Source organism: Somniosus microcephalus, chromosome 20 (genome assembly GCF_052327205.1).
Source record: "Somniosus microcephalus isolate GS21.2 chromosome 20, FLI_Smic_1.0, whole genome shotgun sequence".
Lineage (NCBI taxonomy): Eukaryota > Metazoa > Chordata > Chondrichthyes > Squaliformes > Somniosidae > Somniosus > Somniosus microcephalus.
In genome coordinates, this window is record NC_141006.1 from 49,138,300 (window position 1) to 49,282,478 (window position 144,179).

Sequence of the window (144,179 nt, forward strand, 5' to 3'; positions counted from 1 at the left end):
AGCGTTGCTGATACAAGAACCTGCCCCTAGAAATAGAAGTCGGTCAGTGCACTAAAGGTCAGACATGTGCTCATGACACACTGCCAAACTTATGCACGAGTGAAGGCTCCAGTTCAAAATTGGGGCTTGTATCGCTTACTGGCTGTTAAACGTGTAGCATCCTGTTCCCAAAAGTAGATTATTTGAAGAGGTCCTTTTAGTTTACAGCAAAGAATCAAGAGATGCTGTATCAATCCTCTCAAACAGTTTCCACTCACATCTAATCAACTGCATAGGGAAACATGTTCCCAAGCAAAAAGGCAGCAAAATACTAGACTGAAAGAAACTGCTTCAGTTTTTTTTCCAATAACTTTTATTTTGCAGCAATCCAATAGCTTTATCAAGCTATTTTGTTGCAGATTATGGTAAATTCATCGGACCAGTCTCAAAGAGAGCATAGGTCACAGCATCAGTGTTGTAGTGTTGTAGGTGCAGCCCTGTTCCAACCCACAGTCTCTTCCGGCACAGCTCCATGCTGGGAGCACCATATCAGTGAATTTTCCCTATAGTTCCTGACACTGTACTGAGTAAATTCCACAACGTTGGAACCAGGGGCCATACTTTCAGTAAGATCTTTTAAGATGCTGTCATATTACAGTGCACAGACATCTGAATATAGATACCTTTAACTTGGCATATGGCTTGGTCGTGAGGTTTACAAATAGTATAAAAGACTAGCTTTAATTAATATACCTCAATCCATTCAATGAGTCATTCCACAACTGAATATAAATTAAAACAAAAATGGTTTACTATCATAAACATAAAATATTTTTCACAAATAAAGGAACATTTCAAACAAATTTATCACCAGAGATTATTTTATGCTAGGATCAGTATTGTGCATGGCGTGTTATCTGTGGTTGAGAAATTCCATATATTGAGTGATCTTGAGGTGATTTGATATATTTGAAATACTGTACATAGAACCATGTATAAATGTTTCACTGTAGAGGATTGTACTTAAAACCTGAGATGATGATGCCCTCTGCTGGATATAAATGAAACCTACAGCCTATTCAAACTATGCGGCCAAAACAAAATCTAAACAGGAAATAATTACAATGAGATCTATTAAAAGTACCTGAACCATTTGTCTTAAAAGTGACTTTTACGACTTGTTTTTATTTTCTTATCAAGATGAGGGAAGTTAATGTTGGGGAATGGAGCACTTTTCCTTTCTGGTGCCCAGTGTCAGCGATGTAGAGTAAAGCTCCCTCTAATCAGTGCACCAATCCCAACCTGAGAAGAGTTCCCCTACTGCACCCAGGTGCCACTTGTTCCACTCCTCACACTCACTATCCTGGGAGTGGGCCTTTGGTGTAGTGGTAGCATACCCGCCGCTGGGCCAGAAAGCGTAGGGTTTCGAACCCCGCTCCAGACAGTCCCGGCAAGTGGAGTCAGAGTTCCGGCTGTAAATTCTGGGTTGACATCCAGCAGGATACTTGCGTCCGTGGGTGTGGGTGGCCCCCCCCCTCGTATGGGTTGTGGGAGCCCGTAAAACCCTCTCGCCATAGGACTAACCACCCTAATGGCTGGTACGAAGATGGTTACGGTCACGGAAGGAGCATTAATCGCGGCCAGAAATCCTTCCACCACTTCATACAGTTCCCCAAAGGGAACAGTGTGAAGACACATACAATGACGACTAACTATCCTTTGGCCTGCCAATTAGAACCAGTTTTATGCTTTAAGTCCATGCCCACAAGGAACTGGATTGAAACTGCCAAAACACATGGGACCCCCCACATCCATCTGGTCTGGAATTGAACCCAGGAGCCCAATCCACTCGACCACCTAGTTCTCCTGCAACTTGTTTTTAACCAATTTCATCATTTGAGAAAATCACAGTTAAACAGCACCAAGCAATAATTAAAATATAATGACAAACAGTGTAAATTAGAATTCATTTTTGCTAAGTAAAGGACATTATGGACCTAAAAAGTACTCTTTGTATACAATCTAGTTTCTTTCCTTGACTTGTTGCACAATGCAATGTGATACCACAACTGATCAATTACAGTAACTTGTTTGCTTTGGTCCACCCTTCACCCCATGCACCACTACATGTATCCTACTTCCAGGTTTCTACTTATGGCACTCTGGAGCCGGTGGTTAAGTGTACAAGTCTAGCCTCAAGCCTGTTGATTTTACCTCTCTTTCTGTGGCCAAGTGAATTCTCCATGGTAAATGGCCTCACCCTTCCTCGCAACCGTGATCAGGAGCTGGCCATGTGGTGTTGTAGTGGATTTTGTATATTCACACCCACACTCGGTTATTTAACACATATACATTTAATATGTTAGAGAAACTCATGAGAGAATGAAGTGTGTGATGGAAATGGATAAAAATATCAGAAAGTACTTTCTTCAGTTAGCCGATTTGAAAAATCTTTAGTGAGTTTGCCCCAGACTTTGAAATTTATATTTAAGTGATATTTAAATTCAAGAATCTCTTCAAATAAGAGCTGAACGAAACAGACCATGGCTATTTTTCTCTTTGAAAAATAGTTGTGTTGTAACTGCAGCCTACAATTGAATCATGATAAAATGCAACTTCTTTGCCCTAAAATGCACAGTGATCAAGATTTCCAGAGACTGATTTTCTGAAAAGGAAATTAATGGGACAACTTGACAGAACAGCAACAACAACAACTTGTATTTATATAGCACCTTTATCATAGTAAAACGTCCCAAGACGCTGCACAGGAGTATTATAAGACAAAAAAATATTTGACACCGATCCACATAAGGAGAAATTAGGGCAGGTGACCAAAAGCTTGGTCAAAGAGGTAGGTTTTAAGAAGCGTCTTAAAGGAGGAAAGAGAGGTAGCAAGGCGGACAGGTTTAGGCAGGGAATTCCAGAGCTTAGGGCCCAGGCAACAGAAGGCACGGCCACCAATGGTTGAGCGATTATAATCAGGGATCCTCACATTGAAGCTTCAATGGCTTGGCCACTGCAGGTCTGTGCCAGCAATCCCCCACACCGGAAGTTGACAGTCTTGGCCATGCTGACATAGTGAAGGTGCTCTGCAGGAGGGCACATTCCTCTCGGAGGGACGAGTTGCCTCACCGCCCATCATGCCTCTCTTACTGGCATTAGTGGGGCCCTGGAAGGAGATCAGCAAAAGGTTAACTCTTTTAGAAGATCAGATGTCACCCACGTCCCAAAAACGAAAGAAAAGTCATTTGGCCTACCCTAATTCATCCATTCAGAAGCACCATGCATTCTCCCCACCACAATATCCAACTAGTTCAGATATGATTCCAGGATTTTCGCTCCACTGCCCTACCTGCAAGGCCATCCTTTGTGTGAAGAACTTCCTGACATCAGTCCCAATTTTGCCTTTGATAGTTTGAATTGGTCCCTTGTCGTGTAGTCACAGTTTAGTTTGAAGTAGTGTCCCAGATTTGCTTTTTCTACGTCACTTACTATCTTGGCTGCCTCTATAAGGTCACCTCTCAGTTACAGTACCTCCTTTCAAGGCTGAAAATCACAATCTTCTCTGGTCTTTCTTCTGATGATAGGGATCAGTCTTGTGGCTCTTCTCTGAAACCCTTGGGCTTGAATGTGTCTCAATTACCTGAATTGGACACAGTATTCAAACGTGCAGTCTGATTAGAGCACTGTGCAGTTTGAGCATGTCTCCCTCTGAATTATGCGTTGCTTTTTGGGCTATATAATTATTTAATTCAGCATTCTATTTGATCTGTTGATGCTGCTCCACAGTGATAGGCCATGCTGCGCGTTGAGTCTACTAAAGCTCTTAGATCTCTTTCAGCTTCACCCTGCACTATTTATTTTCCTCTCTATTGGCACTACAGGAAACTTTGTGATATCCGGCACCGACGGGACCAGCGTGTTGCCGATCTATCAAAACTGCCAGACATACAAAGTTAATGTTGAAGCATACGGAGGTTTTCATCTCCGTATCTGACAACAAACACTGTTGCTTAGCAACAGCTTCTAAAGAGTCGGCTGCAGCTGCAAGCGTCTCTAGCTGAAGCTGTTGCTATAGCTACAGGCCTTGCAGTGCTTGACTGGGGGAAAAAAAGAACGAGAACTAAAAAAACTTATAGAAAACGGCTCCTGATTTTTGCCGTTAGATCGAGTATTCCGGACATACAACCTCTGGATAAACCAAAGTTTCCTGTATTTTACCACCCCACCTAGTTTAGTATTCTGACCAGTTTACATTGAGCTTTTGAATCCAAGTTGTCAAATTAAATTAGCAACAGTAGTGGTCCCAATACCAATCTGAGGGGCACCCCATTACATCAACTTCCACAACACTCCCTTAACAAGTGTCCAGTTTCCAACCCTTCAGCTAACTTCTTATCCATTCCCAGGTCTTATCCTTAACCTCCGTAGCTTCAAGCTCACATTGTAGACATACATGCAGAACTTTATCAAATGCTTTTCAGAAGTCAAGGTACACCATTTTATAAACCTTCATCCATTTGGGAGATCACTTCTTCAAAAAGGTCAAGTAGGTTGGTCAGGCAGGATCTTCCCTTTCTGAATTCATGTTGCATTTATATGATGCATGAGGGAAAACTTTTTTATGCAACAAGTGGTTAGGATTTGGAATGCACGGCCTGATAGGATGGTGGATACAGGTTCAATAGAGGCCTTCAAAAGGGAATTGGATAAATACTTGAAGGAGAAACAAGTGCAGGGGAAAGATATGGGGAAAGAGCGGGGGAATGGAACTAACTGAATCGCTCTTCGAAAGAGCTGGCGCAGACTCGATGGGCCGAATGGCCTCCTTTTGTGCCGCACTATTCTATGCTCTAATCTATGTCCTCATGACAGCCCAAAGCACTTTATAGCCAATTAATTAGTTTTGAAGTGCAGTCATTGTTATTTTGTAAGCAAACATGGTGGTAATTTGCACTCAGCAATGAAATAAACTGCTTTTGGTGATTATCGTTGAGGGATAAATATTGCCTAGTACAACAGGAAACTTGCCTGATCTTCTTCAAATAGGGCCACGTGATCTTTTATGTCCAGCTGACATCTCATCTGAAGGACAGTTCCTCTAACAGGTCAGCACTCCCTCAGTGCTGCACTGAAGTGTCAGCCTAGATTATGTCCTGGAGTGGGGCTTGAGCCCTCGACCTTCGGATTCAGAGGGAAGAATGCTACCACTGAGTCAAGGCTGACACATGTTAAACAACAAAAAACATGAATAACTGGTGTATATGCCTAAGTGCAATGCTTTGATAAGGAACTTTATAGCAAAATTGAAGAGGAAATTTGACAATTTAGAAAATATTCAGACATAAGATTTTTATATCTTTAGAAAATGCTGGAAATCTACAGCAGGTCCATCAGCATCTGAAAAGAGAAAAGTCATATTATGGTTTGGGTCAGTTCAATTCATCAGAACTGATGCTGAAGCATCCTCACCTGACAACAGTATCCTTCCTGTCAGATACCGACAGACCTACCGTGCACTCTCAGCAATTTATGTTTCCAATTCAGTTTTTCTTTTCACCTCAGACAATGTAACCATTATTTCAGTAACGAAGTGTATATGTTAACCGACTAGAGAACAGACGAGCAAGAACTAACTTCTGCATAAGGTGTTAGACATTCAATTTCTGGTGTTGCAGTATCCAGGCAAAAATAAGCAATGAACTGCTAACACCCAGTGTTGTGACCATTACAAATCCCTAGTGACTGATTAGACACTGCACTTAGTAGGTGTGAACGGGAAGTGATTTACTGCGTTGCAATTCTATCCAATGATGAGTTATGCATTCTGGCTTTATTTGTATTAACCATTAAAGCGCTAGGTGTAGCATTGTTATGCTAACCGCAAGGACCCTGTTTATTGATCAGGCTAATCGTTAAATATGTGTTAGAAACATAGAAACATAGAAGATAGGAGCAGGAGTAGGCCATTCGGCCCTTCGAGCCTGCTCTGCCATTCAACGAGATCATGGCTGATCATCCAAACCCTAGCACCCAGTCCCTACACCGACAGCCATCCCACCCAAGTCCTATCCCCATAACCCCGTAACCCCACGTATTTAATCCCCCCCTAACACTAAGGGCCAATTTTTGTCATGGACAATCAACCTAACCCGCACATCTTTGGACTGTGGGAGGAAACCGGAGCACCCGGAGAAAACCCACGCAAACACGGGAGAATGTGCAAACTCCACACAGACAGTCACCCGAGGCCGGATTTGAACCCGGGTCCCTTGCGCTGTGAGGCAACAGTGCTAACCACTATGCCACCGTGCCGCCCACGTGTTCAGCTAAAAATTATTGGACGGAAAATTTATACGAACGCTCCACATAGGTATAGACTTTTTTTGACTTGGCGGGAGAGGGAAAAGATAAAGAATAATTCAGCTCTGGTGGCTTTAAACAGATATACATGGGGGGGAAGAGGTCAGGATTCACTATTTGACTTCAGAGAAAAAATTGTGAAGTTTAGACAGTTTTATGTAAAAGGCACTTTATAAATGTAAATATCATTTACTAGTTACGTATGATTTTAGTGTCTCCCACAAAGTTTATATCTATGATGCTCCATAATAAAACCGTTCAGCTGCATTACCCTTTCATGACGCAAATGCATATAAAGAGTTGAGAACAAAATTGCTGTTACTCTTTACAGCAAATAGTTTAGAACCTTTCCAATACCACAAATCTATATAATGGTTTGCACATTATACCGCAGATGTGGCCCATAACACATGGAATGATTTCCTATAGTTCTGTAGGCATAATATTAACAGCAACAACTCCCCCACCCCTCCCCACTCTCCGCATTCCCTCCCCACTCTCCGCTCCCCACTCTCCACGTCCCCTCCCCACTCTCCCCTCCCCCTCCCCACTCTCCACATCCCCTCCCCACTCTCCCCTCCCCCTCCCCACTCTCCCCTCCCCTCCCCACTCTCCACGTCCCCTCCCCACTCTCCCCTCCCCTCTCTCCATGTCCCCTCCCCACTCTCCCCTCCCTCTCCCCACTCTCCACGTCCCCCCCACTCTTCCCTCCCCCTCCACACTCTCCGCACTCCCTCCCCACTCTCCCCTCCCCACTCTCCCCTCCCCACTCTCCATGTCCCCTCCCCACTCTCCCCTCCCCCTCCCCACTCTCCCCTCCCCTCCCCACTCTCCATGTCCCCTCCCCACTCTCCCCTCCCCTCCCCACTCTCCCCTCCCCTCCCCACTCTCCCCTCCCCTCCCCACTCTCCCCTCCCCCTCCCCACTCTCCCCTCCCCCTCCCCACTCTCCACGTCCCCTCCGCCTCCCCACTCTCCCCTCCCCTCTCTCCATGTCCCCTCCCCACTCTCCCCTCCCTCTCCCCACTCTCCACGTCCCCTCCCAACTCTCCCCTCCCTCTCCCCACTCTCCACGTCCCCCCCCACTCTTCCCTCCCCCTCCACACTCTCCGCACTCCCTCCCCACTCTCCCCTCCCCACTCTCCCCTCCCCCTCCCCCTCCCCACTCTCCCCTCCCCACTCTCCATGTCCCCTCCCCACTCTCCCCTCCCTCTCCCCACTCTCCGCTCCCCTCCCCACTCTCCCCTCCCCCTCCCCACTCTCCCCTCCCCTCCCCACTCTCCCCTCCCCCTCCCCACTCTCCACGTCCCCTCCCCCTCCCCACTTTCCCCTCCCCTCTCTCCATGTCCCCTCCCCACTCTCCCCTCCCTCTCCCCACTCTCCACGTCCCCTCCCCACTCTCCCCTCCCTCTCCCCACTCTCCACGTCCCCCCCCACTCTTCCCTCCCCCTCCACACTCTCCGCACTCCCTCCCCACTCTCCCCTCCCCACTCTCCCCTCCCCCTCCCCCTCCCCACTCTCCCCTCCCCACTCTCCCCTCCCCACTCTCCCCTCCCTCTCCCCACTCTCCACGTCCCCCCCCACTCTTCCCTCCCCCTCCACACTCTCCGCACTCCCTCCCCACTCTCCCCTCCCCACTCTCCCCTCCCCCTCCCCCTCCCCCTCCCCACTCTCCCCTCCCCACTCTCCCCTCCCCACTCTCCCCTCCCTCTCCCCACTCTCCACGTCCCCCCCCACTCTTCCCTCCCCCTCCACACTCTCCGCACTCCCTCCCCACTCTCCCCTCCCCACTCTCCCCTCCCCCCTCCCCACTCTCCCCTCCCCACTCTCCCCTCCCCTCCCCACTCTCCCCTCCCCTCCCCACTCTCCCCTCCCCCTCCACACTCTCCCCTCCCTCTCCCCACTCTCCACGTCCCCTCCCCACTCTCCCCTCCCTCTCCCCACTCTCCACGTCCCCCCCTACTCTTCCCTCCCCCTCCACACTCTCCGCACTCCCTCCCCACTCTCCCCTCCCCACTCTCCCCTCCCCTCTCTCCATGTCCCCTCCCCACTCTCCCCTCCCCCTCCCCACTCTCCCCTCCCCCTCCCCACTCTCCCCTCCCTCTCCCCACTCTCCACGTACCCCCCCACTCTTCCCTCCCCCTCCACACTCTCCGCACTCCCTCCCCACTCTCCCCTCCCCCTCCCCACTCCCTCCTCCTCCTCTCCACTCTCCGCACTCCCTCCCCACTTTCTCCTCCCCCTCCACACTCTCCGCACTCCCTCCCAACTCTCCCCTCCCCCTCCCCACTCTCTCCTCCTCCTCTCCACTCTCCCTCCCCACTCTCCGCACTCCCTCTCCACTTTCTTCTCCCCCTCCCCACTCTCCGCGCTCTCACCCCACTCTCCCCTCCCCCTCCGCACTCTCCGTGTCCCCTCCCCACTCTCCCCTCCCCTTCACCACTCTCCGCACTTCCTCCCCAATCGCTCCTCCCCTTCACCACTCTCCGCACTCCCTCCCCACTCTCCCCTCCCCCTCCCCACTCTCCCCTCCCCTTCACCACTCTCCGCACTTCCTCCCCAATCGCTCCTCCCCTTCACCACTCTCCGCACTCCCTCCCCACTCTCCCCTCCCCCTCCCCACTCTCCCCTCCCCTTCACCACTCTCCGCACTTCCTCCCCAATCGCTCCTCCCCCTCGCCACTCTCCACACTCCCTCCCCACTCTCTCCTCCGCCTCCCCACTCTCCGCGCTCCCACCCCATGCTCCACAACCCCACCGCATCACACTGTCCGACAGCGCAGCACTCCCTGTCAGTCTAGATTATGTGCTCACGTCTCTGGAGTGAGACTTGAACCTTCTCACTCAGAAGCGAGAGGTGCTACCAACTGAGCCATAGCTGACACCGCAGTATACTTGGACTGGAATTTTGTCAAGTTTTGTTTTATACCGATCCTGTGCAGCACCTTGGGACCTTTTAGAAACACAGAAACATAGAAGATAGGAGCAGGAGTAGGCCATTCGGCCCCTCGAGCCCGCTCCGCCATTTAATGAGATCATGGCTGAACATCCAAATTCAGTACCCTGTCCCTGCTTTCTCTCCATATCCCTTGATCCCTTTAGCCTTAAGAAATATATCTAACTCCTTCTTGAATATATTTAATGAATTGGCCTCAACTGCCTTCTGTGGTAGAGAATTCCACAGGTTCACCACTCTCTGGGTGAAGAAATTCCTCCTCATCTCAGTCCTAAATGGCTTACCCCTTATCCTTAGACTGTGACCCCTGATTCTGGGCTCCTCCGCCATCGGGAACATCCTTCCTGCATCTAGTCTGTCTAGTCCTGTTAGAATTTTATAAGTTTCAATGAGATCCCCTCTCATTCTTCTAAACTCCAGCGAGTATAAGCCCAATCGACCCAATCTCTCCTCATACGTCATTCCTGCCATCCCAGGTATCAGCCTGGTGAATCTTCACTGCACTCCCTCCATGGCAAGAACATCCTTCCTCAGATAAGGCGACCAAAACTGCACACAATTCAATTCAATTTTATTTGCCATATGTAACTAGTACAATGGAATGCTTACTCCCCGTAGGGACATGTCAGCTATTCTTACAGCGCCGTGTTCAGAAAGTCAATTCTTTGGCATCCAGTGGCAGTGGGAGCACGATGTCCCTCAGCCGCTCCGTACTCCTCGTCACCGCGGCCTCCTCCTCACTGTTGCCAGCTCGGCTCCACGTGTGGTGGCCTGCTTCTCCCGCTCACCCTCTGGCCACCATTCCCGGCTCCCCTCAACACAATACTCAAGGTGTGGTCTCACCAAGGCCCTGTACAACTGCAGCAAGACATCCTTGCTCCTGTACTCAAATCCTCTCGCTATGAAGGCCAACATACCATTTGCCTTCTTAACCGCCTGCTGCAACTGCATGCTTACCTTCAGCGACTGGTGCACAAGGACACCCAGGTCTCGTTGCACTTCCCCTTTTCCCAATCTATTGCCGTTCAGATAATAATCTGTCTTCCTGTTTTAGCCACCGAAGTGGATAACCTTGTGGCGGAGACCACATAGGGACAATAACACAATTCACAATGTATAGCCAATGTGGTTATATGTACCTAAACACAATTCACTATGTATAGCCAATGTTGTTATATGTACGTACTTGGTTGGGTTATCGGGGCAGGGTCCCTTTAAGAGCGTCGGTAGCGTGATGACGTCATGCGTCGGTAGCGTGATGACGTCATAGCCCTGCAACGAGGCTGAGAACCTCAGTCCTCATGGAGAGTGAATAAAGAAACACGCGTTTTGCCTTTGCTGCAACAAAAGTCTCAGAGCCTGTTGATTTCTAGCAACTCCAACATTGGTGACCCCGCTGCTCTTTTGGACGATTCCAAAGACCTCATCCGAAATGGCGACGAACGCCGTTTCCATCAAATTACCCGAGTTTTGGGAACGACAGGCTGTCGCTTGGTTCGCCCAGGCCGAGGCTCAATTTGCACTCCGGGACATCACCGCGGACGACATGAGGTACTACTACGTCGTCTCTGCTCTCGGCAGCTCCACCGCGGCCAGAGTCGTGAGCCTGCTCGAGAACCCCCCGGAGCTCAACAAATTCGAAACGCTGAAAACGCACCTCTTAGAAACTTTTGGACTCACCGAAGCCGAGCGCGCACGCCGGCTTCTCTCTCTACCCGGGCTTGGCGACTCCAAGCCCTTGGAGCTGATGGACCACATGCTGACCCTCCTGGGCACACACAGGCCGTGCTTCCTCTTCAAGGAACTGTTCCTTCAACAGCTGCCAGGTCAGGTACGGTCGGCTTTAGCCAACTCTTCCATTACCGATTTCCGCGACCTGGCCAAGGAGGCCGACAAATTTTTCTCCGCCGGGCAACAGTACTGCGCGGCCACGCGGAGCCCTGCCCCCACCGATGCAGCCCAATGGCGGCAGCCCCCAAGCCTCTGCTTCTACCACGCGCAGTTCGGCCCCACAGCCAGGAAGTGCCGGCCCCCATGCAGTTTTCCCGCGTCGAAACAAACGAAAGACCACTCGTCGGCTGCTATGGCTGTCGGCCGTTCAGGCAGTTTGTTAATTATTACGGACACCGACTCCGGACGTCGTTTTCTTTGTGACACGGGTGCCCAGGTGAGCGTCCTGCCCGCGTCAACCATAGACATGCAAGGGGGGAACCACGGCCCCATCCTCGAAGCCGCCAACGGCAGTTCCATCCGCACCTTCGGGAAACGGAGCGTGGCGCTTTGTTTTGGCGGGCAGCGGTTCACCTGGGACTTTGTCACGGCAGAAGTGTCCACCCCCCTTCTTGGCGCTGACTTCCTCTGCGCCAATGGCCTTTTGGTGGACGTCAAGAACCGACGTCTCATCAACGCTGAGACTTTCAGCTCGCTCCCGTGTTCCCTCAGCAGGTCCAGCACGACGAAGTTGTCCAGCGCACTCTCGGCCTCCGACGAGTTTTCCCGCCTCCTCGCCGAGTTCCCGGACCTCACGAAGCCCACATTCTCGTCCGCCGCCACCAAACACGGGGTAGAACACCACATCTCGACCACCGGTCCGCCCATCTACGCCCGCGCTCGGCGCCTCGACCCGGGGAAACTCGCTATCGCTAAAGCCGAGTTCGACACCATGGAGCGCCTCGGCATCATCCGTCGGTCGAACAGTCCGTGGGCCTCGCCCCTCCACATCGCTCCGAAACCAGGCGGCGGGAGGCGCCCGTGCGGCGATTACTGGCGCCTCAATGACGCTACGACCCCCGACCGCTACCCGATTCCACACATCCAGGACTTTTCCGCCCGCCAGGCCGGGAAAGTGGTATTCTCGAAAGTGGACCTCGTCCGGGGTTACCACCAGGTCCATGTCCGGCCGCAGGACGTCCCAAAAACCATGGTGATCACCCCGTTCGGGCTGTTCGAATTCCTCCGCATGCCATTCGGCCTCAAAAACGCCGCCCAGGCTTTTCAATGCCTAATGGCCATTGTGTTATGGGACCTGACATTCCTGTCCGTATACCTGGATGACATCCTCATCGCCAGCGCCTCCAGGATGGAGCATGTGTCGCACCTTCGGACTCTCTTCCAACGCCTCAGCCAGCACGGCCTAATCGTCAACCCGGCCAAGTGCCAGTTCGGGCTGTCCTCGATCGACTTTCTCGGGCACCGCATCACGAAGGACGGGGCGGTGCCACTGCCATCGAAAGTGGAGGCCGTGATGGACTTCCCATGGCCCCTCACCTGCAGGAGTTTTTGGGCATGTGAACTTTTACCATCGCTTCGTCCCCCGAGCAGCCCAGCTTATGCAACCCCTTTACGAGGCCCTCAAAGGCAAGCCCGACAAGCTCGCCGTCGACTGGTCCGAGGAGATGGCCAATTCTTTCACGGACACGAAAAGGGCCCTGGCTAACGCGACCATGCTGGCGCATCCGTTACCTGATGCACCGATCGCTCTCACCACCGACGCCTCGGACTATGCGGTCGGCGCCGTCCACGAACAGTGGGTCAACGGCACCTGGCAGCCGTTCGCCTTCTTCAGCCGGCAGCTCCGCCCCAACGAGCGGAAGTACAGCACCTTCGATCGTGAGCTTCTCGGCCTCTACCTCGCCGTCTGACACTTCCGTTTCCTACTGGAGGCTCGCCCGTTCACAGCGTTCGTGGACCACAAACCGTTGACCTTCGCCATGGCCAAAGCTTCCGAGCCGTGGTCGGCCCGTCAGCAACGCCAGCTGGCCTTCATCTCAGAGTTTACAACAGACATCCAGCATGTGGCTGGGAAAGACAACCCCGTCGATGACTGTCTCTCCCGAGCCGTCGCCAGCGCCGTACACCTCGGCATCGACTACACCTGCATGGCGGCCGATCAGGCCTCCGACCCAGAAGTCCAGGGCTACAGGACGGCGGTCACAGGCCTTCAACTAGCGGACGTTGCGTTCGACGATGCCGGCACCACAGTCCTGTGCGACGTCTCCGTTGGGCAGCCACGTCCCGTCGTGCCCAACGGGTGGAGACGGCAAGTTTTCGACGACGCCCATAATCTTTCCCACCCGGGCAGGAAGCCGTCACAGAAGCTGGTGGTGGCTAAGTTCGTCTGGCACAGGCTCAGGAAGGACGTTCGCGACTGGGCCAGCACCTGCGTGGTATGCCAACGCTCGAAAGTGCATCGCCATACTAAGGCCCCGTTGACGCCTTTCGCGGTGCCTAAGAGGCAGTTCAATCATGTTAACGTGGACCTGGTGGGGCCCCTGCTGCCCTCCCACGGGTTCACCCACCTCCTCACAATTGTTGACAGAACCACCCGATGGCCGGAAGCCATCTCGCTGTCTTCAACGACGTCCGCCGATGTGGCTCGGGCGTTCATCAGCACTTGGGTCGCCCGGTTCGGCACCCCATCTGACATTTCCTCCGACCGGGGGCCCCAGTTCACGTCGGAGTTCTGGAACGCTGTCGCCCGAGGCCTCGGGTTGAGATCCACCGCACCACAGCATACCACCCTCAGGCTAACGGACTGTGCGAATGGTTTCATCGCTCCATGAAGGCCGCGCTCCGGGCCAGCCTCCGGGACGACAGTTGGATCGACAGACTCCTGTGGGTCATGCTGGGACTCAGGACTGCCCCCAAGGAGGACCTCCAGTCCTCGTCCGCCGAGCTCGTCTACGGACAGCCGCTGCGGGTTCCCGGCGATTTCGTCCCCAACGCAATGGAACCTTGGTCCGCAGCCCGTCAGCGGTCCGACCTTCTGGACAACGCCAAGTTTTTCGCGCCGGTGCCCACGTCGCAGCACGGCCTCCCGCAGTCCCACGTTCCACTCGACCTTCGTGCGGCGGAGTACGTTTTCATCCGCCACGACGCCCACCGGGGACCTCTTCAGCCACCCTACAATGGACCATTCCGCGTCCTGGAAACCGGGGACAAGACCTTCGTAGTGGATGTCGGCGGTAAGCCAGACTGCATTTCCGTGGACCGTCTTAAACCGGCCCACCTGGATCTGGACTGACCCATTGAGTTGGCACAGCCCCCGAGACGGGGCCGACCTCCGGTTTTAGCACCCTCAGTCCACCACCGAGCGCCCAAGGTCCCTCCGACAAACCCCCCAGTCCCCACCCCAGAATTGAGGAGCCGTTCCGACCGTGTGATCCGGCCCCCCCAATGACTGACATTGCCAGTGCTAGTGAATTCTGGGGGGACGTGTGTGGCAGAGACCACATAGGGACAATAACACAATTCACAATGTATAGCCAATGTGGTTATATGTACCTAAACACAATTCACTATGTATAGCCAATGCTGTTATATGTACGTACTTGGTTGGGTTATCGGGGCAGGGTCCCTTTAAGAGCGTCGGTAGCATGATGATGTCATGCATCGGTAGCGCGATGACATCATAGCCCTGCAACAAGGCTGAGAACCTCAGTCCTCATGGAGAGTGAATAAAGAAACACGCGTTTTGCCTTTGCTGCAACAAAAGTCTCAGAGCCTGTTGATTTCTAGCGACTCCAACAACCTCGCATTTATCCACATTATACTGCATCTGCCATGCATCTGCCCAATCACCCAACCTGTCCAAATCATACTGGAGTTTCTCTGCATCCTCCTCACAGCACACACGCCCACCCAGCTTTGTGTCGTCTGCAAACTTGGAGATATTACATCTAGTTCCCTCGTCTAGATCATCATTAATATATATTGTGAATAGCTGGGGTCCTAGCACCAATCCCTGCGGTACCCCACTAAGTCACTGCCTGCCACTCGGAAAAAGACTCGTTTATTCCAACTCTTTGCTTCCTGTCTGCCAACCAGTTCTCTATCCAAGACAGTACCTTACCCCCAATCCCATGTGCTTTAACTTTGCATGCTAATCTCTTAAGCAGAACCTTATCGAAAGCCTTCTGAAAGTCCAAATACACCACATCCACTGGTTCTCCCTTATCTATTTTACCAGTAGATTAGTCAAGCATGATTTACCTTTGGTAAATCCATGTTGACTTTGTCCGATCCTGTCACTGTTTTCCAAGTGCTCTGCTATTACAGCTTTTATAATGGACTCTAGCATTTTCCCCACTACTGATGTCAGGCTTACCGGTCTATAATTCCCCGTTTTCTCTCTACCACCTTTTTTAAATAGTGGGGTTACATTAGCTACCCTCCAAATCCATGGGAACTATTCCAGAGTCTATAGAATTTTGGAAGATGACCAGCAATGCATCTACTATTTCTAGGGCCACTTCCTTCAGTACCCTAGGATGTAGATTATCAGGCCCTGGGGATTTAGCGGCCTTCAATCCCGTCAATTTCCCTAACACCATTTCCCTACAAATACTGATTTCATTCAATACCTCCCTCTCATTAGACCCTATGTTCCCCGAAATCTCTGGAAGGTTATTTGTGTCCTCCTTTGTGAAGACAGAACCAAAGTATGTATTTAATTGGTCTGCCATTTCTTTGTTCCCCATTATAAATTCCCCTGATTCTGACTGCAAGGGACCTACGCTTGACTTCATCAATCTTTTCCTCTTCACATATCTATAGAAGCTTTTACAGTCAGTTTTTATGTTCCCTGCATAATCTATTTTCCCCCTCTTAATTAATCCCTTTGTCCTCCTTTGCTGAATCCTAAACTACTCCCAATCCTCAGGTTTGCTGCTTTTTCAGGCCAATTTATATGTCCTCTCCTTGGATCTTATGCTATCCCTAATTTCCCTTGTTAGCCACGGTTGAGTCACCATTTTTGTTTTATTTTTATGCCAAACAGGGATAAACAAATTCTGAAGTTCATCCATGCAATTTTGAAATGTTTGCTATTACCTATCCACCGTCAACCCTTTAAGTAACATTCCCCAATCCATCCTAGCCAACTTGTGCCTCATACCATTGTAGTTTCCTTTATTTAAATTCAGGACCCTAGGGGGAAAAATTCGGTTGTCGCCCCATTTGGGGCGCCATTATTGGTGGTGCGCAAAGTTTAGCGCCTGGCGCTAATTATCGCCTCCGACAGCAAACTTGGCTTTTATCACCCCTGGAGGTGATTGGAGCACTAAATCAGGCGCTTCACACCTGTCTTAAGGCGCAAAGGCCGAGGAGCGAGGCGCTACCTCAGAGCGCTGGCGAAGCAAGGAAGGGCAAATCCAAATAAACCTGCAAAGTGCTGCTCAGTACTCAAAACTCCTTCACACAGCGTTGAATCTCTCCAGAAGTCTCTCTCTCTCTCTCTCTCAGAATGCATGGTGCAAAAATGTCACAGACAAAAAAGGCAGGAAGCAGTCGCCTTTAAGTAGCGCTCCCCTAGTCCCTTTCTGACAGCATAACGCTCCCCTCAAACTGTCATTGTTAGCGGCAGGTGGTAAGGCAGGGGGCGCCACTCAATATCCGGTCCGGGGCGCTAACGGGGCGTTGCGCACTCGACTGACGTCACAATCAGCCGGCGCAGGAGATTGTGGCGGTAGTGTTTAGAGCCGCCGCAAAATGTCTAGTTAATTTCGCGAGCGGCACAAACATCGCCGCGCCCGGCCTCTAGTTGCTTTGCGCCCCAATTGGCACCCTCTTAAGGCGCTAATGGGAGGCGCAAACAACTGAATTTTTCCCCCCTAGTCTCGGAGCCAACTACTTCACTCTCCATCTTAATGAAGCATTCTCTCATATTATGATCACTCCTCCCCAAGGGGCCTCGCACAAAAAAGATTGCTAATTAATCCTTTCTCATTACATAATACCCAGTCTAAGATGGCCTGATCTCTAGTTGGTTCCTTGACATATTGGTCCAGGAAACCATCCCATATACACTCTAGGAATTCCTCCTCCAGAGTATTGTTACCAATTTGGTTAGCCCAATCTATATGTAGATTAAGGTCACCCATGATAAGTCATAGAGTCATAGAGTTATACAGCACAGAAAGAGGCCCTTCGGCCCATCGCGTCCACGTCGGCCATCAAGCCCTGTCTAATCTAATCCCATTTTCCAGCATTTGGTCCGTAGCCTTGTATGCTATGGCATTTCAAGTGCTCATCCAAATGCTTCTTGAATGTTGTGAGGGTTCCTGCCTCTACTACCCTTTCAGGCAGTGAGTTCCAGATTCCAACCACCCTCTGGGTGAAAAAGATCTTCCTCAAATCCCCTCTAAACCTCCTGCCCCTTACCTTGAATCTATGCCCCCTTGTTATTGACCCCTCTACTAAGGGAAAAAGTTCCTTTCTATCTACCCTATCTATGCCCCTCATACTTTTGTACACCTCAATCAGGTCCCCCCTCAGTCTTCTCTGCTCCAAGGAAAACAACCCCAGCCTGTCCAGTCTTTCTTCATAGCTGAAGCGCTCCAGCCCAGGTAACATCCTGGTGAATCTCTTCTGCACCCTCTCCAAAGCAATCACATCCTTTCTATAGTGTGGCGACCAGAACTGCACACAGTATTCCAGCTGTGGCCTAACCAGCGTTTTGTACAGTTCCATCATAACCTCCCTGCTCTTATATTCTATGCCTCAGCTAATGAAGGCAAGTATCCCATATGCCTTTTTAGCCACCTTATCCACCTGTTCTGCTGCCTTCAGGGATCTATGTACATGCACACCAAGGTCCCTCTGATCCTCAGTCTTTCCTAGGGTCTTACCATTCATTGTGTATTCCCTTGTCTTGTTAGTCCACCCAAAATGCATCACCTCACACTTTTCAGGGTACTGCTGTGCCCTTATTGCACGCGTCTCTAATTTCCCATTTAATGCCATCCCCAACCTCAGCATTACTGTTTGGGGGTTTGTATACAACTCCCACTAATGTTTTCTGCCCCTTGGTATTACTACGTTAATGGCGCTATATAAATACACGTTGTTGTTGTTGTTGATTGGGTCAGGTTAACTCAGTCAGAAAAACGCCAGCAAAAAATAACCAGATTTATTTCTCTTTTTTTTTTAATTTTAAAAGAAAGATTGTTCCATTGTGACTTGGTAATTTATACAAAGTGTGGCATTTGAAGGGTGGTGACTCAAGATGGATGTGCCAGATGCAAATCTTTTCTTGTATGTAGGTCAATTGATAAACTTGTGGGATAAGCAGAACCCAGTGTAAGAGTGCAATATGAAAAATATTCCAACTCATAATACTCTAACTCATTTGAGACTTCATTTCTCATGAATGTTGACATTGTCCCAATTATGGAAATAGTTTTCATGTTGCACCCTCACCCAACAGAGTATCATATTTTTTTTTAATACCTTGGGTATACATAACCTTACACCTACATCCAGCTGTGTAAAATATACTTACATTACATTTGTTGCACTAAGACTAAATATATACATTTTTTAAACTGAAAATTGTACTACTCCAAAACTGAAACTTGCACCATCTCTTTAAATATTTTATATATACAAGGTTTTTCTCCCCTTTGCTTGGCTTCCCCAGATCACATATCATCTCCTGGCCTCTGTTCACTGCCTCGCCACACAGTACATGGTTACTGGTAACTCCAGTAGGCGAGGTTGAGGGGGGGATTGTAGACACCAAACCACATCCTAGCACTCTCCACAGCTCCAGCACCATACACAGCTACACTGTTTCTTATGTAAGCCAGTTCTATTTAGAGTACTGTGAAAAAGGGAAACCCTCCTTTAAGTGTGCTGTCTTAGAATTGCAGTCTATATTCCCACCTTTGCAAGTGATTTTTTAAAATTCATTAATGGGATGTGGGTGTCTCTGGCAAACCCAGCATTTATTGCCCATCTCTAATTGCCCTTGAGAAGGCGGTGGTGAGCTGCCTTCTTGACAACTAAGTGACTTGCTGGGCCATTTTCAGAAGGTAGTTAAGAGGCAACCACATTGCTGTGGGTCTGGAGTCACATATAGGTCAGACCGGGTAAGGACGGCAGATTTCCTTCCCTAAAGGACATTAGTGAACCAGATGGGTTTTTACGACAATCCAATAGTTTTATGGTCGCCATTACTGATACTAGCTTTTATTCCAGATTTATTTAATTAACTGAATTAAAATTCCCCAGCTGCCGTGGTGGGATTTGAACTCTTGTCTCCCGACCATTAGTCCAAGCCTCATGGATTACTAGTCCAGTAACATAACCACTATGCTACCGTTACCATTAAACTATCTGTTAAACTAATTGGGGGTGAAATTGGAAAGCGCCCGCACACGAGCACAGAGAACAATCCCTATGCCAGAATGAGTAAGCCCAAGGCCTGATTGAAATTGGGCCTCGAGCCTCATTTAAGTTAGACCAATGAGTTGCGGATGCCTGCCGCCCATCCCCAGGCAGCTTGCCGGCAAACAGATGTAAATTTCGGGCAGCAGCTCTCAGGTAGGTCTGGTTGGGGGTTAGGGGGGACATGCAATCGGGAGGGAGGAAAGGGGGCAATCTGGAGGGAGGAAAGGGGACAATCTGGAGTGGGGGAAAGGGGGCAATCGGGAGGGAGGAAAGGGGGCAATCTGGAGTGGGGGAAAGGGGATGATCTGGAGTGGGGGAAAGGGGACGATCTGGAGTGGGGGAAAGAGGACGATCTGGAGTGGGGGAAAGGGGACGATCTGAAGTGGGGGAAAGGGGACGATCTGGAGTGGGGGAAAGGGGATGATCTGGAGTGGGGGAAAGGGGACGATCTGGAGTGGGGGAAAGGGGACGATCTGGAGTGGGGGAAAGGGGACGATCTGGAGTGGGGGAAAGGGGACAATCTGGAGTGGGGGAAAGGGGGCGATCTGGAGTGGGGAAAGGGGCGATCTGGAGTGGGGGGAAGGGGACGATCTGGAGTGGGGGAAAGGGGGCGATCTGGAGTGGGGGAAAGGGGACAATCTGGAGTGGGGGAAAGGGGGCAATCTGGAGTGGGGGAAAGGGGACAATCTGGAGTGGGGGAAAGGGGACAATCTGGAGTGGGGGAAAGGGGGCGATCTGGAGTGGGGAAAGGGGCGATCTGGAGTGGGGGAAAGGGGACGATCTGGAGTGGGGGAAAGGGGGCGATCTGGAGTGGGGAAAGGGGCAATCTGGAGTGGGGGAAAGGGGGCGATCTGGAGTGGGGAAAGGGGCGATCTGGAGTGGGGGAAAGGGGACGATCTGGAGTGGGGGAAAGGGGGCGATCTGTGTAGTGTATGTAACCGTTCCACCTTTAAGAGAACTATTTTAGTAACCATTCCACCTTTAAGAGAACTATTTTAAGAGTTGCACTACTTTATCTTGGCTGCTGTATACTGTAATACCGGCGGTGACCACACCGGTATATAAGTGCTGTGTAATGATTTATTGGGCAGTTCCGCCCTGACCTTCAACTAGTAAAGACCTGTTCAAGTTTACTTTTGTGGTCTGTGTAGTAATTCTCAATATAACACACAGACTTAACAGTGGCGACGAGTACGATCTTACCCTGCGGCAGAGATACATCCAAGGCAGTTTAACGGGCGTCGAGAGGAGGCATCCGCCCTCATCATTCTGCTGAGAGAAGACTCGGGTCTGCAGAGAAAAGGAAGAATTCTGACACGAAGCCTTCCATCAGCAACAGGCAGTGATCATCCCTTCTATCACGGTGGTGGGTAAGCCGATCGGCGATGAGCAGCAAGTTGGCCACGTTGACTGTGAGTAGGGGAGAAAATTTAAAAAACGGAGGATATAAGGGCGGAGAGCTCGACCACGGCCAGGGAAAAGAGCCGGACAGAAGTCGGGGCCAGAGGCGCTGAGACTGGGGCAGCGTAAGGCACGGAAGCCGCGGTGATTGCAAAGGCAGCCGGTGTGAGAGACCGGGCTACAAGCGGGCTGGGAGACGCAACAGCATCGAGAGAGAGCTCGACCGCGACCGGTGAAAAAGGCCGGGCAGCTACCGAGGCCGCGAGGTGCAGCGACCGGGTCAGTGTAAGGCGCGGGAGAAAATAAAAATAAAAAAACCGCGGAGAACTCAGCCGCAGCCGGGGGGAAAGGACCGGACCGGACCGGGAGGCGCGATTTGAAAACCGCTGGGGGAGGGCGAGCGCAGCAATACGGCAATCGCCATTGCAGCCAGCGGGGGAGAAAGGCAAACGCGGGAAGCCGCCATTTTCGGAGGCGGGGGAAGAAGACAAGCGCGGGAAACCGCCATTTTGTAAAAGAAAAAAAAAATAATTATTCTTTTGTTTCTCAAGAAGGTTGCGAAGATGCCTAAGCGTGGTAACATCAACGATTTCGATCCCGATGTTGAAGATTGGGCCACGTATGTAGAACGCATAGAAATATATTGTAAGGCAAATAAAATATCAGATAAAGATAAAGCACTAACCTTACTAAACTCAATGGGTGCGAAGACATACGGGCTATTGAAGCATCTTCTATCACCAGCTAAACCGGCGGATCAGACTTTCGCTAAAATTGTTGCTGTTCTGAAAAATCATTTGAACCTCACACCGCTGATGTTAGCGGAACGATTTAAATTTTATGCGAGAACGCAACTGAAAGAGGAAAGCAACGCGGAGTATTTAATTGAACTGCGTAAGCTAGCGAAATACTGCCAGTTTGGGAAAGCCTGACAGAGGCACTGAGAGACAAATTCGTGTGTGGATTGTCGAAAGAAGGAACACAAAAGCGGCTGCTTGAAGAGAATGATCTTACACTGGATAAGGCTGTCTCTATTGCAGCATCGCACGAAGCCGCAGCGAGAGGCACTGCGGAAATGCAGCTGAAGGCAGCGGTACTCAGCGTAGATCAAATGGCTTCGGGTACAACGAAATGTTATCGTTGTGGGCAGACAACACACGATCAGAATCAATGCTGGTTTAAAAACCAGGAATGTAGAAAATGTGGCAAGCTTGGTCACATAGCTAAAGTATGCCAGTCAGGAAAGAAGACCAGCAACAAAAAGTCACCACAGGAAAAGTGCAGAAAGGTACATAAGGTGGCTGAGAAGAGTTCGGATGAACAGAATTCGGATTCAGTCTCCAACAGCAAGGAACTGGGTAGTCTGAGAATTCACAACGTTAGTAAGGAAGCTGACCGACAAACTATCTGGGTCACACTGCAGATAGCAGGAGTCCAAGTAAAGATGGAATTGGACACTGGATCGGCGTTGACGGTCATGAATAAGCAAGATTACAAAAAGTTATTCAAACATATTCCCCTACGGGATACAGAGATAGTATTGCAGACATACACGGGGCAAAAAGTATACCCCATCGGAAAGATAAAAGTCAAGGTGATACACAAGGGCAAAGAACACCAAGGAATGGACTTATATGTACTACCTGAGGGAGGTCCACCACTTCTGGGACGGGAGTGGATCAGGAAAATAAATATGGACTGGCACTCCCTAAACGCAATAACGGTAGATTCCGGAAAAAAAGATGTCAAACCTGAACGATTGTCCAGAATATTGGATGAGGCTAAAGAGGTGTTCCAACAGGGACTGGGAACACTGAGAGGAATTAAGGCAAAAATCAAGATTGCAGAACATGCAAACCCAAAATTTTTCAAAGCCAGACCGGTACCGTATGCGATACGACCTGCTGTGGAAGCTGAGCTGGAAGGGCTGGAACGTTCAGGGGTACTGTCTAAGGTGGACTGGAGTGAGTGGGCCATGCCCATTGTTCCCGTCATGAAGCGCTCATCGAGTAACAAGCCAGGGGAACCGGGGAAGGTCCGCATCTGTGGAGACTTCAAGATCACAGTTAATCCGGTGCTTCACATGGTGCAATATCCGCTTCCGCGGATTGAGGATATCTTTGCTTCATTGTCTGGCGGGAAACGCTTCACCAAGATAGGCCTGGCGCAAGCGTACTTACAGATGGAAGTTGAGGAAGAGTCGCGCCAGTATCTCACAATCAGCACGCACAGAGGCTTGTATCGATATAATAGACTGGTTTTTGGAGTGGCTTCGGCTCCGGCAATTTGGCAGAGGGCCATGGAGCAGGTATTACAGGGAATTCCAAGCACTCAATGTTACTTGGACGATATCCTGATTACAGGAGATGACGATGAGGAACACCTTGCAAATTTGAAACTGGTGCTCACCAGGTTGAAGGAATATGGCCTTCGAGTTAATCGCCAGAAATGTGAGTTCTTTCAGAAACGGATCTCGTACTGTGGTCATGTCATTGACCAGGAGGGGCTGCACAAGTCACCTGACAAGATCGAAGCTGTTGTGAAGGCTCCCGCTCCGGAAAATGTATCCCAGTTGAGATCGTTCCTAGGGTTGATTAACTATTACCATAAGTTTCTGCCAAATCTATCCACGGTGCTGCACCCGCTGAATGCTCTTTTGCAGAAAGAAGTACCATGGAAGTGGAGCGAGGACTGTAAGAAGGCCTTTCGCAAAAGCAAGACATTGATCACCTCAGAGGAAGTGTTGGCTCACTTCAACCCAACGCTACCTATTCGTTTAGCTTGTGATGCTTCTCCTTATGGTATTGGAGCAGTACTCTCACACAAGTTGCCAAATGGCTCGGAAAGGCCAGTCGCATTTGCATCCAGATCATTGACCTCCACTGAGCGCAACTATGCTCAGATAGATAGGGAGGCTCTCAGCCTGGTGTGGGGAGTAAAGAAGTTTAATCATTACCTGCAGGGCCAGAAGTTTACACTGCTGACAGACCACCAGCCGTTGGTATCCATATTCAACCCTAAAAAGGGCGTTTCCATTATGACAGCGCAAAGGCTACAGAGGTGGTCCCTTTTCCTAGGGGCACACCAATATGACATAGAATACAAAGGATCAAAACAGCATGGGAATGCTGATGGTTTATCACGCCTACCGTTGCCAACGGTAGAAGAGGCGCCTACAGTGGACCCAGTGGAGATGTTCCACTCAACCATAGTGGAATGTCTACCAGTAACAAATTCTACGATTGAAAAGGAAACAAGAAATGACCCGACCCTCTCACGAGTCTACGATTTAACGGTGAAGGGATGGCCAGCACATGGCGAACCACTGTTGCCAGCATTTTCACAAAGAAGAGAACAGCTGTCAGTGTGCCGAGGAACTTTGATGTGTGGATCCAGAGTGGTGATTCCACCCAAACTCCAGCATAAAGTGCTAAAGGAGCTTCACGAGGGGCATCTGGGTGGAGTGAAAGTGAAGAACCTAGCCAGAGCGTTCGTGTGGTGGCCAGGTATCGATGGAGACATCGAAGAAATGACCAAGAGCTGTCTAGGATGCCAGAAGGTCCAAAACGCCCCACCACAAGCTCCTCTGCATCCATGGGAGTGGCCCTCATCTCCATGGCAAAGGGTACATATCGACTTTGCTGGTCCATTTATGGACTCTATGGGCTAGATTTTCAGTATAGACAGTTTTGGGGCGCTAACCTTAGCGCCCGCCCGAAGTTAGCGCCCGCCCCAAAGTAGCGCCCCGTTGCCGGAAATTCAGTGGCTTCGCCCTAAGAGAGTGGTGGAGTGCTAAAAGAGGCGTTGCACTCCTACCTTTAGGCGCTAAGCCGGCGGTCCAGAGGGATAGCGCCCAGGCGGGGCGCAGCACGGGTGCGGTCATTTTTGCACTGACAGCAGACCCCGTGGTGCCGACCAGCTCTTAAAGGGGGAAGGGACGAATTGGTCTGCTGCCACGCCCTGCACACTGCAGCCTTGCAAAGAGGCCTCAACACTGCTGCTCAGCCCCAGGGAGTCATGGCAACACCAGAGAAGGCCCGTCAGCGTGCCCTGCGCTTCTCAGAGGGTGATCTGGACATAATGGTCACAGCTCTGGAGGTGAGGCGCAAGATCTTGTTTCCAGAGAGTGGGAGGAATCCAACCCACCATGACTACACCAAAGCCTGGAAGCAGATCGCCCAGAGGGTGACGTTCACCGGCGAGGCCCCCAGGACCCACAAACAATGCCGTAAGAAATACAACGATCTGACCAGGATTGTGAAGGTGAGTAGCCTTTCCAGTCTCCTCCTCATTCTTGCATGTACACCTGACATGATGGGCAAAGGGACCTGAAAGTCCTATTGGCCAGCCCTCAGCCAGCAGCATTGGGACAGTCATGAGCATCAAATGGCCATTCGGCACTCTACACTTTGGCCAAGCTATTCCACCATGGGAGGCAGTGCACAGTACATCAGGGCTTCACTCTGTCCAAGCTATTCCACCATGGGAGGCAGTGCACACTACATCAGGGCTTCACTGCGCACTTACAGCCCGTCCTTTCTCTTGCAGGCTAAAGTAGCGTTTAATCGCCAGGCCCGTGCCAGGGGTGGCCGCGCCAAGCTGCAGAAGCTCACTCGGCTGGAGGAGCGCGTGTGTGTGCTCATGGGAGCCCGTGTGATTGTCCCCACAGCGTGCGGTGTATCCGACCCTCCACTGCCCGGCAATGGTAAGGACCTCGCCTTTTGGCCCTCTCGCGTCGCACTGGCCCATCCGAGCTACCTCCTTTGCCACTGTCCCACCAATGCGCTGAATCCCACCAGTCCTAACTCCCTCGCTGACGCCGTCTCCTCACTCTGAAGCTACTCTTGTGCATTCCTGCTTTCAGCTGGTGACGACCAGGACCCTGAAGCTGCCAGTTACAGCACCTCCGACCAGGAGGAGGAGGAGGAGCAAGCCGGACCTTCGGGGGAACAGTCACGTCCCGCAGGAGAGGAGGAAATGCTTGACACCTCCTCACTGGACGAGTGCCTGGAGGAACTGTCGCAGGGCAATGCAGCTTCTGGGACCAGTGGCGTCCAGCCACCCAGCAGCCGTGCGCGTGGCCCGCGGCCTTCCCCCCAAAGGGGGGAAGGATCAGAGGGGAGTGCTGCTGCTCGGCACACTCGCCGTCACCAACGCGGCAAGGGTCCCCTAGTTCGGCCCCCTCCTCCCCAGCGGGAGAGTCGCGACTCCAGTCCGGACACCTTCACTTCGGAGGAGGTGCGGAAGCTGGATAAGATGGCCGACGACTCGGACCGGCGCCACACGGAGCTCATGAGCGTGGTGGGGCGCATGCCTGAGGCCATCGAGTCACTGGCGACCAGTGTGCGCGAGTTCGGGGCAGCAACTGCCGCGACTGGCCGCATGCTGACTGATGCCGTCAAGACCCTGGCGGATGTGATGCGCGCGCACACCAGGACCACAGGGCCACTCACTGCTGCCACACGCGCTGTCTCAGGCAGGCATCGCCAGGGCAGGCGCCGCGCTGGACCATCCCAGCAAGCCGCCCGTCGGCTGATTGCTGCGGATCCTGCAGTGCGGGCCCGGCCGAGTGCCACCGCGCCACAGCACCAGCCAGCGCATCCCAGACGCCAGCTGGCCCACATTGCGCCATCCGTCGCCGCCATTCCCCCTCTGGGGCGTCAACGGCAAGCGGCTGCAGCTGATGGTGGCCAGGCTCAGGTGCGCCACTCAGCAGACGGCCCCTCGAGGCCCAAACGCCGTGTAGGCCGCCCCCCAGCGGCATCTGGCGGAAGGGCATCTGAGCCTCAGGCGCCTTCCCCCAGCCTCGCAGCAGCCACTGGGCAGAGCTTGCGAAGGAGCAGCAGGCAGGGCAGGGGAGGCAAAATGCTGGCCAAGGTCTCGCCCTCGCGGGCCACTCAGTAGAGGGTGTGGGCAGCTTTCCTTTAATATGGCGGTGGCCATCTTTATTTTGCCCATGGTTGTGCTTTTGGAGGGCTTATTTTTTGCGTTAGGCCGACGTTGAGGCCCGGTTTCAATAAAGGTGGAGTGGCTCCTCCCCAGTTTGTGCGAGTGAGTCATTTGTTGGGCTTTTTGTGGGGCCCGTTTATTGTTTTTGGGGATTCATGTGGGAAGGGCTTTTCATTTTTGTGCAATAAAAAATTATCTTTATTCATGCAGTCTCCATGGTTGTTCTTCTTAGTGTTTGTTGGCTTCGCCGGCTGAAGGCTTGCGGAGCGGCTGCATTCATCTTCCCTCATGGCCCCTGGCCATTCCCTGACAGGGGGCTTAGAAGTACCGTGTAATAAGGTGGCGTCGTGCGGCCCTCGGCCCTGGTCGCTCCCTCCTGGGAACGTACTCCTGCTCCTCCTCCTCCTCCTCATGCTCCTCCTGCTCCTCCTCCTGAGGTGCTGGTCCAACGTCAGGTGGCAGTGCCTGAGTCCTGCGGATAGCCAGGTTGTGTAGCATGCAGCAAACCACCACAAATTGGGAGACCCGGTCCGGCGAATACTGGAGAGCTCCTCCGGAGCGATCAAGGCAGCGGAACCGCTGCTTGAGGACCCCAATAGTTAGCTCAATGATGTTGCGGGTGGTTTGATGGCTCTCGTTGTAGGCCTCTTCAGCAGCGGTCCTGGGCGCGCGGAGCGGGGTCATGAGCCAGGTGCACAAAGGATAGCCTTTGTCCCCGATGAGCCATCCTCTTGGGGAAGGCTGTGCCTGGAACATGTCATGCACAGTACTCTGCCGCAGGATAAAGGCATCGTGGCTGCTGCCTGGGAAGCTGGCATTGACTGCCATGATGCGCTGCTTGTGGTCACAGACCAGCTGCACATTCAGAGAATGGTAGCCCTTCCTGTTGCGATACTGCTCGCCATGCTCCAGAGGGGCCCGCAAAGCCACATGCGTACAGTCAATGGCGCCCTGCACCAAGGGGAATTCCCCGAGTCTGGCAAATCCCAATGCGCGCTGATGCTGGCTCTCGAGGGCCATGGGGAAGGAGATGAATTGGCTTCTCCTTCTGAACAGTGCTTCGGTCACGTGGCGGATGCAGCGATGCGCGCCATACTGGGAGATGTTTGCTATGTCCCCAGCAGCGTATTGGAAGGAGCCGGTGGCATAGAAGTTCAATGCCACCGTCACCTTCACTTCCACCGACAGAGACGTCCTGCACCTGAGCTTTGGCCGCAGATCTTGGCGAAGCAGGTGGCAGATCTCTGCAATCACCTCCTTTCGGAATCGGAGCCTTCTAACACATCGCGCGGCACTCATGTTTAGGTAGGAGCGCTGCTGGCGGTATAGCCTGACTGGGTAAGGCCTACGTGGCCGACGCCTGTAGCCCCCTCTGCCTCTAGCCAGGGCTGCCCCTCTCACAATGCGTCTGCGAGCCCTACGGATATGGCGCTGCAGCTGCGCGTTGGCACCCCATGCAGCCCCCATCAAATCCTGGCAAACAGTCTAATTTCCAAATGGCCACTTGCAGCGCTATTGCCTGAGTCCAAAAATACCTGCCTCTTGCTGCTTGAAACCAGTTAGCTATCCTCCTTGTTGTGTCTCCAGAAATGCGTTGCACAAGACTGTTTTCTGAAAAAAGGATGGCCTTTATACTGGAGAGGACGTTCCCTTTAATTAGCGCCCCCCGGGGCCCGCGCTGGTTGTGTTGCGTTCCTTTTTCCAAACGCTCCGGCCGCCCGCCGCACAATGGGGCGGTCCGACTGAAGTTTGCAATCGGGGCGGCCAAAGGGCGTTGCACGAGGATGTGACGTCATTTTCTGCGCGCGCATCCGGGCGGGCGCTAAACTTTGCGCCGGCGCTAACGGGCAACTTAATTTGGGGCGGGGCGCAAACTGCGCTGCGCCCAGGCGCTACATGCATAGCGCCCGGAAATCACTTCTCTTAAGGCGCTAACTGCTGGCGCAAGCTACTGAAAATCTAGCCCAATGTTCTTAATCGCGGTGGATGCACACTCCAAGTGGCCGGAGGTAATAAAGATGTCCTCCACCACCACGGAAAAAACCATCACAGTATTAAGGACCATATTTGCCAGGAATGGGCTGCCGGAACAGATCTGTTCTGATAATGGACCGCAATTTGTGTCCGAAGAATTCAGGAAGTTCTTAAAAAACAATGGGGTTAAGCACTACACGTCCGCCCCATACCATCCCGCCACCAATGGATTAGCTGAAAGGTTTGTCCAGACCTTCAAGAAGGCCATAAAGGTAATGAAGACATAAATCTACAACATAAGGTAGATAACTTCTTGTTGGCGTACAGGAATGCAACACATGCGGTCACAAACCAAACTCCCGCCATGATGTTTTTCAATAGAAGACTAAGATGCCGGCTGGATTTGATCAAGCCAAACATCAGAAGGGACGTAGAGAACCGGCAATTTCAAGGCATGAATGAAAGGCCAACTAGAACTTTCCAGATAGGTCAACAAGTTTTGGCCCGGGACTACCGTACCGAGAAATGGCAGCCTGGAACTATTTGCACACGACTAGGACCGCTGATGTATACCGTGGACATTGGTGAAAGCATAATAAGGCGCCATGCTGACCAGATCATAGCGTCATCCGAAAAGGGACAAGCTACACCACAACTCTATACGCCTAATCATGAAGCAGAGATACCCATAGTATCTACCTCCGATCCGGTGGTACTGGAACCAGATGAACCCGACACTGACATTCAAGCCGAATCGACCTTGCCAAAAGAACCTACTACACCACCGAAAACTACTACACCACCGAGGCGTTATCCGGACCGAGTCAGGAAGCCTCCAGAGAGACTGAATCTGTGAACTGTTTTTACATGAAGTTGTATATATATGTTATGTTTAATGGGAATATATACTGTTAACCTAAAAAGGGAGGATTGTAGTGTATGTAACCGTTCCACCTTTAAGAGAACTATTTTAGTAACCGTTCCACCTTTAAGAGAACTATTTTAAGAGTTGCACTACTTTATCTTGGCTGCTGTATACTGTAATACCGGCGGTGACCACACCGGTATATAAGTGCTGTGTAATGATTTATTGGGCAGTTCCGCCCTGACCTTCAACTAGTAAAGCCCTGTTAAAGTTTACTCTTGTGGTCTGTGTAGTAATTCTCAATATAACACACAGACTTAACAATCTGGAGTGGGGGAAAGGGGACGATATGGAGTGGGGGAAAGGGGACGATCTGGAGTGGGGGAAAGGGGACGATCTGGAGTGGGGGAAAGGGGACGATCTGGAGTGGGAGAAAGGGGGCGATCTGGAGTGGGAGAAAGGGGGCGATCTGGAGTGGGGGAAAGGGGGCGATCTGGAGTGGGGGAAAGGGGACGATCTGGAGTAGGGGAAAGGGGACGATCTGGAGTGGGGGAAAGGGAACAATCTGGAGTGGGGGAAAGGGGATGATCTGGAGTGGGGGAAAGGGGGCAATCTGGAGTGGGGGAAAGGGGACGATCTGGAGTGGGGGAAAGGGGGCGATCTGGAGTGGGGGAAATGGGGTGATCTGGAGTAGGGGAAAGGGGACGATCTGGAGTGGGGGAAAGGGAACAATCTGGAGTGGGGGAAAGGGGACGATCTGGAGTGGGGGAAAGGGAACAATCTGGAGTGGGGGAAAGGGGACGATCTGGAGTGGGGGAAAGGGGACAAACTGGAGTGGGGGAAAGGGGACAAACTGGAGTGGGGGAAAGGGGACAATCTGGAGTGGGGGAAAGGGGACAATCTGGAGTGGGGGAAAGGGGACGATCTGGAGTGGGGGAAGGGGACGATCTGGAGTGGGGGAAAGGGGGCGATCTGGAGTGGGGGAAAGGGGATGATCTGGAGTAGGGGAAAGGGGACAAACTGGAGTGGGGGAAAGGGGACGATCTGGAGTGGGGGAAAGGGGACGATCTGGAGTGGGGGAAAGGGGGCAATCTGGGGTGGGGGAAAGGGGACGATCTGGAGTGGGGGAAAGGGGACGATTGGGTGAGAGGGAGGTGATCGGGAACCGCCAATGGTCTTTGTGAATGCAGTGGAGCCGGGAGGAACACGTCGGCTCAACCCAGATCCTGGGTAAGCTTTTTTTTTTCAAACTTACTGTTTTGATGGCAGCCTCCAGCGGTCCCTTGAAGCAGCGCTGGTCAGACCGCATGTAGACATAGTTATTCTGAACCCAACTGTCCCAGTGCCGGCTGCGTTCAGGGCAGCCCAGTTTCTGGGAAGGGGTCCTGAAACAGGGCCCCTATTTGCATATGCCAATGGCCGAACGCTTGTTTCAGGCACGGGCCCATGACACCTATACTGGAGTCTTTACCAACATGGCGGGTGAGTGGCACACATCTAGTGCGGGATGTGCACGCGCCTGCAATATTGGATGCTTAGGCGCCCGTTTTATGCCTGTAAAACGGACACAGTATCAACAAGTTTCTAGGCCATTTTCTAGGATCATGCTCTAAACTGGCCTGTATTACAATTATAAAAAGACATTTTCTCAAATTAGATCTTACACAGAGTATTCTACATTTCTCATAACAGTATAAAAATTAACTGAAAAATTGCTTCCAGATGAGGAGCCAGTTAAAGTATTATCAAAATGTAATCTTTTTTTTAAAAACTTTAACTAAATAGCTGAAGCATAGCTCAAAAGTAAATTCAGACTAACTGCATTTAGTATCGTAATCTGAGGTGTTTTGTCAACACAAAGTGCCTGTGAGTATTTAACAAAATCTGTTTTTTTCTAAGTTCTACCGATACAAACTTTTGGAACAGAAAGATATTCCAGAACATGATTGAACCCCAATACACTGTTTTGTTCAATGAAATAACAAACACGGCAGAATGTGGTGACTGTGGATTTTCACACACTGCCAGGAATGTTGGCATAATCCTAACCAGGAATTTAGAAGCACTACAATGCGGTCAAAGCCTAAAAGCAAATAGCGTGTCCTTAGCTTCTAAAACACTTGGGTACCAGGTGAAGTCCAGCTGAAACAACACGGAGTATGCTTTGAATCACAGGTACTCCCAATTCCAGAGCTGTCAGCAAGGAACTATCAAAACTAGGCAACTACATTCGTTACCTAACAGTTTCTGTTTTGTAAACCTGGTCTTTGCAGTGAAATATTCTTTAATGTTGTTTTATACTTTAGGTCATTTTATAGTTAGTAGAGAAGATATTCATAGAAAGCAGAAATACAGAATTTTGTTTGCTGTTAGTTAGCTGTTAGTAGAATAAAAAAGATGTTGGCCCAGAAATTCGGGTCGGCGGCTTCCCGCGGGTGCAAGCCCCCGACCTGCACTTACCTTGCGCGCCGGCCGTTGAGCTGTGGGTGCCCGTGGAATTCCGATCCGGGGCCTGGTCCAGCTGCCGGCGCACAGTGCTTGTGTATCCCAGGGGCGCAATTATTTCGATGTGTCCCCTGGGATCATGTGGGCCATGGGGAGCCAATCGGAGCAGGGAATGCTCCATTCATAAGTCTGACAGGAAGTGCTGTCAAGACTTATAAATACTATGGCCCCAAAATAGCACTAAATCTTCAAATAAATATTTTTTTAAATCACATTTTTTAAATAAACTATAAATTACATGAAATAACTATTTTAAACAATAATTTAAATTTTTGAAAAAAATAATTTTATTTTCTAACGTGACTAAAAATAAACTTACCTTGCTTTAAAGTATTTAAAAATAATAAACCTGTGGGAAAAATGTTTTAATTTTAATTAATTCACCACTTACCTTGTAAAAAGCAGGCCTTACGCCTGCTTTTTACATTTCTAAATTCTGCAGGCTTACGTTCCCGGGGAAACCTGTAAAAAAGACTGAAGTTCGATGCGCACGCGCAGCCTCCCCCGCGCACGCGTTCGACCTCTGAACCTCTTCGTTCAGAGGAGCGGAAGTGCCGGTTTCCCGTGCATGCGCAGTGCATGCAGGAAACTGGCACTTCCATTGGGCCTACGGGTGAGTACCCCGTGCGTACTCACCCGTGGAGACCCGAATTTCTGGGCCAACTTATATTATGGCACTTTTTAAAAATCAGTATATTTTTACCGTGTCAATTCTCTCCCTTCCCCTCCTCTCCTGAAGGCATTCATTTGTCTTTGGACACTACTCAAGTATGATTCTCGATACTGAGTGTTTGAATTTTTGAATGCCAGGGGGTGGAGGGGGCATCACAGCCAAGCCTGGTTCTGCCTCACCTGATGCCCACACAGACAAACTTCCTGCAGGAGGCTTTAGATAACCCCCAGAAAAAAGTGCCAGGCTGATTTTCTGCCAGGGCACCGAGGCCTCAAATAGCGCGCCAACCACCATTCTGGCTAAGGTCAGCTAAATCAGCACAAAGCAGGAATCGAACCTGTGACCTTCTGGTCCCCACCCCTCAGTTATCCCACAAAACATACTAAGTCGACATGACAGCTTTAATATGCTTCTTTCATCTTTTGGACTCAACAGGGCAACTATGCCTCCTTCCTATCTCTTTTTGACAACTATTAAAAGATCCTAATTACTGACAAAGTAGTACTGATACTGGACTAACACTACTGGTGCTGTGCCTGTATTAGCAACAAAGGGATGAAAGCCAATTGAACACTACTGGATTTTTAACCTTAGCTCTCACACTGTTTCTTAACTGTGCAATACACTTTGATGATACAGATCTGTGTTAGTGTGTACCAAATAAAAATATGTACCAAAGCAGATTTTGGAACCAACCTAACCTTTGTTTTAAGTTAATTTTTTTGGACCGTTTCCTCCAATCATGGAAATGTACCTAGCTGTACTGGTTTGTTAATCACGTTCTTAAAGGTTGGAAGAACAAAGAGTGTGGAAAGTCACATTGGCACAGGAATGTTGTTGAGCATCCCAAGGGGTGAAGTTTTATTTCGTCGGACCAGTTGAGCTCGCACCAATGTTATCACTGCTGTATGTGCAGTAATAACAATTCTTACCACCTCCTTAGCAAAATTAGAGGGGAAAATAAGAGTAGCAAACGGAACCCAGGATCCTGATACGTTTTCAGTAAATCAATTTCTCTTTGTGTGTTTTAATCGCTCAAGGACAAGGTGAAATAAATGGGCATTAAAATTAATTCTGAATGTGCCAAAACATTCCACTGAAAGGCCCACACAGATGGACTTTGCTATTTTAAAAAACAGGTCTGCATGTTTCAAATGACATTTGGAATTTCTGCAGCTCAAAAACAGGTAGAGGAGAGAGGAGAGTTTGTTCCTAAAGACTCTTAGCTTTTACCAAGTGTGTTTATTTTGGAACCCCATGAATAACTCTGCACTCGGAGTGGAAATTACAGGAATAGTAATTAAGAGCACGGAACGGATTTATAAACCTCACTGTTTAGATGACAGCTCCAGATGTGAAGCAGCTGTACCCCAGCTAATGTTATTTTATTCCATATTCAGAAGAATGGCCATACCATGATCAGCTCATTCACTTTTTTAAAATTATTTTCCTCAAACCCTTCAGTATTTCAAACTTCCAATAGCCTGCTTCAGCTCAAAAAGCTTGTAAGCGGCACAATATCTACCACAAAGCTACCTATGTGCTGAGGACGGCAGAGTAAAGATTGAATTTTGATCCCTTCCACATCAGTGCCTTCATTCGAGATGTTGAGGAAGTCACATCCTCCAGCCAAGCAACTTCATTTCAGAAGGGCATGCAAATCCTGATGTTGGAACAGCCTGCTTCAGCTGGAAGGAAAGGTGCATAAATGTTCTTCAAGTCTCCAAGTAAAAGGAGGACAATAAAACAGATCTCTGTATAGCCTGCTTTATGTGGAAGGGAATGTCAATGAAATATTGTCCTACACAGCTTCTTTCAGTTGGAATGGGGTTGGGGGGGGGGATGCGGGGGGTGGGGTGGGGGGAGGGGGAAGACATCTTCAGCTTTCTCCACACTGAATCTTTCAGCTGGGAGGGAAAAGGGATAAACTATGGTCCCTTCGCCATATCCTTCACTCAGGACAAAAGTTAAGAGAATCACACTTTGCACAGCCTTCTGCAGCATGACACACGGGGGGGGGGTGAAATTCCCCTCCTTTGCACCCCTCCCAAGGCAATAACCGCGCCCCCCGCGAGGTTAGCAGCAGCGCTCCCAGTTTTCAACCCGATCTTCTGCGCCTGGAGATCATGACGTCATCTCCGGGTGCATCGCCCCTTTAGCGCCCCCGATGCAAAATTCCCCTTTTTCGCCTGCCTGTGCGCCTCTGTTTTTTAGCGACAGGTTCGGCAGGTGTTTTCCAGTCGGGAGGCCTGTGGAGAAGCGCTATCTAAAGGCGTCCACTAAAAGGTTGTTGTTTGTGTCGGCCATGACATCGAACTTTTTGCTGCTCAAAAGCAAAGAACCCTTTTGATTATTGGAAGCGTTTTTGAGATCTCAGAGTTTGCTGCTGAATAAGCAATCTTCATTTGCATTAGGGTGTGATTTGTTGGTTATTAGGCAGTTCTTCTCAGAGCAATGTAAAGGTTCTGCAGTGCGTGTCTGTTCTCCTCAAAGCAAGTAAAGCCGCAAATGAGCATCTGGTGAATGATCGAACCTCCCCTTTAAGGGCGGGAAAGAAGCAGTGCGAGTGATCAGATCTGTTTGGAACTCACCTGAAATTCAGCAGCTCTCTGGTGTTAGCGCCCCTGTAGCGCCCCACTGAGGACAGTAGCGCTTGATTTAGCGCCCCTCTCCATTCCTGGGGCGATGTCAGGGAATTTAGGTGAGTCTCAGAATCATTTGCGCCAGGCACTAACTTTTCAAACTTTTTCCAGTTAGCGCCCCAAATGGCCCTCTCGGGGAATTCGCCCCCATGCTCTATGTCTAATTAAGTTCTTATAAATGAAAAAGGTGTAATTTTTAAAAGAGCTGCTAAGTATCAGCTTGCCTCAGTGCTTAACACTCTCCCCTTGGAGTCAGATGGTTGTTGGTTCAAGCCCCAGTTCAGAATTTAAGCAGATAACCTAGACTTCAGTGCAGTAGAGGAATAGTACTGCGTTGTCAGAGGTGCTGTCTTTTGGATGAGGAGTTAAACTGCAGCCTCTTCTGCCTGTTAAGGTGGATGCAAAAAATCCCATGGCACTATTGAAAGAGTAGGAAGTTCTCCCAATATTCCTCTTTCAAGCAACACCACCAAAAACAGATCAACTGAACGTTTATCTTTCTCTCTTCTGTCATTTAATCTCTCCTGCCTTCCACCCTATCACAGACCTTCCCTTTTGTTTTTTCCTCCCCTCCCCCCTTTCCCTGCCTCTGTACTTGTTTAAAAGCTGTTACATCTCTAACTTTTCCAGTTCTGACGAAAGGTCATTGACCTGAAACGTTAACTCTGTTTCTCTCGCCGCAGATGCTGCCTGACCTGCCGAAGACTTCCAATATCCGCAGTATTTTGCTTTTGAACATTTATCTTATTTGCTCTTGGTGGGACCGTGCTGTGCACAAATTGGCTGCCTAGTTTGCCTAAATAACAACAGTGACTGCATTGCAAAAGTAATTCGTTGGCTGTGAAGTGCTTTGAGAAGATAATTACTTGACATGTCAGCAATTCCAAATCCACCCAAAAAGTTTGGTCCATATGTTGACTTGAATTCATGAAAAAAGGTACAATTATGAATGACCTACAACTGGGTCCCTTGATCCTGCTGATATTTGATACAATTTATTGTTTTATGGGATGAATGGCCTCCCTCCTCTGTAGTTATCTTTTGTCTCCACTGCACCGGTTGAAAGTGGAGTGGATATTTTCTTGTTTGTAGTTACCAATAGCATCAAATATTCCTCAAGCAAAGATAACATAGCACAGATACAATGCAAGCCTCCCACTGCTTTTCCCTCAAACACCCAGCAATCCTAACTTCGGGACAGCTAAAGAATCTGTGCAATTTATCAATTTCCCACACTCTATCCTTGTGGTCTCGCCAAATAGTTACCACATTAATACCAATTAATGCCAACTTTGTGCCCTATTCACTGCTTTCTCCTCTTACCATATTGTTCTGTATTCTGTAATTCTTCAGGTTGCATATTATTGATTTTTCAGTCAATCTCTGAGCCAGTTTTTTTTCTTATTTTTATAACCCAGGGCTCTGTCAACAGTACGCTGTAACTAGTCACAAGGAGCTTTACAAAAATGGCCCAAAGTGATTAACGGCTTTCCCTTTCGGTATCCACAGGTGGTGTACCTTGATACGCTCTTAAGAGACTCGTCATGTGGCAGAGTGCAGGTACAACCCTGTGCCCCCTCACTCAATGGTCCAAATTTAGGTTTTATGTCAATACAAAAGCAAAATACTGTGGATGCTGGAAATCAGAAATAAAAACAGAAAATACTGGAAATACTCAGCTGATCAGGCAGCATCTGTGGAGAGAGAAACAGAGTTAACGTTTCAGGTCGATGACCCTTCGTCAGATCTGTTTCTCGCTCCACAGATGCTGCCTGACCCACTGAGTATTTCCAGCATTTTCTGTTTAGGTTTTATATAGTTGAGTGCAAGAAAGATAAGCAATACCTCGCACAATCCAGCGGTGTGGCTCAATATATGATGTGGCTGGGCACTAACAGAAATTATGATTTGTGCTTAGAAATTATATTGCATGATGATATTATCTTGCATATATTTAATGTATTTATATCAAATTCTATTGTTTACTATTTTAAAAGAGTTTTAATTTGATAAAAATAAACAGATTAACATCTCCATTAAAACAGAGGGCCAAGGAATTGATAGAAAAGTTTGAAATACTATTGCTCAGTGCTATCTTCAGGCTATATAATTTCATATAGCTTTTAGTGACAACCAGCTAAGAGACGGGTGGTGGTTTAGCTTTCTCTGTAACCTGGAGGCGTTACGCAAAGAACGCATGCTACACATTTATCAAGAGGACCTAGTTGGATACTGACGGTACAACATTTTTAACTGAGTTCCAATCATTTTCTTTAAAAAAAAAAATTTACAGCCCACACAACAAGCCATTCAATATTTGAAAACAAGTGCATGCAGATTCATATTAAGATTTGCATCTAGGAATCAGGTTTCCCACTAAACTTTCTGTTTGGCAAAAATCAGTGATGTTATAAAAATATTGAAGAGTGGGTGGATTTGCAAACAGAGCCCTCAGGAGGATACCTGAGCTTCCAAGGAGGTCATTAGCTTGAATAATCTTTAAAGTAAATGAGTGTTTGCAGGCTGCAGTGCTTATCAGGTTCCGAAATGGGGGATCTCACTGATGCAAGTTAATGGTCTCAGCTCCCACTGGCTGCTATCACTACCTATAGGAAAATACTGGAAAACACATGATTTTTTTGCAATTGATATCTTCAGCCTGTTGCTTTTCAAGAAACTACTGACAGTAAAATTAACTATTTCAACACTATTACTTTCAACAATATTTTTCATTCACTCAACACATTTTGTTCATTTCAAGCCTTCTGTTGATCCCATTTACATGAAGTCTTGGCAGTTTCCTTGCTTGCTAAGTTCAATTTAAAATCAATGCGAGAGCATATTTACATGTAGTCAATATTATGTCAACAAAAGATTAATCGTCAAATCTTACAATATCTTGAAATTATCCAAGCACTGGTACATGAAGCCCTAAACCCTGATAAATAAAGCCCGCCAGGCCACTGATGATCTGATAATTAGTTTAGTGACTACAGTTGATTCCAGTAGTATTTTTTTCCAAACTGTTAATAACTAGTTTTCAGTATTTGTCAAGAAATGTTCAATCTCAAAGAATGAACAACTAATAAACTACCCTATTCCATTGCATAATTCACTGAAATAGTTGATAAAATATCAAAACTACTCAAAGAGCAAAGTACTGCAAATATTGTTAACCTGAAACAAAAATAGGTAAAGTTGGAAACACACAAGGGGTCAAGCAGTATCAGTGACTGACTACATTCTGGGTTCAGACCTGTCATTAGAACTAAAGTCCTTTATGGTGCAGATTGTCCCTTGGATGCAAGAGTGAAAATTAGAATGTGACAAAAGTTTGAGAGTGACTTGCCTAAGTGCGAAACTAGAGTCTTAAACTTAAATAAAGCCAATTACATAGGTATGAGGGGTGAGTTGGCTGGTAGTTTGGAAAAATAGATTAAAAGGTATGGCAGTAGATAAGCGGTGGCTAGCATTTAAAGAAATATTTCATAATTTTCAACAAAAATACATTCCATTGAGAAACAAAAACTGCATGGGAAAAGTGATCCAACCGTGGCTAACTAAAGAAGTTAAGGATAGCATTAGATTGAAAGAAGAAGCTTATAATGTTGCGAAGAATAGTAGTAGGCCTGAGGATTGGGAGAGTTTCAGAAACCAGCAAAAGATGACCAAAAAATTGATTAAAAGGGAAAAAATAGAATATGAGAGAAAACTAGCAAGAGATATAAAAGCAGATTGTAAGAGCTTCTACAAGTATGTAAAAGGGACGAGAGTAGCAAAAGTAAAGACATGAGAAATTATTATGGGGAATAAGGAAATGGCAGAAATGTTAAACAAATATTTTGTATCTGTCTTCACAGTAGAAGACACAAAAAACATACCAAAAATGGTGGGGAACCAAGGGTCTAATGAGGGTGAGGAACTTAACGTAATTAATATAAGTAGAGAAAAAGTACTAGAGAAACTAATGGGACTAAAAGCCGACAAATCCCCTGGCCCTGACGGCCTACATCCTAGGGTTCTAAAAGAGGTGGCTGCAGAGATAGTGGATGCATTGGTTTTGATCTTCCAAAATTCCCTAGATTCTACAACGGTCCCAGTGGATTGGAAGGTCGCAAATGTAACACCGCTATTCAAGAAAGGAGGGAGAGAAAAAACAGGGAACTACAGGCCAGTTAGCCTGACATCAGTCATCAGGAAAATGCTGGAATCCATTGTTAAGGAAGTGGTATCAGGGCACTTAGAAAATCATAACATGATTAGGCAGAGTCAACATGGTTTTATGAAAGGGAAATCGTGTTTGACAAATTTATTAGAGTTTTTTGAGGATGTAACTAGCAGGGGTAGATAAAGGGGAACCAGTGGATGTAGTATATTTGGATTTCCAAAAGGCATTTGATAAGGTGCCACATAAAAGGTTATTACACAAGATTAGGGCTCATGTGATTGGGGGTAATATAGTAGCATGGATAGAGGATTGGTTAACGGACAGAAAACAGAGAGCAGGGATAAACGGATCTTTTGAAACACTCTGGGCCCTGAGGTCCATTAGCGAGTGCTTTTTTCGAGTATTAATGTGGCTCGTCCACAGGGTAAGTCCTAGCGAATCGTCACAAGCCAAAGGGGGCGGCGAATTCTGGATGTTAAGGCAGACTGGGTAGATTTTACGAATATGGGCGGCCAAGGACAGGTCTGCCAAGTGTGGAAGCCGCCACCAAGGTAGGCGAACTGAGTCAGTGCCGTAAGGTTAAAGTTAGTAGTCCTTTCATCATTTGATATGTGGAAGCTTTACCATAATAAACACGCGTAAATTATAATAAACAATACAGCAATATGAAAAAAAAACTAACCAACCAGGTACAACAACAAGCTATTTACAGTCACACCCCAGTGTGGAATCCAGCCTGGTTCCATACCCACAATTTGGGGCTCTGGTGGTTACGTATTGGACAGTCATTGGATAGTGCAGTCTCTTCAACCATTCCAAGAGTTGCTTCTCCTGTGTCCTTATAGACATCGTCAACTTCAGAAAATCTTCTCGGGGCCACTGGTCCCTTGGAATGGCGGCGTCTTCCAGGCCAAGTAACCCAAGTTGACAGACCTCTGTTGGTAGTGTTCAAGCGTCGATTCTCTCGCCTAGTCGCGATCTTGATCGGCAGAGTCTATTACGTCAGCCATGTAGGAGCGAAACTGACCTGAGGTTGTATACTGAGGCTTCTTCTCAGTTTTCACCCCCGAAAGGTTATCAAAAACGACTGTTTTTTTTAGACCCCTCCTATGGGGAAGTGATCGCCGCCAATCACCTTTGAGTTACTCTGGAGTCAGTTTGGCTACACTGATGTGCCGCCGGCAGGTTGACATTCTGGTACGACTCACTGTGGCCCGCCACTCAAAAGGAACCACAGCTACCTTGTAACACCGGCTCCCCAACATTAGGAGAGAGGACAGACAGGCTTGAGAACTCTCGAAAGTCCTGCAGTCATCTCCTAAGCGGTTGGGGAGGTTTGGTTACACCTGCCATTTCGGAGTTGCTCAGCCAGTCAGTTTGGCTGCACCAAGGTGCAGCCGGCAGGACACCTTAGGTATGACTCACTATGGTTAAGAACTCCCAAGATTGCCACAGCTACTACGTGACACCAGCTCCCAACATTCGGAGAAAGACGTACCTGCCTGAGGATACTCGAAGGTCCCGCGGTCTTCTGCAAAGTGGTTGAAGAGGTTTGGTTACCCTGCATAGGTGGAGTTCTCGGCCAGTCATTTAGCCAACACCGAAGTGCTGCCCAGCGGGACCGCGTGGAGGTACGACTCACTGTGATATGGAACTCCAAGATTCTCACAGTTACAACGTAACTCTAGACTCAACTTAGAGAGTCATAGTTACTCCCGCCCCTCGAGCCTGCTCCACCATTCAATAAGATCATGGCTGATCATCGACCTCAACTCCACGTTCCCGCCTGATCTCCATATCCCTTGATTCCCCTAGAGTCTATCTATCTCAGCCTTGAATATACTCAAAGACTCAGCATCCACAGCCCTCTGGGGCAGAGAATTCCAAAGATTCACAACCCTCTGAGTGAAGAAATTCCTCCTCATCTCGGTCTTAAATGGCCGACCCCTTATTCTGAGACTATGCCCCCTAGTTCTAGACTCTCCAGCCAGGGGAAACAACCTCTCAGCATCTACCCTGTTAATCCCCTTCAGAATCTTGTATGTTTCAATGAGATCACCTCTCATTCTTCTAAACTCCAGAGAGTATAGGGCCATTCTACACAATCTCTCATCATAGGACAGCCCTCTCATCACAGGAATCAATCTAGTGAACCTTCGTTGCACCGCCTCCAAGGCAAGTATATCCTTCCTTAGATAAGGAGACCAAAACTGTGCACAGTACTCCAGGTGTGGTCTTATGTTCTTAAAGCGCCACTCTGTCTGGAATGAGCCTGGATTGTCCTTTGAGTGTCCTAGCAATATTATCTCCCCTTCCATTCTACATGTCAATAACAAAACTTTTTAAGCACAGATAAAACTAACAAATAGATGGGCAAATGGAATATAAAAGAAAAAGAAAATGGGATGAGAACACTTTTAAGAAATGGGCTCAAGATTCCATGGGGACAGTCGACCCAATACAAGTAAATTTTATATTTAGATATTAAAAGTGATTTGAACAAAACATCAGGACCAATTAATATAACTCAAACCCAAACTAACATAAGCCAGGAAAAGAAAACAATGTCCCTAAAAGGTTTAGAACTTATTTTCACTGATTTCCTTAAGGCACAAATGTAGTAGACAAGTTCAAAACTAAGTGAAGTATCATTATTAGCTTAGCAACAGGTCACACTACAGATTAACTTAGTTATCTGCCTTTTTTAACCTGTTTATGTGCATGTGTGATCATTGTGAAGAATGTCAGTGCTAAGAGACTGTGCATTGCACTGCGTCTTGTGACAACAAATATTGTTAGATCAACAGAACATCAGGCAAATAAAACATAAAGCTGTACTTTAAAATCACAATCCATTAGAATGTAATGGAAGTTGAGGAAAGAACAGACCCTGGGTGTCCCCTTACAATGGGATACCTCTCAATGCTCTATACATGCCAACGGTCCATGTTTTAAACTTACAGGGGGAAAAATTGAGTTGCTTTGCGCCTCCCGTTAACAGGGCGCAAAGCAACTAGCGCCCGGGCACGGCACGGCGCTGCCCACGCCTCCCACGAAATTCAGCGGGAGGTTAGTGGTGGCGCTAACCGGTAGCACCCCGTGGCGCTGCGCCGCCAGTGATGACATCTTCGTCATGCGCAGCACTCCGCTAACGATCTTCGGGAGCGCCCCCTGACTTACTGCCAGACGCTACATCTGACGGGCCTACCTGCGGCCGGGGGGGCGCAATTTAAAGGCGAGGTGCGGGGCGGCCATTTTTGTTGCTGGCCGCCTGCCAGTACCTGCCTGCGCTCCCACCCCCGGCTTCCTGAACCGCCCCCCCGCCACGGAGTGTCAGCTACGCTCCAAGAGCCCAGCACTTCTCTTGAGTGCCGGGCTCTTTTGCCGGCACTCCCGATCCCTGGATATTGACTCGCAGCACCCCAAGACGGATGCGGGGCACTTCCAGTAGCGCCCCGCTTCCCTCTTGGGGCGCAACCACTGAAGTACTGGCGCGGGGCGCTAATTTTTCCAGGGCGCTAACCGGCTAAGTTAGCGCCCCAAATGGGGCGCTACTCAATTTTTAGCCCACAGTGTTTAACCCATGTAACAGCTTATTAGCATAGAGCACATATACCAGAAACGCTGTTTACGGAGGTCACGGACCATCATCAAAGACCCTACCCACCCCAGCCACAGTCTGTTCGCCCTCCTGCCATCTGGGAGACGCTACAGATGCATTCGCACCCGTACGACCAGATTTAGGAACAGCTTCTTTCCCAGGGCTGTCATCCTACTGAACTCTACAAATAAACTCTAAAGCCTGCACATCTGCCAATGCACTTTATTATGGTTATGTTTATGTTAATGTATTACAAGCCAAATGAATGTTGAATGTTTAAATGTCTTAATCTAAATGTACACTCTCGGGAGCCGCAAGCCTACATTTCGTTGTACTGCACTTGTGCACTAACAATGACAATAAAGTTGATTATTATTATGATTATTATTATTACAGGTAGACTACCCTTTATCCGGACTTCCGAAAACCGAAACCCTCTAAAAACTGAAGGTTTTTTCGGTCAGCGTAAGTCGTGCGCACGACATGACCAGAGTGGCGCACGACTTACAGGCCTAGCCGGATAAGGGATAGTGTAGCATTTTTTCGCACTTCTGAAAACCGAAATCGCTCAGCGTAAGTGTACCAGCCTTTATCCGCACATCCGAAACCAGAAAACCTCTGAAAGCCGAAAGTGGAGCAAAGCATGACTTCTGAAAACCGAAATGCGCACGACCACGACCCCCGCCGACCCCCACCCCCGACCGAACCCGACCCCCACCGACCCCCGACCCCCCCGCCGTACAGTATTTATCCCTGTAACTACAGTATTTATAGTCGTTATTTATCCCACCCTTTCGGATAAGGGATAGTGTATCCTTTATCCGCACTCCCGAAAACCGAATTACCTCTGAAAACCGAAGTGTTTCCGCGCACCTTCCGAAATCCGAAATTTTCCTAAAACCGAAACACGGCTGGTCCCGAGGTTTTCGGATAAAGGATAGTCTACCTGTATAAGAAAAGTCAGCTTTATTCACTTATGCTCAGAGGTTCTCAGCATCAACCAGTCAAATCAGTTGCAAGGCAGGACCAGAGGCTGTCAGAACTAAATTGGTTGGAGGCTGGGACTGGAGTCTGTCAGAACTACATATTATTTTCTGGTTGCATATGAACTTGAGACAGCAACGTTTTAAGATGAGCTAATGGTTTCTGAGAGTTTCAGTTAGAGCACGTTTATTTAGTGTTTGTCCCCAAAGAAGTTATGTACAATATATAAACTACTAAAATGCAGCTTTAAAAAAAAAAAATCCTTAAAGGAACTTTCTAGGGCTTAACTGGTTGTTGTATAATCTGAAGGTTTATTTTCATCATGACTGGGGGGGTTTTTAGGTAAAGAGGATGTTCCCTGGCGTAAATGCATTAACTGGCTTTACTTGTGTCAGTGTCTGTGGAATTTCCAGGGTTTGGAGTGGAGACTGAGTCTCAATTAATTAAAAATATTACAGTGAGATTCCATATTTAGGATTTAACAACAGTATACCACAATGGTTGTGATGTAGACCATTGGCCTACTTGTGTGTGAGTCCAGCCCCTGGGTACGATCTGTAATTTTGAAATCCATTTTCAATGTCTTTACCCACTTGCGGTGGAGGTCCTTTTGTTACCCAGGCTAGGGGATTACTCAGGGTAATTTGTCCACAATCACCATCAACAGTCATTTCTAGCATAGTTTGCTTTAAGATTTTACAAATTGAAAATATTTGAAATACACTGCTAGTTGATCAGCATCTAAAAGAGAAAAGGGCAGGTTAATATTTGGGTGTACTTTTTAATCAGAACTCAAATTTAAAATTTTGTCTCAGTGCTATGCACACACTTCTAAATTATTAAAAATAACAATTGTTTAGATAAATCAGCATACTCTCAATCCAGGTCATCCCCTGCTTGTCTCTGGGCTGCCATGGGGACCTGAGACAGGGAAAGATGTGATAATGAGCCTATTTTGTCTTGTGAATATAGAACGCACTGCGGGTTGGATTTTGATGGTGCATGTTATAATAGGTTTGAGTTCACAAATTAATATAATGCAAAAGAGGAATTATATAAAGTTTTATTTAAATTGCTACAACTGCTATTTTCATATCTAAAATATCTAATTCTTCCAGGATTTTTTTGGGCTTGAATTCAGAATTATAGTAGCCTCCAAAACACAAGATAATGCACCAAGTAATGTGTCAAAAATCATATTTTTTGTTATGGCCAGACATGTGCCCAGACCCCACTAGAATAAATATCCCATGCTTTCAATACATATATCCCTTTCAATAAATTCTAAATTCATCACTGCTTCAAACTGCGTTTATGTACTTTAAGTCCCTCCCCTGCATCCTTTAATAAAAGTGATGGAATATTTGGTATACCTGCAGCTTAAGACATGACAAGTTGTGTCCCACAGCATTTTCAGGCTGTTTTGAGTTGTCAGCTGTTTGAGGTTGTGCCAGTTTTTTTAGTCAACTTTCTGGTTTTCTAGCATGGCAGGTGTGCTGTTCTACGATGATTGATGTATCTATATATATAAATCGGTACTTCTGTCTTTCTGTCTATCTGTCTATCTGTCTGTCTGTCATCGCGTGTGCGTTGCGGGTATGCACTCGAAAGTTACAGGGCGTACCTACGCGCGCGTTACCTCCAAAGAAAGCTTACGCTTCCGAGACGGTTTTAAGCGTATTTACGTTTCGGCCGGGCTAAAATTGCGCCCGCGGTATCCCAAAAACCTTCAACATTCCGCTCATTAGCATCTCATTATCCGCTCATTAGCGACAGAGTGACCTCGAGCTCGACCAATCGTACGCCGGGTTGCTGGCGTGTGCCGCCGGGCCAATCGGTGCGCGTGTGGCCGGGCTTTATCGTTCTGAACCGAGGTGAGTCGCCGCCATCTTGATTCCAAACTTTTCCTTTCTTTTTCCCGCTTTCTGCGTCTTAAAAAAAAATGTTGCTTTTAAAACACATATTGTTTTTAAAAAAAATGATTTAGAAAGTAATTAACTTATCTAATCTCATTAATTTTCCTACCTTTCCCCGTTTTTCCAGGTAGGCCTAGAAGCCTCGGCGTCTCCTCCGCACCCACGCCCGAGCTAGGCACCTCCCGGCCCCACTCGAAGGCTGGAGGGCCAAGCCTAGGGTGCGCGCGCAGCAGGAGCTGAGACATCTCTCTCTGCCGGGGCTTGCTGAGCGTCCAGCCTGGCAACCGGGCCCGCTGGACGTCTCGCACAGCCGCAATCGGCGGTCTTCACCTCGGGGGGAGGGGGAGGCGGCCGCGACCCTCGGGGGGGGGGGGCCGCGACCCTCGGGGGGGGGGGCGCGACCCTCGGGGGGGGGGGGCCGCGCGCGCAGCAGGAGCAGCTGAGACGCGGCGTCTCTCTCTCTGGCTTGGTCAGCGTCACGGTTGCCCTGGCAACCGGGCCCGCCGGCCGAGAGAGACGCCGCGTCTCAGCTCCTGCTGCGCGCGCAATCGGCGGTCTTCACCTCCGGGGGGGGGGCGCATGACCCTCGGGGGGTCGCGACCCTCGGGGGTGGCGCTCCCCCCCCTCCCCCCCGCCCTCCATCCCCCCTCCCCTCCCCCGCCCTTCCCCCCCCCGCCCTCCCTCCCCCTCCTCCCCCCCGCCCTCCCTTCCCCGCCCTCCCTCCCCTCCCCCCCTGCCCTCCTTTCCCCCCCTCCCTCCCTTCCTTCCCCCCTCCCCCCGCCCTCCCTTCCCCGCCCTCCCCCCGCCCTCCCTTCCCCGCCCTCCCCCTCCCTCCCTTCCCCGCCCTCCCCCGCCCTCCCTTCCCCTCCCCCTCCCCCTCCCCTCCCCTCCCTCTCTTCCCCCCTCCCCTCCCCTCCCTCTCTTCCCCCCACCCCTCCCCTCCCTCTCTTCCCCCCAGTCGCTCTCTCTCTTCCCCCCAGTCGCTCTCTCTCTTCCCCCCAGTCGCTCTCTCTCTCTCTTCCAACAACAACATGCCCTCGAAAAAGCCTCGGCACCGCCGGGCACTTCAGCTAGTTGTAAATGTTTGTCCAGTTCTCTATTGAACAATCCTTGGATTAAGTAACAATGTATTACAGTATATATCTGTTATGCAGAGAAGATATTTAATTCCAGTGTTTTATGTGATAAATAAAATAAAAACGTAAGTGCAATCTGAATCATTCCTATAATTTCTAACTGACCAGGCATGATGTTCAGGGTAATGACTACCAGGGCCACTGCCAAAGAAACTGTGGATAGGCAGTAACAAAATGAAGAGGTAGCATATTCACATTGAATGTGCATAACATGTACTATCTGTACCTTAAAAACAGGCTGTCAGGTCAGCTGAAATGGATTCCTAGGTTAGAATATGCACAAAACTTAAAAGAACTGGATTTCCTGTTTACAGCTCACCCTCAATTTTCTTTAGGCACTCCTCGCAGAACAAGTATGACATCTGCTTTCCTTTAGTTCTACATCTGGAGCTTCATGTACTTAAGACTATTCAACAAAGTGCTATATTAAAAGAAAAGGTTAACAAAATCAACATTTTTAAATAACAAAACTAGTCATTTTACAGTTTATTTTGGTAATTCAACTCAATTATCAGTATTATTATTTCCTCTATCCATTTTCCCAGGCCTAATTCCAGATCATAGGGGAATAGTTAAGACTATAATAAATTCAGGAAAATAAATGCCCTTTGGCCCATCCAGATCATTCCTCTATAATCCCAATCTCTAGATGAAAAAGTTCTAACCAGTTACTTCCAATCTCATATTTTGGGACGTTGCTTTTATTTTTATTCATTCATGAAATGTGGGCGCGCTGGCAAGGCCAGCATTTATTGCCTGCCCCTAATTGCCCTCGAGAAGCTGGTGGTGAGCCGCCATCTTGAAGCGCTGCAGTCCGTGTGGGTTCTGCTCCTTATGCCCTCCTTTAAAGTTACCCTTCTCCTTGTGTAGCTATAGTTAATACTTTTGGTATTAAATTATATAAACATGTGATTTGCCAATAATTTTCCCATGTGCTTGGCCTCTCTAAATCATTCTTAATAACTTCGATCTTCATAACACAATGCGCCACTCACTCAATTTTATATCAGTACATATAAAAGACCAATTCCCAACTCCACTAGTCACTGCACCATAACGTGAGGAGTGTTATTTTATAACCACCCTTTTCTATCAATTGGCTATTATTTGTGTGTCCTATTTCATATTCCCCTTGAATTCCACAAGGTATAACCCAATTCTAAAAGCAGTTTATGTCAGATCTGATGTAATCCTTTTTGAAAATCCCAAATCATCATATAAATTGTCTTGCACTTATCCACTATTGACTGGATTAGTAAGACACAATCCATTGTTAAAACAAAGTCTCCTCAAACCATTTCGGTCTCTCCTACCTTTCAACTATGCTTCTGCTTTATTTGTTCTGTGAATCACTGAAAACTTCAGCGTTCTGCAGGAAGTGGGGAGGAGTGTAAGAGTATTACAGAACCAGCACATATAGCTGATTGTATAGACACACAAGTTATGCCCTTGAACCCTGGATTTTAAACAGAGTGATGGAAATGTTAAATACCTTAAATATGGAAGCCAGTTGTGGCGATTCACTGGTATGCCATTCAACGTAATGCCGGGAAATCATTTATCAATATTTGTCAACCTGATCTCTTGAATGGGTTTTAAGTATGTGAGTGATAGCTTTTAAAGCTGTCAGAGAATCCATCAGCAGCTTCTACCCATGGCACTACTTTATCAGGGCCTTACTGTCTGTGAGATGTATGTGAATGCAGCCAAAGCTGCCACGAGGGAATTCCGCAGAAGATTGGTTTAATGGGATTAATTTTGTTTCCTCGGTGGGATTTGCTTCCACTTAGACAATGAGAATTAGAGCTGGTTTCTGGGAAACTACATGGTATTTCAGATTCAAAAACACACCGTTGAATATCAGGAAGGTGAGTATGAACAGACACTAATGGGTAACAAAGATTTCTTCAATTACTCTTTAGGTAATTAAGCACCATCTACCAGTAATAATCCCAATAAGCACCAGGAAAGGAGGTTGAGACATGGGAGCAGACAAAATTGTAGGGCAGGTAGAATCATAGAATGAAACAGCACAGAAGGAGGCCATTCGGCCCATCATGCCTGTGTCTGCTCTTTGAAAGAGCTATCCAATTAGTCCTACTCCCCCGCTCTTTCCCCAGAGCCCAGTAATTGTTCTTCCGTTCAACTATTTACCCAATAATAATCCCCCATTCTTCACATTTTGTAATCTGATCATTTTCATTTTTTTTATTATGTTGTTCCTCCAAATAAAGAGGAAGATGGTAAAGGTCATTCTACTCAATTTCACTTCCCATTATTAAGAATCTCCTGATGGAGTTATGATCAAATATAGATCGCCATTTCTAGAGGATGATTTTACAAAACTGCAGGCTCAGTACAAAGCTGTGCGCATTCCAAGATTTTAAAAATGAACTTGCACCTCCTGACAGCCCGTACAATAGATCAACACCTGGGACAACTTAATGAGGATTCAAGACTCAGGATCTGGATATATGAGGTAGGATTGGTAGGAAGCTGATAAACATTATCCATGTTTAAAACAGCCTTGCTTCATGCTGTGACAACATTGGAGACCAAGATGGATTTATGGTTCCAGAAAGTGGATGTTAACAAAGATACCAAACAATACCCTCATTTACACAGTAGAGTGTAACCAGAATATAAGCCAAATAAAATGGAATCTTTCATTCAACGGATTCTCTCTGAATTGCTCAGTTTATTTCTCCAGCATTAAATTAGATCCAAACATGCTTGTAGGTTAGGTTGAGGTCTAGAGAAACAGTTGAAGATCCATCTCAAATCTACACTTGAGATTTTCAGTTGAAAAATATTTTGTGTGACCTCAGCTGTTAATCTTCTGCAGGCTGCTTCCAGCTTTACAAAATTAAAAAATTAAAAACTCAAACATAAACAGAAGAGTACATTTTTGTCACAGACCCTGTGGCCAGAAAGCCATCAGGGATCAGGGCTGCATCTTCATTGTGGGCAGAAGTCCTGCGATCCCAAAGATGAGCTCCAATTCTGGTTAAATGGAAAATCTAAGCTAAGTTGTCCAGAGCCTTGAGTTTGTCTTTGTCTACTGCTATCTTTATTATCAAGTGAACGCAGGTAATTTCACTGCTCCTTACCTGCCTGAAAATTTGCACTTGTAGGAATGATAAAAGTTTCCTTTTCCTGTCAATTTCTCATATTGCTGTTGATCTATGAAAAAAAGACACTACTGACCTGTGGTACTTGAATATTTTATTAGGCAATATCTAAGGGCTAAAAGTACAACAAACATGCTAGTCATCCGTCTTTCACGTAGTCAGAATCTCAGGCCTATTGTCCACCTTTCCATAAATCTGTGCCGATATAAACTTGCTGCACTGCTCAGAAGTCACCCCAGAAGGTATGTTCTTATGTACAAGTGCTACAGCAACAGATGACTCCCACACATACTATGGGACAGATTTTGCTCGGTGTTGGAATTCTAGCTGGCTCAGTGGGCCCATAGGAGTTGCTTTGTGTTGCCCCTCTGAAAGCTATGTGTTCTTAGAAACAGCAGTGCATCCATTTTATTTTTTGGAAAAAAGGAAAACTCAGATTCCTTATTTCCACTGGAAGTACTGGTAAAGGAAACTATCAGTATAATTGACAGAAACACTTGAAATGCCAAACATTAATATAAAATCTGGAAAAGATGCAGGGATTCTCAATTATCTGCCAATTATGATTATCCATAAGTGAACAGCTTCCATTATGCCAGTTAATCAAAGTTTCACTGTACCTGTGTCCGATATATTTAACAAAGACTATAGAATATTCCAAGTAATTTCATCTTTGATTGCCTTAATGGGATCATTTGAGTTATAGTAGTAGGGCAAGCCTGTACAACTCCTTTATTGCCATATAATTACGATTTCTAGATCCCTTCAAGGATAATTTTTGGTTTGAAAATCAGAATTACAGTAGACTCCAAAATCCTCAGGAGGGGGAAGCAAACTCATATCCCCCTTCAGATGTTTCTCAAATCATCACTGCTGCAAACGAGCTTTTGACTATACTTTTGATTACACCTGTAGTTTAAGTTGTCCCAACTAGTCTAACTACATGTTTTCACTTCATGGGCCTATATGCAGGGCAGTTTTCCCATTATGAGCTTCTTTGGGGGGGCCATGAATTTGAGGCTTCTGATCAGTTTTCGATAGTTTTTAGGGAGCATATATGTGGTTCAGAATGAAGCGGTCTCCATGACTCACGACTGGTGTGAAGTAATTCATTCAATGCGGAGCTCCGCAGATTGTTAACTGTTACATGTCCCGCCTCTTGGCTGCAGGACCTGCCACACTGGGTCGGAGGGTAAACTGAGCACGTTAAACCGTGTCCAAGGAGTCAGTTACTTTAAACTCTGCCTCCCTAACCCCAGCCGCTAGCAGCAGCACCAACTCCCCAGAGCTTGGACTGTGATGGTTGTCAGCCGTGGCTCAGTAGGTAGCACTCTCGCCTCTGAGTCAGAAGGTTGTGGGTTCATAGTCCCACTCCAGAGGCTTGAACACAAACATCTAGGCCGACACTCCAGTGCAACGCTGAGAGAGTGCTGCACTGTCGGAGGTGCTGTCTTTCAGATGAGACGTTAAAACGTTAAGACATCTGCCCTCTCAGGTGGATGTGAAAGATCCCTTGGCACTATTTCGAAGAAGAGCAGGGGAGTTATTGGATGCAGAATAAAATGTTACAGATTTAATCTAAATTACAGATATTCCTCAGTTTAGCATAGGGAGAAAAGATGCTTCCTTTAGGCCAGGAGTAAGATTATCTGGTCATTATCATATTGCTGTTTGTGTGGGAGCTTGCTGTGCGCAAATTGGCTGCCTGCTGTTTCCCACATTACAACAGTGACTACACTCCAAAAAGTCCTTCATTGGCTGTAAAGCGCTTTGGGACGCCCTGAGGTCGCGAAAGGCGCTATATAAATGCAAGTCTCTCTCTGTCCCGGACCGTTCCCCTACCACAGCTCGGATAGAAGAGATCGGGCCTGCCGTACCTGAGGCGCCGAAGGCATTGCCTTGGCAACCAAGCGGCACCCGTCCGTTGACGTCAATCCGTCGCGCCGATGACGTCGGCACGGGCAGTTCGCCTGGCGTGATTATGACGTCACTTCCGCGTGGCTTGAAGAGGGAACGAAGATGGCGGCAGCGGCTTGTGAGGTGAGGATGGCGGAACCGGAGGCTTGAGCCCACAGCTTAAAAGTGAAATCTTGTATGTGTTGGGAGCGAGCGGCAGTGAGGGACAAACTCAACCCGCACAGCTCCGCGGCCCGAGGGACAAACTCAACCCGCACAGTTCCGCGGCCCGAGGGACAAACTCAACCCGCACAGCTCCGCGGCGGGTCCCACAGAGGGAGTGATCAGACAACCTGTACAAAAACAAGCTTATCATGATGAGGAAATGCTGATCACAAGTATATGATAGAAAAAGCTCAAATTGATTGCCGTACCTAGTAAAGTAATCAAATTGATATTGGATACAGAATAAAATCTGTTTGGATATCCCTGTAAATGACAGATATTCCACCAGTGATAATAGAATAAGATTCACTGACGCTATTGGTCCCTCTCTGACCCCCATTACCCATTGGGTACTGCACAACACCAAGTTGCATTTATATAAGCACCTTTAACATAGTAAAACGTCCCAAGAGTAATAGAAATTTACGGCACAGAAGGAGGCCATTCGTCCTATCGTGTCTGAGCTGGCCGACAAAGAGCTATCCAGCCGAATCCCAGTTTCCAGCTCTTGGTCCGTAGCTTGTAGGTTACCGCACTTCCGGTGCATGTCCAAGTACTTTTTAAATGCGAGGAGGGTTTCTGTCTCTACCATCCTTTCAGGCAGTGAATTCCAGACCCCCACCACCCTCTGGGTGAAAACAATTCTCTACTCCTTCCACCAATTACTTTACATCTATGCCCCCGAATTATTGACCTCTCTGCCAAGGGAAATAGGTCCTTCCTATCCACTCTATCTAGGCCCCTCATAATTTTATACACCTCAATTAAACTTCCCTTCAGCCTCCAAGGTACTTCATAGGAGATTAATCAGACTAAAATTGACGCCGAGCCAAAGGAGGAGATATTAGGGCAGGTGACCAGACGCTTGGTTTTAAAGAGCGTATCGTACACAAGGAGAGTGTCGTGCAAAAACAAAGGTTTTGGGAGGGAATTCCAGAGCTTAGGACCTAAACATCTGAAGGCATAGCAGTCACTGGTGTGGTGAAGGGAGTGGGGGATGCACAAGAGGCCAGAGTTGGAGGAATGCAGAGTTCTTGGCGGGTTGTAGGGCTGGAGGAGGTTAGAGATTAGTGGGGGGGGAAGCCATGGAGGGTTTTGAACAGGAAAATTAAAATTGAGACGTTGATGGAACAGGAGCCAGTATAGATCAGCGAGCGCAGGGGTGATGGGTAAGCAAGACTTGGTGTGGGTTAGAATACAGGCAACAGAGTTTTGGAGGAGCTCAAGTTTATGGAGGCCAGGAGAGCATTGGAATGGTCGAGTCTGGAGGTAACAAAGGTATGGATGAGGGTTTCAGCAGCAGATAAGCTGAGGCAGGAGTGGAGATGGGTGATGTTACGGAAGTAGATCTTTGTGATGGAAAGGATATGGAGTCGGAAGCTGAGGTCAGGGTCAAATAGGATGCCATGGTTGCAACCATTCTGGTTCAGCCCGAGACAGTGGCCAAGGAGGGGGATGGAAGCAGTGACGAGAGAACAGAGTTTGTGGCGGGGATCAGAATTTACTGTAGCCGGTGAATGAATGGCGCCCACTTGCCCATTTAATTTCCATGAGTTTTTGCACAGCAAGTTAGTGGGAGATCGAAATGGCGTGGTGCCCTCTACAGGGCATCTGGGACCTGTGTGAACAGGGCAAGCAACTGTGTATCTCCTTAACCAAACAGATTGAAGAATTGTTAATCAACAGCGCAGAGTTTGAACCAGGAAGTGTAAGTTAGAATTGTGAATTCAATGTCAAGTCAGGTACAGAAAGTGAAATAGAGAGGGAAAGAAAGATTGGATTAAGAGAGAGAAAAAAAAGATATAAAGAAAATGTTTTTTAAAAAACTATATATTTTAAAGTCTCCAACAACAATTAAAAGCTGAAGGAATGAGACTCCACACTTGTAAAAGTTAATTTTCAGTGCTAGAAAGGTTGTTTGGCAGTAATTCAGATTTATCACACTGTTACAAGGGTACTTTCCACAGCCTCATTGCTCCCTACCTCTGAAAACTTACACAGCCATACATCACCTTCAGTCCTCCAACTCGAGTGTTCTGTGGATCCCCCACCCCCAGCCCCCATTAGTGACAGAGTCTGCAGCCACCTGAGCACTCCTTTTCTAACTGTTTCTGTAAACCTATCTTCTCTTTGCCCTGGCCTGTAGTCACATCTCCTGACCTCCCTTAGCACAGCACCTGAGTTCTGTAGCCACCTTACTTCAGTGAACACATCAAGTTGCCTATCTAATCCAAGTTTTCCTCTGCATCAAACCACATTTGGAAACTATCTCATTTTAAAAATAAATTTGAACTTGTGTCAGAATTGGGTTTTCTTTTACTATTTACAGGTACAGGAGGTCCCTTGCAGCAGCGGAGAGTCTGTGACCTCAGTAGCACAGAAACGGGAGGAACGACTGAAGAGATTCCGAGATCTCCATCTTAAGCGGGTGAGAAATAAATGTCTATTTTATTTTAAATGCCTTTGTTTCACTCAGACTAGGTGGTGCTCTCTTAATGGGAAAAGTGACCAATCGTTTGTACGGTTATCAAACCAACGTGAACAGCCAATAGGAGAAACTTCCTGATGAATGGTCAATTTTATTCCAGAATTCCTGTTTTTTTCAGAACCGAGTGATATTTGAACCATTTTAACCATTCCCTTTAACTTGTTAAAATGATATGGTACTTCATTTCAGTTGACCATTCTGCGGGCAGTTGTTGATTTACACTTGGCACAGGTTATTGTAGATCCTATGGTTGTAGGCATGGGATTTTCCTCAATGGTCTGCACTGCGGTGGATTTTTGCTGGAATTGGGAGGGTTATTGGGGTTGTTGCCTGTAACTCAAATGTCTTGGGGGTTTTCTTTGGTAATATGACTGCAGTTCTAAAGCCTTTGTGCAGTCAGCAAGGGGCTTGAACAAATTTAACAGTTTACTGTTGCCAAGCCATTGGTGGGGTGATGCAATCTGTGTAGGCTTGAAAGTTTAATAAGTTGTTTGGACTCCTCTTTATACTGGTTATTTCTGTGCTTCATAGCAACACTGTGAGAGGTCAAATGCTGCTGAATTAATCATACTCTGGCCTTCTAAAATCAAGAGCTCCCATGAGCGAACTGGAGATCATACAACAGTGGGTCATTGGCTCCAAAAAAACATTCAATCTATCCCACAATGGTAATTGTATTCAGAATGTCAGGTCATGAGTCTAATTTATTTATTTTACATGTGTACAGTAAGAATCAAGAGGACCAGCATTTAGTGCTTAATAGTTTTATTAATTTTAAATAATACTTGTCCATCATACCATTTGACATTGTGGTACAGATGGTGTCAGTCTGTTGCTATGATTGGCCCAGGCTTCAAGTTGTCCTGGGTCTCATCATATTGTGACTGCTGCTGCCTCTTAAGTATGAATATTTTTTTTATTCATTCATGGGATGTGGGCGTCGCTGACAAGGCCAGCATTTATTGCCCATCCCTAGTAGCCCTTGAGAAGGTGGTGGTGAGCCACCGCCTTGAACCGCTGCAGTCCGTGTGGCGAAGGTGCTCCCACAGTGCTGTTAGGGAGGGAGTTCCAGGATTTTGACCCAGCGACGATGAAGGAGCGGCGATATATTTCCAAGTCAGGATGGTGTGTGACTTGGAGTATGTGAAGTAGTTATCCTGTTATAGATTCTAAAGGTGCACAAGTTCCACAACTGTGCCAGGTTCCTTGAGAATTCTTGGATTTGTGACCCGGGCAATAAAAGGTGTTGTTCCTTATTGACAGAATGAATCTCGGAAATTGAATCACCAGGCGGTGGCAGAGGAGGACAGGATCTTGAAACTACCAGCCAACTGGGAGTCCAAAAGAGCACGATTGGAGTGGGAGCTAAAGGTGGAAGAGAAAAAAAAGGTATTCACAATATTTTTAACCTGCGACTTGCTGAAAATCTGAACTGTTGAATACTTTGGAGCAATTCATAAATAGGAGGCTAAGGATTAAGATTTTTTTAAAAATCCAAATCAACAGGAGCCTTTGGTCTCACCATCTCCAGCTTCACACACCTCGCCGTCTCCAGCTTCACACACCTCACCGTCTCCAGCTTCACACACCTCACCGTCTCCAGCTTCACACACCTCACCGTCTCCAGCTTCACACACCTCACCGTCTCCAGCTTCACACACCTCACCGTCTCCAGCTTCACACACCTCACCGTCTCCAGCTTCACACACCTCACCGCCTCCAGCTTCACACACCTCGCCGCCTCCAGCTTCACACACCTCGCCGTCTCCAGCTTCACACACCTCGCCGTCTCCAGCTTCACACACACTGATTACCTCTGAAACTTCATATTAAATTATGAAATTTATCAGATTTTCAGTTTCACCAGTCACTAAACCAGCTCTTATCAAACATTTATTTTAATCTTAAGCATACCTTTGACATTTTACGGTTTAAAAAAAAAGTTCAGAGCAAGTCACCATTGTTAGCAACTTGAATGCTGACATAGAAGATAGGAGCAGGAGTAGGCCATTCGGCCCCTCGAGCCTGCTCCGCCATTCAGTGAGATCATGGCTGATCATCCAAATCCAGTACCCTGTCCCTGCTTTCTCCCCATATCCCTTGATCCCTTTAGCCTTAAGAAATATATCTAAGTCCTTCTTGAATATATTTAATAAATTGGCCTCAACTGCCTTCTGTGGTAGAGAATTCCACAGGTTCACCACTCTCTGGGTGAAGAAATTCCTCCTCATCTCAGTCCTAAATGGCTTACCCCTTATCCTTAGACTGTGACCCCTGGTTCTGGACTCCCCCGCCATTGGGAACAGCCTTCCTGCATCTAGTCTGTCTAGTCCTGTTAAAATTTTATAAGTTTCAATGAGATCCCCTCTCATTCTTCTAAACTCTAGCGAATATAAGCCTAATCGACCCAATCTCTCTTCATACGTCATTCCTGCCATCCCAGGTATCAGTCTGGTGACAGTACTCAGTAGAAACGCAGGGCTGTGTGTCAGCTTGGCTCAGTTGATCGATTCTCTCCTCTGAGTAAGAAGGTTGTGGATTCAAGTTCCACTCCAGGATCTGAGCTCATATTCTAGGTTGATGCTCCAGTGCAGTAGCGAAGGAGTGCTATTCTGTCAGAGGTGCCAAAATTGGGATGTGACATTAAGCCAAGGCTGCATCTGCCAGTTCAGCTGGGCGTTAAGATTCCATGGCATTATTTTTGAAGTGTAGAGTTTTGTGGTGTACTGGTGAACATTCTTCCTTTGACTTGCATCACCAAAAAATACAGATCAACTGGCCAGTCACAAAATGGCTCCCACATTTGCCTACATAGCAATCACTGTACTTCAACGAAATTAATTGTATGTGAAACCCTTGGCGCCATTTCTGAGAGACATAATAAGGGACTCTATAAATGCAAGTCTTTTCCTTTGTATCTAATGTGGCTTCGGAGAACTCGCCACTAGCGGAAATGACAATTTGTTTGTTTGGAGGACAGAAATTGGTTTGGTAATAATGTCCTATTTCCTTACCAGCTCACCAAATATTGTGCCTTTTGATTGTCTCATCATGTTGTGTGCTGAAATAGGAAACTTTGAAGTGATCACAGTATTAAGTGCAGTTGGAAGCTTTAACCGGTTCAGGGTCTCTTATTACAGTATATAAGACACCAGGATGTTTGTAATAGATATGAGTACAGAGGTGGCATGTAACTACTGAATGCAACAGTTGAGCTTGTTCTAAGAATGCAACCTTGTACCAGGCATTGATACCATCTTTCAGCAAATAAGATACAATGAAATTAGAATCATAGAATCGTATAGCACAGAAGGAGGCCATTTGGCCCATAGTGCCTTATTTTCATAACAATGTGTGGTGAATCCATTATTTAACTCGTATGTAAAACTCACTGTTTTTGTCCCTGTGGGTTTGTTTGTTTGGACCTTGATATGCTGAGGAAATGCCTGCGCCTGGAGATAGTGTATTATAGTTCTGAAGCAGTGATTCCCATCTGTATTTCCTGCTTAACATTATAGGAGTGTCTGGAAAAGGGAGAAGATTATCAACAAGTTAAGTTGTTAGAAATCAGTGCTGATGATGCAGAGCGATGGGAACGAAAGAAAAAAAAGAAAAATTCAGATCCTGGATTTTCAGGTACTTAATCACTTTAATGCCCATTCACTGCTAGAAATTCAGGGAATTTATATTGTGGAGCCATCTGTCTGTTATTAATATCACCTTAAAGATACTTGGATTTTATCCAAACTTATATCCTGTGACTCTTATGGGGTTGTAAATGTTGGTGAGCTGATGGAATTGTGGCTGCAAGTTCTCGGCCACCTTTTCTAAGCAGCATGTCCCAAAGGATCGGATTGGAAGGCATTGCTGCATGCCCAGAGGCCTAGTGGCTCCTGCGGCTGTTGCTGCTTTACTATTTAAAAATTGATTAAATACACTTAGAAGGTGGAGGTTAAAAAAAATAATGATTTTGCCACGAATTGTCTCCTCCTGAAGGCTTTGACACTTGGCTGGCATATATTTTCACGAGTGCCCTCTGGTACCTCACCCATGTGGCTATTATTCATGTGTGAACCTTAACCATGAGTATTTTCAGAATCTGATCCTATCCTCCCCAACACTCTGCATGTTGGCTCTTTGAAAGAGCAGTCGTGCTTGGCCCCACACCCCCGCTTTTTGTCCGTAACCCTGTAAGTTGCTCGTCCTCAAGTACCCAACTCTGTTTTAAAATTACAGGAAACTTTCTGATATCCGGCACTGACGGGACCGAGCTGGTGCCGTAACATCAAAAGTGCCGGACACACCAGAATTAATGTTTAAACATACGAAACTGAGAAGCTCCGTGTGAATCAACAAACCCTGTTGCTTTGCAACAGCTTCAAAACAGTCGGCTGCAGCTGCAAGCATCTGTAGCTGAAGCTGTTGCTATAGCTATAGACCTTGCAGTGCTTGACTGGGGGGGGAAAAAAAAAGCAACGAGAACTAAAAGAACATATAGCAAACGGCTCCTGATTTTTGCCGTTAGATCGAGTATTCCGGACATATAACCTCCGGATAAACCAAAGTTTCCTGTATTTATGGAATCGGCTTCCATCATCTTTTCAGGTGGAGCGTTCCAGATCCCGACAACTCTGAGCGAAAAAAGTTCTCCTCATCTCCCCTGTAGATCTTTTACCAATAATGTTTGCACTTGTGGGGGAGACTAGAACTAGAGGCCATCAATATAAGATGGTCACTAATAAATCCAATAGGGAATTCAGGAGAATCTTCTTTACTCGGAGAGTGGTGAGAATGTGGAACTCGCTACCACATGGAGTGGTTGAGGCAACTAGCATTTAAGGAGAAGTTAGATAAGCACATGCGGGAGAAAGGAATACAGGAAACTTTGTGCTATCCGGCACCGACGGGACCGAGCTGTTGCCGTTCCCTCAACTGCCAGACACTCCAGCGCTAATGTTGAAACATACGGAGATTTTCAGCTCCGTGTGAATCAACAAACCCTGTTGAACAGCTTCTAAACAGTCGGCAAGTGTCTCTGTAGCGTCTCTAGCTGAAGCTGTTGCTTAGCTACAGACCTTGCAGAGCTTGACTGTTGAGAAAAAAGCAACGAAAAGAAAAAAAAGGGCTCCTGATTTTTGCTGGTGGCTCGAGCTTGCCGGACATTTAGCCTCCGGATAACACAAAGTTTCCTGTAGAAGGATATGGATGAAGAGGGGTGGGAGGAGGAGGCTCGTACGGAGCATAAACACCGGCATAGACCAGTTGGGTCGAATGGCCTGTTTCTGTGCTGTAAATTCTATGTGTGTATGTCGTGTAGGGGTCACTAGATGACCATCAGAAATAGAAACCCTGACTGGCTTTTTTTTGCTCCCCTACCCCCACTCCAGCTGAGGTGCTGAGGCTAATTGTAACACCCCCAATTGCTACATTGGCTGAGATCAGCGAACTCAACCCAGACTAGGGACAGAACCTGGCACATTTCTGGTCTGTGTGGCTCCAGAGAAACTCATTGAGCATGCTGACTAACTATTAAAATTAATTTTTCTGCTGAAAGATTTGTTTTTTAAAGGCATGATTTGCCATCTATATTAGATTCATTATGCCACTCAAATTCCCTAGCCAAGAGTGTAGACAGCAAATCTGTTTCTAGTCCTCTGCCAATACTGCTTCACAAACAGTTGGGATGATCTGAGAGAGGATCTCCGGGGTGACTTGCTCCCAGATTTTTCCCTCTAGAAATAGCCCTAACCTCTACTAAGCAATTTTCTCTGGAATCTCAGCTGAAATCAAGAATATGCCGTGTTGGAAATTGCGGGCATGACGTCCTACTCCTCACGATACAGTGCATTGATATACCAGCATTGTGTGCCACCTGAAATGGCCCAAGAGGCAACTGGTTGAAGTGAAGTTCAAAGCCATCTCCGCACATCTGACCTTCAACCAAATGGGCAAATGTACTTCAACAGCAAATGTGCAGAGACGGCCTTAAACTTCACTTAGGTTTCAAACTCATAAAATATAATTCGTCAAATCCATCTTAATTGTACCATGCTTTTTTGTGTTCTGTTTATTGTAAAACATAGAAAGGATTTTTAAGGTCACAATTTTAATTTAGTTTTAAATATATTGAACATTTTAAGGCATCTTACCCAGACAAAATGTTTTCGTAAGAAAATGAAGTAACATGAGATTCTGTAATATTTTATTTAATTACATTATCAAAGACATGGTTCAGTTCTGAACTAGGTTTGTAATTCTAATGTTAAATCATAGAATCATAGAATGGTTACAGCACAGAAGGAGGCCATTCAGCCCGTCGAGCCCGTGCCGGTTCTCTGCAAGAACACATCAGCAAGTCCCACTTCCCTCCCTTTCTCCGTAGCCCTGCAAAATTTTTCCCCTCAGGTACTTATCTAATTCCCTTTTGAAAGCCACAATTGAGTCTGCTGCCTCCACCACCACCACCCTTTCAGGCAGTGCATTCCAGATCCTAATCACTCGCTGCGTAAAAAAGTTTTCCTCATGTCGCCTTTGGTTCTTCTGCCAATCACCTTAAATCTGTGTCCTCTGGTTCTCGACCCTTCCGGCAATGGGAACAATTTCTCTCTTATCTACTCTGTCTAGACCCCTCATGATTTTGAACACCTCTATCAAATCTCCTCTCAACCTTCTCTGCTCCAAGGAGAACAACCCCAGCTTCTCCAGTCTATCCACATAACTGAAGTCCCTCATCTCTGGAATCATTCTTGTAAATCTTTTCTGCACCCTCTCTTAAGGCTTTCACGTCCTTCCTAAAGTGCGGTACCCAGAATTGGACACAATGGCCCAGAAATTCCGTTGCAGTCCTCCCGCGGGTGGGGGGCTGCGATCCTGAAAAATCTGCGCCTGGACCGGAGGGCTCCCAGGAGGCGCAGAATTCCGTTGATGTGCCGCCTCAAACTGCCGGTGTGCAGGGCATGCGTATCCCAGGGGTGCAGATAGTTCGCAGCGTCCCTGGGATCACGTGGGCCATGGGGAGCCAATCGGAGCAGGGAATCGCCATTCATCGATTTGACAGGAAGACCTGCCAAATCTATGAATAGAGATCACCCTCAACATAAGTAAATAAATAAATTTTAAAAATCACATTTTTAAAATGACTATAAATTACATAAATTAACTATTTTAAACAAAAATTTACATTGTTGAAAAAAATAAAGTTTTTAACGGGGCTAAAAATAAACTTACCTTTCTTTAAAGTATTTTAAAATGATAAATCTGTGGAAAAAAATGTTTTCTTTTACTTTCTTCGCCTCTTACCTTGTTAAAAGCAGGCCTTGCGCCAAGGAGCTGCCGGCCTTGCGCCTGCTTTTCCAGGCACAGCTGTTTCAGACTTACCTGGACTGAAGCAACTGTTGATAAAACGGAAGTTGCAGCCGTACGCGCTGCCTATCCGGCGCAGGCGTTTCTCCTGTGAAGCCGTTTCTTTGACGAACGGAAGTTCTGGTTTCCAGCGCATGCGCAGTGCATGCGTAAAACCGGCACTTCCGTTGGCCCTACGGGTGAGTACACAGCACGTACACACCCGTAGGGAACGGAATTTATGGGCCAATACTCCAGTTGAGGCCGAACCACTGTTTTATAAAGGTTCATCATAACTTCCTTGCTTTTGTACTCTAAGCCTCTATTTATGAAGCCCAGTATCCAGTATGCTTTTTTAACCGCTTTCTCAACCTGCCCTGCCACCTTCACCGATTTGTGCACATATACCCCCAGGTGTCTCTGTTCATGCATCCCCTTTAGGATTGCACCCTTTAGTTTATATTGCCTCTCTTCATTCTTCCTGCCAAAATGTATCACTTTGCACTTTTCTGCGTTAAATTTCATCTGCCACGTGTCCGCCCATTTCACCAGCCTGTCTGTCTGTCTTGAAGTCCTATCATTATCCTCCTCACTGTTCATTATACTTCCAAGTTTTGTGTCCTCTGAAAATTTTGAAATTGTGCCCTATACTCCCAAGTCCAAGACATTCATATATATCAAGAAAAGCAGTGGTCCTAGTACCGACCCCGAGGAACACCACTGTATACCTTCCTCCAGTCCAAAAATAAGCCGTTCACCCCTGCTCTCTGTTTCCTGTCACTTAGCCAATTTTGTATCCATGCTGACACTGTCCCTTTTATTCCATGGGCTTCAACTTAGCTGATAAGCCCACTATGTGGCACTTTATCACACACATTTTGGAAGTCCATATACACCACGTCAATCACATTGCCCTCATCAGCCCTCTTTGTTACCTCATCAAAAAACTCGATTAAGTTAGTTAAACACGATTTGCCTTTAATAAATCCGTGCTGGCTTTCCTTAATTAATCCACACTTGTCCCAGTGACTGTTAACTTGGTCCCTGATTATTGTTTCCAAAAGCTTCCCCATTACCGAGGTTAAACTGACTGGCCTGTAGTTGCTGGGTTTATCCTTGCTCCCTTTTTTGAACAAGGATGTAACATTTGCAATTCTCCAGTCCTCTGGCACCACCCCCATATCTAAGGAGGATTGGAAGATTATGGCGAGTACCTCTGCGATTTCCTCCTTAACCTCCCTCAGCATCCTAGGATGCATCCCATTTGGTCCTGGTGACTTATCAACTTTAAGTTCAGACAGCCTTTCTAGTACCTCCTTTATCAATTTTTATATCATCCAGTAACTTCACTACCTCCTTTCACTATGACTTTGGCAGCATCTTCTTCCTTGGTGAAGACAGATGCAAAGTACTCATTTAGTACCTCAGCCATGCCCTCTGCCTCCATGCGTAGGTCTCCTTTTTGACCCCTAATCGGCCCCACCCCTCCTTTTACTACCCGTTTATTATTTGTATAGCGATAAGAAGACATTTGAATTCCCTTTTATGTTAACTGTCACTATTTTCATACTCTCTCTTTGTCCCTCTTATTTTCTTTTTCACTTCCCCTCTGAACTTTCTATATTCAGCCTGATTCTCACTTGTATTCTCAACCTGACATCTGTCATACGTGCCCTTTTTCTGCTTCATCTTGCTTTCTATCTCTTTCATCATCCAGGGAGCTCTGGCTTTAGTTGCCCTACCTCTCCCCCTTGTGGGAATGTACCTCGACTGTACCTAAACCATCTCCTCTTTAAAGGCAGCCCATTGTTCGATTACAGTTTTGCCTGCCAATCTTTGATTCAATTTACCCGGGCCAGATCCGTTCTCAACCCACTGAAATTTGCCTTCATCCAATTAAGTATTTTTACTCTAGATTACTCCGTCCTTTTCCATAGCTAATCTAAACCTTATATTATGATCACTGTTCCCTAAATGTTCCCCTACTGACACTTGCTCCACTTGATCCACCTCATTCCCCAGAACCAGATCCAGCAATGCCTCCTTCGTTGGGTCGGAAACATACTGATAAGAAAGTTCTCCTGAACACACTTCAGAAATTCTTCCCCATCTCTGCCCTTTACACTATTATTATCCCAGTCTATATTAGGATAATTGAAATCCCCCATTATTACTATATAGTTCTTACACCTCTCTGTAATTTCCCTGCAGTGTTGCTCCTCTATATCTTTTCCACTAGTTGGTGGCCTATAGAATACACCTAGTAGTGTAATGGCACCTCGATTATTTCTTAATTCTAACCAAATAGATTCTGTCCTTGACCCCTCCAGGACATCCTCTCTCCAATATTCTCCTTAACCAATAATTGCCACCCCACCTCCTTTCTTTCCTTCCCTGTCTTTCCTGAACACCTTATATCCAGCAAAATTTAAAACCCAATCCTGCCCTTTTTTGAGCCAGTTCTCCGTTATCGCCACGACATCATAATCCCATGTGGCCATTTGTGCCTGCAGCTCACCAACCTTATTTACCACGCTTTGTGCATTTACACACATGCACTGTAACCCTGTCTTAGACCTTCTTGTATTCTCTCTTAATCTAACCCCACCTAATAGCTTACTATTTCTTACTCTAGTGCTATCTGTCTCTCCCCATCCTTTGTGCACTTTGTTTCTTCTTTCTAATGCTACATCCTGGTGCCCATTCGCCTGCCAAATTAGTTTAAACCCTCCCCAACAGCACTAGCAAAACCCCCCCCCCCCCCCCGTGAGGATATTGGTTCCGGCTCTGTTGAGGTGCAACCCATCCGGCCTGTACAGGTCCCACCTCCCCAAGAGCCAGTCTCAATGTCCCAGGAATCTGAAGCCTTCCCTCCTGAACCATCTCTTCAGCCACACATTCATCTGCTCTATCCTCTTATTTCTATGCTCACTAGCTCGTGGCACAGGGAAGTCCTGCTTTTTAATCTCTTTCCTAGCTCCTTAAAATCTGCCTGCAGGACCTCATCCCTTTTTCTACCTATGTCGTTGGTACCGATATGGACCACGACCTCTAGCTGTTCACCCTCCCCCCTCAGAATGTCCTGCAGCCGCTCAGTGACATCTTTGACCCTGGCACCAGGGAGGCAGCATACCACCCTGGAATCACGTCTGCGACCACAGAAACACCTATCCCCTAACTATCAAATCCCCTACTACTATTGTCTCCCGATCTTCCTCCCCCGCCTCCAGTACGGCTGAGCCACCTGTGGTGCTGTGGACTTGGCTCTGGCTGTACTCACCAGAGGAACCATCGCCTGCACCCCTTTCTGCCTGCACACTCTTACGCTGCGGGGTGACCACCTCCAGAAACGTGCTGTCCACGTAACTCTCAGCCTCATGGGTGCACCGCAGTGACGCCAGCTACTGCTCAAGCTCCGAAAGCTGGAGCTCCTCCAGCCAACGACACTTTCTGCACATGTGGTTGTCCAGGACACGGGAAGCGTCCTGGATTTCCCACATGGCACAGGATGTGCATTCTGCAGGACTGAGGTGCCCTGCCATGCTTCTATTTATTCGACTATTAACTAATTTACAGAAATAAACTTAAGACTAAGAGTCTTAAAAGTCGAGCCTACCTTTATCTCCAGCCGCTTCTCTTGCTCTTTCAGTTAAAGTCTTTATTCAGATTATTATTTATAGTTATATTAATTAGTTTATCTAGTTAAGTTGGAGAGAATAAAACGCTAATACTCACCAACCAATCACCTACCTGCAGTCCTGTGACATCACTCCTTGATTTTGCTGTTCTTTTAGAAGTCGCCGGATTTGTACCGCCTGCCCCGATGCTGCCGACTCCTTGCAGGTCCGCGCTGTCCCCAGCCTCCCGCTGTATTTATGCCTCCTCCGATGCTACCGACTCCTCGCAGGTCCGCGCTGTCCTCTCCTCCCGCTGTATTTATGCCTCCTCCAATGCTGCTGCCGACTCCTCGCAGGCCGCGCTGTCCCCAGCCTCCCGCTGTATTTATGCCTCCTCCGATGCTGCTGCCGACTCCTCGCAGGTCCACGCTGTCCCCAGCCTCCCGCTGTATTTATGCCTCCTCCGATGCTGCTGCCGACTCCTCGCAGGCCGCGCTGTCCTCTCCTCCTGCTGTATTTATGCCTCCTCCGATGCTGCCAACTCCTCGCAGGCCCGCGCTGTCCTCAGCCTCCCACTGTATTTATGCCTCCTCCGATGCTGCCGACTCCTCGCAGGCCGCGCTGTCCCCAGCCTCCCGCTGTATTTATGCCTCCTCCGATGCTGCTGCCGACTCCTCGCAGGTCCGCGCTGTCCTCAGCCTCCCGCTGTATTTATGCCTCCTCCGATGCTGCCGACTCCTCGCAGGCCGCGCTGTCCCCAGCCTCCCGCTGTATTTATGCCTCCTCCGATGCTGCTGCCGACTCCTCGCAGGCCCGCGCTGTCCTCTCCTCCCGCTGTACTTATGCCTCCTCCGATGCTGCCGACTCCTCGCAGGTCCGCGCTGTCCTCTCCTCCCGCTGTATTTATGCCTCCTCCTCCGATACTGCCGACTCCTCGCAGGTCCGCGCTGTCCTCGGCCTCCCGCTGTATTTATGGCTCCTCCGCTGCTGCTGCCGACTCCTCGCAGGTCCACGCTGTCCTCGGCCTCCCGCTGTATTTATGCCTCCTCCGCTGCTGCTGCCGACTCCTCTCAGGTCCGCGCTGTCCTCTCCTCCCGCTGTATTTATGCCTCCTCCGATGCCACTGCCGACTCCTCGCAGGTCCGCGCTGTCCCCAGCCTCCCGCTGTATTTATGCCTCCTCCGCTGCTGCTGCCGACTCCTCTCAGGTCCGCGCTGTCCTCTCCTCCCGCTGTATTTATGCCTCCTCCGATGCTGCTGCCGACTCCTCGCAGGTCCGCGCTGTCCCCAGCCTCCCGCTGTATTTATGCCTCCTCCGATGCTGCTGCCGACTCCTCGCAGGTCCACACTGTCCTCGGCCTCCCACTGTATTTATGCCTCCTCCGCTGCTGCTGCCGACTCCTCACAGGTTCGCGCACTCCTCAGTCCGCGAGGAGTCGGCTACAGCTGACTGACTTCAGCTAAACTAATTTAAGATGCTTGTTAAATGATGTTTAAATGTTTATTTCAGATTTTGCAGCTGCTCAGTTGCGCCAGTATCAGAGATTAGCGAAGCAGATTAAACCAGACATGGAGGAATATGAGAAGCAGAAGGATGATGTGTGAGTTGTTTTTTAAAAATGTATCTCCTGATCTTCATCCTATTCTCTGAACTGGGGAGAAAATGGCAGGTGTGGGTGTCCTAGAACCAATAGTCATAAAGAACAAAACCAGACTATTACCAGTGTGAGGCCACAAAAGTATTCCATGGGGAATTTCATAGCTGCTGGAACTCGGGTCTATCCACTTCATCTTTAATACAACTTGTCTTTAGAAAGCACCTTTAACATAGTAAAACATCCCAAGGTGCTTCACAGGAGCAATATCAGAATAAATTGGACACCAAGCCACATAAAGAGGTATTAGGACATGCTTGGTAACAGAGGTAGGTTTTATGAAGTGTCTTAAAGGAGGAGAGAGAGGTAGAGAAGTGGAGAGGTTCAGGGAGGGAATTCTAGAGCTTAGGACCTTGGTACCTGAAGGCACGGCCACCCAAGGTGGAGCGATTAAAATCGGGGATGCACAAGAGGCCAGAATTGGAGGAGCATAGAGATCTGAGGGTTGTAGGGCTGGAGGAGCGGGGCGAGACCATGGAGGGATTTGAACACAAGGATGAGCATAATAAATTTGAGGCGTTGCCAAACCAGGAGCCAATGTAGGCCAGTGAGCACAGGGGTGATGGGTGAACAGGACTTGGTGCGAGTTAGGATACAGGCAGCAGAGTTTTGGAAGGTGGGAGCCCAGTGAGGAGCGTATGGAAAAAGTCGAGTCTGGGGGTAACGAAAGCATGGATGAGGGTTTGAACCGCAGATGGGTTGGGTGAGGTGGGGTGGAGGAGACGTGCGATATTACAGATGGTACAAATAGGCGGCCTTGGCGATGCAACAAATAATTACCTTTTTAGATTCCTACTGAGAGCTGTAATTTAAAAAACACTAACTTGCCCAGATAAACAACAGAACTACATATGCAATGTATCTGGAGCCCAGATGGGAAGATTCAAAATATCAAGTTACTTTTTCTTCAAATTAAATTTCATAGTACTCTTGAAGTCACTAAAAGTTGTTGTTGTCGACCAGACACTATATACAAAGTTTAATAAAATTATACTGGCAACAAGATACAAGTTAAATACAAAAATAATTAAGAGCATAATGCTAATTAACAGCAGACAAATCTGCAACCAGACTGTGGTTTAAAAACCCTTCAAAAGTAGCCCACTGTAATTAATGGAATACTCCCCAGAAGACTCAAAATATCATGTTAGTCTTAGCCCTGGCTCCGCAGTTCTTTAGAAAACATAGAAGATAGGAGCAGGAGTAGGCCATTCGGCCCCTCGAGCCTGCTCCGCCATTCAATGAGATCATGGCTGATCATCCAAATTCAGTACCCGGTCCCTGCTTTCTCCCCATACCCCTTGATCCCTTTAGCCTTAAGAAATATATCCAACTCCTTCTTGAATATATTTAATGTATTGGCCTCTACTGCCTTCTGTGGTAGAGAATTCCACAGGTTCACCACTCTCTGGGTGAAGAAATTCCTCCTCATTTCAGTCCTAAATGGCCTACCCCTTATCCTTAGACTGTGACCCCTGGTTCTGGACTCCCCGACAATCGGGAACATCCTTCCTGCATCTAGTCTGTCCAGTCCTGTCAGAACTTTATAAGTTTCAATGAGATCCCCTCTCATTCTTCTAAACTCCAGCGAGTATAATAATTCAACTTTATTGTCATTGCACAAGTACATGAACAACGAAATGTGATCTTGCAAGCTCCCATGACTGGGAGAAGCAAAGCCGCTGCGTCGGTGCACGCCGCCATTCCATTTCCACCATTCCTCCTGTCCGACAATCTTCAGCCCAACGCCCGGGCCTGCTCACCAGCCGCTCCTCCTTCCGTGACCTTCTCACCAACCGCCCCTCCTCGGGGCTCCTTCCGTGACCTTCTGCACCTGGTCTTCCCTGATGGTCACCCCTCCAGGTACTAACCAGGCCTGGCTCTGCTTAGCTTCCAAGCCTTGCCAGTGACCCTGTCCCTAGTCCCAGGAACAAGCCCAATTGACCCAATCTCTCCCCATATGTCATTCCTGCCATCCCAGGTATCAGCCTGGTGAATCTTCGCTGAACTCCTTCCATGGCAAGAACATCCTTCCTCAGATAAGGCGACCAAAACTGCACACAATACTCGATGTGGTCTCACCAAGGCCCTGTACAACTGCAGCAAGATATCCTTGTTCCTGTACTCAAACCCTCTCGCTAAGAAGGCCAACATGCCATTTGCCTTCTTAACCGCCTGCTGCACCTGCATGCTTACCTTCAGCGACTGGTGCACAAGGACACCCAGGTCTCGTTGCACTTCCCCTTCTCCCATCTATTGCCATTCAGATAATCTGCCTTCCTGTTTTTGCCACCAAAGTGGATAACCTCGCATTTATCCACATTATATTGCATCTGCCATGCTTTTGCCCAATCACCCAACCTGTCCAAATCATCTTGGAGTTTCTCGGCATCCTCCTCACAGCACACATGCCCACCCAGCTTTGTGTTGTCTGCAAATTTGGAGATATTACATCTAGTTCCCTTGTCTAGATCATTAATATATATTGTGAATAGCTGGGGCCCAAGGACCGATCCTTGCGGTACCCCACTAGTCACTGCTTGCCACTCGGAAAAAGACCCGTTTATTCCAACACTTTACTTTCTGTCTGCCAACCAGTTCTCTATCCAAGTCAATACCTTGCCCCCAATCCCATGTGCCTTAACTTTACATGCTAATCTCTTATGCGGGACCTTATCAAAAGCCTTCTGAAAGTCCAAATACACCACATCCACTGGTTCTCCCTTATCTATTTTACCAGTTAGATCCTCAAAAAATTCCAGTAGATTAGTCAAGCACGATTTACCTTTTGTAAATCCATGTTGAGTTTGTCCGATCCTGTCACTGTTTTCCAAGTGCTCTGCTATTACATCTTTTATAATGGACTCTAGCATTTTCCCCACTACCGACGTCAGGCTTTACCGGTCTGTAATTCCCCGTTTTCTCTCTACCACCTTTTTTGAATAGTGGGGTAACATTAGCTACTCTCCAATCCATGGGTACTGTTCCAGATTCCATCGAATGCTGGAAGATGATCAGCAAAGCATCAACTATTTCTAGGGCCACTTCCTTAAGTACCCTAGGATGTAGATTATCAGGCCCTGGGGATTTATCGGCCTTCAATCCCATCAATTTCCCTAACACCATTTCCCTACAAATGCTGATTTCTTTCAGTTCCTCCCTTTCATCAGACCCTATGTTCCCCGACATCTCTGGGAGGTTATTTGTGTCCTCCTTTGTGAAGACAGAACCAAAATATGTATTTAATTGGTCTGCCATTTCTTTGTTCCCCATTATAAATTCCCCTGATTCTGACCTACGCTTGACTTCACCAATCTTTTTCTCTTCACACATCTATAAAAGCTTTTACAGTCAGTTTTTTGTTCGCTGCAAGCTTACTCTCATATTCTATTTTCCCTTTCTTAATTAATCCCGTTGTCCTCCTTTGTTGAATCCTAAACTGCTCCCAATCCTCAGGTTTACTGCTTTTTCTGGCCAACTTATATGTCCTCTCCTTGGATCTTATGCTATCCCTAATTTCCCTTGTTAGCCACGGTTGAGTCGCCTTTTTTGTTTTATTTTTATGCCAAACTGGGATGAACAAATTCTGTAGTTCATCCATGCGGTCTTTGAATGTTTGCCATTGCCTATCCACCGTCAACCCTTTGAGTGACATTCCCCAATCAATCCTACCCAACTCACGCCTCAGACCATCGTAGTTTCCTTTATTTAAAATTAGGACCCTAGTCTCTGAGTCGACTACTTCATTCTCCATCTTAATGAAGAATTCGATCATATTATGATCGCTCCGCCCCAAGGGGCCTCGCACAACAAGATTGCTAATTAATCCTTTCTCGTTACATAATACCCAGTCTAAGATGGCCTGATCTCTAGTTGGTTCCTCGCCATATTGGTCCAGGAAACCATCCCGTAAACACTCCAGGTATTCCTCCTCCCCAGTATTGTTACTAATTTGGTTAGCCCAATCTATATGTAGATTAAAGTCACCCATGATGACTGCTGTGCCCTTATTGCACACTTCTCTAATTTCGCTTTTAATGCCATTCCCAACCTCCGCATTACTGTTTGGAGGTCTATATACCACTCCCACTAATGTTTTCTGCCCCTTAGTATTTCTCAATTCTACCCATACAGATTCCACATCATCAGAGCTAATATCCTTCCTTACAATTGTGTTAATCCCTTCTTTAACCAGCAATGCTACCCCACCTCCCTTTCCTTTTTGCCTATCTTAGGTCAAATATAAAGTTATAACTTCCATTAAGATAAGTGAACTAAGCTGATGAAGTGGGTATGGACAGAGACAATATCTGGCAAAATAACAGGCAAACTATCTGTTCAGTCAAAACTTTATTGCAATATCTACAGTGTATCTACATTTTGATTCTTTTAATGTTGTGATTAGACATTCATTCCCGCTCCCTAAGTCTAAGTTTCCTCTCAACAATACTTGCATTTATATAGCAGAATATATATTTAATGTCGGAAAACGTCCCAACACACTTCAGAGAAGCCATAATCAGACAAAAATGGATGCCAGACAACAAAGGAGATATTAAGAGGGGTGAGGTGGGTTTAAAAGATGAGAAGGAGGTAGAGGGGTTTAGGGAGGAAATTCCAAAGTGTGGGGTCTAGATGGCTGCAAGGACGCCCATCAGTAGTGGGGCAAAGGGAGGTGGAAACGATGCACAGGAGGCCAGACTCTCAGGAATGGAGATTTTGGATAGGGCTGGAATAGGTTACAGAGATAGGGAAGGACGAGGCTATGAAAGGATTAAAAGATGAGGATGAGAATTTTAAATTTGAAGCGTTGGGGGACAGGGAAAAAATGTAGGACAGAGTGATAGGCGAGTGAGACGGTGCAGGATAGGGCATAGGCAGCAAAGTGTTGGATGAGCTGAAGATGGAGGGTGAAGAATGGGAGGATGGCCAGGACAGTATTTGAATAGTCAAATCTGGAGGTTACAGAGGCATGGATGAGGGTTACAGAGGCAGGCAATGTTAGAGGTGGACATGGGCAGTCTTTGTGATGCAGGCTATATGGTGTCAGAAACACAGCTCGGGCTCGAATAGGACACTGAAGTCTTGAAGGTACTGACTCTTGTCTGGAGTACCGTCCATAGGAGCCATCTGCCCTCCATACTTTTCCCAATGGGCCATCTTAACGTGCACCTAGAAAGTGAATGTGGTAGCCTATTTGATTGTGAGGGAATCACATCTAAGCCTGATTCTTAGTGCCACAGATACTAATGTCTGAAAACTTCAAACTGAATAAATATGATGATGACTAAGATTTTCTATTTAAAGTGTACTTTTCCTTTCTCCTGAACAGTTCTTCACATTGCATTTGGATTATTTGGCTTCCAAAAGCACTTCCATTGATTTCACAGTGGAATCACTGAGAGCATTACTTGCTTTTCTATTATTATTATTGGGTTTTAAAAACATCTTTCTACCTGTGCTCAGGGGGCTTGTTTTTGTATTTCTTACCAACAGTGGGGAGGAGTTCTACGCAACTGCAAACAGTCTATTGCATGGCACCCATATACCGTCCAAAGCAGGTGTGGACAGGCTGGTGGCAGATGTTGAAAAACAGTGAGTGTGTTTTTAATGCTATATTATCTATTATGTGTTTGTATAAAATATACATAATAAAGCAGGAGCTCATCTTGCAGAACGGGAAGGACAAAAAAACTCCAGGAGTCTTCCCCCTGCACGGCTGACCCTTTCTCCCGCTTTCTGAATTCCCGTTCTACCTGGACCCCTCCCTCTGGCCTCTTACCTTCTCTAGATCTTTTCATTGCAAACTGCCACCGTGACATCGGCCGTCTCCATTTCTCTGCTCCCCTCTCCCACTCCAACCTACCTCCCTCTGAACTTGCAGCACTCCATTCTCTCAGATCCAACCCCGACATTGTCGTTAAACCTGCTGACAAGGGTGGTGCTGTTGTTGTTTGGCGAACCGACCTCTGCCTAGCGGAAGCTGCACGCCAACTCTCCGACACGTCTTCCTACCTCCACCTGGACCATGACCCCACTACTGAACATCAAGCCACCGTTTCCAAGACTGTCACTGACCTCATCTCCTCTGGAGATCTTCCCCCTCGGCCGCTAACCTCCTAGTTCTCCAACCCCGCACAGCCCGCTTCTACCTCCTTCCCAAGATCCACAAACAGGACTGCCCTGGTAGACCCATCGTTTCAGCCTGTTCTTGCCCCACGGAACTTATCTCTTCCTATCTCGACTCTTTTTTTCTCCCCTTGTCCAGTCTCTTCCCACCTGCATCCGCGACTCTTCCGACGCCCTCCGCCACTTTAACAGTTTCCCAGCTCCAACCGCCTCCTTTTCACTATGGACGTACAATCCCTCTACACCTCCATCCCCCACCAGGATGGCCTGAGGGCGTTCCGCTTCTTCCTTGAACAGAGGCCCAACAAGTCCCCATCCACCACCACCACCCTCCTCCGCCTGGCTGAACTTGTTCTCACATTGAACAACTTCTCCTTTGACTCCACTCATTTCCTCCAAATCAAAGGCGTTGCTATGGGTACCCGCATGGGTCCTAGCTATGCCTGTCTTTTCGTGGGATATGTGGAACACTCTTTGTTCCAGTCCTACTCGGGTCCCCTCCCTCACCTCTTTTTCTGGTACATTGATGACTATATCGGTGCTGCCTCCTGCTCTCGCCCTGAACTAGAAAATTTCATTCACTTTGCTTCCAATTTCCACCCTTCCCTCACCTTCACATGGTCCATCTCCGACTCTTCCCTTCCCTTCCTCGACTTCTCCATCTCTGGGGATAGGTTATTGACAAACATTCACTACAAGCCCACTGACTCCCACACCTGGACTACACTTCCTCCCACCCCGCCTCCTGTAAGGACTCTATTCCATTCTCCCAGTTTCTCCATCTCTGCCGCATCTGTTCTGACGCTGCCACTTTCCATACCAGTGCTTCCGACATGGCTTCCTTTTTCCTCAACTGAGGATTCCCCTCTACTGTGGTTGACACGGCCCTCGACTGTGTCTGTTCTATCTCCCACACTTCTGCCCTCACCCTTGCCCCTCCCTCCCAGAACCACAATAGGGTTCCCCTTGTCCTCACCTTTCACCCCACCAGCCTCCACATTCAACGGATCATCTTCCGCCACCTCCAGCGTGATCCCACCACCAAACGCATCTTCCCCTCACCTCCCCTTTCAGCATTCTGTAAGGACCGCTCCCTCCGCGACACCCTAGTCCACTCCTCTATCACCCCCAACACCCCTTCCCCTTCGCCCGGCACCTTCCCGTGCAAGCGCAGGAGATGCAACACATGCCCTTATACCTCCCCCCCCCCCCTTCCCACTGTCCAGGGCCCCAAACACCCCTTCCAGGTGAAACAGCGATTTACTTGTACTTCTTGAAATTTAATATACCGTATTCGCTGCTCACGATGTGGTCTCCTCTACATTGGGGAGACCAAACGCAGATTGGGTGACCGCTTTGCGGAACACCTCCGTTCAGTCCGTAAGGGGGACCCTGAGCTTTTTTAATCCACACTTTCGTCTGGGCTTTTTTCTTCCCTCCCACATGACAGCTGTCCTTCATTCTGCCAGAACCATTCACACTCCATTTAGAGCCATCTAGAGATATTGTTCCTTGAATATCTCTTAATGTCTCTGTGTCTCTTAATCTCTCCTGCTTTCTATCCTATCACTGACCTTCCCTTTTGTTCTTTCATCCCCGCCCCCTTTTCCCAGCCCCCACTTGCTTTAAAATCTATCCCTCTTCCTGCTTTTTTTTCCAGTTCTGACGAAGGGTCTTCGACCTGAAACGTTAACTCCGTTTCTCTCTCCACGGATGCTGCTTGGCCTGCTGAGTTTTTCCAGCGTTTTCTGTTGTTATTTCGGATTTCCAGCATCCGTGGTATTTTGCTATCGGACGAAAAAGCCCGACTGATGGAGACTAATGGTTATTGCATGTGGTTGTAATAATGCTTTTCTGGAAACTGACAGTGAGTGTTGCTTAAAAGTATTTAGCTATCACCTCATGCTTTAATCAGCTTGCGGTGTCTTACTGTAACATTAAACAGGTGTGACTGGACACTAGAGCAATTACTAGCTAATTCCAGGTGTGTGCTGTAATAGTTTGCAATTTTAAATTGTTTTCTGAGATGCTGCCAGGAATTAGTGTCTGCTGTATTTATAATTAGTTAGCATACCTGTTGTGTCTCTGTTTTGCTGGATGACTCCCAATTTCCAAGTTGTTCTGATCTGCAGACTTGTTGAGGAATGTGCATCAAATTTCTGGACAGGCCCTATGGGGCTGTTGGCTGGTTCTGAATGTTGGAGTTGTTTTCCAGTGCCAGGATTGGCATCCAGAACTCTGGAAGGAGCTAATTCCCCATCTCGTCTCAATGACAGCTGTCAGGAAACAAATCCGTTGAATACATTATCCAAGCAAGTCCTTTCCGGCCAGAAAACCCAACACAGTGGGTCTCCAAGAGGGTGTTACTGAACTGGAACAAATAAGGTTGTTCTTTTACAGTCTTTGAGAGGAGTACTTTTCTGAAAGTACTCTTCACCCCGCCCCAATGGATTTTCCCCTTTAAAGTTCTAATTACAGCCATGGAATGAAACCGCTTCAGGGGCTAAACAGGCTGCCAGAATGCAAGCTGCACTATTCCAGTATTTCTGAAGTATAGGTACTTCTCATTTGTAATGTCTCCTTCGGGAGCCATTGGGAAACTGCATTCCAGTGAGGTGCTAAGACCTCCAGTTCCTATATGTGTTAAATTAAATGTATTTAATTAGTAATTATTGTCTGTAAATACACATCTTTCAACCAAGATAGTCTTTGCCATGTTAACATCAGTCATGTGTTTCAAATTAGCATAGATAACAGCAATTTCTACTGGACAATTCTTGGTAAATCATTTTGCTTTACTTTGTTTTGTTATTCACAGTAGTACAAAGTTTAATTTCTGTTTTCAGAATTGAGAAGCGTGCCAAATACAGCAGACGTCGGCGTTACAATGACGATGCTGATATTGACTACATTAACGAGAGAAATGCCAACTTCAACAAGAAGGCAGAACGATTCTATGGAAAATACACTGCAGAGATCAAGCAGAATTTGGAGAGAGGAACAGCTGTCTAACTTGTTTTCCTAAAACATTCAAATGGGCTTCTCCTCCTGTGCTATGTAGAGGTTGTGATAAGTTTTGTATCCGGTACTCCTGTGTAAATCTAACCTTTTAACCAATGCTGCAAAATCTTTCATGCAATGAGCATCATTTATGGACCTCTCTCCAACTAACCGTACATCACATCACTTAGTGGAATATACTTTTCAGATGACTACTAAGGTTTATAAAGTGTCTTGTCTGGATCATGATGTCTCCATGTGGAGCTTTTTTGATTTTTGAGTAGGAGTAGCTAGCAGTTGGTATTGTTTGCCTCTTTAACTTGCTACCCATTCACTATTCCAAAAGAGGTTTTTGTGTAAAGTCCGTAAGATTTTTTGGTTAATGTCTTGCGGTCATATTTTTGTTTCTCACAAAGATTTAAGATTCACTGTGTAGAACAAAAGCTTGCTTTTAATCAGTTATGAAGCTATTTTTAGTTCTAAACTTTTGCAAAGCATACATACATGAATACAAATGCAAGATGCTGATTTCTTATTGATATTACAGGTTGGTCACCTGATGTACAGTTTCTGTGAATAACCTGGTCAGCTAGAAAACAGTCATTATTTGGACTCCAATCTCTGCTGTTACAGAATTCTTTTCCTGTAAGATTTATCCTCTGTAAATACCTGTGTAAGTGTACTATAAGTTATATATAGATAAAATAAGCTCCACATTAAAATATTTTCAGTTTCTAAGCTATTTACACATTTTATCGTGGAAAGTGATCAAAAATGGACTTCCCATCTCTCGTTCTTTGGAAGAAACGTTCTTTTTCTCCAGTCATAGCTGAATTATGTGCAGATTGATACTAATAACTTTACTCACTTGGATATTGACTTCACTTCAGTTCATCAGTGCAGGATTTCAATGTATCTACAATAATGGTCTAGTTTGTTCCATCTAGGAATTCAGTCCAACTCTTACCACCACATTGGAAAAATGATACATTGACGTTTTTGTTTAAAATAACTCCTACACTTTGCACCTTAGACATGACACCATCTTCATCAGCTCATACTTCTTGTGTCAATCATGGGCTAGCTGAATTTATCACAATGTACAATTTGTATATAACCCTCTAATGTTGAAGAGTCAAAGTAGGATAACCTCTGCAATAAAGCTTTCACTTTCTTAGCCAGCATTATAAAGATGTTGCGTTCTAATATTTACTAAACCATTAATAAAGTCTAAAAGTTGGTGCAGCAACATTTTTACCCAGTTGTAAACCGAACAGTTTGTTAGAGTGTAAGGATTCAACCCTTTTCACCAGCATCTAACTGCTATGTTACCTGACCATAGTATGCTTGGCTATGTAGTTGATATAATACTAAGTTAACTTGCCATTCAATAAACATTTTCCTTTAAGGGTAATGAGCAGTGGAAGTTCTTTTAATGTACTTTTCTGATAATGCTGCATATGCCCTTATTAAAAATAAGCCCGTGATCTGAAATTCCTAAGAACGAAGATATATTTTGCTAATGTCAGTCAGGAAGATCCTCATAAACCACCACTGAGAAAGAAAGAACCTATATTTATATAAAGAAAGAACAAACTTGTATGTATATAGTACCTTTCACGTCCCAAAGTGCTTTGCAGGCAATTAAGTACTTTTTTTGAAGTGTTGTAGGAAACACAGTAGACAATTTGCGCACTGCAAGGTCGCACAAACAGTAATGAAATAAATGACCAGATAATGTTTTACTGATGTTGGTTGAGGGATAAGTGGCCAGGACACCAGGAGAACTCTCGTACCCTTCTTCAAATAGTGCCATTGGATCTTTTACATCCACTTGAGAGGGCAAACGGCCTTGATTTAACATCTGATCCAAAAGACGGCACCTCCAACAGTGCAGCACTCCTTTAGTACTGCACAGAACTCTCACATTCTTCGGATGTTCCAAAGCACTTCACAAATGAAATTACTTCACAAGGCAAATGCAGTAAATTGCACACAGCAAGAAGTTCCCACAAACAGCAAATGAGAATGACCAGTTAATCTGTTTTTGAGTGCCAATGTATTGCGCACAGTTAAATGTTTTTGTTTCTTTTAAACCACCTTTTGCGGTTGATTATCTGGGAGTGCAGAATCACTCATCGGGAATTAATTTGAAAATTATGACTGCTCCTATTGCCTAACACTGCCCACTTTGAATCTTGTGAAATTTCAAGACGCCCAAAGTTCACAAACAAAATAAGTCTGGGACATATTAAGGCCTTGCATTGATAGAACTGTGGTAGGGGAATGGGCTATGTTAATGCAAAATCCAATAAATTGGGATCTGCAAAATTAGCTACTTTTAATTGCTGCAGGAAAATGACTAAAAGTATCTTAATTTAAGGGGAAAGTAATTAACTAATTAAGATAACGAGAAAACGCTGGAAACACTCAGCAGGCCAGGCAGCATCCGTGGAGAGAGAAACAGAGTTAACATTTCAGGTCTGGGACCCTTCATCAGAACTGGAAAAAGCTGGAGATGTGAAAGATATTAAGCAGGTGCAGAGATGGGGTGGGGGGTGGAAGGAATTGAAGAACATACTGTGCTTATGTAAGAGGCAGGAAAGATAAAATGTTGCAAATGGGAATGGCAAAATAATACAGCATGAAAAATGGGGGCAGGGGTTATAGTTTGAAATTGTTGAAAATGTTGAGCCCAGAAGGCTGTAAAGTGCCTAATCGAAAGATGAGGTGCTGTTCCTCGAGCTTACGCTGAGCTTCATTGGAACAATGTAATAGGCAAGGACAGAGAGAGATCAGAGTGGGAGTGAAGCGGTGAATTAAAGTGACAGGCGACCGGAAGCTCAGGGTCACCCTTACGGACTGAACGGAGGTGTTCCGCAAATTAAGATGTTTGATTCACAGTCCTGTAATCCCAGGGATACCTGGCAACTGGTACATAGAGCCAGTTTTAACACTTTCTGTCCTGGCTATAAAAGCAAGAGGGGAGATTTCCTCTACAGTAAGTATAACAAAATCATCAACCTGTTTATAAAGAATGTACCCCACAGAGGAAATCTGGAAAATTAAATATCTACTTGTTATTCTAAGTTTGTTTTTCCCCCCAAGTTTCTCCCTGCCTTTTCTGAAGGCAATGAATTGTATAAGACTATAACTCCATGGATGATGGCAGTCCTCCAATGCCTTATGCAACAAGCTGTTCTTCATGCATGAGCCTGCATAGTGAATGCTAGTAGACTCTTTGGTGATCTTGGAGTATCTTAACTGAGCATGTTTTCACCTGATGTACTTACTGGAATCACTGAGTAGTAATGGGGTGTAGGAAAACCCTGCTGATTTGCTGCACTGGCGGAGGTGCCGTCCTTCGGACGAGATATTAAACTGCAGCCTCGTCTGCTCAGGTGGGTGGAAAAGATCCTGTGTCACTATATCGAAGAAGAGCAAGGGAGTTGTCCCTGTTGACTATAAAATGCTTTGGGACGTCCAGTGGTTGTGAAAGGCACTTTTTAAATAAAGTTTTTCTTTCCTTCTTACCCCTTAGGCATGGAAGTCTACTGTTGTGCCTCCACCATTAGCACAGCCTAGAGACCAACATACTGTAATTGTAATTCTGGACAGTAAGTTCTCATTGCAAAGGCTTATACTGTGATAGTTGAATAGACAGAGTCATTACGACACAGAAGGAGGCCATTCAGCCCATCGAATCCATGCCAGCTCTCTAGAGCAATCCAACCAGTCCCATTCCCCCGCTCATGTCAAGACACTACAGTAATATTGCATAAAGCTTCAACAGCCCTGGGCTGGGGAGATGAAAAGTCAACTAGGCACTGTTCCTGATCATTATCCTGTAACTTGCTAGGAAATATACATCTGTGGATGTTAGGTGAAGTCAGGATTGGATTCAGCTAGGAAGCCCTGTGCTGTTACTTAACTTGCCAACAATCACTGTCGAGGCACTCACACTCTCTTTATTTTCTGTAATTGTATCTGTTTCATTTGAGTGACATGGGAGAGAGCTGTTGTAAAATGTGGCAAGAAAGATTGACCAGCTTCTAACCCCAATATAGTGACCTCTGCTCGAAGTGTACACGTATAGGCATAGACACTATAAACTATTGGGCTTGGCTGTCATGGCTTCCTCATTTATGCATACTAGCAGATCTCCTGTGTCATTGCTCACAGTGAGACAGGGGATGCACTGAAGCATAACGGGCCAGAAATTCGTGACCAAATGCGTGAGTACGGTCTGGGTACTCACGCATCTGGCCGTTGGAAATGCCGGCGTTCAGCATGCACAGCGCATGCGGGGAACGCCGGCATTTCCAGTCCTCGGAACGAAGGGGTTCATAGGCACAGCGCGTGCGACTGCACAGGCAGCGCTTGCGCAGTGAACTTCGTCGATTTCATTCATGGATTCAGTGAGGGCAAGTCCTTACAAGTTACACTTGAAAAAAGCATGTGTAAAGTTGTTCCAAGGCTGTGGAGGAAGATATATTTTATCGTGGAGCTTCTGAAAGGCAATATTTTTGTTTGGGAAAGGGAGGGAAGTTATTTTAAGAAATTTTAAGTAAGTTTTAAAGTTTAAATTTTTTTTTTTTTTTTTTTATAAACGGGTTTTCAGAACGGTAGGTAGAAGGAGCAATTGTGGCTGTGTGAATTGAATGTGAAAATGAGTGTTCTAAAATGAGTAATGTAACATTTCCAGCACTTTTAAGAAAGAAACTTTTCATCAGTAATAAGTAATTATGTATGTATGTCTGCATATATTCCTTTACGTATATGTATGTATGTTTTATATTCCTTTACTTATGTGTATGAATGTATGTTTTTAATTATGATTTTCCAATAAGTTACTTTCTCTGAAAGTCATAATTAAATAATACATTCATACACATAAGTAAAGGAATATATACATAACACGCAAAGGAATATATACAGACATACATACTTTCAGAAGCTCCACGATAAGAAATATCTTCCTCTGGAGCAACTGTACCCATGCTTTTTTCATGTGTAAGTTGTAAGGACTTGACCTCACTGAAAGCATGAATGAAAGCGGTGAATTTTACTGCGCACGCGTTCTGCCTCTGAACCCCTTCGTTCAGAGGACAGGAAATGCCGGTTTTCCCCGCATGCGCTGTGCATGCTGAAAACTGGCATTTCCTCCTGCCAGACGCGTAAGTACCCTGACCGTACTCGCGCATTTGGAAGGGAATCACTGGGCCAACATTTTACATGTCAATAAAATGAAAAATTTAACAATTGCACGATTTGCCCCCTCGCATCTGCAACTGAGGGTCCAAGGAGGTGCATTGCGCAAGAGGTCATCGTCGTACGTATCCTCACACTGTTCCCTTTGGGGAACTGTATGAAGTGGTGGAAGGATTTATGGCTGTGATTAACGCTCATTCCATGACCGTAACCATCTTTGAACCAGCCATTAGGGTGGTTAGTCCTATGGCGAGGGTTTTACGGGCTCCCACAACCCATCTGAGGGGGGGGGGGGCCACCCACACCCACGGACGCAAGTATCCCGCTGGATGTCCACCCAGAATTTATAGTTGGAGCTCCGACTCCACTTGCCGGGACTGTCTGGAGTGGGGTTCGAAACCCTACTCCTTCTGGCCCAGCGGCGGGGATGCTTACTGCTACGCAAAAGGCCCACTCCGCACAAAAGGTGACACCCATACGTTTCCTGCGCCTTTTCCCTCCCCGTGACTGGAGCCCTATGCTGCCACTTGAAAGGCCAAGCTATCATCTGCCCTTTTTGCGGCGCCTTTGACTTCTCATTACCAATGATGAGCAGGCGCTGCGCCTCCACCTCCTTGAGGAGATTGCTGAGGTCATCATCAGTTCAATTGTGAGTTCTTTTAATGCCGTGAATTGTGCTCATTCCAGCCATTTCACGTTGCTAATCGGATTGGGCCTTTGGCATAGCGGTAGGATCCCCGCCGCTGGGCCAGGTCAGGGTAGGGTTTCGAACCCCGCTCCAGACAGTCCCGGCAAGTGGAGTCGGAGCTCCGGCTCTAAATTCTGGGTTGACATCCAGTAGGATATTTGCGTCCGTGGGTGTGGGTGGCCCCCCCTCCTTGTATAGCTTTTGGGAGCCCGTAAAACCCTCCCGCCATAGGACTAACCGCCCTAATGGCTGGTTCAAAGATGGTTACGGCCACGGAATGAGCGTTAATCATGGCCATAAATCCTTCCACCACTTCATACAGTTCCCCAAAGGGAACAGTGTGAAGACACGTATGACGACGACATTGCTAAATAAATAAATGGAATTTTAAAAATTCTTTTAGGGCTTTTAAAAGTCTTTAAATTGCTTTAATTCTGTTTAAAACTACTTCAGATTCTTCAAAATAATGTAAACATTTTTAAGTTTATAAAAGTTACCAAAAGCTTCAAAAAACTTCCAAAAACCTATTTAAACTGCTGCTTTGCATGTAAAAATGCTTAGCAGCTTGGCAGAAACATTGGGGGCGTGTCCTGTTAAACTGAGACCTCAAGGGGCGTGTCTCAGTTGCACAGCGCGCTACAGGCTTCGCGCTGGCTGCACTCCTGGGCGGCGTGACGTCAGACGCTGCCCGGGAGTCAACATTTTAAAACAGCAATTCCAGGCGTCCCTGAAGCTCAACGGCCGGCGCGTCGGGTAAGTGCAGATCGGGGGCTTACACGCGCGGCAAGCCCCCGACTCAAAAGTGTGTCAGGATGCAAGTGTGACACAAAGTGCATGATTAACAGGACAGCCATATCAACACTGTGGCTACAAGAGCAGGACAGAGCCTGTATACTCTGCAGTGAGTGGCTCTCCTCTTGACCTCTGAAAGCTTCTCCATCATCTCCAAGGTACAAGCCAGAAGCGTGATAGGATACTCTCCATTTGGCTGGACGGGTGCAGCTGCAACAAGAAGCTTGACGTCATCCAGGTAAACAACAGTTCACTTGATCAGCACCCCTGTTACTCTGTGAGCCTGCACAGACAGAGTGAAAACCAACTGTACTGCTTATAGGTGTAATTGCAACACCATAACTATTTAGAATTAAATCCTCTGTAAACCTCTCAATAAAAGTGGCAGCAATAAAAATGAAGGAAAAATAAATACAAAATTATTAATCAAACAACACCCTTTATACATACACTTAAATCACACTTCTGAACACTCGCGTCAAATAAAAGTAAAACAAATGGCCATAAAAAATACAATCACATAAAAATATTACCTAGAAACTCAAAAGAAAACAAGTTCCCAAAAAGGAACACAACAGTTTGAATAAGGTCCCCATGTTTAAGATAAGCTTTGCCTGGCAACCAAGTTGATCACAACTCTGAATGCAACAAAGCTAGACCTGACAAAGACTTGTTGAAGCATAGAATGTTGTGGTGCAAGAAACAACCCACACACAAGCACGGGAAAGTAAATAAAGGAGTGGATAGATATTTAAAGCAGAAAACAACATATGGCTAAGTAGAGACACAAAGCCAACAGGTAACTTCTGAATCAGTCAACTCAGCAGCCATCATAGAATCATAGACATTTAGGGCACAGAAGGAGGCCATTTGGCCCATCGTGTCTATGCTGGCCGACAAAGAGCTATCCAGCCTAATCCCACTTTCCAGCTCTTGGTCCGTAGCCTTGTAGGTCCGAGTACTTTTTAAATGTGATGAGGGTCTCTGCCTCTACCATCCTTTCAGGCAGCGAGTTCCAGACCCTCACGGCCCTGTGGGTGAAAAAAAGTTCTCCAGAGGCACCATGTCCTCCTACTCTGAAAACCTGATTCAACAGATATATCCACAACCCAACACAAATACATTAGCAGCAGAAAACTGGGGGGGGGGGGGGGGGGGGGGAGAAAATTGTAGGAGAAAATTAGGACAAGAAAAAGCCTGAGAAACAGCAGAGGGGTGCTTTTTACTGATTTTTTTTTTTAATATACCACAGCATTTTTATTTTAAATACAAAGCTATCTGCCTCACAAAAATGCTAGTGCCACACATGCTAAGCAGGAGTGCAGGGAAACAACAAAATCTAGATGAATTTCTCTGTATTTTTCTATAAAAACTCAATAAGTTAAAGTTAAATGTTTGTAACGGAAACTCGAATGTTTAAATGTAAAGCAAACTTACAGCTAAACAACAATTGGAAATCTTCACTAGAGTATAAATTCACACAGAGCATTCACCTGAGGAAAGGCTGCAGGAAATTAATGGAACTGCAGTCAGAAACTTTTACAATATCCAAAACGTACCACAAGTACAACAGCACTGCCTACAGGTGTCACGGAGAAAGTGATACAGGGTAGGTGTGGACACATTTAACATGGCAAAAGGCCCTAGCAACTGTTTACATCTGTGTTTTCAATGGGATATTGTAATGGATATATTGATGTTATTAAGATGGTTATAAAATAGCCTGCCTGGATTCACACATGAAGATTGGTCACTTCAGCAAAGAGGTGGAGGGGAGAAAGAGATAATGGGGGAAACATGTGAGGCACCACTTGCAAAGTGAACATGTTTGCTAATAGGCAAATTTCAGGAAAGATATCACCAAAAAACGTGGTATTATTCAAAACTGGCTGGGTAAAATACCAGCAGTACTTTGATTTCCTTGCAAGTGTAATAACTTAATACTTCAATCAATCAGGTTTCATGTAGGACTTTTCAAAGAGAACATGATCCGATAAAATCCAATGTAGTTGCCAACAGCACTCTGAACCTCCTGTGTTCGTGTTCTCAAAATTTAAATCATGCAGGGGTGGGGTAGTGCTACTGAGCATAAGTGGAATGGATCAGACTCAGCCTTTAATCTCAGCTGCATTGACTGGGGAGGTACAAGGCAAAAGCTGTGGTGTCTAACTGTGGGAGGGGCAGGGGGGGGGGGTGGAGAAAATAAGAGGGGAGAGTCATACCTGGGCAATCCCACCGGCCAGATGGATGAAGGATAAGTTAGCGGTGGTCTGGGAGCAGGTTATGCGCCCAAAACTTCAGCTGCGGAGGTGTCAGGTTAAGCGGGCAAGGACGAGGAAACGCTTAATGGGAAACACCCAAAAAAACAAAAAATAACATTTATATATGCAAAGAAATGCAGATCTTGACTAACCTCTGTTCAAAAATTGTATTTTGATACCAACTACTTTGTCAAGTTTCATGTGCTAGCTATTGTCATCTCATTTGGGAGTTAGAGCTCTTGACCAATGACAATTTCAGATTGACTGCCCTTCAACATAACATAGAAATCAACTTCTCAATTGGTATTATTTACAAAGTGCCCCTTCTTCGCCCATAATCAAGGCTTCAGTTTAATTATCATTGTCTCCAAATGAGGAACATGCTAATAAGCCATCCTTTTACCACTGGGGCTTTGGTTAATTCCAGCTCAAACACATTCAAGGATGGTTTTCCCGTTGTAAAGAGGAACTGTGTGCTCTGCTGTGGTAGATGTGCTTTTCGCAGGCTTGTGGGTAAGAGTAAGGCAATAGGAGTTTATTATTTCATCCGATGGATGCGATACATGGCTCCTTGGCTGCTGATTATATCATTGGATTAAAAAGCAGAAAAATACTCCATTCTACAGCTTTCTCAACTTATCACAATGAACAAGGCTATGATATAGAAAGAACTTGTGTTTATATAGCGTCTTTTAGGTGCTCAGGATGTCCCAAAGTACTTCACAGCCAATGAGGTACTATCTGAGGTGTGGTCACTGTTGTAATGAAGGCAAATGTGTCACCAATTTGCTCATAGTGAGGTCCTACAAACAGCAGCAGGATCAATAACCAAATAACCTGTTTTAATGTTGTTGGTAGAGAGATAAATATCGAAACGACATCAGGACAGCTCCCCTGCTCTTCTTTGAAGTGTCATGGGATCTTTTATGCCCACATCTCATCCAAACGACAGCACCTCCAACAGTGCAGCACGCTCTCAGTGTTGGCCTAGATTATATGCTCATGGCTCTAGAGAGCCTATTACTACCACTGAGCCAAGACTACCACCTGAGCTATGTATGATTAATACAGTTAGCCTACAAGCAGGTGAAACCAATGTAAATAACTAGATGCAGTTTGATATGTTTTCCAAATTCATGATATTCTGTGGAATATGTTTATTTCTGGATTTCCCAAACTCTAATCTGCACCGTCACTTTATTTCAGATGGGTGTCATCTTATTTGCAATTCCCCCATCCTCACCAATTATCAGTAACAAGGGTTGTTGTAATACGAGTTCTCACTGTCCAATTCCCCGTCAACATTCATTAAACCCTAACCTTATTAAAACACTCCACTCTCTAGCTTCTCTGAGAATAATTGCCTGATTAGTGGCACATTACAGTCCCTTCTTTTGTACATTGAGAATTGGATTTAAACTGCACAAATGATTATGCTTAGCATCCTAATTAATAGTTTCTAATAAATAAATGTCTGAAGTCAGGCAATCATGCAAAACAATATCTTAAAGAAATCTCTCTCGTTTTGAGGACAGAATGTACGCTGTAATCCAGAAGAACTGGCAATCAGGGTTAACCTTCAGATAAGGTTAAGATAAATAGGATTATAACTAATAGCCCACATTATCCTTTGAGGACTGTGTCGCTCCAGCTCTTACTCCCAAGTACTTCGGGAGTTTCCATTACTTACTACAGTTGTCGGTTTGATATGTAGGGAAATGGCTAAACCTCTGAAAAATTAATGTGAATGCCATCATTGTTCTTTTCTTTCAATATACCTTTCTCAGCCAAAGCTCTTTAAGAGAAAGATAGTAATGAGTTCAATTGTTAAATTGCAACTTGGCCCCACATTTAAGCAAAAGATTCAATCCAAAGGCATGAAATATATATTGGTAATTAAGTAGATTTTAGTTTTTCCCCCCCCTTAGAAGGCACATGAGATTAGCACTTTCATTTAAAAACTGATTTTGGCTGTTGCACAGCACACCTGTTCACCAAGGGATCAGGAAGGGACTTGTTCAAAGGACCAGATTGCTATTGATGAACAGACATAAAATCTGTCCTTGTGACAGATTCCTGTGCAGGAGCCAAAACCAACATCAAAACATCATCACATTAATTGGCAAAAGAGCAGCAGATCTTTGTCCAACTGCGAGAACTCTGATCAGGTTCAACTCAATTCAAAGTGATTCTCTTTAATGTCTGGATTTAAATCAAGATCACGTAAGTGCACTTAGCCCCCAACACGGGTACTTCAGTCAATTCTGTTTAAGCTGATACATTAGTATCCGAGTTTAAATTTTATTTTAAAAAATTATAGATTTGAATTCTGTAGTTTTTTTGTTGAATATGACTGATCTATTTTTTCCTTTTCAAAGATTTGCTGAATCGCTTGATATATATGTTCAATTAAAGAGTTGCATTTATATAGCACCTTTCACAACATAAAAAACAGATTGACAAAAACAGGTCTTGACAAAGGGTTGACCCGAAACGTTGACTATTTTCTCTCCATGGATGTTGCCTGGCCTGCTGAGTTTTTCCAGCATTTTCTGTTGTTATTTCGGATTTCCAGCATCTGCAGTATTTTGCTATCATAAAAAACAGATTATCTGGTCGCTATCATATTGCTGATTGTGGGAGCTTGCTGTGCGCAAATCGGCTGCCGCATTTCCTACATTACAACAGTGACTACACTTCAAAAAGTACTTCATTGGCTGTAAAGCGCTTTGGGACGTCTGGTGATTGTGAAAGGCGCTATAAAAATGGAAATCTTTCTTTTTTCTCGACCTCAGGAACTTCTATGAAGTGTTGTGACTGTTGTAATGTGGCAAATGCAGTGACCAATTTGTGTACAGCAAGGTCCCACAAACAGCCATGAAATAATGACCAGATAATCTGTTTTTTAGTGATGTTGGTTGAGGGATCAATATTGACCAGGACACCAGGGAGAACTCCCCTGATTATCTAGTGCCATGGGATCTTTTACGTTCACCTGAGGACAGACAGTTCCTCGGTTTAACGTCTCATCCGAAAGATGGCACCTCCGACAGTACAGCACTCCCTCAGTACTGCACTGAAATGTCAGACTACATTATGGGCTCAAGTCTCTTACAATAGAATTTATTTCCGTCTTTATAGCCTAGGTATTAACATAGAAGAAACATAGAAGATAGGAGTAGGAGTAGGCCATTCGGCCCTTCGAGCCTGCTCCGCCATTCAACGAGATCATGGCTGATCATCCAAACCCTAGCACCCGGTCCCTACACCGACAGCCATCCCACCCAAGCCCTATCCCCGTAACCCCACGTATTTAATCCCCCCTAACACTAAGGGCCAATTTTTATCATGGCCAATCAACCTAACCCGCACATCTTTGGACTGTGGGAGGAAACCGGAGCACCCGGAGGAAACCCACGCAAACACGGGGAGAATGTGCAAACTCCACACAGACAGTCACCCGAGGCCGGATTTGAACCCGGGTCCCTGGCGCTGTGAGGCAACAGTGCTAACCACTATTATTAAGCATCACCTGGGCAAGTGCAGAAAGAAAAATCCAGCAGGGGTATTGCACATCTCTAACAGAATGGGCCTGATTTCCCCTCCATTCAAATAAATGGAAGGAAACTTGGGCAGGATCTGTGCCATCCTCCCTGCCAATTTGTTGAGATTAACTTATCTCTGGTACTTTCCAATAATCAGGGTCGACTGTGTAAGGAAATCTCTTAAACTCAATTAAATGATTCCCCGTGATTCAGGCTCGAGTGTATTGTCCAAATGCAAGTTTATTGCTCAGACACCAATAGTATAACAACTATTACGGTTATACAATAGATTCATACAACCTGGTTTCCTGCAGACCCAAGGCAATCAAGCTCGGCCTCCATAGGTGTTGGACTGCCAGCCGTCCAGTGAGCTCTAACCACAAGAAGCTGCTACCTGTTCTTTGTATCCCCCTTTTTTCAGTCATATCAGATGATGCCCAGAATGTATATTGAAGTGAGGTTTCTTCTCGCCAAACCTCCAGACTTGACACAATAGCCATCTTGATGGTTTAACTGTTAATCAGTTCAACCTGACATGCAGCCTTAATATTACAAAAGGAACAGGACGACCGAGACAATCCCATATAGTTAATGTGATACTACTTGGGTGCTTCCATTGTTCTGGCCAATACCGGATACCCGCACCTCACATGGAATGTAGCCAACATGTCTGCTACTTGCATTATTCTGACTACTCTCCAATATTAGCATATCCTAATCGGACAATGGCCTAGAGATATGATAGGACACCTGACACAGAAGCAAGTTCTAACAGGCTGCAACCAATATGGTGGGTATGTTAAGGCAGATATAACACAGCATAGATCCACTCTCAGGAGCTCGCCACTCCACCGTCTCTGCTGGAGGCTTTTCAGGTCTTTCTTTTATACTCTTTTTATGGGTGGACCTGGGGTAGAATATAGACAAGACCATTTAACCTAGAGGTTCCCCTTAAAACAAGGTGACCAATGGTATGTCTAGTTCTTTGTTTAAGCCATTGGAAAAAGGCCAACCCTCCTGTTATCTCCCACTTTTCAGGGGTCCTCACAACCATTACACATGATTTCTGTACTCAACTAATGATGGCCTTACATCATACTGAGGACTGTCTTTCCCTTATCTCCTGCTCAGTTTCCAGGAAAACAAAACTTAAGCAGTTCCAGTAAAACACAACATATACATTAACCCCTTACTTGTCTCACACTCTAATACAATCATCTAAACACAATATTATTCACGTAACCATATACATTTCAGGTACCTCTAATTCCTAACACTGCCCAATTTCCCTCTGTGCACCACCTATGGAATGCTGAATACCAAGGCAGTAAAAATGAAAATCTACCCTATTATTTCACAAAGAAACATTATTGACTGACAAGATAAGGCATATATTGGTGTAATCATAAAACAGGTAAATAAATTTTACACATTCAACATAAAATGTGCATTTTACACAGGACGATGTAAAGCTAAGTCAAGATTGAGAAACCCATAGACATTCTTTTACTCAATTCTACATAGTTCTTAGGCACTTTTTTTTTTTTAAAGTTAGATAAAATTTAATTTGGCATTTATTTAGTCTGGTGTTAAAAAGTTCATACATGTGATAAAGGAACAAGAAATGATTTAAATCTTGTGCTTTCAATGAGTTGATTGTAGTCCTACCTTCATTTTCAAATTGTGATTTTCAAAAAGGTTAAATTTTGTAACTAAAATTAGTGAGTCTTAAGTGAATGTAGATGCAGTGCCTATATTTACAATATACTGTTGTGTTGCTGCCATCTAGTGGTAATGTTGCATAACCATTTTATCAGTAAAATTATTTGCTACCCCATTCGAAAATTTTACACTACTGGCTGGTTATCTTCTTAATCAAGAGGGCAGTTTTAGGTGTCTTGTACAAAATGATAGCCTCACAGCAAATGGTGACTGCCAGGTCAGAGTGGCTGATGGTCACTGTGCTATGAGCGATTGAGCCAAGGTGATCAACTACGAGGAGGCCATTCCTTGTTAACTGGAACTGAAGCAAGTCATCCTCGGTTCCGAGGGACTGCCTAAGAGGAGGAACTGAATCTTTGTGACTGTAGATAGGACAAACTCAACAGAAGATGATTTTCTTGTCTTTACAACTGAAGTCATAAACAAACTGAAGTCAGAGCCTCCTAATCTACCGAGCAGTGCCCGGTTTAGGGAACTGCAAAGGGAAGGCAAGATGTCAGGCGAAAGCAAAGGGCTATTAAAGCAGTGCTTGAAACCTTGTCAGAGAAAAAGATTTTCTGCAACGATAGATTATGATGAAGCTAGAAGAGCCATTAGGGAGATGAAGCAATATTGGTGGGCTGCGATCATTCACAAAGGCACACAATTACACAGAAATAATCCTAAATCGTTTTTTCCATGAGCTAAATTCTGTTGTCGAATCATGGTCAAAAGGGTTTCTCTGGGCTTATGTCAATAACTGACAACCTTGGTGCTACATCCACAGAATCTACAGAGACCACTGTGGCAAGTTGGCATTTGACCTAAAAGCCTACAGGAAGAACCATCAGCATGGAGGCTGGAAAAGCTGGTGGAGTGTGCTGCAGAGAGAACTTAATGAATCACTTCAACAGGAGGAAATGGATTCTGCACAGCTTTGCCCATCTAGTGCCTATCTGTCAGGAGAAAAAATTGCAGGGATATGGGGAAAGAGCAGGGGAGTGGGACCAACTGGATTGCTCTTCGAAAGAGCCAGCGCAGTCTCGATGGGCCGAGTGGCCTCCTTCTGTGCTGTACTATTCTATGATTCGGTAATGATGGGGCAGCACGCATGGACAGTATTTTTGCCAAACTACTAAAAGCTTGGTGTGTGGTGGTGGGGCGGTATGGGAAGTTGGGAAAAAGCATTTATACCCATCTAATACATTGCTTGGAGATGGGGATGACCGAAAGGATCAAATAGTTATATGGAGTTTGCCATGGTTTTAAAATATCAATGCATTTAAATCTGCTTTGCACTTATAAAATATGGAGGTAGAAGAAAATCTGGAAGTGTGGCAAAACCACCAATGAACTCCTGTACAAACGCATAACTGTCTTTAAACCAATGTTACAGCATCTATGTTCGTTTGCTGAGTGTAAACAGGCTTTCTGTAAAAGCCCTGAAACAACGCGATGACATCATCACGTTGGTCACGTGATGCCCCGAACGGCGGGAAACGTGATGATGTCAGAGTGTGGCAGGTCCTGAGTTCAGACCTCGTGGAACAAGCTGCTGTATAGACCTGTTTGCTGTTGCTCCTGCATGTTTTTGTTTTGTTCACTTGTTTAATTAAATTCGGTTGATTTACTGAACTGACTCGACCTCAGTGATTCAGTTAGGAATCCGTTAATTCCTACAGAAGCATCTTTGCCAAATAGGGTCTCATCAGTACAAAAAACAATGGGCTAGAAATTGCCGTCAGAGGTGTACCCATCCCCCCCCCCCCACCACCACCTCCTCAAGCTTTTAGTAGTTTGGTAAAAATACTGTCCACGTATACTGCCCCATCATTACAGAATCAGACAACCACAGCAGAGAAGGCCACTCGGCCCATCAAGTCTGTGCCAGCTCTTTCGAGGAGCAATCCAGTTAGCCCCATGCCCCTGCTCTTTCCCCATATCGCTGCAATTTTTTCCTCCTTCAAGATAGGCACAGCTGTGCAGAATCCATTTCCACTTGAAGTGATTCAGTAAGTGCAGCACATTCCACCAGCTTTCCCAGCCTCCTTGCTGGTGGTTCTTGCTGCAGGCTTTTAGGTCCTGACCCCAGGCAGCAGAGTTGTGGTCTCAGGCCACGAGGCAGAGGGCAGCGTAATGGCCCGCGGATCCCAGGGGCGCAGGCGGTGCGGAAGAGTACCTCGGATCACGTGGGCTCGGTCCTCCAATCAATAAGCAGAATTCCATTTCAATCATTTACAATGGGAATCCCCTAATGATATGCAATGGAATCCCAAAATCTAAATTATACAATTTGCAGAAATGGAATTTTATTCATAAGTACCCTCATTGCACCAACCTCAAATTTAATTTATAATTGTATACATTAAAACTGTAATCCAGGCCAATATTTGCATAAACTCATTTAATTGTGTGCGCATAATTTTGGCTATGAAAATGCTTAATTTAAGCCATAGATATCCCCTTACGCTGATGCAAACCGGCCCTGTGCCTGCTTGCATCAACCACAAAACTTGTGGGCAATTGCTGGCCAGTCGCTGGGCGAATAGCCCAACTCTGCGCCAGCGATTTCTTTATCGGGGCCCCCACAGATGGCCTGTCAACACATACGTTGACAGGCTGCAAGTTCCGGATTTCACACATGCGGAAATCCGGAACTTGCAGGGCATTCCAAAGGGAATACGATGGCGTACTCAGACACTGCAATTTCAGGGCCATTATGAGAAAGTACAGAGCTTGCCTATTCAGCATGCAAAGCTGGCATTAAATATTGAGCGATACGTCAGCGCTGCCTGGCAGCTTCTGGATGTTAGTACCAAAAGCTGGATAACCTTTCCTAACATACTAGTTCTTTGTATGTAGAAAAACAGATTTAAGCAACATCAGAACTTATTTTCCAACTCATCCTGCAGATATTAATTGGTAGACTAGTACAAAAAGGATGGAGGTTGGTCATTCTACAATTTGATCCAAGGCCATCTTGGACTACTGATCAGCTACATCATTTCGAAAAACCTAAATCATACTATTTTACAGTGTGTAGAAGTTATTACATTTAGCTCAGAGTCTAAAGCAACTGGATCAATATTGACATAGGAAGTGGATATGTAGCTCAAACAGACTTGCATTTCTATAAAAACTCATCACATCTCAAGTGCTTCACAGAATATTTTGAAATAGTGGCAATTTTATAAGCAAATATGGCAGCCAGTTTGTTTTCCACAGGTGATCCTTCAAGACTCCTAAACTGCCCTATTTACAGGGAGTCACGTCTCAATTGTCCTTTGACATGCTAGACCATGTGGCATTGTTCATTTACCAAGAGTCTAGTCTTATTTAGAGATGTGTAACAATACTGCTTTAACAATCATGTCAGTTGTTGAGGCCAAATGCTGCACCAAGTAAGCCCAATAAATTGACTAAAATCCTCAAACTTGCCTTCAAATCACACCATGATCTCGCCCTACTTCTACCACAGCAATATCCCCCTGCCACATTTCCTGTCCTGCACACTCTCTAACTCACTGGCCCACTCCACGTTCCCCATTCTCAGTGTTCCATAGAAACATAGAAGATAGGAGCAGGAGTAGGCCATTCGGCCCCTCGAGCCTGCTCCGCCATTCAATGCGATCATGGCTGATCATCCAAATTCAGTACCCGGTCCCTGCTTTCTCCCCATACCCCTTGATCCCTTTAGCCTTAAGAAATACAGCCAACTCCTTCTTGAATATATTTAATGTATTGGCCTCAACTGCCTTCTGTGGTAGAGAATTCCACAGGTTCACCACTCTCTGGGTGAAGAAATTCCTCCTCATCTCAGTCCTAAATGGTTTACCCCTTATCCTCAGACTGTGACCCCTGGTTCTGGACTCCCGACCATCAGGAACATCCTTCCTGCATCTAGTCTGTCCAGTCCTGTCAGAATTTTATAAGTTTCAATGAGATCCACTCTCATTCTTCTAAACTCCAGCAAGTACAAGCCCAATCGACCCAATCTCTCCTCATACGTCATTCCTGCCATCCCAGGTATCAATCTGGTGAATCTTCGCTGAACTCCTTCCATGGCAAGAACATCCTTCCTCAGATAAGGCGACCAAAACTGCACACAATACTCGATGTGGTCTCACCAAGGCCCTGTACAACTACAGCAAGACATCCTTGTTCCTGTACTCAAACCCTCTCGCTATGAAGGCCAACATACCATTTGCCGCCTTAACCGCCTGCTGCACCTGCATGCTTACCTTCAGCGACTGGTGCACAAGGACACCCAGATCTCGTTGCACTTCCCCTTCTCCCAATCTATTGCCATTCAGATAATAATCTGCCTTCCTGTTTTTGCCACCAAAGTGGATAACCTCACATTTATCCACATTATATTGCATCTGCTATGCTTTTGCCCAATCACCCAACCTGTCCAAATCATCGAGTTTCTCAGCATCCTCCTCACAGCACACACGCCCACCCAGCTTTGTGTCGTCTGCAAATTTGGAGATATTACATCTAGTTCCCTTGTCTAGATCATTAATATATATTGTGAATAGCTGGGGTCCAAGGACCGATCCCTGCGGTACCCCACTAGTCACTGCTTGCCACTTGGAAAAAGACCCGTTTATTCCAACTCTTTGCTTTCTGTCTGCCAACCAGTTCTCTATCCAAGTCAATAGCTTGCCCCCAATCCCATGTGCCTTAACTTTACACGCTAATCTCTTATGCGGGACCTTATCCATCGGCAGCTTCCTCTTGAACCATGAATATCCTGCCCCTGGAACTCCCTCCTCCAGCACAGGGGCCCCCGGAACTCCCTCCTCCGGCACACGGGCCCCTTGAAGAGCATTCTCTCAGACAATGCTTTTGTCCCCCTCTTTTTAACTTCTGCTTGGTGTCTACTATTTGTCCACCATTCTGAAGTTCATTGTGATGCCTCTAAGAGGACTACAGAAATGAAAACCGTTAGTGATATGTATTCCGGATAGCCAACCTCGAGGCTGGTGCTGTTTGAAAGTACAGATTGGGTATACAGCATCAGTCTACGTTGCTTCTGGTTTCCTTTAAACCGTTGGCAATGTACAAAAAGGAAAATTGTCATCTACAGGAAAGTACCAAAAATGTGAGATGTGACTATACAGAATCACCTTGGCTTGCACCTGTATATACAAAACTCAAAAACTGTAGACACAGAATGAGGCAGGCAGAAACAGAATATTCTGGCAGTTGGAAGTCAATGATCGGCACGTGTTGGGAGTTGCAGAGTATCAGATGCACTATGGGAGTCTAAGAATATAAGAACTAGGAGCAGGAGTAGGCCATTCGAGCCTGCTCCGCCATTCAACGAGATCATGGCTGATCTTCTACCTCAACTCCATTCACCGGCCCTATCGTCATATCCCTTGAAGCCTTTAGGAGTCAGAAATCTATCGACTTCTGTTTTGAATATACCCAATGACTGAGCCTCCACAACCCTCTGGGGTAGAGAATTCCAAATATTCACCACCCTCTGTGTGAAGGAATTTCTTCTCATCTCAGTCCTGAACAGCCTACCCTTTATCCCGAGGCCCCTGGTTCTAGACTCCCCAGCTAAGGGAAACATTCTCCCAGTATCCATCCCATCAAGCCCTGTAATAATTTTGTATGCTTCAATGAGATCCCCTCTCATTCTTCTGAATTCAAGAGAATACAGGCCTAGTTTACTCAATCTCTTCTCATACGACAGTCCCGCCATCCCAGGAATCAATCTCGTGAACCTTCGTTGCACTCCCCCTATGGCAAGTATATCCTTCCTTAGGTAAGACCAAAATTGTACACAGTACTCCAGGTGTGGTCTCACCAAGGTCCTATATAATTGGAGTAAGACTTCTTTACTCCTGTACTCAAATCCTCTTGTAATGAAGGCCAGCATACCATTTGCCTTCCTAATGGCTTGCTGCACCTGCACATTCATTCACTTTGTGACTCATGTACAAGGACAACCAGGTCCCTTTGAGTATCTGCATTCCCCAACCTTTCACCATTTAGGACTCTGCCTTTGTTTTTTCTACCAAAGTAGATAACTTCACATTTATCCACATTATATTCCATCGGCCATGTTCTCGCCCACTCGCTGAGCCTGTCGAGATCCCCTTGAAGCCTCTTCACATCCTCCTCGCAACTGACATATGCCACCTAGCTTTGTATCAGCAGCAAATTTGGAAATGTTACATTTAGTCCCCCTCATCCAAATCATTGATATAGATTGTGAATAGCTGGGGCCCAAGCACCGATCATTGTGGTACCCCACTAGTCACAGCCTGGCATTCTGAAAAAGACCCATTTATCCCTACTCTTTGTTTTCCTGTCTGTTAACCAATTCTCAATCTATGCTAGTATATTACCCCCAATTCCATGTGCCCTAATTTTGTTCACCAACCTCTTGTGTGGGACCTTAGAGGGCATTCTGAAAATTCCCCTTTGTCTACTCCACTAGTTACATCCTCAAAGAACTCCAATAGGTTTGTCAAACAGGATTTCCCTTTCATAAATCCATGTTGACTCTGCCCAATCTTAGTTTCTTTTATTGCATCCTTTATAATAGATTGCAGCATTTTCCCCAACTACTGATGTGAGGCTAACAGGTCTGTAGTTCCTGGTTTTCTCTGTCCCTCCTTAAATAGCAGCGGTACATTTGCTATCCTCCAATCAGCAGGAACCGTTCCAGAATCTATAGAATTTTGGAACATGACAACCAATGCGTCCACTATTCCAATGGCCACCTCTTTCAAAACCCTTGGATGTAGGTCATCCAGTCCTTGGATTTATCAATTTTTAGTCCCATTAATTTTGCTAGGACTTTTTTTTTACTAACCATTTCTTTAAGTTCCTCATTCTCATCACACCCTTGGTTTTTTGTGTCTTCCTCCGTGAAGACAGAAACAAAGTATTTATTTAATTTCTCTGCCATTTCCTCATTCCCCATTATAAATTCTCCCATCTGACTGTAATGGACGTACATTTACCTTCACCAGTCTTTTCCTTTTCACATACCTATAGCAGCTTTTACAATCCGTTTTTATATTTTTCGCTAGTTTGTGCTCATATTCCATTTTCCCCTTCTATCAATTTCTTGGTCCCCCTTTGCTGATTTCTAAAAAGATCCCAATCCTCAGGCTGACCGCTTTTTCTGGCAACTTTATAAGCTTCCTCCTTTGACTTAAGTCTGCTACTTTATGGAATCTTGTCACTCAGTCTTGGGAATTTCAGCAACAGCCCCCAGGCCTCAGAATGTTTATGGAGACATTTCAAATGCTAAACATATTTGTAGTGATCTTTTATGAATAAGATTGAGCTTCTGAAGAAAGAAATTACGATTGGCAAACTCCACACAGGAAGGAAGGGCTCACTTACAGGAGTGGTCTATGGTTCTCAGCACAAGGACAATATGAGTAACCGCTAAATAACAATCATACCTTTCCCCCCCCCCCAACTGAAGAAAACCCGTGCAAATTTAACATTCAAAATCCAAACTGCTGGTTCCCTGTAATTAGCCTTAATTTCTTTGAATAGATAATTTATAAGCCATAGAAAGACCAATTTAAATTCACAAATCACCTTTATTGAATTCTGGAAAAACAAAGTGCATATCTACAAAACAAATGAAGGTATTTCTTTGCAAAAAACAGAAAAAAGTCCCACCTGAAATCTTGGGTAAATCACCAGTCTCTTGCCTGAAAAACAGCACCTTATTTCAGAAGTATTGCATTACATTGGGCACGAAACTAGCATAGCCTAAATATTGGTCAGCACAGCTGCTAACCATGTTGCACGGCACATGCTGGAGTACAATTACAGTCTTAATACTTTCACAAAACTATAGCGTGATCCAAAGTTTCCAATTTAAGATAATGCTACACATTTCACAAACTATGCTAAGAGTGCTATCATAATATTCTGCCCAGCTATACAGTTCTGTCAGGGTGATCAGAATAATTGGTCCTATGTACAAAAATATATTTTTTACACCATTTTAAAACGTCTTCATCGTGCCTTTGTTTTATCAGCATTCTTGCGGCCATTGTGCACCAGTACCCACTGTCCATATGGGCTTCCTTTCCGCTTGTGCTCGGGAGACTCTTTAGCAGGAGTATTTGCTGTTTTTTGATTCAATGGTTTTGCCACTGCATTCTGTAAAAGAACAAGTATAAATAGGTAATAGCTGTCAAAAGCAACTGTATAATCAAAATAAATATTTGCAGTTAGAGTAATAAATTAAATCCATGGGTACATTAGCCTGTGTCAGCTTTATTCCAGTTCAATCCTAACCAGAAGGGGATGGTAGATTGGCATTTTTAGTGAGCTATACAGTACTACACATAGTGTCACAGTAATAAGCACAGCACAAGTTTGAAACCACTTCAGATAGGTGGTCTTGAATCACTTTAGCTTCACATCAACTACACTATAACCTACTAATACAAAACCAACTCTGTTCACAGGCAGAAACTAGTCAAAATTATGCTGGTGTAAAACCAGTAGATAGCATACAACTGCAGCAGATCAGAAAGAAAAATGCATACTGTGCTTGGCAAGGTGCTGCAAATTTTCCAGCTAAATACATTTTCCTAACCAAAAATTTACAAGCAATAACCCAAAACTGAGATGATTGCCAAGAAAGAATGCAATCCTGTTTAGTTTATATACTTCTACTTACTTTCACACTGAAAGCTATCCAGTGGTTTGTTTCCAACCTTGCAGTGGCACTTTGCAATTTCTGAACTGGTTCATCCTCTTCAGATTTTTTTTTGTATTCCTGCACAAAGAAAAAAACAGAAAACCTACAGGTTAATCTTAAAAACAGCAGCAAATGTAAACTGTGACCGCCATTTAGACAAGTGTCTTCAGGGTGAAACTTATGTAGCATTGGTTGGACAGATCCAACATTATAACACTGGCTTTTGAATAATAAGTGTCACTATTGTTCTACCTGATGTGGTAGAATCTGCAGAAGAGTTGCTATTGTTCCTTGTAGCTTGGCACCATACTATTTCTGTAAATTTGCACCAATATGGCTAACAGTTCAGAATACATCAAACCTTATTTTAGCATGCTGACCCAAGGATACAAGAATGAGTCTTAGAATGTTAAAGTTCCAGCATTTTGATCCACTGATCAAGCTTAATGGGCTTCAATGTAATCAACAATGGTTCAGATCAATATGAATTACCACTGAACATTTAGTTAGTTCAATGACAACTTCAACTTTACTGAAAATGCTCAGGAGCATTTTGAACTCGTGTGTTAAGCCCTACTACAAATGTTTAACTGTATGCAGCTGTGTTGATACGGTATATTCGAGGCTATAAAAGCCGATAAACTTATCTTCAAAAACTGTTGGCCTCTTCTTCGGCAAAGATCTGATATTCAAAACCTCCTGGAACACAGTGAATAAGTTATGAGGACAAGAAAATCCTAGAACAAAGCTTATGCATGGTCAATACTGAATCCAACAGCAGCATCTAGTCAAACCTCAACTTCACATGCCTCGACAGGAAGTGCAAGTGCAGGAAATAAGAAATTTTGCATTAACTAATTAAATTATGTGCTAATATTTAGTGATGTGCTGGGCAGCACAGTTCAAGAACTGATCTGAGTTATACACACTTCAGTAATGATTGTTTGGAATGTTTGATACTTTAACAATTGTTTCCAGACCATAGATTTTGTGAACTAAATTCTGTTCCGTGTCAGGTGTAGGATTATAGCACAAAGCATGGAACAGTCATTTTGTTTTCCTCTGCTTGTTGAGTGACAAGTGCGCTTCTGGACCCAGTATCAGATCAAGCACTCCAAGGTCAAGTGCAATATGGACACGTGCAGAGTGAAGCTCCTCCATACTACCTCCAATAATGTGCCATACCTCAACCGCAAAAACAGCACTACAACGCCACTCATCTTTTCCACTTTCAACACCATTACATGATGCCAAAATTAGGCAAGCCAATGCCAAATTGTGGGCACAGGCCTGCTCGGAACAAAGCAGAGACAGGCAAACTCATTCCACTTAAAGACAGACTGTCTGGGCTTTGTGCAAACTCAGCTCTAACTAAACTCACATTTTAAACTTGGAACTCCAACTGGTGGAGAAGTCTGGTATGCTATAGGTCACTTGGATGGCTTAAACCATTGACAGCGTTATTAGAAAAAAAGTGCGTTTGTCACACTACTAATGCACAACACATCGCCTAAATTATTTGTGCCCCCATTGCAAAAACACTGCAAGATTTTTTTCCCCCCTTACATTGGCATTTACTGAGTTGCCATATTAATAGAAACCTCAACACTTAGATTCAATGACAAGTACTTACAAAACCAATGGGACATTGCTTTTTAATCTAAGTGCTGGGAATATAATTAAAGCACCTTTACGGTAGGCTCAAAGGTTAGGGCATGTAGAGTCATGAGACAAATAGCTGAATGGATAGCAAATTAGCTTAAAAATAGAAAGCAGCGAGTGATGGGGTAAAGGGTAGTTATTCAGATTGAAGACGGTAGAAAGCAGTGTTCCACAAGGATTAGTGCTGGGACCACTGTTATTCATACTTTACAGTAATGTTCTAGATTTAGGAACAAGTAACAATATCAAAATGTGCAGCGGATACCAAACTGGGACGTATAGCTAACACGGAGGAAGAGTGCAACATAATAAAAGAAGACATTAGAAAACTTGCAGACTGAGCAATTAAGTGGTAAATGAACTTTAACAGATAAATGTGAGGTGATGCACTTTGGCAGGAAAAACAGAAACATCACCTACACACCTTAGAAAATAAGAAACTGAATGGGGTAGAAGAGCAAACGGATCTAGGGATACAGGTGAACAAATCATTAAAAGCAGCATCACAGATCAGCAAAGCAATTAAAAATACTAACAAAGCACTGGTATTTATTTCTTGGGGTATAGAATTCAAAAACAGTGCTTATGTTAAACTTATAGGAACCTGGTCAGCTGCACTTGTAGTACTGCGCACAGTTCTGGTCTCCATACTATAAAAACAGTGCAAAAAAAGATTTAAATGGATGGTACAAGAACAATAACTATCTGGAAAGATTGAACAGGTTGGGGGGTTTTTCTTCAGAAAAGGGAAGACTTAGAGGTGACCCGATAGAGGTCTTTAAAATTATGAATGGATTGGTCAGGGTAGATGTTTCCACTTGTGGGAGAATCTAAAAACTAGGGGCCATAAATACAAGATAGTTACTAATAAATCCAATAGGGAAAGAGAAATTTCTTTACTCAAAGCAGTTAGAATGTGAAACTCGCTACCACAGGAAGTGGTTGAGGCAAATAGCTTTAAAAAAAAACTAGACAAGTACATGAGAGAAAGGGATTAGAAAGATACGCTGAAAGGCTGAGATGAGATCGATGGAGTGGGAGGAGACTCGTGTGGAGAATAAACACCAGCACAGGCGAGTTGGGCTGAAAGAATATTCAGCACAGAAATAGGCAATGTAATTAAAGTAGCTACATTTCCATTAAAAGTTCTGGCAGCAAATACAGCATTATGGTCCTATATACATTGACAGTGGAGGGATGGTTCACTTGCCACTAATGCCCCCATCAAGATTTTATAGGAAACTCTCGTTTAAACGGCACCTAAATCCAGAATTCTCTATTAACCGGCAAAATTCAGAAACACCTCAATAACCGGCAATGTTGCTGAGTCCGAGTCTCCCGCGGTGGCCGAGTTAGTCAGTGGGGGTAGTTCTCCAAACTGCCACTACTCGGCTTCTTGGCGCTGTCGGAAGTCCGAACACCTCAACAACAGGAGTTTGGCTCTTTGTTAAAAATAGCCTCGGTAGATAACCCTCTCCGTCATCCGGAATTTTTAATCAACCGGCACCATCCTGGTCCCGTCGGTGCCGGATACCAGAGAGTTTCCTGTATTATACTAACTATCATTACAGAGTGCCAGAATCAAGATGCATCATGACAAGTCTCCTTCAGAAATAGGAGACAATACAGTATATTGCAGTACCAACATACTGTACTGTCTTGTCTTCTGAGTGGCACAATACAGACCCAGCTCCCCCATTTGACCATATTTCTAGAAGTAGGTGCCTCGACAGAGGTCACAGATCTCCCTGACCCAAAAAGCACAATAGAGAAGGGGCAGTAAAAGCAGATGTACACTGGTTTAGTCTTCCACACCTGATGCTGGGCAGGCAACTGCAGGATTGTCCTGGGGCGAAGCCACATGCCTCATCCCTCAGTACAGGAGACGTGTGGAAAACTAATATATTTCACATTAGTGACATTTTACCACCACACTTAAAAGATCTTCAAAAGAGCTTTCTCACTTCACATAGGGCAGTGGGAATACAGTGCCATAGTTTTATTTACAGCACAGAGCTTTTGAAAGCCAATTGTCCCTTTAATACATTGTCCAAACTGCCCCGAAACACTGCACACACGCAGATACAAAGATACCACCTCATATCTTCAAGAAGTGCAGTCCATTTCGAGGCTTCTATAAAACAGAAATAAATCAAGTCACGCAAACCGGTTTTAAAGTTTTTATATATGGGAAGTGTTTGAATGGCAGGTTAACTAAAACTACAGCAGAGCTGAATTATCATTACCGTACATTACAATTTCCTACATTACAGTGAGTACACTTCAAAAGTACTTAACTGGCTGTAAAGCACTTTGGGACAGCTTGAAGTTGCAAAAGGCACGATGCAAGTGCAAGTTCTTCCTTTTCTCTACAGCATAACTGAGCACAAAACATTTTCTATTATTGCTTGGTAGGAATGGCTACACGCTGCAAGTATCTTACAGTTGTGCACCATCAGAAATATTACTTTGAGAATAAAACTGGACTTGATCAAACAGTCAGTTGGATAATAAACCAATGCAACAACAGTTGAGCTAGAAAAAGAATACAACTCACAAAGTTTATTCTACCCCACCGCAGGAACACCAGTCTGCAAGAGAGTCAAAACGCGGGTAAATCGACGACAGCCACTTTAATAACCTAGATCATACAACCCATTGCACAAGAGCTTGGGTGTTCAAATATTTAGATAGAAGAGACCTTCTCCTACATTTAGACATGCAATTAGAACACACATTTCATTATATTATACATAGTTCATCACTCACCCTTTTGGTCAGTTCTTTTACTGCATCACTGTTTCCCTTTTCGAAATGAAAACGCTCATCTTTGAGGGGACTGGCAGGCCTCAGACTAGGAGGCAAGTAGACGTCGTCCTTGCCCAATAATTTATCAGCATTGGCCATTGCTATTTCTAGCAACTTCTTTTTGTCTGAAAGAAAACAAGCATTTATTAAATTTCAGGTTGCAACATTTCAAGCTTTTGAAAACATGGATTAAGAGTCTAAAGTGCTGATGGGCAGTAACAGTACTGTTTCACAAAAGATCCAACTTCAAAAAAACTGAAAACTACTACATTTGTAGTCGAAACTATGAACGGTGATGCCACATCAATAGACTGATATTGACTGCAACTGAAGATATTTAACCCAGTTTATTTTAGAATACAAATGTTACTTTGCTTGTGTTCCGTGCACAAGATCACGCCAATAAGTGAGCAGTCAGTCATTCACAGACCCTGTGACTTTAAACACAATACTGGGTAATGTACATTTCCCCAACAGTCGAACAAAAACGCTTGGTTGTGGTCTTCAGCTTACTGGACATGCCACATGCCCAAGTGCCATCGCTCCTTGACTTTGGAAGGCAGCAGAATAAACACCATTGTGCAGCATTGCTCATAAACTACCAAATGGCTCATTAATAAATAGCTAAGTGAATAGTAGATATACAGGACTTCACTGTTCCTCAAAGTATGGAAATAGTAGAAACTCTCAATATAACTGGACCTGAAACAAGTTCTGACCGTGCTGTTCACTGCTAACCTTCCGTTGAGCCTCCTGCCTCTGACTGGATCAGAAGGGCTGCTAAACTGAGGCAAATCAGTTCAAGGTATACTTTCTAACTCCACTCAAGTACAACTAGAGAATGAAGAAAATCCAAATATGTACATCTCTTTCCCAACTGCACCATGATGGCAAACACCCACAAGACGTCCGATAATTGCTTAAGCTCCCCGCGTTTCGGACGGGGGATCCGGGGGAGAAGGCAGGGACGGGGGATCCGGGGGAGAAGGCAGGGACGGGGGATCCGGGGGAGAAGGCAGGGACGGGGGATCCGGGGGAGAAGGCAGGGACGGGGGATCCGGGGGAGAAGGCAGGGACGGGGGATCCGGGGGAGAAGGCAGGGACGGGGGATCCGGGGGAGAAGGCAGGGACGGGGGATCCGGGGGAGAAGGCAGGGACGGGGGATCCGGGGGAGAAGGCAGGGACGGGGGATCCGGGGGAGAAGGCAGGGACGGGGGATCCGGGGGAGAAGGCAGGGACGGGGGATCCGGGGGAGAAGGCAGGGACGGGGGATCCGGGGGAGAAGGCAGGGACGGGGGATCCGGGGGAGAAGGCAGGGACGGGGGATCCGGGGGAGAAGGCAGGGACGGGGGATCCGGGGGAGAAGGCAGGGACGGGGGATCCGGGGGAGAAGGCAGGGACGGGGGATCCGGGGGAGAAGGCAGGGACGGGGGATCCGGGGGAGAAGGCAGGGACGGGGGATCCGGGGGAGAAGGCAGGGACGGGGGATCCGGGGGAGAAGGCAGGGACGGGGGATCCGGGGGAGAAGGCAGGGACGGGGGATCCGGGGGAGAAGGCAGGGACGGGGGATCCGGGGGAGAAGGCAGGGACGGGGGATCCGGGGGAGAAGGCAGGGACGGGGGATCCGGGGGAGAAGGCAGGGACGGGGGATCCGGGGGAGAAGGCAGGGACGGGGGATCCGGGGGAGAAGGCAGGGACGGGGGATCCGGGGGAGAAGGCAGGGACGGGGGATCCGGGGGAGAAGGCAGGGACGGGGGATCCGGGGGAGAAGGCAGGGACGGGGGATCCGGGGGAGAAGGCAGGGACGGGGGATCCGGGGGAGAAGGCAGGGACGGGGGATCCGGGGGAGAAGGCAGGGACGGGGGATCCGGGGGAGAAGGCAGGGACGGGGGATCCGGGGGAGAAGGCAGGGACGGGGGATCCGGGGGAGAAGGCAGGGACGGGGGATCCGGGGGAGAAGGCAGGGACGGGGGATCCGGGGGAGAAGGCAGGGACGGGGGATCCGGGGGAGAAGGCAGGGACGGGGGATCCGGGGGAGAAGGCAGGGACGGGGGATCCGGGGGAGAAGGCAGGGACGGGGGATCCGGGGGAGAAGGCAGGGACGGGGGATCCGGGGGAGAAGGCAGGGACGGGGGATCCGGGGGAGAAGGCAGGGACGGGGGATCCGGGGGAGAAGGCAGGGACGGGGGATCCGGGGGAGAAGGCAGGGACGGGGGATCCGGGGGAGAAGGCAGGGACGGGGGATCCGGGGGAGAAGGCAGGGACGGGGGATCCGGGGGAGAAGGCAGGGACGGGGGATCCGGGGGAGAAGGCAGGGACGGGGGATCCGGGGGAGAAGGCAGGGACGGGGGATCCGGGGGAGAAGGCAGGGACGGGGGATCCGGGGGAGAAGGCAGGGACGGGGGATCCGGGGGAGAAGGCAGGGACGGGGGATCCGGGGGAGAAGGCAGGGACGGGGGATCCGGGGGAGAAGGCAGGGACGGGGGATCCGGGGGAGAAGGCAGGGACGGGGGATCCGGGGGAGAAGGCAGGGACGGGGGATCCGGGGGAGAAGGCAGGGACGGGGGATCCGGGGGAGAAGGCAGGGACGGGGGATCCGGGGGAGAAGGCAGGGACGGGGGATCCGGGGGAGAAGGCAGGGACGGGGGATCCGGGGGAGAAGGCAGGGACGGGGGATCCGGGGGAGAAGGCAGGGACGGGGGATCCGGGGGAGAAGGCAGGGACGGGGGATCCGGGGGAGAAGGCAGGGACGGGGGATCCGGGGGAGAAGGCAGGGACGGGGGATCCGGGGGAGAAGGCAGGGACGGGGGATCCGGGGGAGAAGGCAGGGACGGGGGATCCGGGGGAGAAGGCAGGGACGGGGGATCCGGGGGAGAAGGCAGGGACGGGGGATCCGGGGGAGAAGGCAGGGACGGGGGATCCGGGGGAGAAGGCAGGGACGGGGGATCCGGGGGAGAAGGCAGGGACGGGGGATCCGGGGGAGAAGGCAGGGACGGGGGATCCGGGGGAGAAGGCAGGGACGGGGGATCCGGGGGAGAAGGCAGGGACGGGGGATCCGGGGGAGAAGGCAGGGACGGGGGATCCGGGGGAGAAGGCAGGGACGGGGGATCCGGGGGAGAAGGCAGGGACGGGGGATCCGGGGGAGAAGGCAGGGACGGGGGATCCGGGGGAGAAGGCAGGGACGGGGGATCCGGGGGAGAAGGCAGGGACGGGGGATCCGGGGGAGAAGGCAGGGACGGGGGATCCGGGGGAGAAGGCAGGGACGGGGGATCCGGGGGAGAAGGCAGGGACGGGGGATCCGGGGGAGAAGGCAGGGACGGGGGATCCGGGGGAGAAGGCAGGGACGGGGGATCCGGGGGAGAAGGCAGGGACGGGGGATCCGGGGGAGAAGGCAGGGACGGGGGATCCGGGGGAGAAGGCAGGGACGGGGGATCCGGGGGAGAAGGCAGGGACGGGGGATCCGGGGGAGAAGGCAGGGACGGGGGATCCGGGGGAGAAGGCAGGGACGGGGGATCCGGGGGAGAAGGCAGGGACGGGGGATCCGGGGGAGAAGGCAGGGACGGGGGATCCGGGGGAGAAGGCAGGGACGGGGGATCCGGGGGAGAAGGCAGGGACGGGGGATCCGGGGGAGAAGGCAGGGACGGGGGATCCGGGGGAGAAGGCAGGGACGGGGGATCCGGGGGAGAAGGCAGGGACGGGGGATCCGGGGGAGAAGGCAGGGACGGGGGATCCGGGGGAGAAGGCAGGGACGGGGGATCCGGGGGAGAAGGCAGGGACGGGGGATCCGGGGGAGAAGGCAGGGACGGGGGATCCGGGGGAGAAGGCAGGGACGGGGGATCCGGGGGAGAAGGCAGGGACGGGGGATCCGGGGGAGAAGGCAGGGACGGGGTCGGGAGAAGGCAGGGACGGGGATCGGGGAGAAGGCAGGGACGGGGGATCCGGGGGAGAAGGCAGGGACGGGGGATCCGGGGGAGAAGGCAGGGACGGGGGATCCGGGGGAGAAGGCAGGGACGGGGGATCCGGGGGAGAAGGCAGGGACGGGGGATCCGGGGGAGAAGGCAGGGACGGGGATCCGGGGGAGAAGGCAGGGACGGGGGATCCGGGGGAGAAGGCAGGGACGGGGGATCCGGGGGAGAAGGCAGGGACGGGGGATCCGGGGGAGAAGGCAGGGACGGGGGATCCGGGGGAGAAGGCAGGGACGGGGGATCCGGGGGAGAAGGCAGGGACGGGGGATCCGGGGGAGAAGGCAGGGACGGGGGATCCGGGGGAGAAGGCAGGGACGGGGGATCCGGGGGAGAAGGCAGGGACGGGGGATCCGGGGGAGAAGGCAGGGACGGGGGATCGGGGGAGAAGGCAGGGACGGGGGATCTGGGGGAGAAGGCAGGGACAGGGGAGGGGGAGAAGGCAGGGACAGGGGATCTGGGGGAGAAGGCAGGGACAGGGGATCTGGGGGAGAAGGCAGGGACAGGGGATCTGGGGGAGAAGGCAGGGACAGGGGATCTGGGGGAGAAGGCAGGGACAGGGGATCTGGGGGAGAAGGCAGGGACAGGGGATCTGGGGGAGAAGGCAGGGACAGGGGATCTGGGGGAGAAGGCAGGGACAGGGGATCTGGGGGAGAAGGCAGGGACAGGGGATCTGGGGGAGAAGGCAGGGACAGGGGATCTGGGGGAGAAGGCAGGGACAGGGGATCTGGGGGAGAAGGCAGGGACAGGGGATCTGGGGGAGAAGGCAGGGACAGGGGATCTGGGGGAGAAGGCAGGGACAGGGGATCTGGGGGAGAAGGCAGGGACAGGGGATCTGGGGGAGAAGGCAGGGACAGGGGATCTGGGGGAGAAGGCAGGGACAGGGGATCTGGGGGAGAAGGCAGGGACAGGGGATCTGGGGGAGAAGGCAGGGACAGGGGATCTGGGGGAGAAGGCAGGGACAGGGGATCTGGGGGAGAAGGCAGGGACAGGGGATCTGGGGGAGAAGGCAGGGACAGGGGATCTGGGGGAGAAGGCAGGGACAGGGGATCTGGGGGAGAAGGCAGGGACAGGGGATCTGGGGGAGAAGGCAGGGACAGGGGATCTGGGGGAGAAGGCAGGGACAGGGGATCTGGGGGAGAAGGCAGGGACAGGGGATCTGGGGGAGAAGGCAGGGACAGGGGATCTGGGGGAGAAGGCAGGGACAGGGGATCTGGGGGAGAAGGCAGGGACAGGGGATCTGGGGGAGAAGGCAGGGACAGGGGATCTGGGGGAGAAGGCAGGGACAGGGGATCTGGGGGAGAAGGCAGGGACAGGGGATCTGGGGGAGAAGGCAGGGACAGGGGATCTGGGGGAGAAGGCAGGGACAGGGGATCTGGGGGAGAAGGCAGGGACAGGGGATCTGGGGGAGAAGGCAGGGACAGGGGATCTGGGGGAGAAGGCAGGGACAGGGGATCTGGGGGAGAAGGCAGGGACAGGGGATCTGGGGGAGAAGGCAGGGACAGGGGATCTGGGGGAGAAGGCAGGGACAGGGGATCTGGGGGAGAAGGCAGGGACAGGGGATCTGGGGGAGAAGGCAGGGACAGGGGATCTGGGGGAGAAGGCAGGGACAGGGGATCTGGGGGAGAAGGCAGGGACAGGGGATCTGGGGGAGAAGGCAGGGACAGGGGATCTGGGGGAGAAGGCAGGGACAGGGGATCTGGGGGAGAAGGCAGGGACAGGGGATCTGGGGGAGAAGGCAGGGACAGGGGATCTGGGGGAGAAGGCAGGGACAGGGGATCTGGGGGAGAAGGCAGGGACAGGGGATCTGGGGGAGAAGGCAGGGACAGGGGATCTGGGGGAGAAGGCAGGGACAGGGGATCTGGGGGAGAAGGCAGGGACAGGGGATCTGGGGGAGAAGGCAGGGACAGGGGATCTGGGGGAGAAGGCAGGGACAGGGGATCTGGGGGAGAAGGCAGGGACAGGGGATCTGGGGGAGAAGGCAGGGACAGGGGATCTGGGGGAGAAGGCAGGGACAGGGGATCTGGGGGAGAAGGCAGGGACAGGGGATCTGGGGGAGAAGGCAGGGACAGGGGATCTGGGGGAGAAGGCAGGGACAGGGGATCTGGGGGAGAAGGCAGGGACAGGGGATCTGGGGGAGAAGGCAGGGACAGGGGATCTGGGGGAGAAGGCAGGGACAGGGGATCTGGGGGAGAAGGCAGGGACAGGGGATCTGGGGGAGAAGGCAGGGACAGGGGATCTGGGGGAGAAGGCAGGGACAGGGGATCTGGGGGAGAAGGCAGGGACAGGGGATCTGGGGGAGAAGGCAGGGACAGGGGATCTGGGGGAGAAGGCAGGGACAGGGGATCTGGGGGAGAAGGCAGGGACAGGGGATCTGGGGGAGAAGGCAGGGACAGGGGATCTGGGGGAGAAGGCAGGGACAGGGGATCTGGGGGAGAAGGCAGGGACAGGGGATCTGGGGGAGAAGGCAGGGACAGGGGATCTGGGGGAGAAGGCAGGGACAGGGGATCTGGGGGAGAAGGCAGGGACAGGGGATCTGGGGGAGAAGGCAGGGACAGGGGATCTGGGGGAGAAGGCAGGGACAGGGGATCTGGGGGAGAAGGCAGGGACAGGGGATCTGGGGGAGAAGGCAGGGACAGGGGATCTGGGGGAGAAGGCAGGGACAGGGGATCTGGGGGAGAAGGCAGGGACAGGGGATCTGGGGGAGAAGGCAGGGACAGGGGATCTGGGGGAGAAGGCAGGGACAGGGGATCTGGGGGAGAAGGCAGGGACAGGGGATCTGGGGGAGAAGGCAGGGACAGGGGATCTGGGGGAGAAGGCAGGGACAGGGGATCTGGGGGAGAAGGCAGGGACAGGGGATCTGGGGGAGAAGGCAGGGACAGGGGATCTGGGGGAGAAGGCAGGGACAGGGGATCTGGGGGAGAAGGCAGGGACAGGGGATCTGGGGGAGAAGGCAGGGACAGGGGATCTGGGGGAGAAGGCAGGGACAGGGGAAGGAAGGCAGGGACAGGGGATCTGGGGGAGAAGGCAGGGACAGGGGAAGAAGGCAGGGACAGGGGATCTGGGGGAGAAGGCAGGGACAGGGGAAGAAGGCAGGGACAGGGGATCTGGGGGAGAAGGCAGGGACAGGGGGGCAGGGACAGGGGATCTGGGGGAGAAGGCAGGGACAGGGGATCTGGGGGAGAAGGCAGGGACAGGGGATCTGGGGGAGAAGGCAGGGACAGGGGATCTGGGGGAGAAGGCAGGGACAGGGGATCTGGGGGAGAAGGCAGGGACAGGGGATCTGGGGGAGAAGGCAGGGACAGGGGATCTGGGGGAGAAGGCAGGGACAGGGGATCTGGGGGAGAAGGCAGGGACAGGGGATCTGGGGGAGAAGGCAGGGACAGGGGATCTGGGGGAGAAGGCAGGGACAGGGGATCTGGGGGAGAAGGCAGGGACAGGGGATCTGGGGGAGAAGGCAGGGACAGGGGATCTGGGGGAGAAGGCAGGGACAGGGGATCTGGGGGAGAAGGCAGGGACAGGGGATCTGGGGGAGAAGGCAGGGACAGGGGATCTGGGGGAGAAGGCAGGGACAGGGGATCTGGGGGAGAAGGCAGGGACAGGGGATCTGGGGGAGAAGGCAGGGACAGGGGATCTGGGGGAGAAGGCAGGGACAGGGGATCTGGGGGAGAAGGCAGGGACAGGGGATCTGGGGGAGAAGGCAGGGACAGGGGATCTGGGGGAGAAGGCAGGGACAGGGGATCTGGGGGAGAAGGCAGGGACAGGGGATCTGGGGGAGAAGGCAGGGACAGGGGATCTGGGGGAGAAGGCAGGGACAGGGGATCTGGGGGAGAAGGCAGGGACAGGGGATCTGGGGGAGAAGGCAGGGACAGGGGATCTGGGGGAGAAGGCAGGGACAGGGGATCTGGGGGAGAAGGCAGGGACAGGGGATCTGGGGGAGAAGGCAGGGACAGGGGATCTGGGGGAGAAGGCAGGGACAGGGGATCTGGGGGAGAAGGCAGGGACAGGGGATCTGGGGGAGAAGGCAGGGACAGGGGATCTGGGGGAGAAGGCAGGGACAGGGGATCTGGGGGAGAAGGCAGGGACAGGGGATCTGGGGGAGAAGGCAGGGACAGGGGATCTGGGGGAGAAGGCAGGGACAGGGGATCTGGGGGAGAAGGCAGGGACAGGGGATCTGGGGGAGAAGGCAGGGACAGGGGATCTGGGGGAGAAGGCAGGGACAGGGGATCTGGGGGAGAAGGCAGGGACAGGGGATCTGGGGGAGAAGGCAGGGACAGGGGATCTGGGGGAGAAGGCAGGGACAGGGGATCTGGGGGAGAAGGCAGGGACAGGGGATCTGGGGGAGAAGGCAGGGACAGGGGATCTGGGGGAGAAGGCAGGGACAGGGGATCTGGGGGAGAAGGCAGGGACAGGGGATCTGGGGGAGAAGGCAGGGACAGGGGATCTGGGGGAGAAGGCAGGGACAGGGGATCTGGGGGAGAAGGCAGGGACAGGGGATCTGGGGGAGAAGGCAGGGACAGGGGATCTGGGGGAGAAGGCAGGGACAGGGGATCTGGGGGAGAAGGCAGGGACAGGGGATCTGGGGGAGAAGGCAGGGACAGGGGATCTGGGGGAGAAGGCAGGGACAGGGGATCTGGGGGAGAAGGCAGGGACAGGGGATCTGGGGGAGAAGGCAGGGACAGGGGATCTGGGGGAGAAGGCAGGGACAGGGGATCTGGGGGAGAAGGCAGGGACAGGGGATCTGGGGGAGAAGGCAGGGACAGGGGATCTGGGGGAGAAGGCAGGGACAGGGGATCTGGGGGAGAAGGCAGGGACAGGGGATCTGGGGGAGAAGGCAGGGACAGGGGATCTGGGGGAGAAGGCAGGGACAGGGGATCTGGGGGAGAAGGCAGGGACAGGGGATCTGGGGGAGAAGGCAGGGACAGGGGATCTGGGGGAGAAGGCAGGGACAGGGGATCTGGGGGAGAAGGCAGGGACAGGGGATCTGGGGGAGAAGGCAGGGACAGGGGATCTGGGGGAGAAGGCAGGGACAGGGGATCTGGGGGAGAAGGCAGGGACAGGGGATCTGGGGGAGAAGGCAGGGACAGGGGATCTGGGGGAGAAGGCAGGGACAGGGGATCTGGGGGAGAAGGCAGGGACAGGGGATCTGGGGGAGAAGGCAGGGACAGGGGATCTGGGGGAGAAGGCAGGGACAGGGGATCTGGGGGAGAAGGCAGGGACAGGGGATCTGGGGGAGAAGGCAGGGACAGGGGATCTGGGGGAGAAGGCAGGGACAGGGGATCTGGGGGAGAAGGCAGGGACAGGGGATCTGGGGGAGAAGGCAGGGACAGGGGATCTGGGGGAGAAGGCAGGGACAGGGGATCTGGGGGAGAAGGCAGGGACAGGGGATCTGGGGGAGAAGGCAGGGACAGGGGATCTGGGGGAGAAGGCAGGGACAGGGGATCTGGGGGAGAAGGCAGGGACAGGGGATCTGGGGGAGAAGGCAGGGACAGGGGATCTGGGGGAGAAGGCAGGGACAGGGGATCTGGGGAGAAGGCAGGGACAGGGTACTGAAATTGGATGATCAGCCATGATCTCACTGAATGGCGGAGCAGGCTCGAGGGGCCGAATGGCCTACTCCTGCTCCTATCTTCTAGGTTTCTATATTTCTCCCCAAAAGCTGCTTGCAAGGTGGTAATGGCTCAGGAAACTGCCCATATTTAATCATTTGCATGTGAACAGCACCCAGAAATATATGCAAATGCATCAAATCAAAAGAAACCACGACAGTCCACCACCCACCTATCAGCTGCTGGAAGAATCCAATTGTTATTTAATTTCAGGAGCCTCCTTTGAACTCAAACAGGGTTGCACTTTAAAAAGGTATTTACACAATGCCTCCCTGCTACCCAAAAGACAGAATCTGTTTCCCAGGCTTTTGTGGAAACAGACTATAGTTTCTTTTTGCTTTAAGTGAACAAAGTTTAAACCTCAAAGATACAATGAAAGAACAAACCAAAAAATAAAACCATAGACAAAAAAATATTGGCAAAATGCTGTATTTTAAGAGTCCCACTTCATAGAGATATGACCAGATTATTATGTCCCAATTCTTTATAAAACACATTATAGTACACTTTTAATCCTGTTCTCAACATATCTTACCTTTTTGTGTTAAGTGGATTGATCTGTCGCTTGATCTGCTTCGGCTTCTTCTGTGTGATGACAATTGGGCTTTGTACACAAAACCATAGTAACTCCTCCGAAGTCTGGATGGAGACCTAGACCTTGATCCCGAGTGGGATCTTCTGTACCTGAAGCTAGACCTTGGTCTTTGGTATGACCTAGAACAGGGCGTGTAGCACCTAGATCTTGATCTGTATCTACTCGGTGACCAATAAGACATTTGGCATCTGGATCTTCGGTAACAAGACCTTGACCAGCTTCTAGACCGGGACCTTGATCTTCTGTAGCTCCTCCCCCGTGATACATATCTGCCTCTTGAAGCTAAAGAGGTAGCATCTGAACTTGGCCTGTACCTCTCTGTAGAGGACACTGAACTTGATCGGGAGCTGCCTGAAGAGGACACTGAACCTGATCGAGAGCTGCCCGAAGATGACACTGAGCCTGATCGGGATCTGCCCGAAGAGGACACTGAACCTGATCGGGAGCTGCCTGAAGACACGGAACCTGATCGGGAGCTGCCTGAAGACACGGAACCTGATCGGGAGCTGCCTGAAGAAGACACTGAACCTGATCGGGAGCTGCCCGAAGAAGACACGGAACCTGATCGGGAGCTGCCCGAAGACACGGAACCTGATCGGGAGCTGCCTGAAGAAGACACGGAACTTGATCGGGAGATTTTAGACCTCTTGATGCCAAGAGTTCTGGAACGTGATGTTCTCTCATACTTTTGAGTCCTCTGACTAGGAGAGGCAAGTCTCAATTCATCCACACCAACAGCTACTTTTTCAGTCTTCTGCTCCTGTGCACTGCATCCATCTGTTCCCCACTCCATTTCAATGTCTATCTCAGACACCAGCTCCATTTCTGAATCTGATTTCAGAACATTATCACATCCTTGCTGCAAATTCGTTTTACCTGAAAGATCAATAACTATACATTTAAATGGCAGTAAACACAAAACTTTTCATTAGCCATATTGAACACATACACAATTACATAAGAATCAAATCTAGTATATGGTGCAATATAACAGAATTTCAACTGCTGTTGCTATTTTCCATTATTTTTACACTGAGGGGTGAATTCAGTGGTATAATACTCACCAAATGTAACAAATCAAAGAATCTTAAAGCGTAGGAGGCCATTCAGCCCATTGAGAAGCTTTGAAACAGCTATCAAATTAGTTCCAATTCCTGACTTTTTCCCCATAGCCCTGCACATTTTTCCTTTTCAAGTACTGAATATTCCTAATTCCCTTTTAAAAGTTATTATTGAATCGGCTGCCACCATTTTTTCAGGCAGCGTATTCCAGATCATAACTCACAGCATAAAAACATTTCTCCTCACTCTTCCCTCAGGTTACTTTGCCAATTATTTTAAATCTGCGACTCCTGGTTACCGACCCACCCGCCAGTAGAAACTGTCTCTCCTTATTTACTCTATCAAAACCCCTCAATTTTGAACACCTCTAATAAATTTCCCCATTCCAAGGAGAGCAATCCCAGCTTCTCGTCTCTCCACATAACTCGGCCCCCATCTCTGGTATCATTATGGTAAATCTCCACTGCACCCTCTCCAAGGCTTTGACATCCTTCTGAAAACAGCATATAAACTTCATATTTTGGGGGATTTAACTGCATACTACACAATAATTCTTCCAAGTGTGGGGTAAACCTTTACCACAATCATTCTAAAACCTCAAATTGAATACACTCAAAATTCTCAGTGTAGATAACATGAAACTTTTCAATTTTAGTTTCCAGCAGTAATGAGAGAAAATTTCTCTAATGGGACACAGTTTCAATCTACAATCGATTAAAGGCACATTTATATTGTTTTTCCATAGCACAAGTTTCCAGAGCCAATGGCCAGCGGAATTTTTAGATCACCAACAAGGAAGCCCCATTTTTCATGGGTTCTACTTGGCTGTTGTCGATTGTAATAGGGCTACTAAATGCACTGCTACAACAGGAGCTGCATGGTGTGGTGGAATGTAATGATGCTGCACCACAACACTGCAAAGATCTGTAACTGTGCACGTGTATTTATTGTCATACTGATGATCTAAAGCAACATCATTTATGCTCAATGCACTCACACTGACCAATGTTACAGCCAGTCAGCATTACCTACTTGCTGCACAATCACACAGGGAGATTAGCAGCACAGCTCAAAAGCAATTTTGGGAGTGCAGTACTTTTAGAGCACTCTCTCCCGATCCAGTCAACAGCACAAAATCCCATGAGTTACAAACATTTAGATTCACCGTTGCCATCTATTAGAATTGCTAGAGAATGGCAAGCTCTCTAATCTTTCACGGCAGTCCCAAAGAGACACCAGAGTGGTCCTCAGTGACATTTTTAAAAACACACTTTAAATACTAAATTCATAGTCGACATAGACCCTTACCATTACATGACCACTCTAATCATTACAGATCCTTTGGCTCGTAAAATAACAGAGCAGTCCAAAAACCAAGCATAGTTTCTCTCCCAGGCATCATGCAACTTTTGAACCACCGGTTATATTTGAAAATCAGTGGTTCAAAAATCTAGTAAGTAGTAAAACGCTAAACTTACCATAGCTGGATTTCTTGCTCATCATTTCCCAGGATAAACTAACTGAATTTAGCCTGTTAACACAAAACACACTTATTTTTGTAAGTGAAACATAGGCAGTTTAGTTCAGAACCATATGTCATTAAATTCTATTTAAGGCAATTAAAATTTCCACCTTTTGGAAAAACAAGATCAAAAAAAGTTTGAACACAGGAGTCATTATTGGCCCCCACACTGATCCCATGGTTAATAATCCAGTGCCTTTGCAAAAATATACTCAGTGTACCTGATCGCCTACCTCCACAACTACCTGTGCCCATCTGCCACAGAAACGTTCACCCAAGCCTTCATCTCCTCCAGATTCAACTACTCTGATGCTTTCTTGGATGGCCTTCCATCCAAGATCCTCCGTAAACTACAGTTCTTCCAAAATTCTGCTGCTCCTATCATCCCGAACCAAGTTCTGCTCACGTATTACTATTGTCCTCATTAACCTACATTGGCACCAGGTCTACTAAAGCCTCAAAATTAAACTAGCCATCCTTGGGTTTAAAGCTCATGATGGCTTCACCCCTCCCCATCTCTAACCTACTCCAGCACTACTCACCTCCACCAACTCAGTTTCCTGACTCTTCCCTCATGGGCAACCATGCCTTCAACCATCTCAGCTCCACACTCAAATTCACTCCCTAAACCCCTCCACCTCCCCTCTCCTCACCTATCCGACTCCGCTTTTGATCACCCTTCAGATCTCCTTTGGCACGGCACTCATTTTTTGATTACACTTCTGTGAAGCACAGTGTGATGTTTTTCTATGATAAATGTGCTATATAAATGCAAGATTTTATTACATGGCAGCTTACACAACACCAGTTATTTTGAAAGATCAACTAACCTTAAAATCTAAAAAGAGTCAAAGGCAAAAAAAAAAGTGCGTATGATTCAGACTCATCATCGCCACCCAGTGAGTCAATAGCTTTCCAGAAAATTCTCCAATGCTGGAGAGTTCACAGAACGAACTGTGGGGCGGCCAGAGGGAGTGGCGAGGAGAACTAGCTGATCAGGGATTAGTCAGCAACTTGGCTCTTAACAGTATAAACATCCTCGGGTCGAAATACAGCCTCTCCTGTCCGAGCGCAGGAACCAAAATCGTGACAGTTATCACGGCTGTCGACTTAATGTCGTTATAACAATATACACAACGGGTTAAACTCACTGCATTTCATTTGATTTTAAAGGTTAGCTTTCATTAATGACAGTTTAAAAAAAGGAAGCACCGATAACAATCAACATGCATCCCGACTTTGACCCCAATCCCTCGCCTGACCTCCCCCCAATACCCTCGCCTGACAAACCGACCCAAACAAACGCAAAATACTGCAGATGCTGGAAAAAAAAATTAAAATACAAAAAAAAGCCAGCAAGTGCTGGAAATACTCAGCAGGTCAGGGAGCATTTATATATAGAGAAAGAAACAGAGTTAAAATGTTTCAGGTTCCGACGAAAGGTCGTCGACCTGAGACATTAACGGCTTCTCTCGCCGCAGATGCCTGACCTGCCGAGTATTTTCAGCATGTTCTGCTTTTAAACCAGCCCAAAAACACTGACTTTGACCCCAATCCCAGCCCGGTTTACTGTCAGTCCGACATGCGTCATACCCACAGCCAAGACTTGAAACCGCTTTATAAATTCAGAGTTGCCAAGAAAATGGGAATTTAGAACAATTTTAAAATACTCCAGTGCCTTTTTCACTCCGCCAAAAAAAAAAACTTACAGATTACAGTGGCTGGTTTGATTGTTGAGCGACTCTAGCGCGCCACACTCTCCACCTTGGTCTGTTATCGCCATCTTCCTACTGGAGCCCACACGGCCGATCCCGCCTTTTATAAACTATCAGCCGGCGAGCACCCGCCCTTCCCCCACTCCTCGCACTCTCATTGGCTCTTTGTTAGCAATCGCCATTTCTATTGGCTTATTGGCCCGGGCTGCCTATAAAGCACTGGGCGCCGAGCCTCTTATTATTGGTCAATACAGCTGTCAATCATACCTTGGACCCCCCTCCCCCCTCCCCCACCTTGCTTGACAATTCGACGCATGAATGGTCAAAGTTAACGTCAATCAACAAAAGAAGAGTAAAAAAAATACTTGTAGATACTGAAGAGATCCGTCAGCATCAGGGGAGTTAGGTGTGGATCCTTCGGCTCACTTGCCAGCATTTTCTGTTTGTGGTACTGGGTTTTGTATTTGGTCAGACAACATCCCTTACACAATTAACATTTTTTAAACTTTATTTATTCCTTACTTTTGAGTTTTTCTTTCTAAAATCTAAGAAGTTTATAATTGTTCCCTCTCTTGGGTACTCTTCCCCTCCCTTTCAGAACCAGAATAATCACCCACCTCCTCAAAAAACCCATCCTCATCCCAACTACAGGAGCAGTGTTTACCTTGCTGGGCCCCTCCATTTCACGAAGAAGATAAGAAATAGGAGCAGGAGAAGGCCATTTGGCCCCTCGAGCTGCTCCACCATTCAATAAGATCATGGCTGATCTGATCTTGGCCTCAACTCCACTTTCCCGCCCACTCCCCATAACCCTTGACTGCCCTGTAGCTCAAATATCTGTCTATCTCCACCTTGAATATACTCAATGACTCAGCCTCCACAGCTCTCTGGGGTAGAGAATTCCAAAGATTTACGACCCTCTGAGAGAAGAAATTCCTCCTCATCTCAGTTTTAAATGGGCGACCCCTTATTCTGAAACTATGCCCCTAGTTCTAGATTCCCCCACGAGGGAAAACATCCTCTCTGCGTCTACCCTGTCAAGCCTCCTCAGAATCTTATATGTTTCAATAAGATCACCTCTCATTCTTCTAAACTCCAATGAGTACAGGCCCAACCTGCTCAACCTTTCTTCATAAGACAACCCCTTCATCTCAGGAATTAACCTGGTGAACCTTCTCTGAACTGCCTCCAATGCAAGTATATCCCTCCTTAAATAAGGAGACCAAAACTGCACGCAGTACTCCAGGTGTGGTCTCACCAGTGCCCCATACAGTTGTAGCAAGACTTCCCTACTTTTATACCCCATCCCCCTTGCAATAAAGGCCAACATTCCATTTGCCTTCCTAATTACTTGCTGTACCAACATGTACTAACTTTTTGTGTTTCATGTACGAGGACACCCAGATCCCTCTGTACCACAGCATTTTGTAGTCTCTAAAGTGGATAACCTCACATTTTCCCACATTATACTCCATCTACCAAATTTTTGCCTACTCACTTAACCTTTCTATATCCCTTTGCAGACTCTTTGTGTCCTCTTCACAAGTTGCTTTCCCACCTATCTTTGTATCATCTAGACAATGGTACTACTTACTTAATGTGGCGAAAAATCGAATAATGTTAACCCCACCGTCTCATAAATCAAGAGAAAGATCTTAAAGATCATGAGATTTGGCATAGAAATCATGAGTTACTATTTTTTCCCGACCTGACCCCTTGCGAACCTTTGCTCCCGGACAAGAAGCGCATTTGACCGTTTCTAATTGATTACAGATATAAGAACACAAGAACATAAGAAATAGGAACAGGAATAGGTGGATCGGTGGCCCCGCTGTCACGTCACTCGACTTGTTAGCTGATTTCACTAATAATATCAATTGTCATATATTTTTTCGCGCATGCGCAAATCACATTTTTTTCACACAAGCACAAATCGGCGTATTTTTAAATCTCGAAATTTAGGCGTTGGATTCGCGAGAGTTGGCAATACTGTAAATCCTTACATGTACAACTGCGAAAAGGCATGTTTGTAATAGGTAATATAAAAATAGTTGATAAAACGATAGGCAATATATAACACAAGAGTAACTGACTTTGAACGATTATAAAGGTCTTGAAAAACCAATGTTATTTCAGTATATGAGCGGTATGACAACTCAGAAACTATCTTTTTGTGCAGTGAAGTCTTGTATAATATCTGAGCAGTCAAGTGGTACTTGCAGCTTAAGAACTAAATTTTGTCTTCTCCTTTCTCACTTCAGTCATGACTGTTGAGGAAGGTGAGTGGGGAAAGTGACTGGGTAAGATGAGAAGGTGACTACTGCATGTCCCCTGGATTACGACTCTTATTCATTCTACTGCGCTCACTCGCTGATGCACAATTCTCTCGTATTCACTCACAGTCACTCACTGACTCACACACTCATTCACTTTCTTACTCAGTCACTCTCATATTCACTCACCCGTACTCAGTAACTCACCCTCTCACACCCCATTAATCTCATACGCTTACTCACTCAGTCGTTTACTGAACCACTCACTCAATCACACTCCTTTTCTCTCTCAATCTCTTACTCACTCACTCATTCCCTCTCACTCAGTAACTCACTGTTTTTTCTCTCAGATTCACTTACTCGCTCTCACTCATTCACTCCCACTCACTCATTCTCTCACATTCTTGCTCACTCTCTCTCACATTCACTCACACACACTCAAGCTTACGCACTCTCTCAGTAACTGACACTTTCACTCCGTAACTCATCCCCCTTTACCCGAGGGGGAACTGTACCCTGATCCCAGAGTGAGAGAGGAATTGTATCCCAACCTCAACATGTGAGGGGATTGCACTCCTTTTCATTCTCTCTCTCTCTGTCCTGATCTCTCTTGCCAACTTGTTTATACTCCCACCTTGCCCTATGGGACCCCAGAAACAGACCCCTACACTCACTAGCAGCACAGTATCAGCAACCCTAAAGTGAAAGTCTGTCCCCAGAATCAGTGCCTGAAGTTCAGCCAGGACCCAAAGACCAGAGCTCCCATCCCAGACAGACTCCCACGAACTCTGCCACTGGGACCAAGCGCCTATGATTCTCTTTCCTTTAACAGAAGCAAATATTTTTTTTAAACAATATAAAGGCTGGGCCTATTTAATTATACAATGACTCTGCAGAAAAATTAAATAACCCTCCTGATTGCACTCGGTGCTATGTTGCCCATCGGGTGTCTTTTTACTGGATCCACTCAGGCCTCCTGACTGGCCCAGGGCCCCGTCAAATTGCATAGGTTGCAAGGCCATAACACCACCACTGCTGCTCTGTCCTTGCAAACTACCACCCCATCTCTAACCTCTTTTTTCTCTCCAAAGTTCTTGAACGATGCAGTCGCCTCCCAAATCCATGCCCATCTTTCCTGCAAATCTAAGTTTGAATCTCCAATTAAGTCTATGGCCCTCTACACCACTAAAACAGCCCTAATCAAAACCACAAAGGACATATTCTGTCACTGTGACTGTGGTGCATTATCTCTCTTTGTCCTCCTCAACCTCTATAAAACCTTTGACATGGTCGACCACATCATCCTCCTCCAACTGGCCAGCTCAGTGGGGCTGCCTTGATTCCACTCTTACCTATCTGATCGTAGTCAGAGCACCTCCAGCAATGGCTTCACTTTCCACCCCTGCACTGTTACCTCTGGAGTCCTCCAAGGATTCATCCTTGGCCCCCTCCTCATCCTCATCTACATGCTGCCCCTCTGAAGGCAATGGGTCAACTTCTATGTGTTCTCTGACAACACCCAGTTCTAGCCCCAGGCCACCTCTCTTGGCCTCACAAATGCCTCCGTATTGTTAGGTTGCTTGTCAGACACCCAGTCCTGGATGAATCACAAATTCCTCCAGTTAAACATTAGGAAGACCAAATCCATCATCAAACCCCCCCCCCCCCCCCCCCCCCGTATCCTCGCTACCAATTGCTTCCCCTTCCCGGCCAGTATATCAGGTTGAACCAGACTGTTTGCAACCTCAACATCCTATCTGACCCTGAACTGAGCTTCTGACCTCATATCCTCTCCACCACAAAACAGCCTACTTCTACCCCCTTATCACTGCCTGCCTCCGCTCCTACCTCAGCCCATCTACTGAAAACCTCATCCATGCCTTTGGCACCTCCACACTCAACTATTCCAATTCTCTCCTGGCTGGTCTCCCATTTCCCACCTTCTATACTTCAACTCATTAGAATCTTTGCTGCTCGTATTCTATCCCACACCAAATCCTGCTCACCCATCACCCTGTGTTTGCTGACCTACATTGGCTCCTGGTCCCACAATGCCTCAAATCTAAAATTCTCATCCTCATGTTCAGGGTTGAAGGATTGGAGGAGTTGAAGTCTAGACTTGGCCGACTTGGCACAGCATAGCCATGATGCTGTCCTCCAATGGCGGTTACCGTTCCCGTAAGACACGAAAAGGCAATGTGATTATGATCGGAAATTTAAAAGTTAACAGCTTATATTTATATAGCGCCTTTCGCGTAATAGGAGCGTTATCAAAAGAAAAAACAAAATTTGACACCGAGGCATGTAAGGAGATGTTAGAGCAGATGACCAAAAGCTAGGACGAAGAGGTAGGTTTTAAGGAGTGTCTTAAAGGAGGAAAGAGAAGTGGAGAGGCAGAGAGATTTAGCGAGGGAATTCTAGAGCAATATCAGAGTTTGGGGGAGTAAAGGCACGCAGAGTGGCCTTCTGAGTTTTGGAATCTTGGTGAACAAAGTTTTTTATTTGTTATTGTTATTTATTAGTTTAGTGTTTAATTTAATGTTTACTTTATTTTTCACTCAGCTATAATGTTATTTTTATGACTTATATCATTTAATTTTTGAATATAATTGAATTGAATTTGTCATTTCCTCTTTCGTATTTTTTTTAGTAAATTATAAAAAAACTTTTGAGATTACAGCTTTATTTCTGAAACTACTACTACATACTTAAGCTCAAAGAATGGGTGCCAAAATACAAGTTCGTCCAGGGTGCCATTTTCCCTAAGGCTGGCCCTGCATGCGGAGCATAAAAACAGGCATGGACCAGTTAGGCCGACTGGCCTGTTTCTGTGCTGTTCATTCCATGTATGTAATTCTATTGTAATCACAACTGTATTGGACAGGCTAGATGGAGCAGCTGGTCTTTTTCTGTCTTGCACTTTTCTATGTAAATTCTTGTTGGAAGACTTGATTTATTACCAAACCCTTCTTATTTACAATCCTGGGAATTTTATTTAAATAAAAGAAAGACTATAAAAATAAAAGGTGTCAGCTGTGGCTCAGTTGGTAGCCCCCTCGCCTCTAAGTTAGAAGGTTGTGGGTTCAAGTCCCACTCCAGAGGCTTGAGCACAAAAATCTAGGCTGACACTCCAGTGCTGCACTGTCAGAGGTGCCATCTTTCAGATGAGACTTTAAACCGAGGCCCTGTCTGCTCTCTCAGGTGGATGTAAAAGATCCCATGGCACTATTTCGAAGAAGAGCAGGGGAGTGTCCTGGGTCGATATTTATCCCTCAACCAACATCACTAAAATGGATCATCTGGTCATTATCACATTGCTGTTTGTGTGGGAGCTTGCTGTGCGCAAATTGGCTGCTGCGTTTCCCACATTACAACAGTGACTGCGCTTCAAATAAAAGTATCTCAAAGCGCTTTGGCACGTCCGTTGGTCGTGAAAGGTGCTATATAAATGCAAGTCTTTTTTAATTTAAATTTTTTTAAAAACTGAGGGGGAGAGAGAGAAAACCAACAATTTTCACCTGGACAGAGAGAAGGAGAATAATCAGGTGCACACACACACACAGTGGTCGCCTGCTTTTTCTGCGGCCTAGAGGAGTCCGTTTTCCATGTATATATGGAGCGTGAGAGGTTGCAGTCCCTCTTCCACTATTTGAAGGGGCTGCTCCTCGATTTTTTTGGCTGCACTTCAGCCCCACGCTCCTGATCTTTGGTCACCCAGTGCGGAGGGGAGCGGGTGGATCAGGGGGACACCTTCTCGTAGGACTGTTCCCGGGCCTGGCCAAAGTGGCCATTAACTGGTCCAGGCAGCGGGCGGTCGAGAGTGGGGGGGCGAGGGGGTGCTGTCGTTCAGCCAGACCGCCTGCCTCCCTTCCGCGGCCACATTCGTGCCCGGGAGATGGGGGAAGCATGCGGCGTCGGCCGGCACGCTCGAGGCCTCCCGCGACCTGCGGGCGCCGCGGGGACGGGAGTGCATCATCAACCCCCCCACCCCATCCCTGGAAGCCTAATTTTAATTTAATGTTATTCTGACGAAGGGTCATCGAGCTGAAACGTGAACTCTGTTTCTCTCGCCACAGATGCTGCCTGACCTGCTGAGTATTTCCAGCAATTTTCTGTTTTTTTTATTTTAAATTTAACGCGTTGAGTTTCGTTTGATGTAATTTTTTTTGTTGAGTTACAGTTTTTTTTATTTGATGGCAGCAAAAGAGGCAAGAGGCAGAGGTGGTACTTTGAGATGTAGCGCCAGTGGCAGAGGGAGGGGGCGCTGCCCTGATCCCAGGAGGTTGCCCTGTGTGGGCTGTCTTGTTTTGCACGCTTTGTACAAAAATAATAAATTGCAGGACAACGGAGTATTACAGTTTAAACTCTTTTATGAAGCATCAGGTCTGTGACCTTACTCACTCATACAGCACCGCGTGGACAAGATGGAGTTAGGACCTCTACTGGGTCTTCTAAACAATAGCAGTCCTTACAGATGCCTGCAGGCCAATGACAACTCAGCATGTGATCACATGTGAATATAATAGGTATTCCTTACAGATGCCTGCGGGCCAATGATAATTCAATATGCAAATGTTACATGGGCCTCGGGCTCTGCCGCTGTTGCTGGCCTGGCCCCCAAGTCTTTTTTGAGGCTCCGTCAGTGTCGGGCCCCGCCGCCTCAATGCAGTACGTGATCCCCCAGCAGAATTTGATCCCCCACCCGACCCAGCTCATCCCCCCTCACTTCGGCTACGTGATCCTGGTCTTCGTCTACAGCTGGGTCATGCTGGCTTACCTGGGAATCAAAGTGGTCATTGCCAGGAAGAAATACAATGTCAAGGTAAGACAAAAATAAACCACCCCCATCGCCACAGGCCTCTCTCTCTCTCTCTCTCTACCTGCCCAAGTGATCCCCTGCCAAGATTTGCTGTGATTAAGATTGTTAATTAGCCTGACTGTAACCGGCTGACATTTTCCAGATTTCCTGACCGCCAGGTTAAACGGTTTTAGTTATTTATTATTATTTTTTAACTTCATTCTCTGCTGAGGCTTTTTTTTCTTTTTTTTTTAATTCACTCTTTCCGGTGCAGTTATTAAATGCCCACTGTTATTTCACAAGGTTTGAAATTTAAATTAGATTTTTTCCTCACGGTCCCACTGAGTTTGAAAGGTTTGACAAGCAGTGCCAAAGGCCTCTTGTGCGTTCAGGGCCCCACGACTGCATTTGCCGTGGTCGAGCTCAAAGGCTGATCTTGTTCCAGCCATAAAAGATTGTTTGTGGAAAAAAAAATTAACTTGGCAAACCTGTTTTCTCTGCAAAGTACTTTGTGTGGCTGTTAATTTCAGAATAATGCTTAAAAAGATTAGAGGCATTTTGTTGGAGCAGAATCCCTGCTGATCAAGGGTGGGTGGGAGAAGGTTGGAATCCTGTTAGCTCACTATCATTGAGAACAGGGAAAATAGGTTTGAGATGAAGAAAACCACTCCTTGATTACCACATACACTTGACTGAATCATTGTTCAATGTTTGAGAGCAGGGCAGCTAACTGACTAGGCAATTATCAGTAATCAGTCAAATGTGTATGCTTTCACAAAAAGTCAGAGACAGATTTAGTATTTTTATTTCCTGCAGTTTAACTAACCCCAACTGTAACCCTAATGCAGTCCTGGATGGTCCAAATATAGCTGATCATTGCTGGCCAGGTGTTAAAAAATGTGGAAAGTCTGTGTGATGAAACCCACTTTTGATGCAAGCATTCTATAGACAGGTTTTTCCTGTTTTGTTACTTTGCTCCAGAATTTTGACTGCTATTTTGTGGGTTAATTAAAATTTGTTTGTTCTGACATCTTTCTCAAAGTTCTTAATTTAGCATCTGGTTCTACATTTGTGTATTGTGCAATTTTTTTCACCAGTTACTTGACAATGATACGCCTTGAGTTTTGAATACTCTTAGTGACACAGCCCTGTAGGCTCAACATCCTATATACGTGTTGCAAATTTATTCAAGGAGGACATCTCTCTGATTTTGACATATCCATACATCTGGCCAATTGTCAGTACATTCTACAGCTTCTTTGCCATCAGCTGCTTTCTCTTGACTCTGAAATTAAACAAAGTTTGTGGAATTCTTTTCTCCGCTGCCATTTCATCGATCCTACTTAAACTGTACCTGCTACTGACATGCAATCGTGTACATTAGTTCTGCTGTGCAAGTTTATGGCCCAGCAGAGTACAAACAAGCCTACCTAGACCCATTATTTACATTTTTTAAGTACAATTCAAATTAAACGACCTTAATAAAGTTGAGGGAAAGGACATGGGATACAGTTTATGTGAATTAAAAGAAAGTAAAAATGACATTCTTAAGTGTGCCTGCCCCACGATAGCCCACTCTTGAATGACTATAACTCATTTGTAACTTTATTTCTGGTGAGTTGTCTATTCTGACTTAAATAAAAATAAAACGTAAACCTCTCCATAACATATCCCCTTAATCACCCATATTCTAAATATTAGATTATGGATGAGAAAAATAATGTTGAAGGCTGAGCTACATAAATATGATTTAATAACAAAACATTGATAAGCTGATAACACCAAATCAACTGTTCCTATAAAACAGATGCATACATTGTATATTCAGCCATCATGCATATTGCTTGTTTTCATTTTAAATAAGTAGACAAATTAAATTCAATAATACCTTAGTGGGAACCTTGTTAGTGTGCTTTTTGAAGTTGGAGTTAAACGAATGTTTAATTTGAGTTAAACAATTTGCATGTGTAAAAAGATTTTTAGACTGGGAACCCACACAGAAGCAACGTGAATCAAGTAGGTAAAAATGTCCAGTTAGAGTGGCTTTTTGTAGACAGGATAATAAGCAAAAACTATACAAGAAAGAGAAAAGTAAACAATTTAGATAATTTCGTGTAAATGCTTTCTCTGCACAATATAAAACATTATGGGGTAGAAATTTGTCATGGACGGTAGCACAAAATGGGCTTTATCGCATTGGCCGCCAGTTATACGCCATTGTTGAGGTCAATGGAACTGAATATTGGTCGGAGAGTATAGCAGGCAGCCAATACGATACCACCCGTTTTGCACTACCGCCCAAATGTCTACCCCTTATGAAACCATTTAAATGTGAGCACACTTGTATACTTACAAATAAATAACACTGAGATTTCTGAAGTTTTTAAAAATTTACTAGCAAATATGTGATGTTTCAAAACAAAAATGGGAATCGAGTACAGTTCATTAGCTGACACTTGAGTCCATCATGGGGTTGCCTTTAAAATCCGCTGGCAAGCTTTTCTAGAGGTAAGCCACTTGGACAGCTCAGAAGGATCATGGGCAATTTTGGAAGTTCATTGGCAGACTTTGGTAAAGGTAGGCTTCTCAGAGAGCTGACTGGCATAGACTCCAGGATTAATTTAAATATCACTGACTTCAATAATAGGCACGTGTGTGTAAAACTACTACTTCAGGCTTAATAAAGAATTGTAATGGTGTCTGGATTTTTTTTTGGAATCATTCCACCCATCCCCATTACTGGGACCTCTGTCAGATTTTCCACCTCATTGCACCAGAGTGTTGTCAATGAAATGTGTTGGAGTAATTGGAAAGTTCAGAAATTGGGTAGTTTTCTATCACATCTCCAACCTATTGACAGTATTGTCAATCAAACAAGTTGGATCAATCAGCAAGCACAAAATTGAGTCACAGCAGACACTACATTTGTTCCGTTCATAATAATCACTACTGACATCATTTTTTGTATATAACTTTACTTTGGGTCTTGGTTCAAATCCAGTCTAGACTGATGGGAGTAAATCTGCTAAACCACGTTACCTTTAAGAGTCCTAAATGAAACGAGTTTCAACTCACTTCCTAGTGGGTGTATGTCATGGCCTTGGAGAGGGTGCAGATGAGATTTACTAGAATGGTTCCAGGGATGAGGGGGATTTCAGTTATGTGGAGAGACTAGAGAAGCTGGGATTGTTCTCCTTAGAGCAGAGAAGGTTGCGGGGAAGATTTAATAGAGGTATTCAAAATTATGAAGGGTTTTGACAGAGTAGATAGAAAGAAACTGTTTCTACTGGCAGGACGGTTAATAACCAAAGGACACCGATTTAAGATAATTGGCAAAAGATCCAAGGGGGAGATGAGATTTTTTTTTTTAATGCAGCAAGTTATGATGATCTGGAATGCACTACCTGAAAGGGTGGTGGAAGCAGATTCAATAGTTACTTTAAAAAGGGACTTGGACATATATTTGAAAAGGAAAAATTTGCAGGGCTATGGGGAAAGAGCGGGGTGTGGGACTAATTGGATAGCTCTTTCAGAGAGCCGGCACAGGCACAATGGGCCGAATGGCCTCCTCCTGGGCTGCAAGATTCTATATACACAACACAAAAACTGTCTGTGATTTTGAAACCAAAATGGCAGTGTTACTCAGAGACTAGATAGATAGCTGGCATGGAAAATGCCACACTGGCAGAGTTGCCGGTACTTTTCTGAGAATAGGATTGAAGTACATTATTTGTAGCTGATCAGAGGGAGCATTCATTACTTTGCATCTAGTTTTATGTTGTAACTGGCACAGGACTAGTTGATGCTGGCACAGGATGCCAAAGTAAAAAAGTATTTAGTCCCCAGCATTGATGACCCTGATCTCGATGAATACAAGTTTACTCCACCCAAAAAAAATTAGATACTTTTAACAATACAAGTGTGAGCCATTGATGCATCAATATGCTGCTAAAGTAAGAAAGACTTGCATTTATATAGCGCCTTTCATGACCTCAGGATGCCCCAGTGAAGTACTTTTTGAAGTTATAGTCACTGTTGTAATGTAGGAAACGCAGCAGCCAATTTGCACACAGCAAGCTCCCACAAAGAGCAATGTGATAATGACCAGATAATCTGTTTTAGTGGTGTTGGTTGAAAGATAAATATTGGTCAGGACACCGGGGAGAACACCCCTGCTCTTCTTCAAAATAGTATCATGGGATCTTTTACATCTTAGGAGGACAGATGGGGTTTCAGTATAATGTCTCATCTGAAAGACAGCACCTCTGACTGTGCAGCACTCCTGCAGTACCGCACTCTAGAGCCAGCCATTATACAACGTGAAAAATTCTTACAAATAATTCAGTAATGGTGTGAAATAATTGGGTAAATCAGAATACATGGTGAAATACCATTGCAGTTGGGAATGAACGATCTCCAATCAAGAAATCTCTGTACATTAACTGCAACTAACTTAAGAGTATTAGGATTAGTAGCTAACATGCCATTTGGACCAGCTTTTAACCAAACACATTCTGGACAGTTTCCAGCGTGTGCTTTTCATAAGGTAACATTGATTATTTTGCATGTAAACACAATTAAAAGACAATTCTTGGGACAAATACTATTAATTATAGGGACTTGGAGTTCCTCCATGGCACTGGATATTTCTTTTTCAGTTTTTACTAATCTACATTTATAAGGTTCTTACAGTCCACAGAACATGGATTCCCCTTTGCCAGACTAATCTCTTATTATTGTTTATATAAAGGACAGTCTGCTCCAGGAATTTCCCATCATTAATCTACTAGAGACCAGTCACAGCAATTTTCTCTTTTACTCGTAGTTGGTGCTTTTAAGTCTTATGTTATGCAATTAAGGGCCACTGTTAATATTTCAGCTAGCGTGACTACTCTTACAGTAGTGGTTGGTGTACAACAGGTTATGAATGAGCAACTGCAATTTTCATAGGAATTGTTATTTCTAGGGTTGAGGAAAAGGGTTTTAGTTGGAAGATATTGTTTTAATTCTCTCTTTGGTCTTTGATCAGTAAATTACAAAGTATATTAAAATACAGCTCTAGTTAGTGAGCGCTGCAACATAATTTGAAGCATTCATGGAAATCTGGGATCAGTTTAGTTGAAGTCAAATTTATTTGGATTAATTTCCCCATTGATTGTCTGTAACAATGGACTTTGGAAGCTGAAACATTCACAGTTCTGGAATTGGGTCATGCAGTCGATCTATTAGCTTTGTAATAATACCTTATATTTCCTTCCAGTATCCAGCCATGTACAGTGATAAAGAGCCAATATTCAACTGCATTCAACGAGCACATCAAAACACATTGGAGATATATCCTCAGTGGCTGATCTTCCAACTGATAGCTGGAGTTGTCTATCCGGTAAGGACGAGGATACGGCATTGTAGCTCAGGGAAATATTCTGCCATAAATAATCTGTGTTGTCCTTTTCCATGCTGCTCTCCAGACAGTACGGTAACTAGTTCCACAGTACTGAGAGTGGGATAACTCCTACAGCTTTTATCCGAAGGACTGTATAGTTCATATGAGTTTGTAACTAACACGGTCTTGTTTCCACAAAGAGCAAGTTAATTTAGAAAGAATTAATACATAATTTAACTTTGTTTATAAGTGCATTGATGCAAAAAACTGATTCTTCAACAAATTACCTGATTGACATAACTTTATCTTGCTGAAAATGCATTTCAATTAATCCTTGGGTTCACTGTTGCTCAACTGTGCCTGCCTCAGTTTCACAGAGGGGATTATTCCTGCAGTAGTGACATATTTTCCCCTGGAACAGAGTAAAATTAACTTTCCATCTTGCTACCTCCCACAGACCATGGACAAGTCTGAACATGCACTGCCTCATCCTTCTGCTGAAAGAAAACTGTTTGGGACAGGGTAGGGGTAAAATTAAGCAGGTTGACCTACATAGTTATGTTCTTACCATTCTTTAGTTAAAGAAGTTTCTCCTGAATTTGGCCAGAAAAAGCAATAATCCTGAGGATTGGGAGCAGTTCAGGATTCAACAAAGGAGGACAAAGGGATTAATTAAGAAAGGGAAAATAGAATATGAGAGTAAGCTTGCAGGGAACATAAAAACTGACTGTAAAAACTTTTATAGATATGTGAAGAGAAAAAGATTGGTGAAGTCAAGCGTAGGTCCCTTGCAGTCAGAATCGGGGGAATTTATAATGGGGAACAAAGAAATGGCAGACCAACTAAATACATATTTTGGTTCTGTCTTCACAAAGGAGGACACAAATAACCTCCCAGAAATACCAGGGAACATAGGGTCTGATGAAAGGGTGGAACTGAAAGAAATCAGTATTTGTAGGGAAATGGTGTTAGGAAAATTGATGGGACTGAAGGCCGCTAAATCCCCAGGGCCTGATAATCTACATCTCAGGGTACTTAAGGAAGTGGCCCTAGAAATAGTAGATGCATTGCTGGTCATCTTCCCGAACTTGATAGACTCTGGAACAGTACCCATGGATTGGAGGGTAGATAATGTTACCCCACTATTCAAAAAAGGTGGCAGAGAAAAAGCGGGGAATTATAGACCGGTAAGCCTGACATCGGTAGTGGGGAAATGCTAGAGTCTATTATAAAAGATGTAATAGCAGAGCACTTGGAAAGCAGTGACAGGATCGGACAAAGTCAACATGGATTTACAAAAGGTAAATCATGCTTGACTAATCTACTGGAATTTTTTGAGGATGTAACTGGTAAAATAGATAAGGGAGAACCAGTGGATGTGGTGTATTTGGACTTTCAGAAGGCTTTCGATAAGGTCCCGCATAAGAGATTAGCGTGCAAAATTAAGGCACATGGGATTGGGGGCAAGGTATTGACTTGGATAGAGAACTGGTTGGCGGACAGAAAGCAAAGAGTTGGAATAAACAGGTCGTTTTCCGAGTGGCAGGCGGTGACTAGTGGGGTACCGCAAGGATCGGTCCTAGGACCCCAGCTGTTCACAATATATATTAATGATCTGGACGAGGGAATTGGATGTAATATCTCCAAATTTGCAGACGACACAAAGCTGGGTGGGAGGGTATGCTGCGAGGAGGATGTCATGAAACTCCAGTACGATTTGGTCGGGTTAGGTGATTGGGCAGAAACATGGCAAATGCACTATAATGTGGATAAATGTGAGGTTATCCACTTTGGTGGCAAAAACAGGAAGGCACATTATTATTTGAATGGCAATAGATTGGGAGAAGGGGAAGTGCAAAGAGACCTGGGTGTTCTTGTGCACCAGCCGCTGAAGGTAAGCATGCAGGTGCAGCAGGCGGTTAAGAAGGCAAATGGTATGTTGGCCTTCGTAGCAAGAGGGTTCGAGTACAGGAACAAGGGTGTCTTGCTACAGTTGTACAGGGCCTTGGTGAGACCGCACCTTGAGTATTGTGTGCAGTTTTGGTCGCCTTATCTGAGGAAGGACGTTCTTGCCATGGAAGGAGTGCAGCGAAGATTCACCAGGCTGATACCTGGGATGGCAGGAATGACGTACGAGGAGAGATTGTATCGATTGGGCTTATACTCACTGGAGTTTAGAAGATTGAGAGGGGATCTCATCGAAATCTATAAAATTCTGTCAGGCCTGGACAGACTAGATGCTGGAAGGATGTTCCCGATGGTCGGGGAGTCCAGAACCAGGGGTCATAGTCTAAGGATAAGGGGTAGGACATTTAGGACTGAAATGAGGAGGAATTTCTTCACCCAGAGAGTGGTGAACCTGTGGAATTCTCTGCCACAGAGGGCGGTGGAGGCCAGTTCATTAAATATATTCAAGAAAGAGTTGGATATATTTCTTAAGGCTAAAGGGATCAAGGGATATGGGGAGAAGGCAGGGACAGGGTACTGAATTTGGATGATCAGCCATGATCTCATTGAATGGCGGAGCAGGCTCGAAGGGCCGAATGGCCTACTCCTGCTCCTATCTTCTATGTTTCTATGAATTCCCGATTGGATTTATTAGTGACTATCTTATATTTATGAGAAATATATAAATTAAAAAGAAAATCTACCATTTGCATAACATCTTAGAAACATCTTAAAGTGCTTTACGTACTTTGAAGTGCAGTGACTTTTGGTGTATGCTGAACAGCCATTTTCTGCAGAAGAACAAAGTATTAATTTTAGATATGCACAAAACCTAGTTTACTGAGTATTTTCCATTCATTTTATTTGTTAATGATATCCTTCATTGTGGGTTCTAAACTTTTTTCATATTACACATACTGAACAATAAAATAATCCAATTTAATATTTCACAGATCACTGCTTCTGTGCTTGGTATCATCTGGGTAACCAGCCAATTTACTTATGCATGGGGATGTTACTCAGGGGGTACGTATTATTCAAATTCCCTTTTTCTACACAAATATTTTATATTTTAGAAGAAAACAAATTACATAGATAAATAAATGTGTTTAACAATGTTATTTAAAAGTACCCTAATATTGATGGGAGAGAAAGACATGCATTTCTGTATCACATAGAATGATAGCCTCCTTCTGTGCTGTATCATTCTATCGTGTCTGTGCTGGCTCTTCAGTAGAGCGATCCAATTAATCCCACTTCCTGCTCTTTCCTCATAGCCCTGTAATTTTTTTCCCCTTCAAGTATTTATTCAATTCTCTTTTGAATGTTACTATTGAATCGGCTTCCACCACCCTTTCAGGCAGCGCATTCCAGATCACAAAAACTCACCGTGTCTCAGAAAAGTATCAATGCCCTTCATTTGTGATAAATTATTTTTGAGGTCCAATGAAAATGCAGCAGCCATTTCCACAAACAGCAATGAGATGAACGGCGAGTTAATCTGATTTTGGCTTTTTTGGTTGAGGGGGAAATTTTGGCTAGGACACTGGTAGAGCTCCCTACTCCTCTTCAGTTAATGCCAAGGGATCTTTAACGTCCACCAAATCCACTGAAACATGCAGACTGTACCTCGGTTTAATGTCTCTTCCGGAGGATAACCTCTCCAGCATGAAAATGCTAAAGCCCTGGAAAGGAGTTATGAACCCATCTCCCAACAGAGGCAGCCATTATCAACCAAGACAAACTGACGTGTAGAGTCAGTATTAACAAGAAATGCAATAGATGTTTTTCACAATCAAAACATGCGGTGTGTCTTTAGCTAGAGCAGAATTCTTTTGGTGAAGTATTTTGGTGTCAGTAATTACATAACAATGCAAATGTGCTAACCTCGAAAACTGACAAACAGCTTCAGAAAAGCTAATATGGGCCTTATGACACACAAGACCAGCTACTTCCATCTCTGTAACATCACTTACCTCCACTCATACCTCAACCCATCTACTGCTGAAATTCTCATTCATGCCTTGGTCACCTCCGGACTCAACTATTGTTTTGTTCTCCTGGGTGACCTCCCATCCTCCATAAACTTGTCCAAAACTCTGCTGCGTGTATTCTATTCTGTATCATGTACTGCTCACCCATCCCCCTGTTCTTGCTGACCTACATTGGCTCCCAGCGTCTCAACACATCAAATTTAAAGTTTTCGTAGCAACCGGAGTAGGCCACTCAATTCGATCATGGCTGATCCGTGTCTTAACTCCATCTACCCGCCTTGGTTCCATAGCCCTTAATACCCTTGCCTAACAAAGATTTAACAATCTGTTTTGAAATTATCAATTGACCCCTAGCCTCAACAGTTTTTTGGGGGAAGAGAGTCCCAGATTTCCACAACCCTTTGTGTGAAGTGCTTTCTGACATCACTCCTGAATGACCTAGCTCTAATTTTAAGGTTATACCCCCTTTGTTCTGGATTCCCGCACCAGAGGAAATAATTTCTCTATCTACCCAATCAACTCCTTTGATCATCTTAAACAACTCAATTAGATCACCCCTTAATCTTCTATATTCAAGGGAATACAAGCCTAGTCAATGCAATGTTTCCTCAATTTAACCCTTTAAGCCCTGGTATCATTCTGGTGAATCTGTGCTGCACCCGCTCCAAGGCTAATATATCCTTCTGAGGTGCGGTGCCCAGAATTGAACACAGTGCTCTATATGGGGTCTAACCAGTGCTCTACAGCTGTAGCATAACTTCCACCCCTTTGTATTCCAGCCCTCTTGTGATAAAGGCCAACATTCCATTAGCCTTTAAATTATTTTTTGTACCTGTCCACTAGCTTTTAGTGATATCTGTACTTGGACCCCTGAATCTCGCTGCTCATCCAGTTTCTAGCTTCTCGCCATTTAGAAAACTCTGTTCTATCTTTCTTAGGTCCAAAGTGGATGACCACACACTTTCCCACATTGAACTCCATCTGCCACCGTTTTGCTCAATTAATCTATCAATGTCCCTTTGCAACTTTCTGCTCCTATCTACGCTATTTGCTGTGCCACCTAACTTAAGTGTCGTCAGCAAACTTAGATATATGGCTCTCTATTCCTACATCCAAGTCATTTATAAATATATAGTGAAAGGCCAAGACTGCAGTACAGATCCCTGAGGGACGCCACTACCACATCCCACCCATTATCCCTACTCTCTCCTAACCAATTCCCTATCTAAGCCAATAGATTGCCTTCAATTCCATGAACTCTCATTTTTGTTAAGTCTCTTAACCTTGTTGAATGCCTTCTGGAAGTCCATATAACATCCATAGATACTCCCTTATCTACCACATTTGTTGTCTCCTCAAAAAATTCAACTAGGTTCATTAGACCGGACTTACCCTTTACAAATCTATGCCAGCTCTCTGATCAACTCATCCCATGTTTAAATCCCTTCATGGCCCTGCCCCTCTCATCCTGTCTCTGCAAACCCCCCACCACCAAACTCTCTATTCCTGACTCTGGGCTCTTTTGCACCTCCCCCTCCCTTGTACCCCAACATTAGCAGCTGGCTAGGCCCCACACTCTGGCATTTCCTCCGTAAACCATTGTGCCACTCCACCTCCCTCTTGAAGACCCTCCTTAAAACCGACTTCTTTGACAAAGCTTTTGGTCACCCCTCCATCTTTTTTGATTACACCTCTTCGAAGTGCTTTGGGACTTTTTCTATGTTAAAGACGCTATGCAAAGCAAGTCGCTGATGTTGTTTCCACCATGACTTGTGTTTTCTGTAGTAATTTCAGATTTGTTGCATTTGCAGCCTTATTCCTCTCTCAATGTTTGCTTATTGTCTCTCACTTTTTGTTCATGTGGCCTCTCCTGTCTTTTCACACCTTACTCTTTGCACATTCCTATCTCTGCATCATGTCACAGATAATCTTTTAATCAATTAAGTCTTATTAAGCAGCTTACGGATCACTTAACCCATTGACTCCCTTCCCCCAGTTGGTGTATTTGTCGATTCTCTCCCTTTTCCAACCTTACCAAAATGCCCATTTATCCGTCTTCCCTTCTGATGAAGGCTTACACATCAGAAATATCATAACCTATTTTATCTCTTTACAGATACTAACTGGTTTTGTATTTCCAGCACTTTGTTTCGGTGGTTGTTTTCTTTTGATTACCTAAATATTCGTTTTCCCTCTCCAGGTCTACCTAATTGATTGTCATCTCTGCCCCGACTTGTTTTTCTCTCCCTGCCCCCCTAAACCTTCACGAGCTTTTCTGAAGCCTTTGATTCCTTCCCCCCCACCCTTGTTCTGCATCTGGCCTACAAACAGTGAAGGGCGCATGGAGTTCACTGGACCATAATTTAGCAAACTATGAAACTCCTACTCCTACGTCCACAAAAAAAGGAAAAAATGGTCCAATATTTATACTTATTTATAACTCTGATATACCACATCAAACCTGCAATTTATACTCTTTAGTTGCAAGTAGTGTTAGCTATCTCAAATAATGAAACCATATTTTGTTTTACATTATGTACTTTGATTCAACTACATTATCTGCTTTTTCTTCACAGTGCCAGAGAAAAGAATAAATGGTTCCTATGGATACATTGGTCTGCTGGGAGTCATTTTTCTGTCCATAGTTATCGCTTTTCAAACCCTCTTTTTGCTGTGATAAAGAACGATTATACATTCTCTCTCTATGATGGGCATAGGGAAATAATTGTGACCGGCTGCCCAGCAGTTCTCCAGTATCGTACATATCCAGCCATTTTGAAATGAGTATCGTAGCCACTTCCTGCCATTTGTTTAATGGCCAATCGTTTTAATATTGTCAGTCTGTGGTGGAGTTTTCACCCTGATATGTTAAGCACTGCATTTTGATTAGGTTTTGTGGCACAAAACAGGTTTTCTATTCCACTTAACAAAAATAATGCACTGCAAAATATTAAAAAGTTGCATTTTAGAAACTGAATAACTATAGATAAACCCCAAACAGAAAACTAAATTCCAAATAATTGGGCAAATGGCTATTGCACCCTCTGCTCTAAACTTGGAATTGCTCTTACTCTAGGTAAGGGTATGTAATTCTTGGTAGTTTAAATTGAATGTGTAACCTTGAACCAAGTTTAACTTTCTTTTCCTCAGTTGTGTGCGTTTAGTCTCAAGGGTGCTCAATATTTCAAGTTGATTCCAATGGTACCTCATAGCATCAGCATGCATTATGATTTGAAATGAAATCAATTGAAAGATAACAAACAGATAATGGTAGAAGTGTACAGCGGCATGATGAACATCTGAAAAAAGAGAAAGATAGGTTAACGGATTGGGGTGTGATTAATCATCAGAATACCCACACAACTTTGATAAAGAGTAACAATCTGAAACATACGTGCATATTTCTTTCAGACGTCATTGACCTGTACATTTCTAGCATTTTCTTTTAAAATCAGATTTTCAGGACCACTAAAAATTGTCTGTTTAAAATTTGATTCAAATGCAGAATAATGAAATGCCTTGAGGTATCATTTTTTCTTGCTTAAAAAGTTTTCTATAGAAATTTTAATGTAACCATTTAACAGGATCCAATTGATGATTTCTACATTAGATTTTTTTAATGTTTTGTTTAGATGGGTATGCAAATCTTGCTGTGGCTTCATGTTTCACTACATTTCATTTCTAATTAAAAGTCAATTCTAAAAGCAATGATTGTTTTGGGTTTTTTTAAGTTACATTTTAGAAATCCATGCCTTTATCCACAAAAGTAAAGTGAGCACTCGGTAAGAAATCTTCCTGTATAGTTTAACCCACTTATGGACAGCAACAAGCCACCCCTTTCCAATTCACATTACAGGCTGATGTAGAAGCATCAAAATGATATAATCTTTCATATACTGCAGCAAGACATTGGCAGGTAAAATTCTTTAGACAGATGATTATACTGAACCAAACTACACAGTAACCAGCTGCCTGTCTGAAAGTTAAATGGCAAAATGATGGGAATCAGCAACATTGGTTAAAGAAAACACTGCATTTTGTAAATGAGTCAGAGATGAAGTTAAATGTCTATCCCTCTTAATAGTGCTGCTTCACACCATGTCCAATGAGTTTATCTAGTTTGTACCTGCATCATACAAGCCATAAAAGTCACAAACCCTATCTCCTGCATCATCTGAACCCAAGTAAGGCAATGGTAGGGATGCTACAAAGTTCCTGTTAAGGTGGGGAAAAAATCCCATTCCCAATCGCTGACTGGGAACCACTCCTGGAAATATTTGTGAGCATCAGCAAAGATAGGATCTAACTTGGTTGCCCATGGTTAAATAGTCCAACACTATCTAGACTCAAAGGATATTCACTTGGGTAAGGTGTCCAAGATTTACGCCGGTAAGCAAGAGGAGAAATAAATAAAATGTACTACCTTAGTTACAAGAGTGATTTGCAAAAAGATTAAAACTTATTGTGACTTGGAGATGATAAAAATCCAAGTCACTTTCTCCTGTTTCAGATCTCTCCCCTTTCCCCAGTTACTCCCCAATTTGTTATAGTAGTTTTTGTAGTCAGGAAATAAGAGCAGCAAAAAAGCCTTTATCAATTCCATTTCTAATTTACTTTTTCTGATGCAATGGGCTTAATCTCTTTCTCTACCTACCCAACCTCCCCTGTAGTCCTGGTTAATAGATAACAAGGAATGATAGGTGTAAACTGGATTTAGATCACACCGTACCACACACTACTGACAATATGGTCAATGAAACACTAGGGGGATATTCAACTGCCAAAAGAGTAGCAGAAAGAGCCACAAGGGTAATCACTAGTGGCAGAAAGAGCCACAAGGATAATCACTATTGTTAAAGGTCTAGGTTAATGAGGAAAGATGATATAATTCTCAGCCTTAAAGCACAGTATCCGAGAGGTGGTCTGAGAGGTATATGATAAACAGTACAGAAAAGGTAAATCGAGAAAACTACTTGCAACAGTAAAGGGGTATAGGTTCAAAAAGTAGAAATTTAAGACAGGTATCAGGAAGTTCACCCCCCCCCCCCCCACCCACCCCCCCCCCCCCCACCCGCACCCCCCCACCCACACCCCCCCCCCCCCCCCAGAGTAATCAATACATGGAATAGATTCCTGGATAAGAGTAATAAGAGATGGAAACCCTGGAATCCTTTAAGAACCAAATGGATGCTGCAGTGGGGGAAACTTTAGGGCCTTTCTGAACAGAGGATGAGCCAAATCATCATCTTTAGCCTGGAGTTATACCACACCCTAATCACCTGGTCTACAGTGGCACATGGCCTACCACTTTGACCAGTTAATTTATAGGCTAGATTTGAATCCCACTGGAGTGTTAAATCAGTACATGTTTAGCACTTTTAATTTTAAAAATGGAGACAATAAATGTGTTCACTATTGGGGAAGAACACTGACGAAGGGTCATCGACCTGAAACATTAACTCTGTTTCTCTCTCTCCACAGATGCTGCCTGACTTGCTGCGTATTAACAGCATTTTCTGTTTTTATTTCAGATTTCCAGCATCCGCAGTATTTTGCTTTTGTAACAGTGATGTAAGCCCCCAAAGTGTGGACTAAGTGATATACAAAGTCAACAACACTGGCTTGTTATAAGAAAGACAAACCCAATAATTGAAGTAAAAACGGTTTATTCAGGCCTGGGGAGCTATGGCTCTTGCGTCCCAACACAAGGCTCCGACTCCACCGAATCTCTTGAGGTGCACACAGTTATACAAAAATTAAGGCCCTGTCCTAAAGGCGGGGATAAGCTTATTAGCATATACAGAATTATAGTTAAATTGTAATTATAAAACCGTGACATTCCATTCTTCCAGTCGCTTACAAATCTCACATTTCGTTATCGGTTGGTCCTGTTACTTTCTCATGACCCAGGGGCCTCAACTTTATTACTTTACGATCGTCCATTTGCTGTTGTCAGATGGCTTGGTCTTTTTAAGTATTTCTCTAAGATAGTAGATCTTTCCAAAGCGGGCAATCCGCAGATTTTCTGTCTCTCTCTCTTAAATTATTTCTACAGAGCAAAAACACTTTAGTTAGTTAAAAGAATAGAACCCTATTGAGCTTCACACTTAACAAACCCTTAAGTGCAAGGGTGTCGACTTGCGTGGCCGAACCCATATATCTCTCCCTCTTTCTAAGGGGTTGTTTTGACAGTTTTAATCTCTCAGCAGTTAACCCGTAGTCCTGTTTAAACCTTATCTGGGTTTATACAACTTTTACAGACTTCTATTGTTCAACTCGGAGCACGAATTAACCTATTCCCTCCATTTTGTATATTGGTGTTACAGATGAATCCTGGTTTGTTTTTCCTTATTAAATCCAATTTTTAATATCTTACTTCAGTCCCCCCTTTTGACCTTTGGACAATTGCTCCAAACAGGTCAACATGTATTTCCACTTCCTGGTGTCTGCCAGAGCGTGCACTCCCTGGCCTTCTACCAGTTTAGGTTATACATGTATATATATCTTATCAATTTGGAGGCCGACTTCCCCCTCTGTGGTATGGTGGTCTTTCCTTTACGGTGGTCTTTCCTTTAGGGTGGGCTTTCCTTTATGCACTCCGTCCGGTGTAACCATTCCCGGGGCCCCTTAGACCCTACACTAATGGTTGAGGCTTTTCTGCTCAAGCCTGTCCCTCATTCCCACGTGGGGTGTGTGACGTGCCAATTCGAGACTGTCATCACACACCAATCCTCATTCACCACCCTCCTTCTGCCACCTCCATCTTACGGTTGGCCGGCCCGGTCATTAATTACCATGCCCAATTAATCCCATATAATTTCAGGGCTTCCCATCGCGTCTTACACCATTTGCCTTGGAGAGGCGGGGGAGTTGTCCATTCTTAACATCGCTACCTGCCCCTCCTCAGGCTCTACTTCCTTCACCGCACCAATTTCGGCCTTACTCATTCTGGCACAAAGGCACTGGAGAAATAAAAATACACAATATATCAGAATAACAATCAAGAGGAATATCATTATGCCTTGTACCACCGAGGCGCCCAAAGTCCCCGACCATCCTGATCCCCAATTGTCAAAATATGAGGAAGTGGGTGAGTTTCCTCTAATGTTGTACTAATGTCTTTTTGTTGTTTCTTTAAGCCTTCTTCTATTTTATGATAGTACTTTAAAATTTCCTTTGTTTCCTGCCGTAACTTCTGCCAAGCTTCCTCTAACTTAGGAATTGCCTTGGGCTCTGGTATGACATAAGTTTCAACCCTTTTTAGTAAGTCTCATATTATCAAATGACCAGGTTTTCCTATCTGTGTAGGTATCTTTAGACCAATACAACGGTTTGGTTGGGGAATGGTATAAGCCATATCTTGATATTCATATTTCTGTTCAATTGTGGTGACACAACAGGTCCCATTGTTCCTTGATGCTACCCAGGTCCGGTGTATCCCCTTGGGTGAACCTCGAGGGTGCAATTGGTAATTTTCGCAAATCCGCACTCGGATGTGTCTCCCTCGGTGGGGGGGTGTGTGCACACCCATGTCCTTCCCTTGTGGTGGCACCCGTCCACTACCACCCCCCTTTAGGTTTCATTCTTCTGTTTATTATCTTCATCCCTTTCCCAAAGTGTCTTGGTAGGGACATCATGATATTTAACCCACTTTCCCTTTGTACTTCTCCTATATTAATCACGTCGTATCGGAGTTGTCCCCCTTCTGGGAATTGTGGGATGGCCAGTACAAAGCCAATCATCTTAGTCCATGGGGTCAGACAATCACCTGCCCGGTATACTTGTCCCATTTTACATCCTTTGCATAAGCTTCTATTTGTGTCAATCCAAGGTTCCAGATCCTTATTAGTAATCCAATCAGGGATCTGTCCATTATTTATTTGCCTCATATTATGCTGAGCATTCGACAATAGCCATGAGCCCTACGTGGCACATATTAGTTCCTTATTGTTTTGGTGAGAAGCATTATTAAGTCTATCAATAATTGTATTGATTGTTTCTGCATGGGGGGCTACTATCTCTTCCACCCCCGACAATTGCATTATTGTTTGGTTTCCCTGCCAGTGTCAATTGCTGGCTATTTCCAGTAGCTTGTTTTAGTAACTTCTCTATTTTTGCTTGTAATTCTTCTACTCCTTCGTTTACTCCTTCTATGTCCAAGCTATTGACTGTTGCTAACCCGGCCGCATACCCTGCTCCTGTCGTTTCCAATACTCCCGTTTCTTACATCTTTGTAAGATAGATTTTTTTCTGTGGATCCTCTAATTGTTTTACCCACAGGGAGTTCCAGGTTTGTTTTGTATCTCAAAAGTACTCATATTAATGGCAAGCTTAGTAACTCTATGTGCTACACTAAAATACACCTCATCCTGTGTTCTCCTTATTACTAATCCCCCTCGATAATGGCAATACTTATATTTATCCCTAGAATCAAGGCGAGGACGCTCCATCTCATTCCGGACGTCCAATGTTCCTGTAATTACAAAAAGGGGGCTGGTCGTCACCAGCCAGTTAGAATTATTCTGCTCTTATCCATTTTATCAGTTCGAAGTGCTGTACATCTGGTTCATTTCTTGTTCTGTGGCTCTGTCCCCAGACATACCTGAAGATGCAAACTATGGCATATAATATTATCATCATACACAGCCTATTATCATCATACACAGCCCTATCATTGATATATGTAGTAACTCCCCTTCCCATTCTTTATATCTTCTAGTATACTCCTCACTCTGTCAAAAAGGGCACCATCTCTGGTTTACTCATTGTCTTTCTTATATATTTTTAACTGAGTCCAGTGTTTCCACCTTCCTTTACCCGTTCCAGACCCATCTACATGAGCACATGTGTCATTATTCATTAATACTTCATAAGGTCCTGACCATCTGGGTGCTAGCCCTGGTTTGGCTGGTATTATTTCTGTTATCACTTTGCTATCTATTGCTAAGACCTCCTTCTGGTCGTCCCGTGTATCCTGTTCTCGATCCCGTATAATCTGTTGGTCTTTGGCCTCATGTCTCTAACTATCTGTCCAGATTTATCTTTGGGTAACAGGACAGCTTCCCAAGCAGTCTCCCTGCCGTTTGAGACGGTGCTGCAATTAGTTTATAAGATAACTTCCATTTATCAAATCCTAATTTTCCTTCTATCACTGTGGGGAAATATTAACTCAACATTAAGAAATTTAC

The 144,179-nt window shown here is 46.5% G+C and overlaps 3 protein-coding genes and 1 long non-coding RNA gene across 9 annotated transcripts; 2 read left to right on the forward strand and 2 right to left on the reverse strand.

Moving 5' to 3' along the window:
• Nucleotides 1-2,700: 2,700 nt before the first annotated feature.
• On the reverse strand, nucleotides 2,701-50,473 carry LOC147103213 (uncharacterized). Its single transcript, XR_015072993.1, has 3 exons — nucleotides 50,392-50,473; nucleotides 47,601-47,702; nucleotides 2,701-3,148 (listed from the first exon to the last, which is right to left on the reverse strand). It is a non-coding gene; the product is annotated as an uncharacterized LOC147103213 (long non-coding RNA).
• A 1,800-nt stretch (nucleotides 50,474-52,273) lies between these two features.
• On the forward strand, nucleotides 52,274-77,504 carry syf2 (SYF2 pre-mRNA-splicing factor). Its single transcript, XM_085962638.1, has 7 exons — nucleotides 52,274-52,452; nucleotides 54,863-54,961; nucleotides 56,285-56,410; nucleotides 58,540-58,657; nucleotides 67,489-67,579; nucleotides 73,130-73,228; nucleotides 76,609-77,504. Exons 1-7 carry the CDS (start codon nucleotides 52,432-52,434, stop codon nucleotides 76,772-76,774), a joined length of 720 nt encoding a protein of 239 aa, XP_085818764.1. The 5' UTR covers nucleotides 52,274-52,431; the 3' UTR covers nucleotides 76,775-77,504.
• A 21,019-nt stretch (nucleotides 77,505-98,523) lies between these two features.
• On the reverse strand, nucleotides 98,524-118,697 carry rsrp1 (arginine/serine-rich protein 1). 6 transcript variants are annotated; one of them, XR_015072923.1, is made up of 7 exons: nucleotides 118,591-118,697; nucleotides 116,838-116,890; nucleotides 114,238-115,173; nucleotides 104,093-104,256; nucleotides 103,881-103,914; nucleotides 101,928-103,703; nucleotides 100,309-100,360 (listed from the first exon to the last, which is right to left on the reverse strand). XR_015072923.1 is itself a non-coding variant. In XM_085962640.1 (6 exons), the coding sequence occupies exons 1-6, from the start codon at nucleotides 118,662-118,664 to the stop codon at nucleotides 98,968-98,970; spliced, it is 1,473 nt and encodes a 490-aa protein (XP_085818766.1). In that variant the 5' UTR covers nucleotides 118,665-118,696; the 3' UTR covers nucleotides 98,524-98,967. The 6 variants fall into 6 exon arrangements, 4 of the variants coding, with proteins under 4 accessions (XP_085818766.1, XP_085818769.1, XP_085818768.1 ...); XR_015072922.1 differs by having other exon boundaries at nucleotides 101,748-103,703; XM_085962640.1 differs by lacking the exons at nucleotides 100,309-100,360; nucleotides 101,928-103,703; nucleotides 103,881-103,914 and adding exons at nucleotides 98,524-99,114; nucleotides 99,641-99,739 and having other exon boundaries at nucleotides 118,591-118,696.
• A 6,732-nt stretch (nucleotides 118,698-125,429) lies between these two features.
• mgst3b (microsomal glutathione S-transferase 3b) lies at nucleotides 125,430-138,717 on the forward strand. The gene is made up of 4 exons (XM_085962644.1): nucleotides 125,430-125,691; nucleotides 130,928-131,050; nucleotides 133,951-134,023; nucleotides 137,568-138,717. Exons 1-4 carry the CDS (start codon nucleotides 125,449-125,451, stop codon nucleotides 137,666-137,668), a joined length of 540 nt encoding a protein of 179 aa, XP_085818770.1. The 5' UTR covers nucleotides 125,430-125,448; the 3' UTR covers nucleotides 137,669-138,717.
• The last annotated feature ends 5,462 nt before the right edge of the window (nucleotides 138,718-144,179 follow it).

Excerpts from the sequence above, each read along its gene's own strand:
- rsrp1 (XM_085962640.1), bottom strand. The coding sequence starts at position 118,664 with ATGGCGATAACAGACCAAGGTGGAGAGTGTGGCGCGCTAGAGTCGCTC. Across the intron at positions 115,174-116,837 it reads GAGCAAGAAATCCAGCTATG|GTAAAACGAATTTGCAGCAA; the intron begins GTAAGTTTAGCG and ends TTGATCTTTCAG. Across the intron at positions 104,257-114,237 it reads AATCCACTTAACACAAAAAG|ACAAAAAGAAGTTGCTAGAA; the intron begins GTAAGATATGTT and ends GTTTTCTTTCAG.
- mgst3b (XM_085962644.1), top strand. The coding sequence starts at position 125,449 with ATGGGCCTCGGGCTCTGCCGCTGTTGCTGGCCTGGCCCCCAAGTCTTT. Across the intron at positions 125,692-130,927 it reads GGAAGAAATACAATGTCAAG|TATCCAGCCATGTACAGTGA; the intron begins GTAAGACAAAAA and ends ATTTCCTTCCAG. Across the intron at positions 134,024-137,567 it reads ATGGGGATGTTACTCAGGGG|TGCCAGAGAAAAGAATAAAT; the intron begins GTACGTATTATT and ends TTTTCTTCACAG.
- syf2 (XM_085962638.1), top strand. The coding sequence starts at position 52,432 with ATGGCGGCAGCGGCTTGTGAG. Across the intron at positions 54,962-56,284 it reads GAGATCTCCATCTTAAGCGG|AATGAATCTCGGAAATTGAA; the intron begins GTGAGAAATAAA and ends CCTTATTGACAG. Across the intron at positions 67,580-73,129 it reads GAGAAGCAGAAGGATGATGT|TGGGGAGGAGTTCTACGCAA; the intron begins GTGAGTTGTTTT and ends TCTTACCAACAG.